General features: G+C 42.0%; 2 protein-coding genes across 2 annotated transcripts; one reads left to right on the forward strand and one right to left on the reverse strand.

Moving 5' to 3' along the window:
• Positions 1–5,817: 5,817 nt before the first annotated feature.
• RNF20 (ring finger protein 20) lies at positions 5,818–21,298 on the forward strand. Its single transcript, XM_009810392.2, has 19 exons — positions 5,818–5,976; positions 6,114–6,281; positions 6,399–6,546; positions 6,707–6,889; positions 8,376–8,494; positions 9,358–9,504; positions 9,700–9,777; positions 10,078–10,197; positions 11,491–11,670; positions 11,866–12,001; positions 12,700–12,821; positions 13,144–13,541; positions 14,145–14,262; positions 15,862–16,011; positions 16,990–17,202; positions 18,290–18,415; positions 19,496–19,636; positions 19,989–20,090; positions 20,325–21,298. Exons 1-19 carry the CDS (start codon positions 5,848–5,850, stop codon positions 20,499–20,501), a joined length of 2,955 nt encoding a protein of 984 aa, XP_009808694.1. The 5' UTR covers positions 5,818–5,847; the 3' UTR covers positions 20,502–21,298.
• A 3,869-nt stretch (positions 21,299–25,167) lies between these two features.
• Positions 25,168–97,602, reverse strand: GRIN3A (glutamate ionotropic receptor NMDA type subunit 3A). Its single transcript, XM_059833969.1, has 9 exons — positions 96,880–97,602; positions 67,594–68,198; positions 61,106–62,153; positions 46,021–46,166; positions 44,265–44,380; positions 41,776–41,927; positions 29,947–30,111; positions 29,104–29,177; positions 25,168–25,504 (listed from the first exon to the last, which is right to left on the reverse strand). Exons 1-9 carry the CDS (start codon positions 97,600–97,602, stop codon positions 25,168–25,170), a joined length of 3,366 nt encoding a protein of 1,121 aa, XP_059689952.1.
• Positions 97,603–144,179: the final 46,577 nt, after the last annotated feature.

Below are 144,179 nucleotides of genomic sequence, written 5' to 3' on the forward strand. Positions count from 1 at the left end.
GCTCTTCCGTTCCCATCTTTGGAATATATTTGTGTTCTGGTATTTCCTCAGCCGACTCCAGGGCACATAACCTTTCTGTCAAAAGAGAGGATTTTTCTCCGCCCTCCAGGGCAGAGCCTTCTGTTAGCCATGATCTCAGAGCAAGTTTCACCAACAGGTTTTAGCAAGATGAGCTATCACACCATCTCCCATATATGGCCTTTCCTCTTGCAAGCAGCACTGTTCTGCTGTATGAAGGATCATTTTTAGGTACCATCCTGGGTGTGCCAAGCTTCCAAATTTAACTACGTATCTGCACGCCACCTGTCCAGACACATCTGGGCAATGTGTGAACAGTTCCCCACACTCTGAACACCCTGCCTTACAGAAGGGGATGCATTTCAAGCCCATGTGTTGGGCTTTCATAACAAACTTTGGTATATGCTACTACTCTTAGAACTGGAGGGAGAGCCAATATTTCAGCCTTTGTAGGTCCTTTTGATTTGGAATAGAGATTAACTGGTAATGGGTGATGCTAAGCACAACCCTGGTCACAAGACTGTGCAAGTCTTGTTTACACAAGGAGAATCAGTCAATCTAACTGTCCTTTTGCGGCCACAGCCTTAGCCCACTAACACTACTAGCTCAAAACTGTCTCCTCTGTAGGCTGTTCCTGACACAACTGGAAAGCTACACAGGTATCCTGAAGCACAGCCATTTCTTTTTTAGCGCTGCAATCTAGCTGGCTGCAAGAATTTCCCCTTTTAAACCCCGTTTTAGGGCAGGCCCAAACACTATGCGGTATGCAGTGTATAAAAGAGCAGTTCAAAGATCAGTTTGAATGCTTATCTAAAGCATGGTAATTAAGACAGATATGGAAGAGAATGTACAAAAGTAGGAGGGTGCTTTGCAGGAAATGGTTTTTTCTTTCTCTGGGAAGGAAATGCCAAGGTTAATAGAGATGAAAGTCACAGACACAAAATTAAATAAAAGGTTCTGACTGTCCCCATTTCAGTTACAGTTTGGCTGTGATGATGTAAAGCTAGTCTATGTGGGATCAACACCTGAGAAAAAATATGTAGAGGGGAGATAAAAGCAAATCTAAAGCAAAGGAAGGGAAAACACAAGGACTGAAAGCTGTGCTGACTTGAAGACCTGATTTGGACTACATTTAATTCAACAAAAAAGCTCCTTTTGGTTTCAAACATTTTGGTCAAGGACTGGCTGCACTAACAATCAATGACTTACCAAATGTTTCTTACTCAGCTAAGGGGTCTCCAGCTGCAAGGAAATGCTGTGGGCGTAAAACGCATTAGCAAATGTTTTGTTCTGTTTTGTTTTTTTAACTCGGAGAGGTTGGAATGCAACTTTTTAAAAAATCCCCTGAGGTACTCACCTTTCCAGTTCCGTTACGTGAAGTTTATTGTATGCTGCAGTACTATGTAAATACAGACTTCAACCACGCTGGTCAACTTCCCCATCCCAGCTGCCCTCACACTTCCTCACAAAGCTGCAGCAGCTCTCTGGCTCGCCAAGCTCCTTCTGGCAGCTGCAGGGAAAAGGAGAAAAAAAGAAATCATAGGGGAAGCTTTGTTTTTCCTTCAGAACTCAAATGTTCATTCAGCCTGAAGCCTTGTAGTCTCTTACTAGGCTAGTCTGTTGCTCTTGGGCATAGCAGCTCATTATATTGTGATTTGAAACGCGGGCACTGTACCTTCTCTGGCATTTCCCAGTGGACAGCTGCTGTGGAGCTGGGGGAAAGAGAACACCAGCACCTGCACAAAAAGCTTGCAGCTGCCTAAGGGATACAGATCTGCTTTAAACTGATGAAGCAGGAACCCTATCAGGCTGGTGATGTTTGTAGGCGTTTTCATGTTTTTCTACAAAGACAGGCAGATATTAAGCTATTAACCCTAAAACATTAAATTGTTACTTCACACTTGCATTATCTAAAGTATTACTTCAATCTTAGTTGGAACACCTGCGCGGTGTATGTATTTTTATGTATTTTACATATGTAAATCTTACCTGCACTACAAAAGTTTGCATAGACTTTATATATACCCACGGAGCGCCGCGCGGGAACACGGGCAGGCGGGTGGCGGTGGGGGAGACGCCCTCCGGGGGACGGGGCGGCCGCCGCAGCCGTCAGGCTCCCCCTCGCGCTCTGGCTGGCCTCGGCGGGAGACCCGGCCCACGGCGTCCTCCCGGGGCGCCATCACCCTCCGCGGCTGCGCGGGCGGCAGCAGCCATCTCTCGTGAGGGTAAGGGCGCTGGCGTCAGGCGCCTCCGCGGCACCATGGCAACGGCGGCCATGTCGGGAGAGGGCAAGCAGCGGGGCAAGGCGCGTCCATGACGGGTGAGGGCGAAATGGCCGCCGGAAGGGGCGGCCGCCGATCGCACAAGGCGAGGGGCGGGGCTGCGTGACGTCTGCTCAGCCACACACAGGATTGGGCCGCTGCCTGCGGCAGCGACTTCCGGTGCGCCGGAGGAAGGCGGCGGCGGAGGCGGCAGTTGGTTTTGGGGTGCGTATGGGGGTCTGTGGGGCGGCCGGGCTGGGCCTGGTGTTTAGGGAGGGGTGGGGCGGCCCAGGAGGTGGGGGGAAGGGCGTAGTTCGGGTGTTGGGGCACTGTACACCCGCGAAGGAAGGGATGGGCCTAAGGGACGGTAGGTGTGGGTGTGCCTTGGAGCGCAGCGGTCGGTGTGGGGCTGCCCAGAGGTACGCGTGAGGCAGCGGCGGGTGCCGGGCTCTCGGTGCCCGCGGAGCAGTGCCGGAGTGCCCGGAGGTGCGCAGCAGGGGTGTCTAGCTGTGGGTGCAGGCGGTGGTTGGTGGCATGGGAGGCTCCCGGCTGTGTGTGGGGTTGACACACGGAAACAAACTTCACAACTCACACAGAGTTATAAAGCAGGCATGTTTATTGCGGCGCCGGGTGCAAGGGGATTTCTCCTCAAAGCTTGCACACCAGGTTAAAATCGTGACGGTATTTAAAACAGTTAACAAAGTTGCACCTACTGGCTCTACCCCTTAATTAACTATTGGTTAATATTTTCGTATTTCATCTTAAAGTTACAGTTCTCTTTTAATTCACCACGCATGCTCATCAGAGAGTAGGGGGCTTAACTGGGTTGGGCGCTTTTCTAGCTAGAGGTGTGTTCTTTAGCATTATAATGAGATTATAATAAGACGAGTTAACTCTAGGGCGCTATTTTGGCATTCCATTTTATTTTTCTAAGATTTGTCCTTGTGTTAATCGTTATCGCTTGTTAGCGGAGAGTTGGTGAAAATAGTCTTTATCTCTAATATGTCTAAGTGCCAGGCGCAGTTGTTATGAAGTATCTTCTTTACATTCTTCTCATTCTTCTTACTTGCTTTTAACACTTGTTTTTCAAGATGTCCTGTAACAGGGTCAGTGGCAGGGACGTGGGAGACCCCACTGGGCGTGGAAGATGGGAACAAGTGTTAGGCACATCCTTGAGTGCTTGAGGGCATCAGTGGAGCTGCTCCCTGCTTGCACTTAGGGTGTCAGTGGCAGTTTGAAGTGGGTTTCTTGCCCACCAGAGATTCATGTCCACACAGAGTGATGTGGAACTTTACGTACCTTGTGTGGGGTGGTGTCTCTGGGGGAAATCTCTGGGATTTGAATGGGTGGCCACGACAGGTTTTTGGGGAGCTGCAAAGGGCTGTGGATTGTATGAACAAAAAATGAAAGCGTAGAGAGTGTCTGGTGTGTGTAGGAAGATAAATGGTGCGCTTTGAAAGATTTCTTGATCAGAGGTGCCATGAACATGTGTAAAGGGCTCAAACGCGGCTGATGGGCATGGGTTGTAGATGAGTGGCAAGTATTGGACCTGGGGAAGTTTGCTCTCTGCAGGTGATTAATGGTGGTCAGGGTAGATGAATTTTGGCCAGTGGTAGGTGTGGGGAGTGCCGGGTGGAAGTGTATTTTGACCTTCGTGTAAGAGGATTTTAACTATAAGAGGGGGATTAAGACTAAGCTGAGTCCCTGGCAGCAGAGGACAGTCAGTATTTGACGAGTCAGTGTGATCTGTTTGGAGAGAGAAGAATGTGAATAGCCTGGGGCTGAGAGTAAGTTTGAGTTCCTAAAGGAAAGAGTTCTGTAGTCATGAAAACTTAGTGGGGCAGGTCCTGGCATACAGTGTGTGAGGAGGTGACTCGTGGGGAGAGGGGGAGCTAGAGCTGTGAGGGATGGTGTCAGAAGGTGATGGAAGAAGTACTTAGTCCTTGGACAAAAAATGTGAAAGGCAGTAGTCACTGGTGGCTCACTAGACTGATAAGTAGCAGATGTTTTTAGCTGTTGCTCCTAACCGCTCCAATGGCCTAGTCATCCTAGCTAAAATCAATACCCACTGAATTCCGTTGATAAAAGGAGGAAAATGGTTAAGTGGAAGTTGTCTTTGTTTATTTTTTAATTTTGAGATGTATTTAGTACTTATGTTAAAAGACAGGTTACAGAAAGACTGTATGTGCTGTTTCAGTAACTTATTTAGAAATAATCTTTATACTACTTTGCATATGGTGAGAGGTGATGCCAAGCTAAAATGCTTGTTAAATGATAAGATTTGGCAAAGCAGTGTACCAGCATAATCTTAAAAATACAGTAGCATTATTATTTTCAGTAGAACTGCACAAGTAAAGCAAATACATAAGAACTGGCAGGTTCAGTTTGTAACCCTTAAAATGCCATTATAGATTTAAATGGAACAGTACAAATCTTACTTGTATGGTCTGCATTTCATTTACTTCTGGGTTTCATTTATTTTAGAGGTAGAGAGAGATATGCAGATTGAGTTGGCATAGCATCAGTGAATATGAAGAATGCTGCTTACATCTGATGAAGATCTGATTGGTTTTGTTTTCCGTCGCTAGCTGCTATATTTGTTTTGGAAACCCTTTAAAGAGATATTTATTATTTTACTAAATAGTATTTTAGGGAACTGCAAGAAATACTGTTCAAACATAAGAAGAAACTGGTTTAATGCTGAGGGTTATCAAGTACTGGGATACGTTGCCCAGAGACATTGCTGAGTTTCTATCTCAGGACATACTCAAAAGCTGACTCTACAAGGCCATTGGCAACCTGTGCTGGCTGACCCTGCTTTATTCAGGGGCACTGAGCAGGTGATCTCCAGAGATTCCTTCCAGCCTCAACTATTCTGTGATTCTGTAACTAGTAGTCCAGAGCTTCTCAGATTGCATTAATTTGGGGATAAATACTCTTCAAACATGTTTGTGTCTCTCCTTATACACAGGAAAACTTTTCAAATGGGTCTTTACAAACCTTGGCTCGGAATTGCTGTTCAGTTCCATAGGATTTCTGAGATCTCTATGTAAGCTTTTACAGGGCTCATCTTCCAGGTGTTGCTGCCCTTGGCTTTAACTGATTTTGAATGTTGGTGTAATAAGAACAACTTGGTTGGTGTGAAGTGAACTGGTGCCACATATACACAGTCTCAGTTGCTTGTTAAAGTCTAATCCAGATAATTTTTGTTAATACAGAGAGAGATCAAAAAAGCAGAGGCAGAACCTGCGTGAAGATTTTTTCCAAGGAGCGTGATAAGGTACAGTGCTTCCATTTTAACATTAGAGCAGTGGATTTTTTTTTTACCATCAACATGCTGTTTGCAGTGCTAATCCTAGTGGTATCTTTTAAGACTTAATGTTTGACCAGTATTTTCCAAAAACTTGTGAGTTATATGGTCTGACTGTGTTGGGCATCTTGTTACCATGATGTTAAAAACCTGAAATTGAGTTCATTGTGTGCGTGTGTGTTTGCTGGGTTTTTTAATAGTGTTTTTTAATGTTCAGGAAGAACTTAGAGAAGGGGGAGTCTATATGCTTCGGCCACCATGTCTGGAATTGGCAATAAACGGACAGCTGGAGAACCTGGCCCTTCTGCACCTCCAGAGAAGAAGGCAGGGGTTGAAGATTCAGGGACCACAGTGGAGACCATTAAGCTTGGTGGCGTTTCTTCAACGGTATGTCTTCCTTACACAGCCCCACTCAACCTCTTGCTTGTTTTTTTCATCTGCAAACATAAATATCTCTCTGCCTTCTGTATGAGCCCAGTGATCTGGCTTGTTTGGAATGTGCCCTGACTTGTGCTTCTGCACAGGAGGAGATGGACATCCGGACCCTACAGACCAAGAACCGGAAACTAGCAGAGATGCTGGACCAACGGCAAGCCATTGAAGATGAGCTACGAGAGCACATTGAGAAGCTGGAGCGTCGGCAGGCCACTGATGATGCCTCTCTACTGATTATCAATCGATACTGGAATCAGGTTAGTAATATGCTTTGTTATTTTATATACACTGTTCTTTTGTCTCTTCTTCTGTTGCACTGCACTCCTTTTATTCACATCCATTCTTTGTCTTGTCTTGCCTGTCCCATCATTCAGTTTGATGAAAATATCCGCATCATCCTTAAACGCTTCGATCTGGACCAAGGTCTTGGAGACCTTTTGTCTGAAAGAAAAGCGCTGGTGGTACCAGAACCTGAACCAGACTCAGACAGTAATCAGGAGCGCAAAGATGAGAGGGAACGAGGTGAGGCACCTGGCTGGGGACAGTGGAAAAGATGGATTTCAGCTGTGGACAATGTTGATGTCCCTTTCTAAAGGGTAACAGAGGCTCTCTGATTGTGATGACTATCAATGTGTTGCCTGCCAGAGCACATTTACTTTTTTGCACCTCTTTCTGTTCCCAGGTGAAGGACTGGAGCCGGCATTCTCCTTCCTAGCCACTCTAGCCAGCAGCACTAGTGAGGAGATAGAATCTCAGCTGCAGGAGCGTGTAGAGTCCTCCCGCCGTGCTGTTGCCCAGATTGTGACGATGTACGACAAGCTGCAGGAGAAAGTGGATGTGCTGTCCCACAAGCTGAATAGTGGAGGTATGACCAAGGTGGCTGCTCCCTGGCTGATACTCAAGAATCCTCTTCTACCCCCAGCTTAGACATGATTCTGCATTGTAAGCATAAAGGCCTAGTCGTTCTTGTGTTCATTTATTTTCCGAAATAAATTTGCTTAGCTTTCCAAACTCAGAATAACCAAAACAACTAATAAAGATCAGTACTATATGTTAGAAGTGTATTACAACTGCCTCTAAATTTGAATGCTGAGAACTCCACCCAGTGTGTTTGGCTAAGGAAAAGCTTGTTTCTGTCAGTAGTGTGTTTGTGCATCTGAGAAGTTAAGAGATTACAATTGAACCTTTTCACCCAGTTGTCCTCAGCAACTGCGTAAAAAGCTTCACGCTTACAAGTGAAGAAGTGAAATCAGTATTGCAAACTGATGTTGGACTCCTTCTCACCTGCAGTTTAGTACAAGGTGTAGGAATAACCAGCTCCTCAGTTTCCACTGAGTTTTGAGCAAAATGGTAGCCATCTAATGGTATGCTTAGCGTAGCTGCCAGTTTTGAACACAAAGCAGAGTTCTGCAGAAGAAAGCCAAATGACTAGCTTCTGAAAATTAATGTAGCAGATTCAGTTTATACTCAGATGACTCTCTGAAAAACTTAATTAGCTTAAGGTTAGAATTTTAGTCTTTTGAATTAAAGTATAGGTGGAATATCAACTCATCCTTGGTTTGCTTTCTGTCCAGAGTGTTCTATATGCTCTCATCATCTGATCAAGTTGAGCCAGGGAAAGTTTAGACTGGATATTAGGAAAAATTTATTCACCAAAAGGGTTGCCAAGCAGTGGAACAGGCTGCCCAGGGAAGCGGTTGAGTCGCCATCCCTGGAAGTATTTAAAAGCCGTATAGATGTGGTGCTTAGGGACACGGTTTAGTGGTGGATTTGGCAGTGTTAGGTTAACGGTTGGACTTGATGATCTTAAAGGTCTTTTCCAACCTAAATGATTCTATCATCAAGGAACTCTGGCAAGTCTAGCATTGGTGTAGTGAAGTATTACTATCCTTAGTTAGCAGTCTTAAACTCTGTAGTAGCATTGGCATTAGTGCAATGTGAGCCTATACTCAGTTGCTGTAATTCATCTGGTATGTTAGCTCAAGCCACCTGCTGTAGCGGGTTTACGCATGAATTTGATCTGCATTAGGGTTTCACTGGGTTACAAGGGTGTGTTCTGTGTTGCTGATACTGACACAACTGGAATGATCTCTGACATTAGGGGATGGCAACTGACAATCAAAAATGTGTACTACATTAAACTGCAGAGCCTTTTGCTTAGTGAATACAAGTCAAAGCTCTGTGTGGCTGGAGATCAGTCCCTTGGGAACCACCTGCTGAAGAGATACAGTAAGCAGAAGTTAAAACCAGAAATTGCCTTTCCTGTTTTTTTTTCCTCTCTTTGCTGTTTAAGAATTAAAACCAATCTTCCTTGATTTCCATTCATTTCCTTTTCTTTATGTATCTTTCAGATATTTCATTGATGGAAGAAGCTGTCCTGGAGCTTAATACCTATCTCTCACATGAAAATGGACGGCTGCAGGAGCTGGCTGATGTTCTTCAGGAGAAGCACCGAATCATGTCTCAGGAGGTATAAAAAGGAGAGAGAAAGAAATCTGCTTTGGGGTTCTGCTTAGAATAATTTGTGGTTTCCATAGGTTGGAAAGCAGGTTATTGCCTTGGAGAGGGACAGGAGCAACATGGTTTAAAAGTTGTCTTCTGAACAAAGGTTATGGAAAAGGTGGTTGTTGTGGAGAACTGTACATAGATTTTCCGTGTAATTCGGATTGATTTGCTTGTTACATTACTGAATGAAAGAGTATAATCAAACCAGTGAGTTGAACGGATTTAATTTTAAGAGAAAACAGAGCAGAGGGAGTGGTGAGGTGATGCTAGGGTGGTTGTGTAAACATCTGAAACACTTGACATGACATCCCTGTCATTTCACATTCCTTGGTTTCTCTGAGTCATGTGTGAAAGTGTAATGACATTAATTACGAGATGATCCCAGTCATGAAGGGATGCGCATTATTGGCAGTATTTGTTTCAGAGGTTTCAGTTCCTTTAAAAACTGTGTTAGCACTGGCCTTGCTGAGTGTTAGACCACTGAGCACTTCAGTGGTCTGTAGAGTAGATGAACATATGGATTGAAAAGATTTAAAAAAAAAAAAGCCTTTGAATAAGCTGAGATGGCTGCCTCTGTACTCTGCCAGATATTAGCAGCTTCTTGCTCATTCTCCATTTTCAGTTTTGTCTTATTTTCATTACTGTGTTGGGATTCAGCCACTGTAAAATTCAGGACAGTTCATTGAGTAGTCTGTCACCACAGCAAAAGGTGGGTGGAAAGCATATGAATCCAGGGTATGATGAATAAGATGAAAAATTAATACTGAGCAGCCTCAGAAAATGTTGATTCTATTCAATATGCTGGCTGAAACACTCTTTTGATTGCAGTTCTCCAAGCTGCAAGAGAGAGTGGAGACAGCAGAATCTCGGGTGTCTGTTCTGGAAACTATGATTGATGACCTTCAGTGGGATATTGACAAGATACGCAAGAGAGAGCAGAGGCTTAACCGGCACTTAGCAGATGTTCTGGAACGAGTAAGCACCATCCTCTTTGCCAAGAAGCCAGAGAAATGGGTGTAGTTTTGAAATGTGTGACACCATCTTAGGGTACTTTGCTGTGAGAAGTGAGAATCTCTAGTGTATCATCTTTGGTCTTGAATATGCTATATCAGCAGTCTTGGCATTTAATTGGGTATTGGGTATTGATAAAATTTATTGCCTTTTTTGCAGGTAAATTCCAAAGGCTACAAGGTGTATGGAGCTGGGAGCAGCCTCTATGGGGGCACAATCACCATTAATGCCCGCAAGGTAATGTCAGGGGCTTGGTTGTGGACAAGGGGAAGAATAAAGTCAAGGAGAGCTTGTGCGTAGCGCCACAGAATTTAGATACCTCCTTTGCCACAGATCTGGGTGACTCTGGGCAAGCCATTTTGTCTGTGTACAAGTTTCCTGCTTATGAGACAGACCTGATGGAAGTAAACTCTGTCTCACTTGGTAATGTTACCTCACTGTTAAGTCTGTAATTTGTTACTGTATAAACAGTTACTTAATTAGTACTCTCAGTAGATACATTAACAGTAGGATTTACAAGCAGTTTATCCCCAACAGTTTGAGGAGATGAATGCAGAACTGGAAGAGAATAAAGAGCTTGCTGGGAATCGCCTCAGTGAGTTGGAGGAGCTACGTCAGGATCTTGAGGAAGTAACAACCCAGAATGAAAAACTCAAGGTGAGACATCTGTACCTATCTGAGGATGAAGGAGTTCTCTGTGGTTGGTTGCCCTCTGTCTTGCTGTACTGTGTCTTCAGAAAACCTCATTAATACTATTCTGTTCTGTGCTTGCTCTTCGTCTAGGTTGTATTTTGTACAATTTACCAAGTTTGTGTGACTTACACTTGCAGTTCAGTGCATTGGTGACACCATGTGGTCATCATTGGAAATTGTAACGGTTTCTTATTTCCTGTTTTCCATTCTGATCTATTCAGTATATTTTAATGATGTCTAGTTAAAACTAATTTCAACTCTTTACAAGTACTGACCCCTCCTCCACCTTCTCCCTGCCCTGTGCAAGTGGAACCAGAGAACTAAAAAAATCAGGGAACTTGTATAGGAGAGCTAGGCTCTTGAAAGAGTTGATGAACTTAAATCTTTCCTAGTGTGGTAGAATGGATAGATGAGAAACAGCGTGTGAGTTTCTTATGTCTCAAAGGTGGTACCACAAAACGCTGTGACTCTATAGTAGATAAGTATATGATATAGAGAATAATCTAAATTTTATCTTACTGATCAACAGATCTGTTAGCCTGTTATAAGAAATGTCTGAGCTGATAACCAAAGTTTCAGAGATGAGATTCCAGAAACTGTCTTGAGGCACCTCTAAATTCTGTTTATCCACATGAGCTTGTTTTGCAAGAAACACCATTTGGCTTACAGCTTTCTTTTTGTCTTAATTAGTGTTAAGCTGTATGTGTGTGTATATGTGTCTGTTTCACTGCTGGTAGTCACAGTCATTTGCTAACTTTTTTTTGTAAGGAAAATTCAGATTCTGTATTTCTGCTTTCTCTCATTTCTCTTCCTTTCAGTCATTATGTCTCTTACTGGTAGAAAGCTAACATAATGCCTACTTGCACATGTATTTTCTCTAGTTTTCTATCGTACTTTTCTATGTGTCCATCTGTATTGATTTAGGTGAATATGGTTTTACAGTAAATGCATTGGAAAGGTATATCGTGTTTTCCAGGCTCGTATCTTTAAGAGAAACTATTGCAGAACCTGAGAATCAAAAACCCTTGTTGTGTGACTATGCAAGAGAAACAGCCTAGTGCATACAGAGAAAGCATAGACTTTTTGAATTGACACTGAAGCATATCACTTGCATCTACTTCACAGCAATGCTATTGAAGTTCTACTTTTGTCTTTGCTTGTGGCAGCATGATTCACTGTTCTCCAACCTTGCAAAATAGTTACCAAAGACAAGGAAATAATTTTTCTTTCTGTGGCATTTTCTTGTGTTCTGACTAGGTTGAGCTGCGACGAGCAGTGGAAGAGGCTGTAAAGGAGACCCCAGAATATCGCTGCATGCAGTCCCAATTTTCTGTTTTGTATAATGAGAGTCTCCAGCTGAAGGCACATCTTGATGAGGCCCGCACTCTGCTTCATGGCACCCGCACCACACACCAGCGCCAGGTGGAACTAATCGAGGTACCACCTCTGCTCCATCAGACTAGGGAACACTGTCATCCCATTGACCATCACTGCTGGGTCTGGGTGGCTCTGGGAATGCTGAGGAAATTTATCTTCCTGGCAATAACTCATCTGTTCTGGTACCTCATGTTGATGAGGTGAGAGATACTCCAGATTCACAGCACCAAGTTCTGTCCTCTTCTTACTTCTCAGAGGGACGAGGTTAGCCTTCACAAGAAACTACGCACGGAGGTGATTCAGCTAGAGGACACCCTGGCGCAAGTCCGCAAAGAATATGAGATGTTGAGGATAGAGTTTGAACAGACACTTGCTGCCAATGAGCAAGCAGGTATGGAGTTTTTCTGCTGTGCTGCTCTGCTTAAAAACAAACACACACCTCCTACCCCACCCCCCACTCCCCCCCCCAATGCCCATTAGAGGCTGCCTTGCAGCAGAACACCTGGTTTGATTCTTTTTCTGTTATTGTTAAATGCTTGTTCTGGCAGGTCTCTATCTCAAAAAACAAAGCTCTTCATGTGTTTTATGGGAGGCCAGTTCGATGTTACCCGACTTCTTTTAGATGCTCCAAAATGCATACATTTTGCTAATAATTTGGTTTATGACAGAGTATTTTGTGTTATTAAAAATTACTTTTGGGGGAATTCATTTACAAGTCTGGAATGACAACCTGGATAGGAAACCAGTAACTTGCAAATTTCATCAGAGCCGATAAAGAAGTTATTTCTAAAGCAGCATTTAAATCATAAAGATTTTTTGTAGCATGACACATTTCCCTTAGGAATGTGGGGAAAAAAGTAGTGTTAAGGGGAAATTAGGACTGGGAATTTGCAAGGACTTATGGTTGCATGTAAAACCGGCATGACTTTTCTGCAAATGTGTTGTATTGCTTTGTTGCGTGGCAGAATGGTAATAGTCTTATTTTGGTCCTTTTGCCATTGCCACTTAGCTTGTTCTTCATCTCCATGAAAGTCTTCACAAAAGTTGGCAGAAGTGTGGTTTGTTACAGTTGTGTTTCTGTTTTTGTAGGCCCAATTAATCGGGAGATGCGTCATCTCATCAGCAGCCTCCAAAATCACAACCACCAGCTGAAGGGAGAGGTGTTAAGATACAAGCGCAAACTGAGAGAGGCCCAATCTGACTTGAGCAAGGTATCAGAGCAGGAAATGACAGAAAAGATCAGAAAGTGCTTAGGATAAAGGGGAATGCTGTCACCCTTGCCTGCAACGTCAACCTTTCTGATATGGCATGCAGGATGAGATGTAATTTTCAATGGAGCGCTACACTCTACTGCTTCCACTTAACAAACGGATAGTCTTCCTTTGTAGCTGTATAGTGCTCCATGAAAAGTAGTAGCAATTACATGCAAGTATGGATCTGGGAAGACAATGGAAGGGGAATAAGGCAGGTTTCTGGCTAAGAACGTAATGGTTTGGTTTATTCTGTGTCTTCTTTCTTGCTATTCCACAACAGATCCGCTCTCGCAGTGGTAGTGCTCTCTTACAGTCCCAGTCCAGCACTGAAGACACAAAGGAGGAGCCTCCAGAGATCAAGCAGGAACCTGATGATCCTTCTGCACAAGTGTCTGTCCCCAAGACTGCTTCTGAAGATGTTAACGAAATGAAGGCCAGGCGAGATGAAGAGGAACGGGAACGAGAGAGACGGGAGAGGGAGAGGGAACGAGAGAAGGAAAAAGAGAAAGAGAGAGAGCGAGAGAAAGAGAAAGAAAAGGAAAAGGAACGAGAACGGGAAAAGCAGAAGCAGAAGGAATCTGAGAAGGAGAGAGAGTCCAAAGAGAAGGAGAAAGGGAAGCATGAAGATGGAAGAAAGAAAGAGGCTGAAGTGATCAAGCAACTGAAGGCTGAGCTCAAGTAAGAGTTGTCCCGCCCTTTCCTGCTTGAGTAGTGCCCAAACTGGAGTGTTTGTGTGAGATGACTTGTAGCTCGCTCTTATGAGACTAGCTTCACTGAAGTGAAGTGAGAGGTTTCTGGCACCCTCTATATCTGATTGTGATTTGGACAATGTAGTAACATTTCTCCTATGACAGCGTAAAGCATGAATTAATAATCAGATACTTCATGGTGTGGGTCAAGTAATCTTTATTTGTGGCTATCATAACAACTGCATAAAGCTTTACAGCAGCAGGTTGTTACTAAAGCACACAGTAGTCTTCCCTGTGTTGGATCATTACCAAAGCAGAGATGGATAGTCTGTTGCTTGCTATTAGGGTACATGTTTCCTCCTCGCCCCACTTCTCTTGGCTTTTCAACCCACGTGCCTGAACATGTTTCTTTTCAGCCTCCAGCCTGTACTCCTTGGCTATTTTCTGTTACCAGGGTAAGATGAGCCAAGGATGACTCCATATGCATACCATGTGGGAGATGGAGAGAATATTGCTCTGACTCTCGTGCTGGGTATGTAACAGTGTAGCTTTCCTGCTGTGTTCTTACAGTTGTCTATCTTCTTGTCTCCAGGAAGGCCCAGGAGAGCCAGAAGGAGATGAAGTTGTTGCTAGATATGTACCGCTCTGCCCCCAAAGAGCAGAGAGACAAAGTGCAGCTGATGGCAGCTGAGAAGAAGGCAAAAGCTGAGGTAAATCTTACTTCTCTTCCCTTTTTCTCTTTAGTGTGTTACTTAAAACTTCTTTTTGGATACTCTGCACCTAAACTGCGTTGGTTTTGTCTTCAAACCTGGAGATCATTCCTCATCTCTTCTTTGTCACTTAGAAGAGAGATTAGAAGGGTCTGGAGATGACAGGGAGATTTTGGGATGTCCTCATCTGGGAAGGGATGATCCCTTTGCTGAGGCTGAGGGACATGGCTCCCACTTTGTCAGTTGCAGATTCAACCAGTAGCGAAGCTGAGCACATGTCTCAGAGACATACACACACAGAGGACGTTCACACGGCCAGTCAGACTGCCACAGATAAGGTGCTGCCTTCAACAGCACGTACATATAGGACTCAAATAAAACATAAGCATAGACGGGCAAGTCCCCTTCCTCCTCTTCAGCTGGTAGAGATAGAAGGTCACTAGTGTAGGCAGATGCACAACACTCTCTAGGTTCACAAGCACACACATTTGCAGATTCCTCAAGTACTAGCACAGCCCCTTTGTCTGTCTGGTACCCCTGTGATCCCGGGCCCTCTTACCTTCTTCACACACAGGTCTCACCTGTAGCTAGCATTTATTCCATGCAGCACACATACATGGGGAGAGAGTTAGATTATGCAAAGATAGCTAAGAAAATATTTAATAAGAAGATACAAGAACGTAGGACAGGCTATGATGATCATGCGCAGGGCTGAGCCGGACAAGTGTGTACTGATGGCCCTCATTTTACATAAGTGACCGGCACCTTTTACACCCTTCTCTGTCTAAGCCCAATTTGTTCATCCTTGCTCTCCCTTCCCCTGCACATCCCTCCTGGGTTTGTACAGCTCTATCAGTTCCCACAGCCCTCCCAGTCCAGGATCCACCCCTGGTTTACAGCCTTATCAGTTGTAAAGTCCAGGTTTATCTTCCTGGAAGTGGTGCCTGTAGTTTCTTGGTAGGCTATCAGCTATTGTGACTGGGGAGGTTTGTTTCTTGTCTTTGTCTTTATGTTTGTTTTGTCAGGTCTGTGTCCCTATATTTTGTTTCTGGTTTCCTCCTTCCATCACCCCCTCTTAGCTTCCCAGTTGACAGGGTCCACAGTCAGTTAACCTTGCTGGAATAAACATTCTCATACTCTCACATGCTTTCATCAATTAGTGTGACTGACCAGTTTTGGTTCTCGACACTGCCTCACACCATTTGTCTCTCAGGTTTGTGTCCTTGTATGTTTTGTTTATGGCTTTCTCTTTTCTTATGATCCCTTTTTGCATTGAAAAAGGTTCTTGACCAGCTGCCTTTAAAGGAGCAGCTGCTGTCCATCCACATACCCTCACATATACAAGACACTAATACTCCTACTCTGATAACAGATGCTATGGAATTTTCAAAGGTTTTGAAATCAAGATCTTTGGCTTACAGTCCATCTTAATGGTCCATCTATCAGTAACGCACTGTCCTGTCAAGATGGGTTTTCTTTTCCCATGCTTTGAATGCAGTTTCTCCAATGTTTCAGAGAATTGTGGGGAAAACAGGCTCTTAACAATGTTCAGGCCACATTCTTGTGTTTAGTGTCATTTCTGTTTTGTCTTTGCTTTAGCTGGAAGAACTGAGGCAGAGGGTGAAAGAATTGGAAGACAAGGAGAAAAAGGAAAGTAAAAAGATGGCAGATGAGGATGCCCTCCGCAAGATCCGAGCAGTGGAGGAACAAATTGAGTATTTACAGAAGAAACTAGCCATGGCTAAGCAGGTGAGAAGTTTCTGACGAGTTCTGTGTTGGCTGGAGGACATGGGAAGGAACTGCCTTCAGGTTACAGCCAGAAAGATTACTTGAGAGAAGGAATTTCTGTCTCTCTATGTGCCAGAGATGTGAGTTTTGTCCCTGTTTATCGAAGTGGAAAAAAACCCAACCAGCCAAAAAGCCAACAGCCAACAAAAAGACGTTGCTACACCAGGGTGTCACAAAGCTCATGGCAGGGGTGATGGGGAATGTTTAATTTTTTGTGGCCTAGGTGAAGAGCACAGAGGAGAGCTCTGGATCAGAGCTGGATTAGCCTTTAGGGAAGGAGGTTGTAATTTCTTTTTAATAGTATTATCCACACAGTTCATATAATTCATACATGTGCATGGTACTGTGACGTAACTTCTTCCACAAAAAAGGGCTTAATCTAATGGTAAGAGAGCAGGACCACCTCTGTACTGGAGTGGCAAGCCGATGTCTTGACATGTACTTTAGAATTCATATTCTTTCCCTTGTAAGTACAGAACTGTTCTATCTTGTCACTTACTCCTTTAATGTTGAAGTGTCCTAAGTGAGTTTAAGGGGCTTGGCAGCATGTTAGTTGGAAGCTGTTGAGTTGTCCACATATAGCATTCTTGGCCTAGTGTATTTGACAGCTATTCAGCTAGCTGCCTGAAGCTGGGAATCGGTTTCTGCCCAGCTCTGGCAATGACTGTGTCACAGCTGATTTTGCCAGCAGACAAGCCACAGTCTGTGAATGCTTGTGGAGATGACCATCTCTTTTCTACACTTTCTAATTCAGGGCATTCTCTGCTGTGGTGCAGACTTTTAGGGAGCACTTTTTTCTGGTTGCTGGGAAGATACTGTTCTCTGAGTATGAGACATCTTCCTTCATCTGTACTAGGTTTGATGTTTCTTAGTAAAATGTTCAGGGTTGTTGTAGGTGGTACAGGAGACAGTTTTGCAGAGCCTGTGATCCTTTTGCAGGAGGAGGAGGCCCTGCTGTCAGAAATGGATGTCACAGGCCAAGCCTTTGAAGACATGCAGGAGCAAAACATTCGCCTGATGCAGCAGCTGCGGGAGAAGGATGATGCCAACTTCAAGCTGATGTCAGAACGCATCAAGTCCAACCAGATCCACAAGCTGCTGAAAGAGGAGAAGGAGGAGCTGGCAGACCAAGTTTTGACACTGAAGACACAGGTAACCTGGGAGAAGGAGAGAAGACAACAGAACTGATGGGGGAAGGTGGAGGTGTTGTGGATTAATTCTGGTAGGCAGCTAACTTCTATGCAGATGCTTGCTCACTCCCCCAAAGTGGGATAGGAGAGATAATCAGAAGGGCAAAAGTGAGAAAACTCATGGGTTGAGATAAAGACAGTTCAATAGCTAACTGCACACAAGCAAAGCAGAACAAGGAATTCATTCACTGCTTCCCATGGCAGGCAGGTGTTCAGCCATCTCCAGGAAAGCGGGGCTCCGTCATGTGTAACTGTTATTTGGGAAGACAAACGCCATCACTCTGAACATCCCCCCCACTTCCTCCTTTCTCCCAGCTTTTATTGCTGAGCATAACGTCATATGGTGTGGAATATCCCTTTGGTCAGTTGGGGTCAGCTGTGTCCCATCCCAGCTTCTTGTGCACCCTCAGCCTACTTGCTGGCGGGCAGCATGAGACACAGAAGGACTTGATGCTGTGTAAGTACTGTTATTGACGTCATTTTGGTCCCAAATCCAAAATATAGCACCATATGAGCTGCTGTGAAGAGAATTAACTGTATCCCTACCAAAATCAGTATGGGCGAGAATGTTCTCCTAACCAACCTAGGTATGCTGCGTCAGACTTCAAAGGGACCTGTGTTAGTAAGAAACAGAGACTGCTGTATGAGTGTAAAATGTCCTACAGGTTCATTGCTATGGAGAGCAGGAGGGACAAAGAAAGCAGGAAGTAATTTTCCTGTCATAATGGTACTTCTACATATATATTCTGCCATCCTTGGAATCAAGGTGGAACTGTTCACTGCCTTGCAGCAATTCTCTAAGCCACTTCCCAAAAAATAAGACATCTTTTTTGCGAGTATCTGACTTCTAAGTTTTAAAGTGTTCACCGGAGAGGTCTGTATACAGCTCTTAGACTGCTAATGTGTCTGTTCAGGGAGAAAAAGCTGAAGAGGTACTCCGTGATGATGGGGAGGCAGGGATCGTTTTAGCATGCAGCTTTAATGACAACTCTGAAGACCTGCAGAGCATGCATTTCAGTCTTTCTGTACTGCCTCTCTTCCTTCCCAAGGTGGATGCCCAGCTGCAGGTTGTACGTAAGCTGGAGGAGAAGGAACACTTACTGCAAAGCAGTATTGGAACAGGCGAGAAAGAACTAGGTCTCCGAACACAGGCCCTAGAAATGAACAAACGCAAGGTGAGTGATTGCTTGGTTTCCTCTTGGATTGTAAGATGGAGTTGTTGTCTTGTGGGAAGCATAGAAGGCTCCTAGCTCTCATTGGTATTACAGAACCTGATATTCCCTGGTTTTGGACTAGCATACCAGAAGGCTGAGGAGTCCTGAAGAGGGTTCTGATTAAAGTATTGTAGACTGATGATTCCTTTGACAAGGAGGAACAGGTTGTAGGTGTTTCCATGAAAGTCTGATTGGGGTGCTGAAGTAAGGTGCCTTTAAAAGGAAACCTATTGTGAAAGAAGAGGCAGCAGCCAGATGAAGGTAACTGGAGTCAAAGCTTTTATAGGAAAGATGGGGTAAGTAAAAGGAAAATATGGCTGGGGAATGTTAAGACCTTTAACAAATGTCTAAGATGAATAAAATAGGTCTGTTATCAGTAAAGTAAGACTAAGTTTCATGGTTGATGCTGTTTTTGTTGTTAAATGTTTAGTAGAAATGTAGGAATGACATTAAAACAGACAGAAAGGAAATCAGAAATATCTCTGGAGAGGAGATGGGGAAATTCAGCACAATCACTTGTGCTTAATCTCACAATCTGTGGTATTGAGGGAACTTGTCTAATAGATTCATTGGTGCAGGGACAGTTAAAAAGTGATAGGAGAACTGGTGAAGAGAGAAAATGATTAAAAAATAAACACTTATCTTGAAGTTCTGTCTAGGTCAGCTATAGAACTGCCTCTCAAGAATTTAGTAGAGAAAATGTAGAAGGTGGAAGGCTGAAAATACTTGAACAAGAAGAGAATTGTGTGGTTGTTAGTATTTTTCTAAGTGACATGCATTGCAGCTTGGTTCTACTGAAAAGGAATGTTGAAGCTAAATGATTAGAACTTGTTAATAATAAGATAAGTTGCTGTTGAAGTAATGTTTAGGGAGTAATTCCAGTTATTCCATTTGGAAGTACCAAAATTAAATTGAAAAAATACATTTCCAGCAGCCTGAGGAGTATTCTGTGAGCAGTCTTGGATTGCCAGGCAGAGGGACTAGAAATGATTAGAGCTCTTTTTCCATGTTTGGTACTTCTATACTGGTTTTCTTTTTCAGGCCATGGATGCAGCCCAGCTTGCGGATGATCTGAAAGCCCAGCTAGAGCTGGCTCAGAAGAAGTTACATGACTTCCAGGATGAGATTGTGGAAAACAGAGTAACTAGAGAGAAAGAGATGTTCAACTTCAAAAGGGCTGAGGTATATACCGCATGCACAGCCCTTCAATATCTGTCTGCTTTGGGGCCTGTCTCCTTGTGCATTGCGCTTGGAGTGGGTTCCAACTACACTACCTTTTTGTGGGTCCAGTTTCACTTTGATTTCAGCTTCATCAGGTCTTGGCTCTTCCAGGTTTTGTCCACTGATAACTGACAATACATGTGGCACCAGATGATAATGTTATCTGTCATAAGTCTGTTGGACTATCCGGGATGAAAGTATGGGTGGAGTGACTTAGGTACACTGTTGGCCAGGTGCTAGTTCTTTTTGGTCCCTGAAGAAGCTGTGACAGAGAATATACTGCTCATTTAGTTGGTCTCTTGTTTTTATGTAGGAAGATATTTCTAGGTTACGCAGGAAGCTGGAGACCACTAAGAAGCCTGACATGGTTCCCAACTGTGATGAGATACTGATGGAAGAAATCAAGGATTACAAGGTGAGTAACTGTCTCTATCGATTTCCCTGTTTAACTCCACTTTAGTCGAAAGGCTGTGTAGTCACATGTTCAGTATTTGATGTCACTTGTCTGTACTCTGACATTGTAGCCCTATATTGCATTGAAGAAATCACCATTTCCTTCCAAGGAATGGAAGGACCTTCATCTTCAGTCACCTTTAAACATACCTGGTGCAATGCAGTGGGCCCTCACTATCATGTTTCTGTTTTGCAGGCCCGTCTGACCTGCCCATGCTGTAACATGCGCAAAAAGGATGCTGTGCTTACAAAGTGCTTTCATGTCTTCTGTTTTGAGTGTGTGAAAACACGCTATGACACCCGGCAGCGTAAGTGCCCCAAGTGCAATGCTGCCTTTGGTGCCAATGACTTCCACAGGATCTACATTGGTTGATTCTTTCGACTGGAGTGACGGAAAGTTGCCGCTTATGCTGTCCACCCAGCCTCTATCACTTTCTGTGATTGTCACCTTTGGGGCAGTCAGTGCTTCTGTCTGCTGATATGCAGTCTCTTCTGGGAAGTGTGGTTAGGGTATGGAAAGAAACAGATTCTGGATCTTGGTTCCTTTCTTGTCCCTTTTCTTTTATTCTTGACCTCAGTTTTTGTGGATTCTTTGTGCCTGAGAGGACATTTCCCATCCATCACTTTACACTGCCAAGTTGTGAACATCTAACTGACGTCCTGCCTTGATGGGATGGAAGCTGTCTGTGGTGCAGCAGAGATAAATGAGGCCTTTATTTGAGGAGTTTGCTTTAGATGTTAATTATTAAATCCCATCAAGGTATGGTAGTGTTTCTGAGAGTGAATAGTTTCCCAGTTAAAGGGCCAAATAATGAATGAACAGGTACATCTGTAGCCTTCAGTGGAGTGACTCCTTAGACATATATCTTCCTGAGTCAGGGTAAGAATCTGTGAAGGCTGGTGCATTAGTAAGCATCCTCCCTACCCCCAAAAGCAAATGCACATCTTGGTATGCAGAAGAGGAGAAAGGTAAGACGTTGGAGAATCTTTGAAAATAGCATTCCACTGATGAACCCTGGTTAACGTGGAAATTTTCCACTAGCTTGAGGCATTGTTGTTGTTGTCCTTAGTTTTCACAAAACAATTTGTAGGGGTTACTTTGTTGCACCTTTGCCACAAAGATTAATCTTGTAATGCACAAATTCAAATAAAAGCTGTTGTCCACGTTCATCTTCTGGTTTTCTTGCTTCTGGTAGTATCTGTCTGTGCTCTTGTCCTTTGTCCAGTTACTGGAAATGCTTTTCAGAAGCTTTAAGCTTCTAAAGTAGACTAATTTCTTCCTTCCTCTGCTTTCAAAAAATGGTTAACTAAAACAACCTTTGTCCTTTTGGCTGCATCTTCACTACCTTATTCCTGACACAACAGAAGGGCCAAGATGCTGGATTATTTATGCAGTCATTTTGTCATGGGCATTGGGAATTTCGTGAAATGACATGGCATAGGTTATAGTCTCTGTACTTCCTATAGTGCAAGGCTATATTTGACGTCTGCTCCTAAAATAAACATGCAAAGTCATTTATTTACAACATTCCTTCATAGGGCATAGTGTTTTTCCTGTAAACTTAAGTTTTCTTGGAAGGTGCAACTGTCAGAGGTTTCTCTCACCTGTGTCACTTCCCTGAATCATAAAATCTGTATTACCTTCCTGTATTCACTGTAGGAGATAATAGAAACAATAGTAAAGTGAAAGCAATTAATTACAGACTGTCTTATAGTATGCATTGTTATTTTTATCTTCCTGAAAACATTCAGAAAATAGGAATTAAACCTTTTACATTATTAAGAACCCTGAAAAGTGAGAAGGAACACAAGACTATCTTTGCAAGGGGAAGCTGGGATGCTGAGAGTTTGTGGTATGCCTGAAGTGCTGTTACAGCGTGTGTGGAAGAAATGAAGGCAGAACCCTCTCTGCTTTCACTGGAATTACAGTTTGTGACATCAAGTTGGAGAAAGAACAGTGCGTTAGGAATACTAATGCTGATGGTAGATTTTTGTGGTACAAATGCTTGTTCATCAAAACCAGGACCTGGGTCACCAAAAAACATTGTCTGGATCTTCAAACAGCTTTGCTATAACAGCAGACATCCTTTTACAGCTGTGACCAACAATCTGAATTAAACAGCCCTTTTAGAGGTGCAAAGCCCCTTTACACTTTCCCAGTTATTAAGTCATATCACCTTTCTACTGAAAATCAAGCTTGAAACTTGTCACTGTTTTTGGCAGTGTTGGGTTCACTCTGGTCACGGTAGGAAACAAACACTTGAAACGGTCTGGATTTTTTTCACTCATGAGGTTTGGAAACTCCTATTTCCTCTTTCCTCACCAAGAAAAATGCATTTTCTTATTTTAATATTTTAAGCTCAGGAAGTCTATAAAGCTTATTTTGGAAGTGACTAAATTTCTCCCTTTACTTATAATTTAAACATTGAGAAACAGAACATTTTAGATGGTCTGTTTTGACTTGCAGAATGAGTGGAAATAATTAAAAGTTTATCAAGACTAGAAGTATTTTGGGGTGAAAGAAGGGAAAGGGTGGCAAATATTCTTTATCAAAAATCTGTCTAAATTCAGTGTCTGAGCCAGAGTAAGTGTAAACAAAGAAAAAGCCTCATCTACAGTCTCCAGTGCATCTTCTTGTCAAAGTTAATCTTCCACCCCCTTATGCAGTCTGCAGGCATTGATGTGTGCGATACTCCCCATCCCAGAGAAAGCTATGGCAGTCTTTTTTTCTGTCTCCTGTGGGATCAGGCTGGAGCAATAGTTGAATAAAAAAACATTAACATGCCAAAATGTGTCTCTGTTGGGCAATAATGACTTGGATCTTCTCCCAAAAGGCTTGTAGTTGGTGCTGCACTAATTTGGAGCAATCCCTATTCTGCATTTGATATGGTTGTAGCCCCTAAGGCACCCACTAGAAATACAGATTTTTGGTTAACATTAATTATTAGGTGGTTGACATTTTTTCACTTAAATTTTTGTTTTAAAATGAAGGGTTATTTATTAAAAGATTGGGTGTTTGAATTGGAACTTTGAACTAAAACATACATTTTTGTTTAATTTGTAAGCATTTTCAATTTTTTTAAAAATCTTTTTCTTGGCTTATGCATGTAGAGGTAAGGACATAAACTGTTGATAAACAGAGTGATAAAATTGGTCTGAAATAGTTCTTTCCTAGTGTTTGTCTCATAATAAAAACAGCAGTGTTAATCTGTTCTAACTAAATGATGTTGGAGGTTGTAAGGTACTGGATGCTACACAAAAAGCTGATTATCTAAATGAGGGTGGGAGAGTAAGGGAAGGCAACAAAAGCAACCTGTGACTTGCCTGTAGTCATCTAGCTTGTCAGGAGCAAGGAAAGAAGGGACACCCAAGGTCTTTCATACCTATGTCATGTGCAGGGCTCTGGATCCCACTTTACTGTTTCATGTCCTAATTACTCTTTCCTGTGTTACTGTCTGTATTTAAAGAAGCAGACACACATGCTGCCCAAAAGCAGAGGCCAAGGACTGAGCTGGGAATAGAATATGAACTATGCTTGATGAGACTAAGTAGAATGGGTATCACTGCTATCAGCTTTCAGTGGTCCGTGCAGAGCTTTTCATTTGCAAGTGTTTTGCAAAGGTTAAAGGTGCAAAAAGGTAGAATGCCTTTTTTCAAACCCCAAAATACAGTTTTAGATCTGCCTATAGCCTTTAAACCATGCCTGGTGAGAACGTCATCCCTGGCAACATTCATGCAGGTGGCTGGAGACACAGGGAGGGTAAAAATTATTTTGGTGATGTATCTGGGAGACAAGAGTTAATGCTGACAGTATTCTAAACGTTCTTTTTTTCTGTAATATGGGATGTGTTGGGAAGTGTTGTTTAAAAATTCATAGAAATCCTGTTTAAATAACACAGTCAGTTGAGTTGATGCAGTATTTATTCAGATGCTGAACAGCTTACCCTTCCTTCCCCTCTACTTATCATTCAGGTGGGAGGGAGCTCCACTCAGTACATTGCTTTTTGAAACCGCAACTCTTGTTCTCCTTCACAGTGAGCCCTCGTCCACGGGGAGGCTTTGGTGACTCCCTTTGACTTTGGTGGGAGCTTGGTGTCAAGAGTAAATCATGGACCAGAGCCCCTTTATGTCACTTTGGCTATGAGAAAGAACCTTATTGTCAACTGAAGACAGAGAATATTAAGGAAGAAGTTTCACATTGGTGAATACTTTACCTTCGGCAGTAAATACAGATTTACAGTACTGCCACCCCTCCCTTCCTCTCATCCTTGCTCTGTGCCACCATGAACCCATCCCCTCACACCTGCTGGTGCAGCTGTTTGCGTGGCTTCTCTCTGGGTGGGAGTGGAAGCCAAACCTGGGCTCAGAAGCAGACAGAGGTGGTGGTTTGGTTTTTGCTAAGTTATTTTTAAGCTGGGTGAGTTCCTTTATCACAGTCAGAGCAGCCACATCTGCATTTGTGCTGACAGAGCTGAAGGAATGGTGTGTACTGGGATTGCCACCAAGAATTTGTCTCGTGAAACCACAGCCGGTGCCAGGAGGGAAGGGATTGCCAACACAGAACTAACACCTGATGTAATGAGGCAACCATAAGGAGCCTTAGCATGAACGGAGACTGGACCCATAGATATTGCAACAAAAACATACCAACAAGGAACATGCTTCCAATGAGCAGTTTAGATTTCCTTCTTTTTTTTTTTTTCTTTCTTTTGAATTAATGCACAGAAAGGGTTAAAAAAGTGAGAACCTCACTGTACTGTCAAGTGGAGGAACCAGGAACTATCGCTGTTTGGATGTTCCTTGTTTCTCCAGTCCCTTGGGAATGGCTGATGTTTGCCAGGAGAATGAGAAACTTTTTATGAAAGGAGGAGAACTCGGGAGGGTGGCAGTGGCTATGGGCTGCTGCAATTCTGCTCTCATGAAGAGCATATTGCCTGCTTTATTTTTGCACCTCTTTCTGGCATTACAAAAGTGTGTTACAAATTTTACAGAGGAAGGGGAGAAAGAAGGAGAAGGGGAAAGGGCCCAGGTATGCTGGCCTAGGGCTCTGCAGTCCTGTTTGTCCTCTGATACTCTTCCAGCTCTGATTTCCTGTCCATGGCGAGTTGCAGCTCCTGCTTGATGATTTCGATCTGCTTCTCCAGCTCCGTAAGCTCTTGCATCACTGAGGTCCTAGCAATATTGAGGGACTCTGCTTTCCCGTTGGTTGCTAAGGAAGCTGGAGTCTCTCTCCTCACCTGGGGCAGGGGCATGTCTTGGTGCTGTCGGACTGTCACCTCATTTTGCCCTTCATCGGTGCAGATATATTTTTTCCGGTGACAGTTGCCCAGATTGGCTGTATTCCACACAGCATGCTGGCTGTTTCCTACATGGGACCTGAAGAGATATGTAAGAGTTAGTAAGAAATCAGAACCTGCTCTTGTGTGTATGCAACCCTCCCCTCTGAGCCATACTACTGGAAAAATATGATGCTGCTGTTATGAATTACATAGAAATATTATTGCTTTATCCTTGGCATTATTTTTCTTGAGAAGCACAAATCATGAATGTAAATGGCCAAATTTTTGTGATTAAACCATAGCAGAGACTAGAACAGAATCCTGAAATTCATCTTCCCCAAAACTTTTTTTTTGTTAGTTATGAAATTACAGTCCTCTCAACTCCAGCTCAGGAGAATGTGAGTCCTCTTCCAAAGCCTTCTGAAAGCTTTTGTGGTTGCAATGTCCTAAGTTCATTATAGCGTTAGTCCTTTGTGTGTTAGTACTCTGTGCTAGCTTGGGCATTTGCACCCATGGAGGTGGAAAGAGGTTGCCTAGAGTTGGTGTGGAGAGATGAAGGGGAAAGCATGCCCTTTGGACTCGAAGTCTTGTGGAGCAGCTTCTTGCACTTTGGGTGGTGGACATGAAGTGTATCCAAACCTTGCAATGCACAGACATGAGCTTCCTGGCAAAATAAACAGAATTTGGAGTTTTCATGTTGGGGGAGAAATTCCCATTTGGGAAACTTTTTCAAATGCTTCAATGTTTTCCTCCAGAAAAGTATTTCCAAAATATTTTTATTCCAGAGAACCTTTTCCCTTTTTCTTGAGAACTTCACTTTGCAGCCCTCCCAAATCAGGGTGTTTCCCAGGGTTTCTCCTGAATAGAGAAGCACCCTGTGGCCTCCAATTCCAAGTGGAACATAGGAAGCATGGAGTTTGCTGTTGTGGCAGAGGAGCTTGGCTTTCCTACCTGCTTTACCTTTTGGCTAAATCTGTGCGCATTCATTTTACAAACAGGTTGAAACTCTGAAGTAGTTGCTGTTAAAACAGCTCCATCATAGAGGTCTTCTGTGAGTATCCTTTGACAAAACACCTATTAGTGTGAGCTACCAATGGGGAGGTTAAGGAAGAGGATTAACATTTCAGGATTGGGATTGCTGAGAACAGTTGGTTTCAGGAGGACTCCGGAGCTGGGAGTAGATACTTTCCTCACCTGCCTGCAGAGAAGGAAGTTGGAAAGTGGAAATTTCTTTAGAGGAGGTGGCAATCAGGAGTGTTTTCAAAAAGATGGGATGGCAGACAGGGAGGAGGGGAGGCTTTAGGCAGGAGTGGCAGCCCCAGCCTGGGTCATGCTCAGGGATCCCCGGCAGGGACATGTATGTAGGGTTGTTCATTGTTGTGTAGATCAGTGATTTTCTGATACTTCAAAATAAAAGACAGGAAGACTCTCAAGCCTTGTGCTAAACTGGATGTGTGTTTTGTGATGCAATTATGTTAATCCCCTGAAGAGATGAAAACAAACAAGTACCCCTTAAGCATGTTTCTGACAGGCAATAGGATTAGCCTGGGCAAGTAGAAACTTAGCAAAGCATTTCCAGGGTCTAGAGCAGAAGGCCACCGTGCTGCATTTCCACAGAGTAGTCCAGACAAAAAAGGTCACCTAGCAAAGAGCAGAACTACTGACAAGGGGCTGTGGTGCCCCAAGCTGTCTCCCTGCTGTGTAGCTCTGCAGAGCCTGTGGTTCCCAGGGTTCTGGGCAGCCAGTGCGACCAGCTTGCCTTGGAGCATAAGTGCATGTTTCAGAGAAGCTGCAGCCCTCTGAAGAGATGCTGTTTTGCAAATATTTCCTAGAGTCATATCATTAATCCATAATTTCTGATACATTTTTTCTTTCGTCTCACAAATCAAAACACAGCTTTTTGGTAAGTGTTAGTAACTGACATAGCTTCTACTGCTGCTGGCGGTGGTGCTTTTGTCTGGGGTTCTGGGCAGGTAGTTTTAACAAAGGCCAGAGTTAACAGTCAAGTTTTGTCACGTAAATGAAACCCTTCACAATTTGGCCACTGATGTTGATGCTCCTAGTTTTTGGAAAGTTCCAACCTGAAAAAAACAGTGTATTTTCTTCCCTGAGGGAAATAGCAGTAGCATAATACAAGTTCTTTCCACCCTTTTCTGTATCTCAGTGCTTTTAATAATTCCACAGTCCCCAACAGGAATAAAAGAAAGTGTAATAATATAATTGATTTGAGAGCCCTGGGTCATACCTTGCCACATCAGTGTTCATGACAAGCTGGGCACCATGCTACTAGGTGTCTAGAGTTAAATTCACCATAATTTGTGCAAAGTGCAGCTCAGACCATGAGAAGAGCAAGGACAGTGCATGGGTGTGCAGGCACACACATGGACTGGATGCTGTGTGGGCAGAAGTTTTTTGGCAGCAGCGCATCTTCACTCTCAATGTTGAAAGAATATTTGTGTGGTTCTTCTTCTAAGCCATTCTCAATGGGACTTAAGGCCATCTCCTTATGTTATGAATTCTTTGCACTGCTCAATATCTGGCAAATAGTTCAGCTGGTGCTTTTTGTATCATCAAAGATACAGAGAGCTCCCTCCTCTGACAGACTCTCCCTTGGGCTCAGTTAATGCCTCAGGTTGTGGGAGTGTGAACGCTACCACCCAGCGAGGAGCGTGTAGGAGGAGGAAATGTTTTGCACCAGTCAGCTCCTGGTACTGCTGTTCAAAGATCAAAAGCGAGGAGTTGCTGTGTGCAAGGAGGTGCTACACTATGGGGTTTTGTGGGGCAGTAAGATGAAAGAATGAACAGAGGAGATTACTTGCATGTGCTTCTATATGCTTGTTTGTATATAGGCAGTCTAGAAGCTTATAGATGTTTACTTCCTACATTTGCTGCCTTTAGTGCAGGAATGACAAACTAAATACAACATGCGTTTACATACATGGGTTTTAGTCATGCCAAATATCTAGCAACAGCCTGGAAGACATTTCTTTTCTATAATCTATGGCTGAACTTACCTGTAGAAAAGCAATACAGCTGTCTGTGTCTTTAAAAAGTGCACTAATAGTTTTGAGTTACTGAGCAAATGTATAGTTTTAATAAACTGCCTTGTGTTCCTGGTAGCTATAGATAAGATTGTCTCCTCTTCAGAGGACATAGGCTATGAAAACAAGACAAGGTTGTTACCTACTTTTTTCCTCCAACTAGAGTTGTTTGAGACAAAGGTTTCTGAAAGCAGTGAATTTTCCTCTTCTCAGCTTTCCTATTTCTCATTCTAAAAAATAAGAAAGCTGAAAAAGTTTCTAACATATATACTGCCTGATCTCTCATTCACTGAGAAGCTGTCTCACAGGGCCCTAGTTATCTGCCAGTGCTTTATTATGTGAGTAATTAATTACCTAAAAACAAGGGCAGCAGAATTAAAAAACTGCAAAGCCTGTCTTTAGAATGGGGGCGCTTTTATTAGCTGTATGCGAAATCATGAAAGAACAAAATTTCTACATTTAATACTTTCTATTGGAAACAATTAATTAATTTCTGCCTCCCTCCCTTGTCACTTCTATCTTGTTTCTTTTTTTTTTATTTTGGCTCTATAATCTTTGGATTGTGTTAGATCCATAAGTAGATATCCAGACACAACATACTTAATTTCAAAGTAGTTTTTGTAGTTCGTGTTTTAAGGCATGTAGAACCTCCTACCTCTTTTCTACTGGTTTTGTCTTTGGCTGGCGTTTGTCCTCAATAAATGAACTGTTCAGAGCACGATGTAATCTCTAGAGGGAAAAGAAGAAAATAAATTAGTAAAAGCAAGATTAAGAATAGCTCCATAAATAGGTAAACAATTTGGGCTTTGTGTGATGGACTTGAGCATAAATTATTTTGCACGTTCACGGATAGAAGCAATGTCCGTGCTTTGTCATTACAACAGATTTATTTTCCCATAGTTTCCCAAGGAAGGGCAATGTGAAGCCTTGATAAATAGGTTGCACACAATCCTTGGTGTTAGAATTCCTCAGAAAAAAAGTGGATCTTGGCAAACTTCGTTATTTTCTAACAGATCTCTTTCACTGTGCTGCTTTAAAGCAATAGCTCTTCCTTTTTGTACCTTTTGCTGCAAAGTAACCTCTTCCTTTAGAGCAAACACCTAGTGCAATTTTCTTCCATTATTTTCCCTAGAATATTGAAGGAGGTTACCCAGCACTTCCTACATGCATCAAAAGTTTGGGAGCCTATAACAGTGGGATAAAATACTGGTTAGCCAGTTCAGGGTAACAACACTGTTGCTTCTGGTGTCCAAAAGAGTTGCAAGGTTACAAGTGCAAATGGAAAGGTCCCTTCTGTAGGCTTTGCAATTGTGAATATTTGAACCATTTCCTCTGTGCTTCTCATTTCATCATTAAGTAAGCCTCTTCAAATTCCAGAAGCTGCTGTCATACTTCAGATACCAATCATCAGAGCTCTTACAACCTTTTACACCTTGTTCTTGTCCAGGCTTTCTTAATCAGCCATACGACCTTCACAGAGTTACTTCTGAATACGTACCTGACTTGTATGAAGCCAGTACTTCATCTTGGATTTCTTCTTGATTCGTGGCAGGACCAGTCTGTACACGATGTGTTCCCCAATGGTAGTAAGAATGGACAAGCCAAACCCAATGCACAACATCACAAAGAGCCCAGAAAAATGCTTGATGCCCATTTGCAGCGTCTGTGAATAAAATCAAAAGGGGAAGTTAATGAAGTAGGCTGTTAGCATATTTTAACAGATGCTTCTGTTTTCTCATTTGGAAATACGGTCTGACTGAATACACAGTGGGTGAAATACTGCAGAATAGTCTGGATACTGTTCACAACAAAGCGTTTCTGTGCTGCAGAAAGCTCGGTGTTCAGTGAAAGCAAAGGACCTGTCATGGGAATGAGAATCAGTCAAAGACCAGGGAATTTTTTTTCGGCGTGCTGTTTCCCTAATGAGATTAAGTGTTAAACACGTACGAGAATTGAGTATTTGTGGTGGCTTTGCATTTGTAAAAGCAAATACTGCTTGACAGAATACAGTCAATGACCTGTAGAGCAAGTCCTTCATCAGCAGTGAGCTAAGACCAACTGTTCATATTTTCTGGGAATTGATCATTAACTTCCCCTTTTTGTGCTTTACCCTTGATGGAAGGTCATGGAGAAAATGTTTTGAAGTAGTAGCACAAACATGGCACCTCTCCACTCCTTACATTAACAGGACTGAAATTGTGTTTGTTAGGAATCCTGACTGCAATTATGAAAAACAGGAACACTCTCACATTCTTCTGCTGACCAACCCTTTTCATGTAGGGTAGGAAGCCTTTAATTACTTTGAGACTTACTGACATTAATCATGTTTGAAGACCAAGAAACCATGTGCAGCAGCAATCTGTACCACAAAGACCTGACCCAAAATGAGTGGGTCAGGTTTGCATGTTATGTATAATCTTAGTACCTTTATCCTCATGCCTCCATAACTCAATTCTGAGTTTATCAATAACTAAAAACTCTTGCTAATAATTACTGCCCACAGACTACTTTGAAAATATTTCCAAGAATACAAGTTCTACTTGTGCCTTTCAATTACAGAATGTTATTCCCCATGTCAGAAAAACAAGGAACAGAAAATTGCTTGGGTAGGGTTGTGTGTCAGGAGATGGTATCTGGGATGCTATCACCCTGGATAACTGCCCTGTGTGTTCCTTCAGTTTGTTGTTAGTTTGGTGGGTGGGTGGTGGTAGGGATTGTGCTTTGGTATGACTATAGCTTTGTACTCCAGAAAATAAACTGGGTTTAGTTGAAAGATAAATCACAATGTTTGAAAAGTCTTGTTATGAGGTCATTTTAAGCCAAAGAGTTGATTAGTGATGAGTCCATTGAAGTTGAAGGCTTGGAAGTCCCTTTGTGTAGTTTTGTTGGGTGATTGTGAGCAGTATTTCTCTCTTCTGGTTTTCATATTTGATTTCTGTTCTTTAAAACACAATGATATGAGGTAGCACATCACAGATTTTTAACAAGAACAGAGCTTCAGCAATCTAGAAGAGTTACAGCTTCTGAATGTGGCACTGGCAATGAGCTCTTACTTTGGGGGTTCTCTGCCAAAATCAATCTGCTTGCCCCAAAGCACACTGAGCAGAATTTTTGGGAAGAGAATTTCTGTACCAGTGAATAAACACTTCAAGGGTGTTGAAGGGTGTAATGGGGCTGTAAAAGCAATTTGTAAAGAAACTTACTGCAACCTGGAAAGGAAAATGGAAAACCACAATAGAGTGATTCTGGGGTAGAAGGGTGTCAGAGTCTTGGCACAAGGGTTTTCTGATGCTGAGAGTGCATCAGTTCAACCTAAAAGCAAAACTTCCCTCTCAGCATTGGAATTTCTTGTTAGCAAGAGCCTTTTGTCCCATGCTTTGTCCTTCCAGTTAGGGGAACAGGAGGATGACACAAAAATGACTGGTGGTAAAACCAGTGTTTGACGGGAGGTCTGTGTTACGTGGCCTGTTTCTTTTAATTAGCAGTGAAGCCCAACTTTTAGCCCAGGTAGCATAAAAGCAGAATGAGGCCCCATGCCTGACATTTTTCTCAGAGGTCTTTAGAGCCAAGACCTCAATATGGCTTATCTCTGAATTCTGCATATATAAGTATCTGTAGGAAGCAAAAAGACTGCTATCCATACTAGCTGAACATACAGGTTAAATGTGCTTTTGCTAATTGTCCAAGAAGCATTAACGCAAATCACTTGCTTTCCAAAAAGAACGTTCAAGGGCAAGTATGAAACAATTTCCTTAGAGATACAGAGTTAACAGTAAATATAAGAATAAATTGAATGAGAAATAGAATAAAAAGGTATAATTTGCTCATTCATCTGAAGAACACACCTATATATATATATATATATGTTCCCAGGCTACTGCTGTTTTGTGTCATACATCGTAACAGTCTACGGGTGGGCATTGCCTTAAACTCCCTTGGTGGCAGGAACTAGCGAATCAGCTGGGTGAAGGTCCTTTTGCTTAGCTACTTCAGAAGTAATGTAGAAGTCCCCAAAGGCAGGGGAGATCAGTAAGGAGCCCTGATCTGCTAGTGTCAGGTTGCTGTATGGTAGGGAACATTTATATTGCTCTGAGAACGGGAACTAGGTTTAATGGAATATGATAAAAATCTAGCTGTTCAAAATAGTCATAAAAAATGAGACACAGTGGCAATTCCATTGGGGATTCCTGCATGTGCGAGATGTCTCCTCCAGCCTGCGGTCGGTGTTGGATGCCACTCCAGTACTGCTGCAGAGAGAACACCTGGCCAGCTCCTTACATGAAAAATAACTCCCTTGTCTTCAGTAAAGCTGCTCTGATTTATGCTGATGAGGGTCTGGCTCACTGTCCTGTCAGCTCTGCAGAATAGTTTTCTACCTTCTCTGGAAACAGGTGAAAGAAATTCCAGCACTGGCATCTCAGATGCATTTTTCACATGTAATGGATAGCTTTTGAAATTGTCCCAAACAAGACATCTTTTCCTAGGAAAGGAAATGCCAAACCAAAGCATCAATAATATTTCATCTAGCAATAAAGAAGATAACGCATTGAAAGAGCTGCCTGATAAAGGCTGCACAGTAGAGGGAAATTTTTGAGACTAAATTAAGTGGGGAAACAAGGTAGGGGAGAAATAATTAGCAGTGTCTCTTGCAGTGTATGGAGTGATTATTTATAGCAATATCAGCACATTTACATACCATTGTAAAAAGGCAATTTGTCAGCTGCTCATAATTACTGTAGACACACACATGCTCAGTAATAAAGGAAACCAACTAATAGAGGCACCTCTCATTTTCATAGCTTCATGCTGATCAGTCTCAGAGCAGCAGCTCTACTATATTATTTTGTAGTTTGTGTCTATATTTGTAGGTGCATGTATAGAATATATTTGGAAAGAGCAGCAATAAACTGGATTTTCTGTATCACTGCTTTCTTCTCTGCTGAAGTGGTAGGGGTCAGGAGCATGTGTGTGTTAGGTCTTTGCTGGCAATAGAAAACCAACTGATGACTTTCTCTACTGTAATGTTTTCTTTTCTTTCTTTTTTTTTTTTTCTTCTTGTTTTCCTTTTTAATAAGGAGTAAAAGCCCATAATGTGGTGTATTCTCTATTAACACAGGATAAAAATACAGTCCTTGCTCCAACTTTGTAATCATAAATTCAGGAGGTAGCTCCCTGCGTTTTAGGAGAAGGCCATGTGGTGCCCATGTGGTGGTTCTGATGCAATAAGCAACCATAGTTAACCCTGTGATGATTACAGCTACTGGGTGCTAAGCTCTACACTGGCAACAGCCTCTAAGTTATCTGCCACTTGCAAATTGGAAAATTGGCAATTTCTGACAACCAACAAATACAAAACCAGAAGTGGAGGTACCTGCATTTTTCATATATCCTTGGAGAGACTTTTCTGATTTATCAACCCATATCCGCAATTCCTACCTGAACATTTCCTGCCATCTCCTCTGTAGTTACATGCTTTTAATTTGAGCCTTGAAAAGGAAGAAGGAGATGCAGAGAAGAAAGTTTGATATTTGCGTTCTCTGTGAAGGGGGGAGCAGAGACAAAAAACAGCACTCAGTGATTTCATTATTGGATTTCATGGGCAAAACTCCTGCTTTACTCGTTACTACAAGAGATTGTAAATGCTTTACTCTCCCTGGTTGTACTGAGAGCAGCGAATAAGCCATCAAATACACCTATGGTCCAGCTTTGACTAATTAGAAGCCTCTAGAGATTTTTGTGGATACTTTGCAGGTTGACAGCACAGCACAGGTATTGGTGCTGCACACTGCTGAACCCAAACACTAGACAGGGGTATCATGTGTGTATTAGCTACAATAATAAGCTATCCTTTTTATAGCATTTTTCCCTCAAAGATTTTAAAAAGCTTTGCTGAGATCAGGAAGTTAAATTTTGTAGCACCTCTGTGAAGAAGGAATTACTTCCAGCTTTACTAGGGATAAATGGATATGAAGGGCAGATTTCTAAACTCATTTGATCATCTCAGTAGGTTTTCAAAATCTGACTGATGCTGATGCTTGTATTTAGGTAACTAAATAGTATTAAAACCTCTCCCTGTCTCCAGATCATGGCACTTCTTGTAGCTGCAGAGACCGTTATCTATTTATTTATTATTCATCCTTATGGCTTTCTGTGCTCTCAAAGAAGTGGCAGCATTGAAGTAGTATATATTTAATCTCTTTGGGGAGATTATCCTTAGCAAAGACCAGTGACCGTGGCTTTAGGGTTTCAAGTGCCAAATTTTAAGATACTGCAAATCACTGTCTCGCATTAGCAAGACAAGTTCCTTTCCCCTCTTGCTGTGAAGAGTTTTGCACAGATCTTGAAAAATACTTCCTTTTGTAATAAATCTTTTTCTTCTCTTGACACCCGCACTGCACCAGAGACAAGCACATAAACCACAGCTTCAGGGTAATGGCTAGAAAACTGTGAGTTGTCAGGTGATTGGTATAATGAAAAAGGAAACTAACTGTTGACCTTTACAGAGACTAAGCAAAACTCAGAGCAGAAAGGCACAATTTGCTGGATGACAACTGGATAAAATCACGTCAAGACGAATGAGGCACTGTCTGATTGTGCATTCTGGGTGATGCCGAGGCCAAAGATCACCAATTCAGGCACAAGCCATGGCAGGTCAAGTTCGAGCAAGTTCCTTCAAAGACTCCAGAGAAGAGCCGTCAGTGGATCCCAGAAAAGAAGAGAGGATGAAAGGACTATGTCTTCACTGTGTGCCTGTCCTGGATCAGATGGAAGCCCATGGTCAATGACCGATCCCCACCATTAGCAGCATGGACCTCTCCCTCAGGCACCATCAGGAGGTGCGCAGCGCTGTGCCTTCCCCAGCGTCACCACCTGTGCAAAGTGGTGGGTCTGCAGTAATGGGGTCAGTTTGGGCTGGTGTCGTTTGCGTGCTTGCATGTATTGTTATTGTAAATGTCAGGTTAGATACTGTTTATGTGAACCATCAGTAAGTTGTTGGTATTAATAGTTGGGATACTGTTATGTAACAATATATAGGTTTTTTATTCCATGTATTGGTTGTTATCTGATTGAACTGCCAGTTCTATGTGCAAATCAGTCTCTAAATTCTAGAGCTTCAGTTGTCCTGTGACAATTGTGAATGGAGAATATACAAGCCTTTCAAGGGAAATAAAAGAAACAGTTTCAACAGTAACATTTTTAAAATACAGCTTAAAAGCTATGAAACAGTCTGTACGCATAGTTAGCTTTTTCCAAAGCCTGACTACTCCCTGGATCAGGAGGGGCTCTTCTCTTTCATATTGTCTTCAGAAACTGTGGTGTGCCAACTCATCTCCTCGGCACCCTGCCCTGATCATTACTGCCTGGTCTGAACAGTCAAAACCACTGCTAATTGACAGGCAGCTTGCCTGTTCAGGCTATCCACCCTGCCTGCTGTCATAGTGGCTTAGTGCTGTAGCTGTTTCAGTACCATGAGCAGAAAGTTGCAAAGCTGCCAATTCACTGTATTTTGGTTCCAAAAATACTACAGAATGAAGGAATTTGCAGTCTCTCCTGAGCTTGGGTGGAGCTAATGTGCTGGAGGGCAAAGTCCTAGGAGCCTGGCTCCTGCTGTAGTGGCATTAATGACAATAACAGTATCACAGAATCAGAATCACAGAATCACTACGGTTGGAAAAGACTTGTAGGATCATCAAGCCCAGCCATCAACCAACACCACCACGCCCACTAAACCATGTCCCACAATGCCATGTCCACACATTCCTTGAACACCTCCAGGGATGGTGACTCCACCACCTCCCTGGGCAGCCTGTTCCAGTGTTTCATCACTCTCTCAGTAAAGAAATTTTTCCTAATCTCCAGCCTGAACCTCCCCTGGCGCAACTTGAGGCCATTTCCTCTTGTCCTGTCACTAATCACTTGGGAGAAGAGACCAACACCCACCTCTCTGCAACCTCCTTTCAGTAGATGCAGAGAGCAGTAAGGTCTCCCCTCAGCCTCCTCTTCTCCAGACTGAACAACCCCAGTTCCCTCAGTCACTCCTCATAAGACCTGTGCTCCAGACCCCTCACCAGCTTCGTCGCCCTTCTCTGGACACGCTCCAGCACCTCAATGTCCTTCTTGTAGTGAGGGGCCCAAAACTGAACACAGCATTCGAGGTGCGGCCTCACCAGCGCCGAGTAGAGGGGCACGATCACCTCCCTGCTCCTGCTGGCCACACTGTTTGTGATACAGGCCAGGATGCCGTTGGCCTTCTTGGCCACCTGGGCACACTGCTGGCTTACATTCAGCCGGCTGTCAACCAACACCCCCAGGTCCTTTTCTGCAGGGCAGCTTTCCAGCCACTCGTCCCCAAGCCTGTAGCGTTGCATGGGGTTGTTGTGACCCAAGTGCAGGACCCGGCACTTGGCCTTGTTGAACCTCATACAATTGGCCTCAGCAAGGGGGATGAAAGACTGAGTGTATTGTATGCAAATTGAAAATGAATGACACTGATTATGTCCAGATGTAATATGTGCAAATATAACTCTGCCAACCCCCCTTCCCTCCTGCACTATGCTCTGCTCAGAGTAGGGACTCTAGCAAATTTACAACAAAGAAATTCCTCTAAGACTGGAATATGACAATTTTAAATCAAGAGTACTCAGGCAATATTGCTAGTGACTAGCAATCCGTGTGAACAGCCACTGCTACCAGCAATTACCTGTGGTAGAGAGGGTAAGATGCAATTCACTGCAGCAAATCATTCCAAGTTTGAGTTAGCTGCAACCCCTATGAATGACACAATAGGTGCCGGACAGAGTAAAATGTCGGGCAAGTGCTTTTGCTGAAGAGGTTCATACAAAACAGAGGAGTCAAGCCCTTCTGACTTCTGCACTTTCACATTCATCTTTATTTGGTTTCTCAGCTTGAGGAGTCACTGCAAATTTTCCAGCCCCAGTCTGGATCATGCCTTTCCAAGACAACCTTGTTTTGAAATGCAATTTAGAATGAGCAAAGTGCTGCCAGATAGAGAGAGATGGAAAGAGCTTCCAGTGAGTTCTGCCACAGGAAATATAATTTCCCAGTGTAAAAGAAAAAAATGATGAGTAGGAAGATGAATCTCAAAACAAATCTAAAGAAAAATTAACCTTGTTGGGCAGGAGTGGCAGGTGTTAAAATCAGGTACAGCCTGAAGAGGTAATGACGAAAAAGGAAGATGGATATTCACGCATTTAAAGGCTATACTGATCAGTATTTCACCTACGTATATTCCCATTTTTGGGTCATTACTCTTGGTTCACAGGTGCAGTGTGTCACAGACCAGATTTATCAAAAAGATACGGAAAAATAAAAAGCCTTACTCTAGCTATGAAAAGGCAATTGCTGGGTCTTAATTTGGTATATAATCTGTGTGAATGACTACCCACTTAGAAGCTGAGACTTTTTAAAAAATGAATTATCTGCTTCTGCCTTGAACGTTGTCTACACTTCAGTGAATCTGTTGAAAGTTACTGTGACTGATGGCATGGAATTAAATAATGGAGATTTCTGGACTGTACAGGAGTAAAGGATACAAACTGACATAGAGATAAGACCAGGAATAATTTCCGTGCTTCTTGACATAATGATGGGGAAGCTATGCTTTAGAGAGTGTCCGCTGCTTGGCGGACAGTTCAGTAAATTTGTCCCGGCTGTGAAATTGCCAGTTCTAAAATCTGCAAGTTCTTGGGCAAAAGGAGTGCATGAAGAGGAGGGGATGCTCATGGGAGATGCGGTAGAAATAGAAGAGTTCAGGAAAAGGAAGGTCCGGCCTTGGCAGAGCTTACCCCACAATGGCACAGGATTACAAGTGGTCTTTCGTTTCTGCTCACTCTTTCTGATTGCATAAGGCCTTTGGGTACATGAGGATTTGTTCAAAGACAAAGTCTCTGAGTGACTTTTTAGAGTCCTTCTGTTCAGTCACCTGAACCAGCTTGTTAGACCTTGGCCTCTGAAGAAAAACTCAGTTTTGCATATTGGGTTAGTACAATCGAAGATCAAGTAAGATCTGCCCCAGAGCAGCTAGACCTGCCTTCCTTTCTGGCCATCACGTGGAGGTTACACTCAAAAGACTGAATTACTTTAAAGCACAGCATGTCTTCCAGCTGTGACCTCATGCTTAAAACCTCCCTTAAAACCCCATGCTTAAAACCTATTCAACATTGAGAAAAAAGGAAGTCCATTGGACTATTCATGTGACAGAATAAGAATTTTCTTTTCAGACTGGAGCAGCTTTTTTCCCACCTCTTCCCCCCTTGTTGGCAGGCCTTGAGGAATCTTTGAGTACTTAAACCATGTCATTGTTTTTTCATGCCATGAACACAGGGAATTTGAAGGCTTACCTGGAAACCAGTATTGCATCACTGAACATGAAGGAGTTAATGAAAATCTAGGGAAGCAAAAGAACTGGATTTGCCTCAGAGATAATGTACTAGCAATAGCTGTGCAGGAAAATGGTATGGCCCTTCCTCGTATTTTTTAAATTGCAAAGGGCTTTTGGAAGAGTAACTGTAAAAATGACATGCTGCCTATCAGACTTTTTTCTCTCCAGTTTGAATGCAAGGTTTATTCTATCTTTGCTCATCTTTGCTTTTCTTTACAAAAAGACAAATCCAATTGGTTTTACAATATGCCTTGTGCAGTTTGTGCAGCTAGGGCTTATTTTCTCTATTACTGTATTTACTATGGCAGAGAAAAAGTTCCTGTTTCTAGAGACAGTCTTGAGATCCTAAGGCTTAAAGCAGTGGTCTCTCAACTTTTTTTGATCGTGCACCTCTATCAGTAATTTTTTGAGCATGCACCCCCATATATGTGTATTTATTTGTAATTTTTTTAATAAATATATGTGTATTACTGAACTGCTAATATTTTCTTCCTGCAACCCAGTGGATCATCTCACGCACCCCCAAGGGCTGTATGCACCCCACTGTAGAGATCACTGGCTTAAAGGAGCAAATACATATTCTGGGAGAAAACCAGTACTAAATAAAACCATATTTTTTAACTGGAAGATGTTTAGAATTGATTCTGTGTCTTAGCTATTTCTCTAGGAATACAAAGAATACAGCCCTGGATACAGCTACTGGAGTAAGATTCTCATGATCAGAGGAAGCTCCTTATGTCTAATCACTGGGGAATTACTAAGAAGGTACGTTTGTCTCTGCTATAAGAGTTTTCAGTTTTAAGACAATTGTAGTAATTAATACCATTACCATCTGGTAGTTTTCCTGAGTTTTAATTCAAAAGATTGTGTTAAAATGTAGAGTAACAAGAGGTCATTGAATGAAGTGCTTGTCAGGAACAGATATGTCAGCTACATTAAAAAGAAAATTCCCCAGATACCTGTCTTGTTGGATGATAATGTAATTTTCAGATAAGCTAGATCAGAAATAGCAGTGAATACACACTTTTGTTTAAATGTGCTTTCTTGTGTTGAATTAATCAAACAAAAAAAAATTGAATTGAACAAGTTGAATAAAAATAAATTGAATTTTCTTCTATGAATGTCTGATGTTAAAATATAATTTATTTCACACTGACACAATCTTAATGAAAAAGTTAAAAATATAATAAAAGATGCAGAAATACCTGAACAATCTACGTATTAAAGCAGTCAAATGAAGTTTCTCTTTGTCTCTAAAAATGCAGTTTTTCTAGTGATTTAGTCAGCAGTGAGAGGTTTGCAAAGAGGCTCAGGTGACCACTGAAGGGCAGGAGTCAGAGCCCTAGGAAACTGGACTTCTTTTTTAGGGGAGAATGGCCATGGTTTGATATTTGGCTGAATGGTCTGAGGAGGGGATATCATAATTTTAGCTATGTGTTTTGTACCAGTGAGAACACATAACCTACATCTTTTGGAGCACCTTGAGCTAAAAGTGTATGCTCTAGGCTTCAGGCATGCTGGATCTTTTGATTCCTCAGTATTTTATCTTTTTTAACTTGACAGTCTAGGGAACTTCACAAAGAACTGCTGTTCCATTCAGAGGAGTCTTTTTCTCATAAATAATGGCATACATCTTCAGCTGCCATAAGCTGGCATAGCTCGTCTGATTTGGTACCAGGACGTAAACCCATGGAGATTTGCTTGCATTTCCTGTAGTTCTACTTGGACGTGAGAACTGCTTCTCTTCTGTTCTTAACACAGTATCTTAGCGGACCATTTCTATGCTGAAGTCCTATCGTTGGTAAAAGTAGCTGTCACCCATGTTAGAGAGTGGTCAGGGTTATATTAGAAATGTGGGATGTACTAAATTCTCACTCTCTCTGCTTCTTTTGCTCTTGTTGTTCTCTGTTAGCTATTTTAGCTATCGTTCCTGTGTGAGATGGTCCAGAATCACTGACAGATCCTGTAGATGGTGATACACATAATTGAGTGGAATCAGATAGATTTGTTGCACAGTGTGCCAGATCACTTTTTTTAATGCTACGTTACTGTCGTGGTTTAAGCCCAGCTGGCAACTAAGCACCACACAGCCGCTCACTCACTCCCCCCAGGTGGGGTGGGGGAGAGAATCAGAAGAGTAAAGGTGAGAAAACTCGTGGGCTGAGATAAAAACAGTTTAATAGGTAGAGCAAAAAAACACTGCGCGGAGAAGCAAAGCAAAAGAAGGAATTCATTCACCACTTCCCATCGGCAGGCAGGTGTTCAGCTATCTGCAGGGAAGCAGGGCTCTATCATACGTAACGGTTGCTCGGGAAGACAAACGCCATTACTCCGAATGTCCCCACCTTCCTTCTTCCTCCCCCGGCTTTATATACTGAACACGATGTCATATGGTCTGGAATATCCCTTTGGTCAGTTGGGGTCAGCTGTCCCGGCTGTGTCCCCTCCCAACTTCCTGTGCACCCCCAGCCCACTCACTGGTGGGGCAGTGTGAGAAGCAGAAAAGGCCTTGGTGCTGTGTGAGCCCTGCTCAGCAGTAACTAAAACATCCCTGCTTTATCAACACTGTTTCCAGCACAAATCCAAAACACAGCCCCACACAATCCAAAACACAGCCCCATACTAGCTGCTATGAAGAAAGTTAACCCCATCCCAGCCAAAACCAGCACAGTTACATGCCCCGTTTGTCTCCAGAAGTGCTCTCTGATGGGTGCTCTGCATGCCTAACTTAGCAGCACAGTCTTGCAGATGTTTTTCTTGTGCTCAGATCTGAACACTGCTGGGCTTAGCATCTCTTGCTCCTGAAGCCTAATGCTTCCCTTCAGCTGCAGCCCATCTCTGTATGTCTACTGCACATTGTGAATGAGGGGAAATAATTGGCAACTTGAGCAAATCCCATTTACATGACACAAATTCATCGCTTACCTCCGTGACAGCAAAGCTTCTTTTCCCACACGGAACAACCTTGTACCATTTGTCGTGCAGAACATCCATGAAACCGTGGGACTTGTACTGGCTTATCAGTTCAGAGATGTTTGAGGTTAATGGAGAGTTTGGGGGAAGACCAATGCCATATCCTAGAAGGAAAAACAGTACAATCATCTCTCTCTTACTTGTTTGCTTTTTGGTAAAGTACATTCATTTCAGCTATCAACTACCAGTGTGGCAGATCAAGCTGTCATTCGGTTTCAGCAAGCCAGTTCAAACCTGGATGCTGGCTTACTGTGGACTGAGAATGCTGAGATGAGACTTTTAGCTGTGCAAAATAAAGTAGCCTAATAAAAACAAGATATGCTCATTCAAAATTATTAAGGCCACAAAAGTAATATGTAAAATTTGAGGTTCAAAATCTTAAGATGGAGGTACAGATGGGTGACTAAATCTGCGTTATCTCTAGAAACACAGCCTTTTGCATGCCCTTGCCATGGGATCTTCTTTTTTACCTTGTTTTATCAGTGCAAAAGGGCCTTAATGTCAAGTAGACCATTCTGTGATCCCTTTACATTGTTAGAGCAGTGCATGTGACTGTGGTGTCAGATGTGACATTTTCTATTCTTGCTATGTATTTTCTGATGAGAAACTGTATGTATGTAAATGTATAAGGGAGCAGTCTGTATTGTCACACAGCAATTTAAAGCCCAGGGGCTATGCTTTCCATTTGTGCAGTTCTGCTCTGGCAGTGACATGGACCTTCAGACAGTAATACAGGTTTTAGCCACTGTGTTGTCTTTTACCACTTTAAAGTGCTGGTAAAGGACTTACTGTAAGTGAAAATGGATTCAGTAACTCTAGATATGGTCTTTCAATTTGCAGAATCTGGGTTTTGACTTTAGAAAAACAAATACAATGCATGCCTGGAAGACATGCAGTTGCATGCAGAGATGTCCTGCCAATTGCCTGCAGAGATTCCTTTCTAGTCCACTATGGATTTTTTTTTTCAGTTCAGAATTCAGAATTTCAGACTGTCTCCTTTAAAAAAAAAACAACACAGGAAGAAACAAAAAACCCCCCATAAATGTACATAAGTGGTAAATTTGCCATCCCGTTGTTTCACTTTTCAATGATGCAGAGTGATATGGTGATATGAGTACCTACAATGCAGTAGTTTCCCTTGCTCCTGATTTTTGTACATTGTGCCTCTATTTCCACCTGAATATATTTGGTAACATTGAAGGAATGGTTTCGGAGAAGGCATAGCTAGGGTTCATTAATATTTTCAGCATATTCAAGCATTTCACAATTGAGTGCTATGAAGTTGAGTTATGTAAAAAGTATAGTCTGGGGTTTATTCGTTTTTTCTGCATTGAAATTCGCTTTACTTGATTCAAAGTTGTGGAAGCTGATGGTTTACTTCAGTAGAGCTGACCTTTCTGAAATGGAAGATTTATCAGGTTACATGTGCATGGTGAAACATGCAGCTGCACACACACACACATCCTGCTACAGCCTGAACAGCTCTCTGCACATCTATCCTCCCTGATAACAAAAAGAAAAGAAGAAAATGGATTGCTTTCAAGTCTCTGGTGTGAATTCAAATGGGAGACGCTGATGAGGTATAGCAAAAAGGAGCTTTCTACAAAATGCCTAGTGCTGGTGACTTGTCACTGAAATGATTAAAATGCTCAGCTTCCCCTGGCCTTCATTTAGTATATTGCCTTCCTCAATCAGGTTTGAACATTTCTGAAGGAGGTTGTTTTAATGTTCGATGGGAGTGGCCAGAGTGATTGCCCTTGGAGGGGAGGAAAGAGGGAACTTCAATGATTTTCATTGGCCATCTATCACAAAAGTGATTCCTGAAGTCTAATAGCTGCTAATATGCTCACCCATGCTGGAAGCAGCTTCAGACAAGCCTTGCTTCCAGGCTGCCTTCCGCTCTGTCCTTGCTAATACACCAGGGCTGCAGGAGGCTGCGTACCAGTGCGTAGGTTCCCTTCTTTAGCTTCAATTAGCTACAGATTCAGCGGGAATCTTAAGTTGACCTTTAAAATGGGGACAGTATTTATCTGCTTCAGATGAGAGAGAAACTGTAGAACAGCATTTTGAACATCTTCCATTGAGTTTTTAACACGTGTAATGAAAGTGAGCCTACAAAAAGCAAACTGCATTTCAGGATCTACTTTATTTACTTGTGAGCAGTGAAATGGATGGTGCCTTCCACTTGTTTGGAGACCGACCATCTCAGCACTGAATAACTGTTATATAGAGAATGGCAACAGATGGTACAAGTGATCTGAAAGTTCAAAAACCACAAAAAAAGGGTGAAACTTTGGTTCTGCTTAATCCCGGAGAATTTTATCGGAATCTTCAAGTGGTCCACAGTTTCACCTGCGCACTTGCATTGAGAATACCAAATCACAATAACGCAAATGCCACACATGAGAAATAGACCAGTAGGTTGTAAAACTGATTATTACCTTCAATGGCAAAGGGTTTTCCAACAGTTAGAAGCTTGCAGTCAGCATCTATTGATACTTCATAATCTAAGAGTGCTTTATCCATGATGAATGCATCAAGTTTCTCTGGATCATGCCTGTATTCAACATCAAAGTCAGAAACAGAATCACTTCACAGTCTAAGACACAGTGATGCTCACTGAACATTTATCTATGCAGTTCTCTGGAAGATTACTGAATGAAAACAGAGACCAGGGACTGCTATTTTAAATGCAAAACTGATTTATATTTTGAAGAAAGGAATTGTGCATGAAATACAAACTTTGTGCATCTAGAGCAGGACAGCAGGGGTAGGACTTATTTTGCTCCCATGAAGTACTACTGATCTGAAAGATGAAAAATACTACAATATGTTAGACTTCAACTCAATTGAAAGGTAGCACAAAGTTTTATTGGAAAAAATAAAAAATTGCTAAAATACTAGTGCTGTCTTTGTTTCTCATTAGAGCAAAAATGCAGGAGGATGACTCATACAAAGGTGTTTCTCCTCCTTTCTCCTTGAATATGAGGTAAATTAATTTTCTTCACCCAGCTCAGATTTTCTCCATGTTCAGTCTTCATGAACACAGAGGATTGAATTTTACTAACATAGTCATCTATGAATAGCATGCTTGCATAAAATGATGGTATAAAAGAACAGTTGCAGTGCCTATTCTCATCTGATCCAGGGACTGCACCCTCCACTCTCGTCACTTTAAAGGTCTGGGTGTTCTCCTGATGTGAAGTTACATCACTTCATTGATTTAGATGGATTGATTCCAGTTTAACCCAAAGGAACTGCCATGTATCTTAGTTATCATTAGGATGGGTCTGGGAAAAATACGTAAACAGGAAACAACTTCTGGTGAAAAATCCTCAGGCCATCTGTTATGCAACTTCTATGTGCAAAATGAACGAATTATTTCAGGCTTGTTATCACCTTCCCTGTTTCACAGAATTACAGAATCACTAAGGTTGGAAAAGACCTGTAAGATCATCAAGTCCAACCATCAACCCAACACCACCATGCCCACTAAACCATGTCCCACAATGCCACGTCCACATGTTCCTTGAACACCTCCAGTGACGGTGACTCCACCACCTCCCTGGGCAGCCTGTTCCAGTGCTTCACCACTCTCTCAGTAAAGAAATTTTTCCTAATATCCTGTCAGAGTGAATCAATTGTGTGACCCCAGATTGTTAGGCACAAATGTCTCTGAAACACAGTGATGCCATGATTCCCTAAAGCAAGAAGATTTGGTGTTTATTACTTTTTAGCAGTCTAATGCTTCTTTTATTCATATGAATGATAAATGCTTTAAGGTTTCTCTCTGAGAACCTTCTTTCCTCCCAGCATGCTGAAGATGCTGAGGAACCTCATTCACAGCTTTTGCTTGGACTGTGATTTTTTTTTTTTTTGAATGTTTCTCACTGCCTGATGAAGGATTCCCAAGCACAGAAACCTGCCAGGATTTATGTTGCCCATGGTTGATAGCACCCTAGCAGTTAGTGTGAAGCACTGCTTGCCCTGGAAACCCTCCAACTGGTGCTACGCTATCTTGCTCTCCAAGTATCACTCCCTGCAGGTGATTACGTGCTTTCTTCTCTATATCTGCCACACTCCCTTCCATGACTGTTTTGTGGAATAAGAGACACTGAAAGTGAGAAACCCATCACGATCTCATTGCTGTGCATTCTGGTCAAGGAACCAGATCTGCTGTGGCATGCAGAGGCTCACTTTAGATATGCTACTCCATCTGGGGTTGCAGGGACATTGTACCGTCGCATGTACTCATGCATCTCTGGGAAGCTTTGCCTCACATAGTCTTCTGCGCTGCTTTCTCGCACGGTTCCAAACCGAAATCCTTGGGATGGGTGGTGGAGCTGAGGAGATGAAATTACAGATTAGCAGAGTCGTTTGCCTCCTTCACATCTGGTATCTTGGTTGTGTGTGTGAACAGTTTGTCAGAAATTCTCAGCATTCATAGACCTGCCTCTGATGTTTTCCTGCAGTCAGCTTTCCACATCACAGAAAACGTCTGAAAAGACTTACCAGGTGACTGATTAGCTTGTTTGTGTACCCTCAGGATTTTCTTCAAATGTGAAAAATATTTCCCTTGAGACATGCTGGACCCCCAAATCTAGGTGTTTAATTGTATTATTTATCTTTAAACCAGTCAGCGTTTCAGGCAGTGTGACAGGAAGCCTCTAGGCTTGCTAGGATCCACCTTCTGGGGCTCTGGGTAGCCAGCGAAGGACCCACAGTCTGGATTTGTTTTGGCAGAATGTCTTTTATTTACTCCTTAAGGATGACATTTAGTCTTCTGCAGAAGGGTAGTACCACCATTTCAGTTCTAGAAGCCTAGACGCCATACCACAAACTACTGCTGTCTTTGCTGCAATTCTCCACAGAGAAACTAAGGACTGAAGTGTTGTGGACACTAAAAAGTCTCCCCGCCCTGGCAGTGACAAGGAGGAAGAATACCCCTCAGTATAGCCCAAGCTGTAAGCTTGATCACCAGGCTATATACATAGAGACAATTTTTGCAGTTGTGTCCTTTCCTTTTCACAGCTGGCTCTACCTTCTGTATTAAAGCCCAGAGTAGTTTGGATGTTCACAAGTTTCACAGACCTCTGTTTCTGAAGTACTCTGTCTTTGGAGTTTAATGACTCATGGGGAAATTCTCAAATTGCAGTGGAGGTGTCAGGCAGTGTCCTCTACCACACTGAGCACTTCCTTGAGACAGCCGAGTGTTGCCGAGACCATACTAATTGGAAAGACTTCAGCACTGTACCAGCCTCTGAAAGATCAAACTTTCAGAGCACAGGAAGCCAAATAAAGCTAGGGCTGAAGTAGTTATGCTCTATTTGCTTCCCAGGAAGCTCATGGTCTCCACAGCAGCTTGCAAAGATGATCTCACCATGGCCATGCTCTGCTTTGCAAAGACCAAGCAAAGAGGCATTCTGCCAGTCCATCTGGCTCTCTGCGTTATCAACTATGTAAAACAGAGTTCAGGGCAACACAAAGCCATACAAAAGACCTTTCACACTCTTTTCTTCAGTGACCCCATGGATAAAAGAATATTCATAGCTTTTTTCAGAATAACAGGTAGGCTGTAAACACACAGTTTAATTAGATAGTTAAGTCTGAAAAGGAACAGAAAACGGTCTTTTGGATGGTATTTTGATGTCCTGGAAGCTATGAATATACTGTATTTCTGGTAATTTTTATTTGGAAAGTGGGCAGGTGCTTTCCACATTGTGCTCTGCTGATCTGGTCCCTGTGTTGCAAGCCAGGAATAAGACCTGTGGGTAAATGCAAAACTGAGGTGTTCTGGTCTGGATGATCACAGGACAAGCAATGCAGGGTGTGCCTCCATTTGGAGCTGGCCATAGTGTATGCTATGCCAGAAGGACTGTGGGTGCAGAGGGGATGTTCTTGCCTGGAAATGTGGAAGCAGCATTCAAGTGCCAGAAGACATAAACAACAAAGAGTGGGGCTGTGACAATACATCATGGAGACTTCCAGCACAATGCTGTCAACCCAAATCTAGGTGTAATCTCAAAACATTGAAGATGACTTGCTTGACGAATGAGCTTGGAGTGGGCTCCATGCACTCTAAGTCCCAAGAAGCTAGTCGCCACAGTCAGTACTATTTTTTGGGAGTTTATTTCTTGGCAGTTTCAGTGAAGAGACCAAAAGGCCACTGAGTCTCAACACTGAACCATACTGCCACCTTCCAAGTCAACTTAGGTGTTTGTTGTGATATTTTTGGCCCACCTAGTGATGCCAATTGCAGTGCAACATCTGATCTGCAGATAAAGACTGCTGATGCCTGTCTTCACTGGAAGGTATCCCTCACTCAGACTGTCACCAATGTCTACATCTAGCTAAATAAGCCTCTATGAGAAAGGCTAGTACAAAAGAGACAGTTCACTGCACCTCCATGCAATTTTCTGCCCCAATGCTTTGTTGAGGACTGTCCATGCTTTGCTTTGTGTTGGGCACATTGTCAAATTTCACCACAAATGATGACAACATTGGAATATGTATTAGATCAGAACTCCATCTGGCTTAATATCCTGTCTCTAGCAACACCATGTGTCTGGTGGGAAGTCTTGGAAAGCCTATGTAGGGAAGTTATGTAGTGATCCTTGGCAACCTATGCTCTTCCTGCTTCTGGTAATCTATCCTTTTTCTTAAGCATAATTATGCGTCTGCAACTTTGTATTTGATGACTCTTGACTCCTTTTATGAAGGATAAATCTTAATAGTGTTTTAATCATCTATGTCTTTTGGGACTTCTGTTTTCTTCTTACTGCTGCTTATTCACATGAGGAAAAGGTTTGCTTGCAGCTATATGAATAGTGGATTAACAACGCAAAATGCTGCCAAAAGCAGATAATGGACTACCTGCACTACCTTCACTGCTAATTACTAAGACTGATAAGTGTTACTTGCTTCAACAGAAGATAAAAACTTCAGGATGGAAACAACACTCATCAGTTGTAACTGCTGCTTTCTTCCTTTCTGTAGTCCTCTCCTGGGAAGGTTCTGTGAAAAGAGGGAAACCACAAATATCTGTGTCCCAACAGGATAGGTAAATGTCACAGTCTTCCTGTGAGTCTTGCCTTACTAGTTAACTTTTTTATATTTCTCTTTTCTGTTTCTTATGCTCTGTTTCTTCTGTGTTTCTTATATTTTAAGAGTCCTATGTTGAAAGAGTCTTTCTGTTTTCTTTAAACCAATAACAGAATCCTAATGCCTAGGGCTTCAGAGAAATCACAAACTCTGAAACATCACCATTTGAAGAATCACAATTTGAAGAATAAAGAATGGATAGTATTTTTTTTAACTGGTGATTTGGGGGAGATATTTACTTGCTTTTTTATCAGTAATAGCAAATATAAAAGCTGTCTTACTGAGAAGAAATAGCTGTTCAAATTACAGGCATTTCTAGTATGTGGAGACTACACTTCTGTGTATACTTTACTGTGTTTTTTCATTCAAACCTCAGTGTGAAAGGTGAATAACCATCACAAAGCAGGTAATGGGCACTAGGAACTGTTGACAATTTTTGTGTCTGTAGAGTACCCGGAGATTTGATGGTGATTCGAGTATGATTAAAAATATATGAATGCAATAGCTGCAGATCCTTTTCCAGACATGAGCTTTCATGGCACTCAGCTTAAATGACCTTACAAGGTCCCTCCAAAATCAGACATCTATGGCTGTAAGAAATGGAAAGAACAAGGTTTGTTTTGACCTAGAGAGAGGCTTTCACGGGACAATGAAGGCCCTGGTTGACAAATCATTCACAGGTTCAGGGCTGCGGAATGCCAAGACCAGAGGATCTTGCTGCATAGGTCAGGGATAGATGGTTCAGGAAGATGACCCACCTTTTGTGAAGACAGAGCTCTTGGGAGGAAGGACTAGGAAATGCTCCTGGGAATTGCAGGATGAAGGTGCAGGAGAAAGGCTAAAGAACTTTGGAAGTGAGTTTGCTTTCTGGAATTGGGGTACCAATGCTGTCCTTGTGACCTCTAAGGACAATATCTACTGTGGGATGCATGGGCAGTGCTGGTATTTCCAAGAACAAGTCTCACTGTTTAAGAAAACATACCATGGGTAAGAAAACAAACAAGGGGTAATGTTTTCTTACACTGTGTAAGAAAACAAGGGGTAATGTGAATGCCTCCAAGTGCTGAGGAGGTGAAATGGTTGTTGGGTCACTTGAGCACTGAGATAGGAAGGTCATGTAGTGTTTAAGGAAAGTCAAGAGCTCTACAGAACATCCAGCTTCTCTGACAGCGCCAGGAAAAGCTTTTGGACTTCTCAAGGTTTTCTGTACCTTGTATAGCATTGTGCTACTAGACAAATGATGTTTGTGCTGCTTACTGCCAAGCGCAAATACTGCAGCTACCAGTTTCCTTGGCTTGGCACCTTACTTCTTGGTTTCCGTCTTGTGTTGTTAAAACATCTGCTGAGTGGGAAGTGGAGAACTTGTTTTATTTGGGAAGATGTTGAGAAGAATTGGGCATGTGCATACATCTATAGCTTGGAGTGCCAATTATGCATGAAAATACCAATGTGATAAAACCACAGGAGCAGAAACAGGAAAATACAATCCTAAATGTCAGGGATTTTGCATTACTTGGCACATTCCAGTTTATGTAATTCAGTGCCATTGCATACAGTGCCATCAGCTAGGCTGAGAACACCTAGACTCAGACTTGAAAAGACTCAGGCATAGAAATATCCTACGCAAGTTGGGATTTAAAACTGAAAATGCATGAGATGCTGCCAGCAGTTAACCTTGACATACTCCGAAGTTAGGCTGTTGGGTTTTGAGGTCTTTCTAGCAGGTTCTGGCTTCTGCATGACCTTTCAGTGCTGCAAAGCTACAAGATCTGGCTCAAAGATTTTTCCCCCCTTGGTACCCTGGTTGTTATGACTACTATCATTCTGAGGTTTGCATCACACTTGGTTGTTGTGTATTTTTGCAGTGTGTAGGAAACCCAGGTGTTCAGAACATAAATACAGTGAAAAGATGGTCTCAGCTCCAAAAAAGCAGGCAATACAATGTTGTCTTCTGATCTGGTGGAGTTTGAGCTTGCTGGGAGATGTGAAGAGACAAGGAAGGTCTAAACAGAGCAACTGTTGGGAAGTGAAACTATGGCTATTTTCTAGAAGAAATGAACCCATAAATGACTGAAATCTAGGAAATGCTTTCCCAGTACTTGATCGATGGGGTGCACTAACTGCCTCACTGATTCAAGACTATTTTGTGCATGTTGACAGCTGGCTGGAGGAAAAATGCTTCAGGAACTCAATTTCTAATTGGCATCTCAAACCATTAAAATGATTTAATCATTCATTCAGTTACCCTCTCCTTTCCAAAATTCAACTCCATGAATTATTCTTTGAGTGATGTCAGAAAAGGGCAACCCAGTATACGATGGAGTGCGGTGCCATTGACTGCACCCTGCAGTGGCAGATGCAGAGTTAACATGGATGCAGCTTTTACCACCACCTACAATACTGCTTTTTAATTTTAATAGGGTATAGAATGGGGGAACATGGCTGAAAACACTTCCCTACCTTTTTCAACAACTTCTGAGGAAAAATTATTATGAAAAGGTTTCAGTAGCTCTGCCCCATGATACTGCTGGTTACCTAGTGTAACACCAAGTTTAGTGTTTAATGGTCATCTCATATATCAGTAGAATTGCTGTTAGTGCCAGCATGATCTCTGCCAGGGAACTGCTGCAGAGTCTTGAAAAAATGTTCAGTTTCAGTTGCTGGAGAGGTGTAGCATTAAGTAGTCTGCTCTACTGTGAAGAACTGACATGCTTTTAGAGATCTGCTGTTTTGCAATGAGTCTTCTGTCCTCGGTACATGAAGCAATAGCATTTTATCTTGCCTTATGCAACCAATCCATTTAAGTGGTCGTCTAGCTGCTCATAGATTTCTCATGATCCACTGATAAAAGAAATGCAATTGCTAGTGCTAAGCAAAGTTTTGGGGGAAAAAGAACAAAACAAACAAAATTTTAAAAACCCAAAAAATGCACAACTCTGTTCATGGGCTTTTCCCTACTTATCTGCAAGAGTTTTTGAAAACTAACTAGTGAATATTTATGGGGTGCAGAGGGAGATGAAAGAAAAGAAAATTATTCACAGTGAAGCACATGAATTTCAAATTTTAGCAGATGAAAATTCAGAGCTGAACTTCTGGAAGTGGAGGCTTTGTTCAGAAACTGTCCCATGTGTTCAGGCTTGGGAAGTGGAGATGTTCCCAGGGAGTCCAGGAGATGGTGTATGCAGAATATATCAGAAAGCTCACTTTCCCTTCTCTGTTGCAAAAAGTGTCAGTGGAGCTGATTCTTGGCTTGCCAGGATAATGTCATATTTTGTTAAAATCCTGTCACTTTGAATCCAACTCAGCTAGGTCATTAGTTGGCATAAATCTTTACAGCTGCATTCAAGTCAATAAGCAGTTTCAATCTAGAAACAAGTGCACAAGTCCAGTACTGACAGTTTATTCTCCTGCATTGCAACAAGACCATACTTGAAAAGAAATTGTGGCTTAGGTGTCTGTTTAAAAATATAAAGTCCCTGTATTGACACTCCCCATGTGAGTGCTAATAATTAATTATAAGATCTGCTCTACTCCTCTGTGTGCTGCAGAAGCTGTACGGCTAAGGGATGACACTGGGGACTCTGGTCCGTGGTAGCTAAGTTAATTTCTGAAAATTGCCCTGCTGATTGAGTTACTGGGCAGTGTCTTAGTACAAAAAGCTCCATAAGAATAGAACTCTGGTGAATATGAACTTAATGGTGTGTTTATCCCTGTTTCTTAATAGCACTTAAAGAGTTTTCCGGACAGAGGGATCTTTGAGCTGGAATTTATTCCGGGAAAGCTGAGAACTGTAAGATAGTAAGTGTAAATTATTGTAGGGAAAATGGATAGACTGAGGGAAAAAAAAGGGATGCAATTCCCAACAGGCAATAGGTCACTGTTTCCAGTTGTACTTCAGCAGCACAAAGCAGCCATAAAAATGCTCCAGACTGAGTCACTTCACTGACCATGTTCTTCTGCTTCCTACCTGTAAAATAGGGCTAATGCTGCTCTAAGGCAGGTGAAATAAAATTAGAAGCAAGGGAAGGAAAGCTGTTTGGCTGAATACATGCTCAAACTACCAAAGAGACGCAGGAGATTTCTGGTTAAGTAATCCCACTTGTCCTTCCATCCCGAGTCTCATGTCCGCAGATGAAAAGCTGTCACAGTTCTCTACAATCAGCTGAGGGCTGGAGGGGGAAACTTAATGTGACAGTAGCCTTAAGTGTAGGCAGCTTTCTTGCCTTCAAAACAATCATCTTTCAAATCCTTTTTCTTATAAATTTCTCCTGCGCCAGCTGTTGCTGGTTGATTAGGGCAACACTGTCAGTCCTCCTGCCCCCTTGCCATATGGCAATTGTCCCCCAGGTACCGGGGCTGAACACAATCCTCTGTGGTGACACTGTCTAAACTCGTAAGGCAAGGCTAATGCTCTGTGCTTTCCAGGAAAGGAACAGCAACGGTTTTGTGTTGCAAGTGGGTCACCAGTTACTAGGACAAAGAGGTTTCCAATTGCAGATCGTAGAACTGTCTACCAGTGCAGCCCTAATTTCTTATGTATTTGCTATTGGCTTTTGGGTCAAAAGCATCAAATGAAGGTAAATCAGAAGGAGTCCTTTGTTACTGACAGATCCAACACTGGAACTAAATGTTATTTTTTTCCTTCTTGGAATCAGTTTGGAACAGTGAAACATGTGTTATGCATGAAGTGTAGAAGAAAAATGACAGACTCATTTGGATGCCTTGACCCCTTGCACAGTGAAATATGAACAACAGTATTAGACTTCACCTGGTGTTCAGTCAATTCTTATTGTACTCGATGAAAACTACTTCTTTTCTAGAGGGCTTACCCCCTTGGCATTCCTGAAATCCAGGGGATCACTGCAGGAGCTGACTGAGGACTTCTATCACTAGGAAGGTGAGACAGGCTAGTATTCAGGTCTCTGTTTATATATCACAATGGATGTGACTTTTGTGAACAATAATAAGTATCCTCAATGCTGCTAAGTCAGCTGTATGATGCTCTTCCATCTGTCAGGCAATAACATCAACCTTTTATGCATCTTCTCTGTTCTGTGCTCTTCTTTGCCAGTTACTTCAGCAACATCTCGTATTTCTCTGCTTGCATTATTTCTTGCAAGGGTCTGAGCCCCATCTATGATGCAGTTGCTATTTCTGCTGGTGGTCTTGCTTCCCTTTTTTTTAAAAACGGCATGACATATAGATATACTGCAGCTTGACAGTAAGAAACTGACGTGAATACAGCTGGGAAAATGCTAAAACACATTAATTCCTTCTGGTGCTGAAAGAACAACCTTCATGACCTGCACCACACTGAATGAAGACAGCAGGACTTCCTACCTTTACATTCTTTGGACCAAACAATTAGCATGGTGAGGTGAAGAGTGGCCAAGACAGTAGGTGACAGTACAAGGTATTCTGTGTAGATGAAGACCTGGAGTAGTAGGTGTTAATATGCAAAGATACCAAAAAGATAATTGTTGGCAAAAAGGCATAAAAAAGCAGGTCTCGATGGGAAAGAAAACCTGATCTGGAGAACACTGCAGTGTATTGTCTGATAAACTGGATATCAGAATGATAAAAATCCAAACTAATGATGAGCCTCCAAAGCTGTAATTTTACAAGAAAGTTTTAATGAGGTGATGGGGAAGCTAAAGAAGTCAAGTATTCACCACCATAAATTGCATGGGAAAGCTAAAGAAGGCAAGATTTCACCTCCATAAATTGCACGTGTCTTTCATTCCTGTATGAGATCGCTCTGCAACACCTATTCTTTATTCTGACTGAAGTTTGAGACTTGATTTCTCCTTTGTCTGAGATTTTTTCACTTTGGTCTCTATGACACTTGAAGTCCTCTTGAGTTCAAATTCTTTCCTGACTCATTAATACTCACAAAAGGACCGTGTATTAATTAGCAGGCTGTGATGCTGTGAGTCATGACCTTCCTGTGTTCACTGACTTCCTGCACAGAAACATACGCTCTATAGGTTTTGCAGCCAACTTCTTTTAATGGTAAAAAGAAAAGAATCCTGCAGATACTAAATCCCATGGGAGCAGTAAGATTTCTGTTAACTCCACTGAGTTTGTTGCTTGGTTTTCTGCTATACAATTTAATGCATTTAATGTGTACTTAAATACATGATATTTCATTACTTATTCAATACATAGTAGTGCAAGTGGCGCTCCTTAGAATGATTCATCTTAGGTTGCTGCACTGAAAGACCATGGCAGTCTTTCAGAGCATTTTCTTCAGCATAATTCTTAAAAGACTTCCTTTTTTCAGGAAGAAAATTTATCAATAAACACACAACACTTATGGCCTCACTCTAAAGCTTGCTGAACTCGAGGGAAAACATCATTAAATGCAGGGGTATTTGAATCATGTCTCTAATGATGAAAAGGCCTATAAAGTGGCTGGACTTTTCCTTTTCTATGGTTTGGTATTGTTAAAGCTCATCTGCGGTTACTTGCCAGTTGGTGTTTCTGGGCTGTTTTAATATATGTAACAGGGTGTTTTTAACTGATATAATAATGGCCATAAGGCCTTTAAATTAACTGAGATTTTCATAAATCAGAAATGAGAGCTTGCACCCTCATGTTTTATATTTTAAATCTAGAAACAGAAATCTGGGTGATTGTACGTGTTGAATTCCTGAGTTAAAAAATCTCAAAAATATCTTGTCTGGATTAGTCAAAGTGCTTAGTTTTGTAATAAAAAGATGCACAGCTCCTAAGACCAAGTGTTCAGACAATAGATTGTAAGAGAAGCAAAGATTGCTGAGATCTAATCCTGAAGCACCCCAAGGCTATTGAAAGGATTTGCTGGATGGGGATTGTCAGAGTGATTACAGGTGTCTGCGGTGTATTCCTTGGGGCACCTACAGTGTTTGTGAGATATCAGTGCTGGCCCTGCTAGTACACCATCATGCACGATGGAGAGAAGTAGGTGCTTTCAAAGAATAGTTTGGGTGATCTTGTCCTGAAGTAAGTGTCTTCAACAGCAGCCCAAGGTAAAAGCATATTAGACTGAGTAAATGTTACGTAGTGTGTCCACTGCAAACACGTAAAGTTAGGTGAGATAACACAATGAAATTGCTGATGGTGGGATTCACAGGTGTAGCCCTTTTTGTTAAATGAATCTCAGTAGGTTCGATATTTTCTGCCAAAATACAATGTGGAAAGGAACCTTGCCATTGTCAAAGGGTGATTTTAAGGTAAAGTGATCCAGAGAAGTAAAAATATAACCACAGTAAATTAACAGGCATAGCTACTCAAGTGTATCCTAAAGATGGCAAAGAAAAGCTGACAGCTGTCACAGAAGTGACAATGGTTGGATAGAACCTGAAAAGCTCATTATATTGTTGAAAGAATGACACTTTTCGCAGAAAGAAAGGCCAGTCATCGGACCACCTTACGGAAAATCTGTCCAGATCCTCAGCTTCTGCTGTTGTATGCTTTCTTGTTGGCATGTTTGAAATGTTTCTTCTGTCTTCTGGGCTTCCACAATTATTTTGTCTCAGATAATCTGAACTACTCAAAATGCTCCTGACTCCCTTGCCACTAAAAAAACCCCACTCCCTGGGGAGATCCTGCAATACAAGACCCATTTTTGGATTTGATAATGAAGAGGTTTACTGGATCTGGGCCTAAGTTGCAGGCTTGCTGGGCAAAGGAAGGCACTGACACTGCTATGTACTTATAGATAATTTCTTCGTTTCCCTGCCTGTAGCACTGAGACCTAGATTACTCACATGCAGATAATACTACTTTATGGAAACCATACTGGAAACTGAAACATAAAATATCTGGATTTGTCACAAGACTGGTTAAAAGAGACAGCAGCTCTAAAGATATATGCTTCTGAAGCAGAATGGTAGCAATTTCTCTTTTTTGTATCCAGAGCCCCTTGCTTCTGCACCACCCCCCCCCCCCCCGCTTCTCTGCTCAGGCTATGCCTGCAAGGCTGTGTACTGAGCTCGCTGCTATAGATCTGCTATACAATTCCCACCTGTCAATCAGGAAAAAGATGACAGTGGCCAGCTGCCCTAGACTTACCTGTCCCCATCTGCATACCTACGTGCTCCTCTAGCACCAGCTCTGTTTTAAGGAGTTACCTATTGCAACCTAGTCTTGCCACTGTGAAAATGTGCATTGGCCCCAGTGAAAGATAAAAACTTTGGGTGGTGGCTTTTTCAACTATAGCTGAGTATAATGTCATCACCAAGGTGCTAAGGAGCTATACAATAAACAAGGTGATAAGCAGGCTTGGGAGATGTCAGGAACCAAGCCAGCTGTCTCCAGGCCATTACAGGTAGGTAGGACAAATGATCAGACCAGCTCAGAGGCAGGCTGCTGGTTGGCATGCCTCTAGGCTGAATAACTGACCTTGTAAAGAAGTCAACTCGTACAACAGCACACCTGGTCTGCCAAGCACTCTGACAAAGAAGAATGTTGTAATTTTTTGTGCATCCAAAGATGTGACATTAGGAGAAAAACTGAAATAAGCCTCTGGGATTCACATAAGAGAAGGGATAAAAGCAGTATAAAATGATCCAAATACCATGTTTTTCCTCTGTCTTTATCTCCTCGATCTGCAAACAAGCTTTTAAACTTCTTTGCCATGTACTGTAGAGAGCTTCCTAAAAAGGAATCAGGGCACTGCTCCAACTTTCATCCGGGAAAATGGCATGTTCATCGTTTAGCTATCCTCTTGTGCTCAAATGGCAGACTCAACATGTTCAAGTGAGTTTCTTCCCCAAAAGCTGTGTTTGCCACTTTCCACTGACAAGAGATGATGGTCTAAAAAGACTAGAAAATGAGGGAGAGGGGGCAGCTATGGCCTGAAATTGCCCATTCTCTTACGAGAGTAGGATTTTAAGGTGGCAGGACATTGCTTTAACATTTCTGCAACTTTCTGGCTATATTGTAGCTCCTACCATAGAAAGTCACCTGAAATGTGACCTAGTAAAAAGAGTAGCCAGTTTTGATGGATACTCCAGACGTTTGGCTTTAGTGACCCGTTCTTGTTGAGATTCTTACATGGAAAATACATACTAAGATTCCAAACTTCAAAACATATTCCAGGAACTTAATTCTCCTGCCTTCCATTGCTTGCCTTCTGCTCTAGTTTGTCTTGCCTCACTGGATGCTCCTCCTTTCAGCAGCGGATGCTATTTCTATATTCCCTTACTTCTACTTCTATATTGTTAGTGCATTTAAAGGTCCAACTGAGATATCTCTAATTCTGTATTCCACTTTACCTTGTGATTAGTGGTTGTACCGCAACTCATTTTCTTTTGATTTTGATGAAAACATTGTACCTTCGAGAATTCAGCAACACGGGAGGACCATGTTTCCTTTACTGAGCTGCAATGAGCAACTGCTAAAACACTGTACTGCTTGGTCAATTAAACATCACTGTTGTAACATGAATTTTTCTAGAAAGGCAGATGCTATTTATTCAGGCTATATCTAACCTTGTCATTTTTTAACCAGAAGAGAGACCATAGATATTCCTGGCAATACTGATACCAGGTTTCTAATCTTGAAAGAAACCTTTTAATTTTTCCCAACTTGCCTTCCTTCCTGACTGCTTGCAATCTCAGATGGGATTTACTGTTTGTGGCTGCCAGCCTGAAGAAATTATGTCTTACATCACCTCAAGAAGGTTGCTCCTCTATTTTGGGCTTTGTTTTTTATATACATTTCAAAAGCACAGTACAAAGGCATATGTATCCTGAGAGCAGCAGGAGAATGTTTAAAAGTATATTAAAATTAAAAAGATTATTTCTGCATCCTGCTGCCTTCTTTTTGAAATGAGTCTCAGCCACTGAAAAGAAAGATAAGCAGATCTAGAAAAAAATCCCATAAAATATTTAAATAACATAAAAATGGTTTAAATAACTAACTAAAAAGTGGTGCATGTACCTCTGCAACTGTTGTGGCCCAAACATTTCCTAAACCTAAGCTTTAAGTCTTAGAAAGAACTTTGAAAAGGCACAGCTCAGGCTTTGTGTAAGAAAAGGTTAAACCAGTACATTTTCTGTTATAACTACTCTTACAGACTAAGACTTTGAAGGCAGATGCATGAATGAGATATATAAAACTATTTTGTAGTTCATGCAATGGCAGACAATCTTCTTCCATAAAATCTACCTTGTCTTATTCCTGCATTGGAAACTGGTAACTACTCAGAAGCTTAGCTCTAGTCCATGAAGCAGAGAAGTGCCTGCCTAGGAAAGGCCAGTAATGCCACTGATTTAATGGGATCACTGAGGTTACTGACCATGAGTCATCGGTGTTTCTGTTCAGGCCTAAGACCTGTGTTTGCAGCACCTGATATGCTTCAATAGTCTGCACTCAATTTTGTAACTCAATAGCCAAGCTTTACAACGCAGCTTTAGAATAATTTCATTTCTTGCAATTGCAGAAATTTCCCAATACCTGTCTTAGGAACTCCACGTGGTGTCACAATAATGATGCAGAAAAATAGGATGTAATCAGAGGCATTTTTGATCTGATGAATTAAGAGATGCCCATGCAAAGAGTATAGGACTAACCTCATTTTCAAGCCAATATTATGGCTCACACAACAATGACTGTAACAGAGAGATGCCTGGAGCTGGGGAAATTCAGCCAAAAGCTCTCATTTGCTTATTCAGAATGGTTTGAATAAAACAAATACATGAATCCCAGACTTCTGCAGCTTAAATCGATGAAGTTATTGATGCAGTATTTGTTATGTTTTTTCTGGAAGGGGAAGGGCAGATTATTAGTAGCAATTTGCTTTAAGCCATAAATCAATTTTAGAGTGCCTCAGGCTAACCATCAAAAGTATTGTTCTTTGTTTAAAATATTTTTGGTAGAAACAATCTAGATAATGTTGGAGGAAGTGAGTCAGAAGTCATACTCACGAAGTCAAAACTGTATGGTCATTAGTCTGAATGCAAGGTTTCACTAACATAACAGATGGAGCTTGGTCTTTGCTGTCTGGAGGAACATATGCAACCTTTATTTACACAATTTACAAAATCAAAATAAATGTTCAGTTCTTAAGTTCTAAAAATGACTTTTTCCAGTGGCACAATGCTGTATCAATTCAGGCACCTGAGACAAATTAGTGGTGTATGGTTTCAAAGCTATGTACCACCAGTCAGGCCATGAGTATAAAATTGTGGACAATACAATCACACCGTCACTGGAGAAAGTGCCAAACAAACAAGGGAAATTTGCTGTTGCCACCCTGTCCCCTAGAGTCACTGTCAGGTGAAGAGGATGCCTGCTCTTGTGTCACCTGCAGCCATGTATTCTCTCTACAAACTATTTTGCACACATGTATTCGTGATCATTACTTAGTGGCAAATAAAATCAGAACAATCTTATAAAATTACTGGACTTATATTCCAACTTAAGATCCCTTCTTTCCCCCTTGGGAGCCGGGGAGAGAGGGGGTGAAGGCAGTCCTGCTTCTACATTTTTCCTTGCCTTACCAAAAAGCACTAGGAAGTCTGAGCTCTTCGCAGATGGGCTGTCTACAACATAATTCATCTCCTCCCATGACAGTTCCCCAGCAGAAACAACAGTGCAAATCAAATGTCTGACTGCTTGTAAAGTGAATTCCACTGTTTCGATGCAGAAGGTAGGATTTTTCAAAATATTTCAGTTCGGCTCTATCTGATTTAGCATTCATGGGGAATTTTGCCAGTAATGCCTTTCTAAGCACTGTTACGGCCTGTGAAATATTTGCAAAATCCTACCTAGAATATCAGTGGTTTTGTCGTCATGCTGTGTGGTTGTTTTGTTTGAGTTGATCTCAGGATGACCCAAATCATCCAATTGATCAAAACAGCTACAGCCAAAGGGACTTCAGAACTGACACCTAACCCTTAATCTGCATGCAGAAGCCACTTTTCTTCTCTGCAGTGGGCAACACCCAAACCCTTCACCTTCCTCCTCACCCTCAATCTTTGAAATCCCCCCCCTACACTTGTATGGATGTTTAAAGATCCTCTCTCCCCGAACCTTCCTGCTGAAGTGCCATCAGATGGTAACTAATTGAAGCGCATCTGCCGTTTTGCACACAGATTGCTTTCTGATTTTATTAGAAACCATAAATTATGGAGCAGTGAATTTTGACTGGGAAGAAGAAAAGGCTGAGTTAGTAACAACAGACATGCTTTACCTTTGGGTCATGTATTCCAGAAAGCTCTTCATAGATCTTCTCTCCTACCATGACAGCAGCTAGGTTGGCTGTGTATGTGGACAAACAAAATAGACAGAAAATAGCCCAAAGATTCATTAAAAACCTTCCAGTCCAGCACTTGGGGGGTTTGATGGCAGCTGTTCTTCCAAACAAGATCGCATAGCAGACATTCAGGGCAGAGGAGAAAGAGAAGACTTTGTTCCTATTCCTTCCCTTGGGGGTCATGCCAAAAGGACTCTTCCACTCGTATAAGGTGAGGAATATAGCTGTGATGTGGAGAGCAACAAATATCCCCAGCCACATAGTCCAGTGAAGTGGCCACATAAAGGCTCCAATAGGAGCTGCTGTGTCTCTGGTCCTCACCAAGATGCCCAAGCTGGTTGAAAAGAAAGGGCTGGTGAAATCAATCACTTGGCTGCGGGCAGTGTTAATGCTAAATGACGTCACTGCCATGTGAGCTGTGCCAGCAAGAAGGTCTCCCACCAGCCCTGTCCAGTGGCCGTTCTTCCAGGCTCCATATTTTCCATCACCAACAATGTACAAGTCAAAATCAAAATTCATATCCTCAGCTAGCTTCTCCAGCAGGTCGATGCAGTAGCCGTAGCAGCACTTCTTCAGCTCAATGGGAACGGTGTCATTCCCTCCTTGAAGGGTTTCAAACAGGTTATCAAGCACGGCTGAATCATTGGTCAAAGGATCCAGGCACAGCTGCCCTGCTGGGCAAAGACCTTCATCATCTACATCTCTTGTAAAGACGAATGGATGCTCAATGAGAGTTACCACTCTGAGGTGCAGCCGAGTGGGGTGTTGCATGTGATTTTTATGTCTCTGCGCCTGTTCTGGCCATATCCCATAGTCCATGACTATCTTTCCTTCTTGCCAGCTCCCCAAACGAGTCCACATTGGGTTCCCGACAGGGTCGTGCTGCAGGTTCCAGATGAAGAAATTGTTTTCTGAGCTGATAATGGAGGAGCCTTTCACCTTAATGTGGCCACTGAGACCGTCAAAAGTTGTGTTGGCTAAAAACCTGTTGGAGGGAGAAAGCAGAGTAATCAGAAGCAGACAACTGATGTCATCATTCTAAAGCATATGCAGACACCTTGCATTTTATGTTTAAGAGATAGACAGGCGATGTTGAACACCTGGATCAGTAATAGCTTTCCTATGGCACGATGAACAAGCCACTTAATTTATGACTAAAATACTTGAGAATGCTCTCTTACATATCTTATCTAATGTAAATGAAAACTCTTCAGGAAAGATACTCTTTTTACTTACTAGAAAAAATGAATGAGAGAACACCAATTTTTTCAGTTACCTTTGCCTCATAAATTAAGGAAACATAGGTTAGTTCTAAGCTGAACTCAACAGATCTGTAGTCAGTTTCCTAGATAAAAATATGTATGAAAATGGAAGAGTGGAAATTATGTATGAAATGTCCTTTCAAGAAAAATCCTATAATCTCAGTAAAATCTAGCTTACATAAGAGAGGCTACTGAAGTGCTGTCAACAGTTTTCAAGCACTCTGAAGTGAACCAATCTGGATTTCAAAATGCAAATTTGGCATTGGTAAATCACTGTTAGCTACTTCCAAATGAAGAAAGGGACTCAGTGAAAGATGGTTGCCCTAGGACAGTCAGTTTTAATTCTTAGAAAAAAACCCAAAGAAGTTTCTTAAAATATTTGCAAAAGTAATGTTCTTAAAAGTGCAATTTTGACATTGTAGCAGATCTCAGGAAGTGTGCCAGTTTTGCACTGTACATTTTGCACTGGGATTTCTGGGCTTTTACTATTCCCGATATTCACAATAAAGTTAAGTTTTTCCTTTGTATGGGATGGGAACGTTTGCTAGTAGTTGTCCTCCCTGTATGTTGAATTCAGCTTCTGGTAAGTCATTATCAAAGAGGCTAAAATTACATGGATAAAGGAGCAGGGAACTGAGCAGGAAGTAAGTGTTAGAAGGAGAAAATAATTTTTAATGTAAACACCACGACCAGCTGAACTGCACTCTGTTAATAAGAAAGCTGCTACCCATTTTGCAGGGGCTGTAGAGGGACACTATTAAGACTGTATAAGTCTTGGTATGGTGATTCCATTAAAAACAACTGAGTTAAATTGCTGCTAATATAGTGTAAGGTAGGTCAGGCACATATTTTTCAGTAAGAGGCATTCAGAGGACAGACTATTTAGCTGTCATAGTAGAATATAACACCTCACATTAGTTCTGGGAATTGGATGAAAGCAAGTGTTGAAAGAAGTATAAAGGCTAGAGCTGTCATTCCAGCCTCAATAAGCAAGAAATAAACTTTAAGTAGTGTTAATTGTTTATCAATAGTTACAGTGGATAAAAAATAGCCTTAAATCGATTTCAGAAGGATAAATCCACAGCAACTGTGTGTGCCTGCATACTTCTGCCTGGTCTCTACCCTTTGTTTTGATGACTTTTGATGATTTTTGATGGAGTTTCAGCAGTTAAAACTCTAGACTGTGTATGTCTCAAGATCATACCAGTTTTTGTCCTCAGCAAAGAGTAAATTTACGAAACTAAATAATAGTTTTGAGTGTGGTTGTGTGTGTGACAGCCTATTCTGAGATGGCTTCAAAATCCTTCTTATGCAGTCTATTTTGAGTAGGCTGAGTTTGGAAAAAGATTATACATCCAATACTGTCAAAAGCAATCGATCTGTGCATGTGTTAACTTGGGCCTAAAATTATGTCTAAAAACGCACATAGGTGTTTATAAATGGGACAGACGCATAAATGTGGTTCTCATTTTTCAAATTGTTTACCACTTAGTCTAGTGTTAGGTAAATGATATCGTAACTTCATTAATCAGTGGTGTCTGCTACTGTTCGACTAGATCTTTCCTCCTACCCTGTTTCATATTTGCTGGTGTACTTGCATGCTTGTGTATGTAAACACTATCAAGACAAAGTTTATAGGGGAAGGCAATCTTAAGCACTAAAGAAAGATTTATGTGCCCATAAACTTATCCGGTTTTTATCTCTCCTCGTCACTCTTTGTAAAAAAATTGTGCAACATCTTCCTTACAAGCCTTGCTGGGTTTATATGCTGAAGCCATCAGTATGACAATAACAGTAAAACCACTGCATGTGTAGATGGGTCTGTATGCAAAATTTTGAAAGAATTGTTTAAGCGTGGAAAATAGTGTTAATAGTTCACAAATGTCAAAACTGAGGGAGACAAGTCCTCAGACTGAATAAGCTAGCAAAGTTCTGATGAATTTGGTCCCACGTTGTTACTACAGCACAACTTGGATATCAGAATGCTGCAGACCAGATGCTTTGGGAGTAGATGAAGCTATGGAATAATGCATTAGATTTATTTTCTGCAGGTAGAATGAGAACAGTGGAATTCATGCACTGTGTTCTGACTTTCACTGTAGAATTAAGTGTGCCCATGAGGGTGAATCGAGCCCTTTGTACCTGTCCTGTGGTTGAATTGTGTTAGAAGCAGTTACCTGAGCGATTTAGTAGCATTTAAATGTATGACTTTCCTACCTTATTGAGTTAGTGGCTTACTTTTGCAGCTGATTTGCATGTTCTATATTTTTGGTAGTGACAGGTCATTAATCAAAATAAATGCAGGGAACCATGTGGGAGATACATTTTAACAACACTTTGTTTTATACGCGAGTGGCTATGGCTGCAGCACTAGTGAAACACATGCCTGGGACTTCACATAAAAACTCCCTTACTCAATAACTTTAGGAAATAGATAAGAGGATCTGACTACATTGTTTAAGCCAGCAATCTCTACTGTGAATCTCTGGGAATTACAAGTGCTGAGTCTTGCACAGACATATTGGCAATATCTGAGCAATATCTTTTCAGTAGGGCTACTGACAGATTTGTATGGAAAGACGATGTGTACAAATTTCAGAATGTGAAGGGCCAGATCCTAAAGTCTGACAGCTGAATGAATTTCCTTGATGCTAGTCAATATGTGTGAGCTGATGATCACATTGATAGGCTGTGATAGCTGTATCAAAGCTTTACTAGCGTCACTTCAGTTTGACCAATGAGTCCGAAGTGTGTCATTTGCTCATTTCAGCTTTATTTGTTTTTCATCTGCTTTGTTGTAAGAACTGCTCATTAGAGCTTTAGCAGTACTACCATACTCCAGCAGCGGTATCTTTGTAGTACCTTTAAGAATGATTTAATTAAATGATTTCATTTTCTTTCAAGCTTGATGGCTTGGTCACTCTACATCTTTCTTGGAAAGTTTACTGGAGGCAAGAACTAGAATGCGCAAGCAAATAGCAGGCTGCTGAAATTACCCAAGAAGCAGAGGTAACGCTGTAAGACTAATTAATGCTATAAGACAAGATGAGGCTTTGAAATTTTAATGTCTTGTTCCATGAACAAGGATGCTCCCATGAGCAGGCAGGAACAGACCAGGGGATCAAGCTCATCATAAGAGGAATGAAGGATGGAGACTTACAACCGTATAATCTTCAGGGTTTGTACATCTATATCCATATCCATATAGATAAAAGCATGCTTTGACATGGACCAGATCTTGGTCTTGTTCACAATCATTATTCTGCTTTTGGGTGGCATTTAAGTGTCTGCACAGCCAATGTATGAGTGCAGTGCTGGCAATGAAAGCTCAGGTGTCAGCTGTGCCAGCTTGTGGGACTGCTCTTTAACTACACACTGCAGTTAATGGAGGCGAAGGTCTGTGCCACTCTGCCTTCTCCATCCCCTCCCACCACAGCTCCAAGGCTACATATCAAGACAGATGGGTTCATTCAGACAGAAAAACTCCCAGATTAGTAAACACTCAATTAAGCACCAGATAAAAGTTTCATCATTGGAGGAGCACCACTTGCCTAAAAGCTCTTGTGCAATGGACAAGGTTGGTCACAGTTAAGCCACTCATCAGTGCTTCACGCCTGAGAAATTATTGGTACCACTTACAGTTAATAGCTATGTTGCTAACTCAAGCAGATGCCTAGGGAAAAACAGGATAAGCATATGATACTGTTTTCTTTTCCACAATATCTTTACTGAGATGAAGGAACAAGAAATTTCATAGATGTGAAATTGCATATCGTCTCCCAAAGTATAACAAAAGCCGCAGCAGTAACTGTTTATGAAAGAGCTAAGAGTTTTCTGTAGAAAGCAATGATGAGGAAGTATTTTGCAGGGATACATTTAAGACCTTTAATTTTGCTTTCCTGTTTCTTCATCCCTTCCTTAACCCTCAAAAAGTCTGTTTGTAAAACTCATGTCCTCAAATACTTGTTACTTTAAGAAGCTTCTTGCTGAGTTTTACTTTTCAGGGACTTAGGTATGATCTAGAAAAAATACCCAGAATAATGAGACAAAATTACTATCACACATCAGTGGGGTTGTTGGAAGCCAGTGCTGTATTTATTCCCAAGCCTTTTTTCACTCTTTGGAAACAGGGTTTTTTTGACCCCTAAGATACGGACGAGTGCTGACTAAGGAACTGTTAGGGTCTCAAATGGTTGTGTTTTGAGCAGTGCTGTTACCACATGATTGTAAAGACACACCTCAGATATAATTTCAAAAAAAGTTGCAGACATACAAAAAGCTTCAAAAACTTTTTATCCTAACTCCATCCAACAAAATCTGTAGGCTAAAACCCAGATGTAATGGGGGAAAAACATACAACAGTAACTGGATGTAAACCAGCTAGTGAATTCACATACTTAGTATGGACCTTTTTGTCTGTTTTCAAAAAGAACCATGCAATTTTTCCTCTCATATGTTAAAAACATATGAGTATTCCTCTCATATGTTAAAAACATATGAGTATTTCTAGATGTGAATCCCCAAGCAGTTTTGGGAGTAACTTCAGTTTAGTGATGTGCAGTGGTCTACAGGAAAAAATTAGCAGATGCTGAAAGAGGAGCCTTCCACACCAAGTAACAGAGAGAGCAGTTTGTAGTTTTGAGTGCTCTCACCAGCAGCAGTGGCCTCTGACATGGTCAAGATGCATCTCTTTTGTTCCTTTTCCACAGAAGCATACTATCAAGGGCTATACATCTGCTTTTATACTCTCTGATTGCTTTGGTAGCACAAATATTCTTACTGTGTTTTGTATTCTTTCAGGTATCTCAAATCCTCAGAATCTGACACTAGCCTTGACTTTTCCCTCTTACGTGCATAAACATAAATACAAGATATTTTCAGAGCATAGTCTGTAACCTAGCCCACATTTACTATGTGATCTCTACTTTTGTGGAACAGTGTCTTCTTCTACAACTGGCTTAATTTCCCTCTGTGACTAAGTTTAAGTTTCATTATTTGCCCAGAAGTAAAGAAGCAGGGGGAAATACTGAAACAAATCTGTGTATTAGGGAGGGTTAGCAGCATGAGAGCTAAGCCACTGAGAATGGTGGAGAGGGGAAGGAAAATTATTTTTCTTGTGTACCACATATATTAGCTGCAAAAAAGAAAAAAGGAAGAACTTACTTTGACAAATACTGCCCTGAAGTGATATTCCTTTCGTCTGTGTCCATGCAATTCATTGTACTTGGAATAAGAGCTAGTTCAGGTTGAACCATGGTGGCTGCTGCTACAGCTCTTGCTACCAGCTCCATTGCATCCTGCACATAATGCTCAAAGACTGACTGTGTTGTCTTGCCATGAGCGATGAGACCGAGTGGCAAACCTTCTGTCCTCAGTTCTTCCACGTTCTGTGAATCCCCAATAATCCAGTGAAGTTCTGGAGGCATCACACCAAACTGGGTGGTTATTTCAAAAATCCTCCGTGTTTTTTCCATGTCACATCCAAACATCACCATGGTAGACGTTGTGTCTTTGATGCTTTCCAGGTAAAACTGTAAGTAGGTCATAAGGTCACTGTTTGAAGTGAGGTTTGCTGTGACGTTTATAATGGATCCCAGATGGAACTTGGAGCTCTGTTGTGTGAGGAAAAGAAAATCTGTGATGTTCCACTCCTCCTGGCATAGCATCAGGCTGAAATTATACCAGTTGTTCATCGCAAGGATTGAGAAAGTGACATCAGCATCAGAACTCAGTGAGTTTTCTAAACTCATCTGCAGGTGAAGGGGATTCTGTAGTTAAAAACACAAAAGACAACTGATCAGAAATATGCTGGACCCAAAGTTAATGAGTTTGCTTAATTTTTATTCTCTCATTTAGCTCAAAGCAATCACCTGTCAACCAAGAGGATTGCGTGAGAAACAGGGAAACTTATACCCACCCAGCTTAAATGGACTGTGATTCATGGGCTTCCTTGGCTAGAGTTCGAGTCAACCTCAGTAGACACTAATGAGTCTGTTTCCAAGAATTTGTATTTCTTTCAATCCATTTGTACTTTTGGATTTCTTGGCATTCTCAAGCAAAGATTTCCCTGCTCTCCTAACGGGGGTATGAGAAGGTATGCCCTTACTGTTCAGGTTCAACCCTGGTGTTAATGTTCAAATTCATTGGATGCTGACAAGTTCTTTGGTAAACAACAAGAAAAATAAAGAAGAGCCGTCAGTTCTTTTTATTATTTTATTTTTTTGGTAGTTGGGGGCTTTTTTTACACAGACACATGAGTAACCTAATTAAACAGATCACAGGCTACCATCAATGCACACCATGTACTGCCAATAAAACATAGGAAAATTGATTTTTTGGTAAAGAACAAGTTACTGAATGCAAGAGAGGCTAAGATATGCAGACTGTGATGTCTGAGCTGGAAAATATTTGATAAATGATCATACTCACTTTTTCCACATCATTGATGATATAACAGAACTTAACCAGTTACGTTTCCCAACACCATTGCCCTTGGCTTTATCTTTTCCAGAAAAGAAGGAAGGATGTGAGGCTAATTTATCTGTTTTCTTAAGGTAAATATTTCTTCCTTTCTTATTATTTAATTCATAAATACTTTTTGCTTAGTCTTATTCCCTCCGCCTTCCTGGTCCCAAAAATAATATTAAATTTTATCTACAGATTTAGTAAGGAAGGAAAAAATTAAAGAATCCAAGCAATTTCTGGCATTTTGCTATGAAATAATTCTCTGCTCTACCAAAATGTTTCTATCAGGCCTTCAGCTAGCACTGGTTTCAGCTGAGAACTTGACAATCTTCAGTGTAGCTTTGCTAAAAATGTTATTTTACTTTACACTGGCATTTGATTCCAGCCATGAGACTGTTCAAAAAATGTGAATTATGATGCCTGTTTCAGTGCATCTTTTGGTTTGTGAGATCTTTGTTGTGACTTTATGTCAACATTTGTCTGTATTCATGCCCCCTCAAATTACATCTTATCCTACACAGGTACCTGAATTTTATCTTTCCATCCATTAAATTACTAAACACTTAAGGTCTGTTCTTCATTCTCTTACACTTTCAGTTGTTAACATGTATTATATATAAGAGGGATCTTAAAAATGTCATTCTGAATTTGGAATAATATGATAATCACTCAATTTGCACTAGTTTTACTAAAATAAAACCCTGAACTCTCCAATACAGATGTAAGGGGTGGAATGAGGAAAAAAACCTGAAGAGCTAAACAGCATTTATAGGCAGCAAGCTTTCATTGTGTTAATTTGCAGTTACATGAACTCATAATCTGTTTTCCAGAGCAGATAATTTAAATTCAAAGCTTGATAAAGAGAATACTGTAATTGAAGATGCTCTCAGCTCTTTTTGTTATCTCTTGGTTTTGGTACCTGTGGCCTTTTTTTACACAGACACATGAATAAGCTAATTAAATAGATCACTGTCCACAATCGATGCACATCATGTACTGCCAATAAGACACAAGAGGATTGACTCTTTGATAAAGGACAAGTTACTGAATGCACAAGAAGCTAAGCTATGCAGACTCTGTGAGTTCTCTGCTGAAAACATTGCCTACTAATTAAAATACATGAATAGTTCAGAAAAAACCCAAAACACTTTTCATAATATCTGGGTTTGAGAAGCTGATTTGAATAAATTAGTCTCTGCCAACTGAATCACAACAAACTTTTTTTTCTGAGGTTATGAGATGACCAGCTAAATTAACTCTAGTTGGTCTCTCACGACAAATAGAAGGGAGTAGAAAGGATTTTCCTTGTGTCCCCTCTGTCCAAGATCAAGTAGAAGTATGAACACTTTTTACATGATGATCTGCCTCCAATCAGCAGAACTTTGCAAGCCTATTGGCTTAGTGAATTTGAGTGTTGGAGAAGAAATGAGTTATTCTGTATAGATAGAACATTTTGCATGTATAAAAGATAGCACAGAATCTGACCATGCCTGTATGAGGAAGAGCAAATGTCTTCAGTGTATTCAGAAGCATAACATCCCAAGCATAGTACTATAGCTATTACGGTATAGGTGCAGGTATAAAAAGAAAATCTAGTGGATGCAGAAAAACAACCATGCACTGATGACTGACAGAAGTTAGCAATAACAGCTGTGTCCATACTGTTGAATAAAACAGCCCCAGGAAACAAACTTGAGCATTTGCACTGCTTATTTTGTCCCTGGTCTGCTTTTGGTGCATGCCAATTGGCTTTCTCATACCATGCACTGGCAGTTTGGGTCCTAGCACATTTTGGGATCACCCCCAGTAGGCAGTACGGGTACGACCACGTGAGAACTGGCTCTCCGTCTTACCCAGCAGGTTTAGATCTTTGAAGACCCCTATGTCCTCATGCTAAACCCAGTGCATATGCACAGTTTCACACAGGCAAGACTGCTTCTGCTGGTCTATGGCACAGTTCTTCCAGTATTAAACCACTTTGAACTGATAAAGATACAGAAAAGCTAAATATTACACCATAGGGTGACTGGGCATTATGTTGGGCCCAGAGCAAACATAGCACCAAGCACACATAGTCCAGAGAAAGTGAAACTCTGCCTCAAGGCAAGAAAACTGGACGTAATTTTACTCAGCAGTGCAGGTGAAGGCAGTTTCCATCTGACTTGATATTCTAACATGCATGGCTGGACTCTCCTATAGCACTGCAGCTACAGGCTTAGTTCTCAGGAGCTCTAGCATTGGTCCCAGTCTTATGTGCAATATACTTGGATGTGTCAATATGGTCCAAAAGACCATTCTTGTATTGAGACACTGCTCCTTCACTGAATGGAGATGGATTTGGGATAACCTGGGACAGACTGAGCCTGCGTTTAAAAGTGCTTCTTGGTGTGAAAACATCCGTGCTTCAGCTGTCACTTTCAAAAGCCCACAGGTGCATCTACGTGAGCACTTATCATCACTGTGATTTATCAGTCGCTAAATTCCCTGTTAATGTGCTTAAAACACAAAGTAGCAAACACAGTCTCTTTTCTTTATTAAGTGTATTGGGTCTGCAAACCTGTCTTCAGAATTTTTTTGATACGATAATATGTGTAAAATTCAGTCACTAGGCATTCTTCTTCTGCTTAACTTTCAGTTAATTCTCAGCCCACCATGCAAACAACCCTGTAGACATTGGGGAGGAACAGCAATTAATGTTTGCTTTACACTGGGACTCAGGGAAGGGGATCCTTGATAACCCACGTTGTTTCACAGCTCAGCCAAGAGGAACTCTCTCTGGCCTCATCTAGTGAGTGGTTGGTTGACTTTTCTGGTTTTACATGCAAAAGAAGATCCCCAAGCCTGTCAGTGTTTAAGAGGCATTTGGACAATGTCCTTAACAACATGCTTCAACTTTCGGTCAGCCGTGAATTGGTCAGGCAGTTGGACTAGATGACTGTTATAAGTCCCTTCCAACTGAAAATATTCTGTTCTTTTAGGAGAGGATACAGACATGTTTGGAGATGTTTGGAATTAATAGCTTCTTAAATTTATTTTGAAAGGTTTATTTGTCATTTGTAGGATGCAGTTGAACAGATAGGCCCTGAATCAGTGTACAGCCTTTGATATTACATTGTTCTTAATGCTTTTACATATTTTTATTGATTTGTTTCTATTTAAAATAAAAAATTACTGCTTTTTAATGAGGAACTTCAAAAGTTATTTATTCAGTCATTCAGTAGCAATCACTGAGATTGCATGATTTCATTGCAAAGGCTTTTGACACCTTAAATGATAGTTTAGGGGTGTATAACTTTGTACTTATCATGGAACAGAATATTTATGAGATAGTATCAGTGTATTGAACTGTGCCCCTCCACGCTTATTAAAGTTCTTAGGCAAACTCCTTCATTAGCTCACTTAGCAAATTAGTGAAGTTTGACTATTTCAGTTAAACTGTCAATTAAAGCTCATACAGAAATTCAATTGCTTTGTTTAAATTGGACTTCAAGCTGTCATTAAAGATATGACTTGCATCAGTTTTTCTTTGAATTACACAAACAGAGAATTAAAACTCATTTGAATAAGGTTCATTGTGATCTATTTTTAATAATGTGTTTGCATTTACATAGTGTCACTACCAAAAACATTTTCTGTGTCTATGAGAGCTTAATTTTTTTATTGCACGTCATTAGCTCCTGTTTTATACACCAGCCGTGATCAACTGACTACATTTTTTCCTGGGTAGAGAACAGGCCTAGAATCCTTAATTTCTGACTAACCGCCTTTGGATCAGATGCCAACAGTCTTTCCACTGACTTTCAGTGGGCTTTGGACCAAGCCATTCATGGAATATTAAGCTTTACGTGGTCTGATGTGTTTCACTCCCATATATCAGCAGAGACTGTAACTACTTATTTGCTTTTTGTATCCCAACCAGAGCAGTTTTACAGTTTCATTGCCTGAGACACCTGAGATAGCAGGTTCATTTAACAACTGAAACATGATTTGCATTTCATTAATGCAATATTTTTCAAGCCTCCATTTCAGTAGTCTGTAGACCCATCCTTAGCCCTTGTAAATTCTGTGAGCACGAATGCCTGGAGCTGGACTGACTTACACCCTGAAGAATCTGGCCATTTATCTCTTCAACCAAATTTGTAATGCTAACTAGGCATGGTCACAGTGACATTCTATTTGACATTATGACAGCTTCATTAGCAGAGTTAAAAGCATATATGTGAATATTCTTTTGCTAACTGTGGAAAAGTAAATAATACACAGAAAATATTATTCTCCTCTGACTCTCAGGGGCAAAGGCAGTGCTCAAATATACATTTATAGTAAGAAATATTTATGATAAGAAAACAGGCTATGTAATTACATCAGAGGAAGCTCCACCAAAGGGGAAAAAAAAAACCTTCTGGCTTACAGCGCAACTGTGGAGACTCACAGCTTTACAAACAGAGCTCAACGGCAGCTGCGAGCAAGCCGATGCCGCAGCTTCAAAAACCAGGAAGCTTGCTCTTCCATGGTTGAAAGTACAAAATTTAAGCTTAAAACCCAGTTCCCTAAAGCCTACAGGCACACCTAGTGCTTCTTCCTTTCATGCCATGAAAAAAAGATGCTATGAAATGTTATTCTATTTCTTTAGTATCCGCCTTCCTGCTGAAACTGCAGTGCTTCAAGGAGGATTTTGTGTTGGCAGCTGACAGGCCGTGGGCAGGACTTCGGATGGAGAGGTCCTGCCACCCTGCCCACCGTCCTGCAGCCCAGCCCTCAGCAGCAGAGGGAAGGCCTGCTCCAGCACCTCCACCTCCGGGCTGCCGGGAGAAACCCGCTCTGCCCGCCGGGCAGGCTGCGGCCCAGAGGCCGCGCACCCGCGGGGTCCCGCAGCGGAGGGTGAAGCAGCCAGGTTTTCTTCTCGAAATCCATTCTGCAGCTTCCGGAGAGATACAAGCGGTGCGCGGGGCAGGCATGCATCCCTCCGCTACCCTGTGAAGAGCACCGGGAGCTGGGCCTGGGTGTTGTGCTGCTCCTGGGCTCTCTCCGGGCCCCAGTTAAACCCCCAGAGCCTTGTCATGGACGTCAGTAAGCGTTAGATTTGGCTCCTAGGTCTTCGTCCAGCAAAACACTTAAGCATCTGTTTAAGCAGCAGCATCAGTACAATTAAAAATACCAGTAGTACACGTCTTCTGCTATTTACATGTTTGGTTCTCTGGGGAAGAAAATCCCGGACCTGCTTTGGTCCAAAAAGAGGAGGATGACTTAATGAATTCCTCTTTTTCTTGTCTTGTGCATCTGTCTCCACACACACCTGTTTGACCAAGACTGTAATTTGAAACACGGTAGGTCCCCACACTAAGGCTGTTTTGTGCAGATGGTTTAAAAGCTTCTGAGAAAGAAAAGCTAGCTTAGACTAGCCAGAGCTATTCTGATTCCTGCAGCAAAAGAAGTCTGGCATCCATCCAGGCAACGCTTGTAAGCAGATCCTAAAAAGGCACTGACTGCTGATTTTGAAAACCACAAAAGTTAGACTAATTTAAGTCTTGACTTAGTTTGTCCTGAAAATGATTTCTCTCGTTAGACCAGACAGTCATGACTTGAGGTTGCTTAGCATCTCTAATGCCTACATACAAATACTCCAAAATAATCTGAATACATACAGCCTTCTACATGGTCAAAGAGGCAATATAAAATATGAACTTTCAGCTGTTCTTGTAAAGTAAGATCCATTATTTATCTTCATAGCCACTTACAAATTATCATAAGTAATACTACTTTAAAAACTTCAAGGTGTTCTTTGCTCCAGGAATTAAAAAAAAAAAAAATAATCCAACATTTAAAGTTTGACAAAGATTATTTCATACAGATACCAAGAACCACAATAGTTTTTTCTTCCCTAAAATTTGTCATTATAGTTAAAAAAAGACAGATGGTTGCTAATACAAATAGATCAGGGGAGCTGCATTAATTCTCCATGATAGGCTTTCCTCCATCATTAAAATGGCAATGCAAACCTCTAGAGAACCACCTCTGCTCTGTGGTACACTTCAAATGGGAGAAAGAGGTGGCTGGGTCCATATCTGTGACTCTTGCTACCAAGTGCTACAGTATTACAATCAATGTCTGCAAAGCCCTTGCAAATGTTTGGGTAAAAGATGCCGGAAGATACTAAGTGTGAGTATTAGCCACAATGGACAATTTCTTACTGCATGGTATTGTCTTCTAGAAGCTCAACACTGTTACAGAATGAGGTTGCCACAAGTAAGCGAGCACTTGCCAGCAAGAGCAAGATCTTGGCTAGCTCTACCCCCGGACTTTCTTTCTAATGCCATCTCCCAGTAACGTTTCCTTATGGCTGGCCTCATCTAGACTGCCACATTTATGAGCAGGATTTCTCATTGGGTGTTCATGCTGCAGCTACCCCATTAAAAGTCTTCCCACACTTGTAGCAGATGCAAAATACAGTGGCTGTTCCACAGAGACGTATCATTTTGGGGTTCTTCTGAATGCCATTATAAGTCTGAATGGTTGGAAAACAGCATTTAGCAGAATTTAATTCTTCCCTTAAGGAGACACGGAATTCAGCTAACTCACAGCTCTTCCGCAGACTGTCTAGGGGTGTTCATGTGCTTTTCTGTTGAGAAGCACCTCACAACCATTGGTGCTTTTCACATCCTGGCCATCAGTCAGAAGGATTTCAAAGAGACTCCAAAACAGGCAGTCTGAGTTTTCCCATGCACGTTATTCAGGCAATGCACAGGGGAAGGGCTTTTTTCCCCCAGTTTTTGGTTCATGAGGGCAGGTAGCAATTCAACTTTTGATAGCTGCAGAGCCAAAACCATGACAGCACCTGGGAGCAGACAGTGCATGCACTTCGGGCTTGTTGAGATCTGCCTTCTTGGTCCTGGACTCCTAATGTCTGAGGTGCAATACAGGAATACCCTGTTGTAAAGGAATTCTGATAGCACACCAGTAGTGCTGTTTTAACTTGAAGAAAATTATTTAAGTAGCTACCAGAGCACTCTGTGTGTGTGTGTCTGTTAATGGAAGAACTCTTATTAGTCTTTTAAAGTGATTACTAACAACCCTAGATCAAGGATATAGGTGTGATTAGTTACTTGGATTATCAAGAAATCACAGTTCAAAGACTGCTGAAAAAAAATGGGGTTGTATCAAGGATCCCCAGAAGTGCTATCACAAGATGACAGCAGAAGCCTTAACACTGCAAGCACAGGATGGCACCAGAGGTGCCAGGGCTAAAAGTCACAATTCACCAGTGGTCAGCTACTGGTCACTAAGAGATTGCGACCTTGGGAGATGAGTAAAACTGGGTTTAAGATGAGCAAAGAACAAGTATCTAATATGTAATATGTACCAGATACTGCAAATGTGGATATAAGGTGGAACTGCAAATGAAAGAGGAATGGGCAAGTAAATACAGCAGACATGCAGACAGCATTAACAAACATATAAAAGTGACGAAACACAAACCTAGAGGCATCAACATAATACTCCTCCCTTTAGAGATCTTGGGACACAGATGACCTGCCACTAACAACCCCCACCCCCTGAAAACACACACACACTTGTCCTGTCTCCCCAGAGAAGAATTGTGATGCCAACCTCGGGACCCAGAGCTGCATGGAAGGGTGAGCCCAACATCTGAGAAAAGAGATATGGGAACTGTGTCTATGACAATTTGAACTGTATCATTACTGAGAAGGAGCTGTAGCACTTGGATAATTGGCCTGTAAATGTTAGCATCATTGGGACCAATACTACTACTTTGATAAGACTACTAGGACTTTAATTAGACTAACAATAAATTCTTGGCTTTGCATATACAAAGGGTTTCTAAAGCTCATGTTCATTACATGCGGTGTTTGCTCTGATGCTTTGCTCTTGAGGACTACTGTTAACACAGTGCAAGAGTTGACAATTTGAGAACTTGGCAACAAAGACAGTAATGACAATGCACATTGCCAAGCATTGCTCCACACCAGGCTCCTTGGCATGGCACCCCTGTCAGGCTCCTCGGCATAAAGGTCTCTTGCAACGGCATTCCCATCCTTGCCCTGTTACAGCAGCTTCCAGCTTCCCATCAGCAAGATGGACATGCTGCAGTGTATCACCAGAAAATGCTACTTTTTCACAAGCACAACAGGCTATGAGTACACTTTCTGTATCACCTAGATTTTTAGGCATGAGCAAAATTCCAATGGAACAGAAAGAAATTAATTCTGGAAGAAAATGTAGAACATAAGGAGAGGGGGTATGGAGAAGACTGATTCATGTTATATAGGTAAAATAAGTTTGATCCCATTTTACAAAAGCAGGTATTGTCCTTTCTGATGTGCAGCTCGTGTACCCACGCAGCATTTAATCCAATTAGATTTTATTCACCATTAACACCTGCAGCAAGGAATAAAATCTGGAGCACCATTTTCACTCACCAGTCCAATTCCAGCATGGCTTGAAAGTGTCTTCAACTCTTCCTGAGCATTTGCATTCCCCATACCCTCAGTCGCTGTGCCCCCACGTCTCATTATTTTTACAGATGACTATGTGCCTACCAACAGGCTGTGCAACCCTATCTGGTGTTTGCAGCTCAGCAGAGTGAAACTAGGTCATTTGATCTTGGAGACAAATGGGGAAGGAGGTGGCAATTCAACAAAGAAATCTTCCCCGTTCTTCCTGAGTCAATGCTGTAAAATGGCGTTCAGGATGTGGCATGCAGGGCTGTCCTGCTGCAGCACCTCCAGGCACAGGACAGCCCTGGCTGCTGTGGGACTCCCCACACGCCTTGCAGGGCACGGGGTGCTGCTCCTCGAGGACAATGACCGGCGACCACGTTAGCCTCTTTGTCTCTATGGGTCCCTGCCCGTCCGAGAAATGCTCACGGGTTGTGCTGCATGCATCACTGAAATGATAGCTGCATATGGCAAAATACGGTGAGAGAAATTAATTCTGACCCCTGTCCCATTCCTCAGAAAGCCAACACCAGCTCATCATCACATCCTCTTCTGCTAGGCCTTGCTCTGGGCATGTTCCACAGGATTAATTTTACCTACAGATGCATTTTGCTCTATATTGATTTTTCATATGAAAGCAAGCTGAGAATTAAGCTTGCAAAGACTGGTATCTTAACTCTATTAAATGAGGCTGGGGAAGATTAAGTTAGTAGTTCATCTTTCTGAGGCTAGACATTTAAATCATGGCTCTAAGGTGAATTCTTGTGTGGACTTGCTTGGCTTAAAATCAGGAACAAAATTTAAACATCTCCACTTGAGGTTTAATACACCAAGGATTTAATTAGAAAGATGGGAAATTAGAAGAGTTTTAATTGGCCTCTCAGGGCAGGGGGTGAACAAGGGGGAAAAAATTAAAAAATCAAACATCTCTTTTATAAACAAATACATTTTGCATGCGGTGGAGCAGGGACCTGACAGAGGGGACCGGCCATGGGACATGCCACCCTGAGTGGATGTGAAATGCCACTCGCTGCCCACCCAAAGTCTGCGATGCTGCCCCGCCGGCCAGAGTAGGAGGGTCTCATCCTGCACAGGCGTCCTCGCCTTGCTGGGCACCTTTCACTAATTGTACCAGGCGGTGAAGATACTTTCCTTAGCAGGACACAGTTTGTTTGCATAAGAAATAGTTCAAGTATAAGTGCCACTCAACACCAGCAGCTGCTGGAGGAGGAAAAAATAAATAAACTGGGAGGTGTCATGTTTGTTAGCTCCTCTGCTGCAGACTTACTATCTTGCAACAGAAGACAAGAATCTGACTTTTGCAAATGCAGCAAAGCCTACTGGCTTATATTCGCTGTGAATTTTTTAATCACTGCTCCCCATTTTTCCTTCCCAATACTGAATTCATTGTCATTAAAAAAAACCCACAAAAACACCTCCAAAAACAAACCCCAAAAGACAACCGTACAATTTAAAAGTTTTATGCCAGTGTTTGCAAATTGCTTTTCTGGGCACGCAAAACACAAAACAAGGCATGATCCTGTAATCAGGAGGCGCCTACCCTCCGCCCCCAAAGGCAGAAGCATTTGAGTTTCCAATAAAGCGTATAGCAACTACCCACAAAAGTGTGTGACTGCGCAGAGCCCGTTACCAAGGCACGCAGGGCGACGAGGTGGAGGAGGAGGAGGAGGAGGAGGAAGAAGGGGCTCTGGCTGGCTGTCGAATATAGAAACTGAGCGATCTGGTTTGAAATCTCTGCCTCCTCTTGTGCTCCCTTTGCGAGCAAACACCTCTCTGTAAAATGGGGATAACCCCCTCCGCAGTGTCCCGTGGGGTACAGATCACCACCGCGGCAGGGCCAGGCTTCTCGCTCCTTTGTGAAATGGCTCTCTGCCCATCTTCAGGCTTACAGCAAGATAAATATTTCACACCCTTTTACACAGGGAGGGATCAGAGGGGAAAAAGGAAAAAAAAAAAAAAGGTTAAGTCACACGTCTTGGAGAATATACCAAGATTTTGCCAGAAGCAGAATCTAGGGCTCAAATCTCCGGTTCCTTCCCGTGCTAGACACAGCTGCCTCAATAGATAAAAGAATGTGCAAAGTAATAAACAGCCATTTATCTTATGGGTTATTGTTAAATAATTTGGGTATTTGTACTATTATACTACTCACAGTGTACTGGTCTGTCCTTTATCTGGAAGTGTTATGAATCCCACTGACACCTGTTCATCAGGAACCCATGTCTGCAAGGATTTGGGTACTGTGATCTCCTCATTAGCCTTAAGTGAATAAGCAACTTATGAAATATCCATTGTATTCCGAGAGAGTCCTAGGTACAGAGTCATGAAACGATACCTTATTGTAGTAGCTACTTCATAGAGCAGAAAGTGGTTTACAGCAAGTATTGTGGTGAGGGTTGGGAGAATGTATCAAAAATCACCACCCATGCCTATTTTATCCTTTGATTCATAATGTGCAAGATCATCAGGTAAACATTTACAGCTCCTAGTCTTGACTCAGTCTTCTGCTCTCATCTAAATGCTTGACAGAAAATACACAGTACGGTCACCTCTCTACAATGCACAAATATTTGCATAGATTACTCCTACCAGGTTTTCTTTTACTCTGCACCTAGTGTGGACATTTAGACCAACAATGAAGTGATTGCATGGAGCTTGTAAATCACTATAAAGTATGAATGATACTTATCCCTCCTTTGTACTGGCCACTGAGTTTGGACTGGTAACTGATACTTCCTAGGCTTTAAGCAATGTGTCCATCCTTGTGTATGTAGTATGGGATAGTGGGCACAGGCTGAAGATAAGTATGTGACCATGCACACTGGAAAAAACAACATGCCATGCTTGATGGGACCATCTGCCTGCACTGAATATTCGTGTTGCCATCTGACACCATCACTCGGCAGAAGCCAGCACTAATCACAAGACACTGGCACTGGCACTGGCCAAATAAATGTACTCTATTCCTTGGGCTCTCCCTGTGGCAAGTGTCATTGGTTCCAGTATCACACCGTCAGGAGAAGCTCGTCAGCCTTCCCCTGTAGATCCCTTTCCTGCTACAATTGCATAAAAGCACCATATGGACAAATCACTACTGGTGGCAACGGATGCCGATGACTGCTGCGGGTGCAGCAGCTCTTCTGTAAAGAGAGAGCTTTTTGCCTTACAGCCTTCCCTCCCTTTTTGCTGTGCCACCAGCGCTCAATGCGCAGCCTGGGGCCAAGCTCCGCAGCGGAGTACAGCACTGCAGCCGCTGGTGAGGCTGGAGAGCTGCATAAACCGCACAGTAATGAAAACAAACTTGGAGATCCATACTGCATCGAAGAAATACAAGATCTTCCCTTGTTAATGAGACACTCAATAGCATATGGACAACAATAAATCAGCATACTGCTCTTACTAGCAAAAGCTTCGGTGCTGGGGAAGTTTAATATACTTTTTACCCTTGCAGAAAAAACTAGTTGGGAGCAGGTGGACAAACTGTCGCGATGGAATTAAATACCAAATCTACTTGATTGTAAATAAAGTTCTTCATCCTGTTTATGCAAAAACTTATTTGTACTGCTACTTTGCTTTTCTTGAGGGGGAAAGGGAACTGTTGTGGCAGGTTAATAGGGGTTGGCTTCGTTTATGAGAAGGTAATGAGAGTAACAGCAACAATTTAACAGGCTGGATGTTATTGATGGGAAGAATGCTTTGCAGCATGGAAATGAGGGGAAAGGCCTTTAAAAATCCAGTTTTCTCTTTGTCACTGGCTCTACCTTCTCTGCTGCAATTCCTTTAAATTTCTACTGCCTCTGAATCTCCCTCTTATAAAATATCTCCTCCTTAAAAGTTATGTAGGGTTTGCGCAACTCTGTGACAGCTGAAAACCACTACACTCATTGCAAAGCACCAATTACCGAAGTATGCTGGGTATTTATTTTAAGAGCTTTGTGCTTTAGGATCTGCTAGGGCTGCACATTTCTGTGAGTCAAAAGGCTCTCAAATACTCCAAACCAAATGAATCAATAAACTCTTGCCTGTGCTTGAGCTGCCTGCCGCCACACAAGATGTTTTCTTCCTCCACAGCTCAGCTCTTCCTACCCTGGCCCATGTGATGATGCGTATGGATGCTATGCTCTCTCTAGCTCAGCTCTTTAACCCTGATGTCAGCAGACGGCTGATGAGTGATCGCAGCTGAGGAAGAGGTCCTCAGCTCCTGATAATGAACTCTACGAGCTTTTTGACACACTTGGGCAGCGAAACCAAGCTCTCTGTGGGTAGGCTGGGTGCAGCTGGGGCGAACAGCATCTTTATTTGTGTAGCTGCAAATCTGAAAGCATCAGACGTATTAATGGATCTGCCTGCATATGACTGCCCTCCTCTGCACTTCATGGCTTATAAACTCTTAAAGCACAGCAGCTGTAACTCGTTTTGAATGGCACCTCGTTCATCGGAGCCACCATCCCTCCTACAGCCTTCGCCAGTCCAGCATTACAGACTAATCACAGTCGACTCTAGCACTACCTGTTCTATGGACTAGAAGAAATAATGACATTTATGACTTTAATGAACAAGACAGAAGTTTTGAATTTAATGATCTGGGAGCCAGTCTTGAGTTATGCAAAATACATTGAGTTAGGTATTCACAAAATTGCTTCAGCATAATTGTCGGCACGTGGATTGTTTGCAAACAGCTAGCACAAACTACTTAGTGTTAATCATTTGTTCCGTGACATAGTTAGTCATGCACTATTTCTGCTTCTTGAGTGGGTGATTGTATCCTCCTAAAGGAGAGGGTAAGAACCAGCGAAAATGAAGTGCGCCCTGGGAGTTTAACATGGATAAGCACTTGGATTTTAACATGGAGTTTAACATGGATAAGTGATAAAATACGAAAGCCTAGTGTCTCACTAATCTCAGCAAGATGTTTGCATCTATCTATCTCCATGCAAATAATCTGTGATGACTCTGCAGAGACTGGTGAACCAAGCCTGGGGATGAGGAACTCACATTGAGTATTTCTGGCACTGTGATTCTTTTTAACTCTCTGAACAAGGGAAAGTGTTGCAGAGGAGTATCTAATTCCCCAAGACAACCTGAAAGGAAGGGATGACAGACCACCACTCCTATGAGCTTGCCAAGAACATACAATAAAGCTGCTGTCTCTCTCTGCAGGAAACAGTACTGTTTCAGGGAGAGAGAACCTATAATAAAAAAAACCACAAAAAATGTATATTCCCTGAAGAAATAGGAACATTTTTTTTTCTTTCGCCATTTCAGTTTTCTCTGTTTATGTGATGCTAGCACTGAATGCAAGTCTTGGTCAGTTTTCCAAAAGATAAATTATACTTCTACACATTTCAGTAACCTGGGATGGAATTAAGGAAGGTGAAAAAACGCAAACTATTAATTTTGTTATAAAATTGCTTTGATATTTTGCATCAACATGGAGGCTGCACTGCCCTGTGTGAGCAAGGGAACTAAAATAGTCTCTAAAATTCCCTGCTTAAAACGCTTTACCTGGTACCACACAGAACACCAGGATGTATTATTAATAAATCAGAGGGAAACAGCCAGCCAGCTGTGAGAATAAAAGGGAGAGATACTCACAGAAAGCAGGATCTTCTGTGAAAGGTTTGGTTTTCTTTTCTGAAAGGTAAGCAACATTTGGAGACCACTCTTAAAATGACTGAAGATTTTATACATGCTTGAGCTTATTGATTGACACACATGTGGACTGTTAAACTGGGGGGAGAGGGGAACCAGGCAAGGAGGTATGAAGGCTGCCGGAACAACCCCCTCCAAGCTCACAGAGAAGGCAAGGGGAATTACCCCACCAGGAGGGCAGTGTCAGTCTCCTGGCCCATGCCGTGCGACTGGAAGCACTGCTCAGGTCAAACAAAGTCCTCTGCAAAAAAAGATTTTGTGCGCAGCAAGGAACTTGCTCTCTGCGTTCACTTTTTCTTCCTTTCGCCGCTAAGGATGGATGCCACAGCACCACACAACAGCTCCAATGGCGACCGCATCGTTGTTACGTCAGGCAGTGGTCAAACGTGCACCCAGACTCAGCACTTCGTTTACAGATGGGCAGCGGATTGCTGCTGATTTTGACAGCCTTGGACAACTTTTAACCTTCCAGAGGTAACTTCTGACAAAGCAAGGAAATTCAGCTGGACTTCTCCATACCTGGACTGGTAGACCAGTACCTATTCCAGTACTCAGCCCACTGTATTTTCCCATACGTTTTTAACTGTGTTGGAGAAGACTGAATTTCCCATTTGAGTCCCCTGTTCAACTGTCAGACTGCATACTCATTTCTCTCCCTCTTACTGACAATAACAAGCCATTTTGCTGCTTATTATTCTCTAATAAGATTGTAATAATTTTGTATGACTCTGGGAAGTCATACATTTGCTCTCATAGTACTGGCATAATACAGCTCCACAAAAAGATGAATTGTCTGAATTATCCTTGATCTTAGTCAGCGAATGGCTTTCTATAGATTTTTAAGTAAAGGGAACTCTCTGGTGAAAATAAGGAAAAGACAGGTAAAATTAAAGGTTAAAGTTAATAGAAGTGTTAAATTTGTTTATGAACATAGTTTTAACATCACAGCAACAAGCCACAGATCCTGTTGCACTAGTTCCTCATCCTAAGCAAAGCCATACTACACTTAAATGAACAGTAAGTCTGAATATATTGGTTTGGTTTTTTTAATGATGGCAATTTTATCAGAAACAACACATAGATACTCACATGAATGGATGGTTCACTTCAGCTGTTCTTGTTCTCCTCAACATTTGCTTTTCATGAACATTCCAGTAATCAAATTACACTAGGACAAATGCTCATAGAAAATGAATAGCAAAACTGAACACTTGCTGTATTTGCAAGTTCCAACTTCCATGTATATCTCCAATTCCAAAAAAAAAATAATCGTGTGGTTTAGCCAAACAACCAAACAACCAAAACTGAATCTCAAGCTGGTCCCTATTCAAAGCCAGTGAAGTAAAAGGAAGCACTTTCATACATTTTTGGAAGGCTCTGGGATGCCGTTATTCCTAATACTTATATTGTTCGTGCTTGTTCCAGAAATTTCAGGTCGTTTTCAGGCAGAAAAAATTGTCTGTGATTATCAGATGTATTATTCACTGTGAATTCTCACTTTGTTTTCCCCTTAAAGTACACTTCTGGGGAAGAATACAAGAGCAGTATGATCTGGGCAACAAGCTGCCATTCTCTGTCAAGCAAAGCATCTTTCTTATGCTAATCATGTGGTATGCTGCATCCCACCACAGGTCTCAATTTGCAATTTATTCTTTTGCTGTAAACCTGTAAGGGTTGTGACTACCCAAGGAGGACATCGCAGCACAGCTAACTTTCACATAACTACATGTTACATATTTATATGCACTGCCAAAATGGTGGGAAGATATGAAACTGAGATTCACTGGAATCTAGCAGGCTGAGCTATTTATAAATAAGTGTCTTATTTTTGGTGCTCTTCAGAGAATGTGATGAACAGTGAGTGATGAGCAATTTATGTTGCTGATCATTTGTATCACAATAGAGCCTTGCGGTCTTTTTCTGGAGTCAAGACTGTTAATTTAGGATCTGAATTATCCTACAGTGTAAGACAGGACCTCAGAACAAAGACCAATGGGCATGATTAAGAAAGGGTGAAATGAGCATGCCACACTGAAAATGGAAAAGTAGGTAGAAAATGGTGTAGCTGAGAAAAATTTGAGGGTTCCTGGGGATTCTGGGTGTCAATATTCAAAACAGACCGATCACCCATCTCTCTCTGTGAACAGAAATTCTCAGTGTGAAGGAATCCTTTCCCACAAGTATTCTGCACTGAAGGATTTTCTATTTATACAATGAAAGATAACATTAAACAAAATATGGCATAAGGAATGTGAAATAAATGCCGTGAGAAGGATTACATGCTCTAAAGAGATCTTAGGGGTATAACTGAATGAAAAAAGCAGGTTTTAATTAACAAGTGTGTAAGTACCCTTTACTATGTAAATAATTCATGTGTATAAAAAGATGATCATAAGGGTGACTGAGTAATCATCATTTTGGCTTCGCTGTGTTGACTGCTGATGCAAGATATCTAATCAGAGGCCACAGGAGTATTGTTAACCGCACCAGCCTACCCAGCCTATTTCTATACTGATACATTGTGATATGAACTTTCAAAGAGGTGATTAATAGGTGTTTTTTTTCTCCCCTGAATCTCTGAGGAACAAATACTGATGCCATTTTTTGTCACCCCACCCCCCCCAATAAGCTCTGCAGTAGACAATTTTACAGGTGCCAGTGGGAGTTTGGTGTGAGCAGCCCCTCTGTGTGGTTGGAAGGTAGCTGGTAACAGCAGCAGATCATCTGCCTGTCACACCAGGCAGTGCAATTGGTTTTGCAGAACTGGCAATGAAGCAGGGATGTGGGGACCATATGACACCACACCACCTCCTTCTGCGGTCCTGGAGCAAGGAAACATCACTAAATGTTACTGGTGCAGGTTGTGTGCTTGCTGGATGACAGGGGAAAGACAGAGGGCAGAAAAGCAGAGCCTTGCTACAAAGTGTTGTTTGATTTTGTATGCTGGAAGTAAGAATAAGCTCCTGGAAACTCCTGTTCAGCAAGTGCAACATGGTGCAATGACGTCTGAAGTTTTCATGTCTCAAAGCTTAAACCAAAAATAACCAATGCTTTTTGCTTTAACTATTTATGTACATTTGCCTCAAGACTGTTACCAGGTTATGTATTTGTCCCCTCAGAGCTCTATCGTTTATCACCTATCACATGCAATTTAAACAGAGGACACCCAGGCACATAACTCTTTCACCTTGTTGCCCTTCCAATGGAGGAGTAAAATCAACTCCATGGTATTAGTGTACTAAAGAAAATGTAAATCGCAGCTAAAACAGTTCCAGTACTCTTGAAAGAGGGCAGCTATCAGCTCCAAGTAAAGGTTAGATCTATTTTTCCCCATGTTCTGATGCTTATGTTGAGTACAGTAAATTCTTAAAAACAACTGTTGGCCTACAGAAAGCCGTTTAACTGATATATATTGAGCCTTACACACTGAGAAAGTAATAAATAATTATAACTGTCATTAAATTTTCATTAAGATGAAAAATAAAGATATTTCATCTAAAATAGCACCGGGAAATTATCAAACTGTGAACTCATAATACTGACTTTTCATCTGATTTGCAAAAAAAAGTTCTTTTTAAGCTGGTTTGAGTGAGTATGCTATTAAGATAAAGGTAACGTAACTGCTTTATCAGTAGCATCACTGAGAGAGCCTGGTGCATTATACAGCTCTCTTTCTGGCTATTAATTGCTATGTCTCATAGTTCTTTTCTTGCAACAAATGCAAAACTTCATTTTTAAAATCTCAGTTTATGCTTGAAGATCTATCTCGTCTTTTAACTCTGTCTTAAGTCAGAAAGCCTTGTAAAATGTCTTATGAACAGCATGGGCAATCATTTCCTTCACAGTCTTAAAAAAGCTCGAAGTGGAATAGCATGCCTTTAGGGAAATACTAGGAGTTTAAAATATGCCTGTGCAGCATATTCATAGATTTTTATAATGCATTTCAAATACTTTCCACGTTGTAAAACGGGCTTTGGAAACTATCATCACAGATGAAAGCTAGTGAAGAAAAAGTAATAAAAATACTGTAGTAAGAAAAGGAAAAAATGGTGCCAGCTTCTGAATTCCCTAACATTTGATTTCTCCTACACAATAATAACAATCAAATGATCACAGTAATTTCCCTGTTTACTGTGCTTTAGTGGCAGCTGAGGGTGCACCTGTGTTCACGTTCACTCTTCTCCCCCTCCTTCTCCACCTCCCCATCTGCTGCCTGCAGCCATGCAGATTCAGGTGACTTAAACATTTCTGCTAAAGTTAATTAGCCAGCACGCTGCACACCAGATCTTTTCAAATCAGTGCCAAGTGGAAACCTTCCAGTCAGCTCCTGAGGGGTCTCCCAGCTCACCACTCCTGCAAGGGTGCAGTCCATTGCAAGGGAGACTCCGTGCAGTAGGGCACATCCGAGGGGTTCAGCATCATCTCTCAACTTGCTGATAACATACTCGCACACCTCGCAGAGATACGGATGGCTGTTTAGCACGGCAGTGCTACACACATGCTCTCTGCTTATACCAACAGTGTGTATATATATGCTACAGGGATGCAAGACGCTCATGAATGGTTGTATTGTACTATGTGGTGGGGAAAGAATATAGTAAGCTCAGGACTGAGTGGTGAACAGAGGTATGTTTTGAAACCCTGCCTACAGCCAAAACTAAGTCCCAAGGCCAGATGCACATAAACATTTGGTTGCAATGCCCTGCAAAGGCAGCACGTAACAATTACTGTGGTTTATTGTGGTTTGTGGTACGCCATGCTGTCAAGTCCCTTCTCAGTTCTTCACATAGTTGTCCATAATTACCAAGAGTAATATTGGCAGCTTGATGTGACAGCTGTGAAGCACTCGGGGCCAGACAGTGAACTTCTTAGTCACACTGACAAGGAGTCCCTTGCACAAATGGCTTTGCTCAAGTGTGACTCCCTTAATAAATGAATCATCTATCATTGCTGCCGACTCAAGCTTAAATCTTTTTCCCAGTTCTGCTGTTACTTCCCCCATCTGCACATCCTCTTCCCATGGTGGTGAGAACCAATTTGGCTGATCGATGGGGTGTCTGGGAAAATGGGGAGACCTTCAGGGCCAGACCAGAAGTAAGGAACAGTCACTGATGTCCAAAGCTGCAATCCTAACGCCGCTGTGCCTGAACTTGCTCCCGTTTGTTAGGAAATCCATTTTGGGTACTTATTGGTATGATGCTGCATGTATCCAAGCAACCTCGCTCTGCCTCCTTGCACTCTGAAATGCTGACCAGAAGATGTCTAACCCCAGGTGCAGAGAGCATCAGGTGGGACTGTGTCCTGAGACGCCCAGGTGCATCTCTCTTCCTGTAATTCTCAGCACTAAGGAGGAAAAAAGGCTTCCACTAAATACACCCACCCACACTGATGCCTCACACCCTTTACAAGAAGCTCCCCTGGCAGCGGCAATAAACTACTATCTACCTTTGATGTAATCCCTATTCCTTTTACTGCTTCCTAGATGTTGGTTTAGCAGTTCCCTGGGAGGTCTGCACTATTTTTTGGGGAAGCATTACACACTGGAAGTAACTGTCCTTAGCCAAGGATCAAGACAGCACTGCTAATTCAACCTTGACTTGGGCAAGCTGTTTTGCTCTGTGCTTAGTGATCCCAGCTCTTTGTACAGTGCTTTCATGTAAAATTCAGTTCCCTTGTTTTTATGCTTCTGGAATCACAAAAAGTAAAGAGACAGAGAAGGGCACCTCTTTCTTTTTTTCTCAATTCAGTTTATTTTGTCCTTCTCTCTCCCTGTGCCACTGACATTTATGTTTCTAGTTTTCTTGCTTCCTTTTCTTGTTTTCTTCCCTCTCTTTTCTCTGGCTTCTTCCAGCTAGTCAGAATAAACTCCGCAATGCACAGCTATTGGTATTGCAGTGAGGTTCAGTGTACTCGCTTGTTCAACCAAACTGAAAAGATGATCCTTCCTCTCTTTAAAAGTTCTTCAGTGAGATCTACAGAAACATGGATTTATAGCCTGATTCTTCTTTGAAAGACAATCTAGACTTGAAAAAGAAACTGGGCTTTTTCCCGTTTTCTGCTCATTACCATAAATGACATCAATTCTAGCCATGCTATGCCGGGATTTCTTTCACATTAAAAAATTGCATGTAAATCCACAGAGGAAAAGAACAGAACATGAGATAAACATTTTATTTGGTGACTTAAAACTGTTACTAAATCCAACATAGCCTAAAGTTCTAATGATGTGAGTTTTCAATATTTCATGGGTTTAAACAATAAATAACTCATTAAATATATCTTGGATGAGAACATTTGTAAGTAGTCTTTGAACTTAACTGTGAGCATTGAATTGAATAACATATAGCATGACAAGATCCTTGGCTGTTTTCTGATTTCCATAGCTCTGCCTACCGAGGACTGCCATGTATTTTAGTGGAAGGATGGGGTGCTTTCTGACTTTTGTGGACAAATTCTTGGAGTGATTTATACTGAACATCCCAACCTAGACTTCTACCGAGTGTTTTCTTTGTTAATAATCTGTTTGGTACCATAACTTCTGTATTCATACAGTATCTGCTAGCAAATTGTCTTTTAATTTGTCTTTTTTGGCCAAATTTTTCGTTTGTACTCAGTGTATACAGCTAAATATTCTCTGTTGTTTCTTCTAATAATGCATGTCACGCAGTAAAGTAGTAATTAACAATTTAACCCTGTCATAGTTTAATCACTCATTATTAACATGAATTTGTACACTGTATTATGAAAGGCCTCTTCTAGGCTATGCAATGAGGAAGACATTGTTTTATGAATACCCAGAATAGCAAAAAACACAGAAGAAAACATCATGTATGGTATGGAATTCGATGTTAACTCAGCTTTTTCTGCATCAGAGAAGCAGCACAGGATAAGGAATGAGAAAATCTTGTTACTAGCCAGCTCAGATATTTTCTCCAGAATCTAGTATGATATCATGAGTACAGTGAGGAAGGAGACTAATAAAGAAATGCACATCAAACTACAAAGCAGGTATCTTTGCTTTTGAGTTTTCATATCAATTCAATATAGATATTTGTTTTTCATTTATGTAGTAAAGGTCTACTGCTACAGTACTTAACTACAAGAATCACCTTCCCTCCACACCTTTCCCAAATCTTAACTCTTCACCACCCTTTTCAAATGGAATTGATATAACTGAACATACAACAGAATTTTTAAAGTTGACTAAGTGATTTGATAAAACTTGACAGAACTGGATGTACTTCAAGAACAAAGTGATCATTGGCATAATTTTATCTAAAGATTCCCAGAGTCAGATACCTTAAATAATTATACTCAGTGCACATTCTAAATCTGGGTAATAACCCCTTGCTGTATTTGAGATAGATAGCTCGCTGTTGACTTGAAGCCACTCAAACGAAGACTCTCTGGTGCAAGTATTTCAAATAATGCTGCACTATCCAGTTTTCAAAGTCTTAGATCAGTATGTAGGTACTTATATCCCCCTAACTTGGAAATAAGCAGACACTCAAACTGCGGCATGTCCAACATTTCCTTAATTAATAATGGTCAAGAAAAAGAAAAGAAGAATGTACAGAAAAGTATGGATGGTGAATAACGCTGTGAATGGTGGCTGTCAAAACCAAGCCTCACAACTTACATGTGAACACTATAAAGTAAGAACACCTTTACGGTATCCAAGTGTTGAATAAACTTCAGGGAGTTTAAGAAAGAAGCCTGCTGTAAGAGTTCAGTGAGACTTGCATGGTAAATAACTTTCTAGTATTACAAAGAACTTCAAGTCCTGAACTAATATGCTTGAAAACACTTCTTCACCTCAAAAATTTGCTCCTCCATAAGTAACAGAACATCTGGAAAAATAATACACTCTCATACCTCCAGTGTCGTATACATTTACCACGTACCATGCTAAAATATTACAAGCTGCATGATCCCTTAATTTCAAAAGCCCAGTGGCAGGATAGTGAATTCAATGGGTTTCTGAGGGGCTTTTTTCCCGAGGAGAGGGGTTGGAGACAGCACAGAAAGGTGCTACTTGGAAAAGTTCACCCCAGCAGAGTTCTGGCTCCTTTTGTCACAATAGGATGTTAAAATTAAGGATCCAGAGGAGAGAACTGAAAGTAAAAATACTCTCACCACTTTCCTGCATTCTGAAAAAGGATCTTTTGCAGTAATGATGAATTGAATCCTCCTTAAAAACTGTAACTCTAATAACAAGAATAGTTCTGTATTTTCTTTCATTGTCCCATGCTTCTGTGTATGCAAAGCTTATTGACAGAGGAACTATCCTTAAAGAAGTCCCCGTGGGCAGGTAGGCTGCAATGTTCTCTTTTACATGACTGGATGCCTTGTGGTGTTTTAAATAGTGTTTATTATGACTCTGGCAGTTTAGGGGACAAGGATAACTTCTTGTATTATCAAGCATGCCACACAGAGAAAACAGACCCTGAGCATTAACCAAGGTGAAAAACTGCAAAATACAGAAGGGGCCAATACAACTCCCAAATATTATGCCAAGATCACTTTCACAAAACTTCGGGGCTTTCTGACCACGGACAAGAATATGAACAAGGACTCATTTCCCTTCAACACACATCATTTATCAACTTAAAGGTAATAGATAGATTGGCTTCAGCTCATAGCTGACGAAGTTCAACACAGCACAGGAGCACAAGTAAAACCATTCTCAAAGTAACAACCTGAGGACAATGTATGATATCGGGGAAGAGCATGTGAGAGGCAGGAGATTGGATCAGTTAGTAAATACCGCATAATTGCCTTTTAACAGAGGACTGTTACAATGAGGAGACCTCTTGCATGATGCTAGGACCACAACGCTGCCAGCAAAACGTCAGTTATGCCTCTGAAATCTGTGTTTAAAAGAATTAATGACTCTACAGGATGCCTGGCTATGGAGCAAAACTGTTAGTCACACAAAGGTTTTTTACATTAGCTGCCCATGTAAAAGGACTCTCACTTTATAGCAGATCTGTGGCCTAAATTGTGCAAGTTTCAAAAGCCCACTATGAGAAAAACTGCACAGAGAACTCGGGCTGAAAGAGAAGCAGCTGAACATTTGTTTCCACGTCCTTTCAATTTCCATCCTTTTTTCCCTCAAGGCACTCTCATAAACCCTCTTGAAGTGCACAAAATGTATGTGCCATACTATTTATGCAATGTGAGGTGAGGGGGGTTGGTGATCACAGGGAAAGACTGAATACGTATTCCTCATCTACACAGTAACTAGTACAAACTTCAACACTGGAACTAAGTTAGATTAGCAATGATAGTTTGAATTACTGGAGCCTGCAGCTAAGCACGTGTTTTACAGTCTCTCCTGGAAAATGAGACTTTTAAATTATTTTTTTTGGTTTGCCAATCAAAAATACTTTTCTGCAAAAATGCAATTTTGGCTTGAATGAGGAAAAAAAGTGTCTTTGGGCATTTAGCTGGACAGAAGCTTTTCCACATCTCCATTCCCTTGCTCTAATTTCTACCTGCCCTTGCTGGTGCTCTGCACAGCCAGTGTTTTGCAGGTCAGTATGGCTTTTGGGGATACCATACAGACACTGGTATTCCCGGCTATTTCCAAAAGGGAAAAATATGTAATTCCCCACCAAGGGTGGTTTCATATGTATAAACTATAAAGTTGTTTTCAAAAGAAAGCTGTTTAAAAACAAACCAAAAATTAAATGTTAATGGTCAGTTTCTTTTTAAAGCATCTGTTCTGAGGCTGAACTTGCTCCTTCACCAGGAAATTCACTGTTTAACCTAAAACCCTGACTTGATTTATTTATTCTTCTGACCATCTCTGAAGCCTTAACGGTAATCAGCAGTGCTGGCAATTCCAGTTCCTTGGGAAACCAGATAAAGCACGGACTAGCTATGCAGAGACTGATGATTCAGATTTACTTTATTGTGTTTCATTGCTCTGAGAAGATTCCTTTTCATGTTAAAAGACACCAGAGCTACAGATTTATCTGAAACCCATGGAAAATACTCCCTAAGTTCTGCAGTTCAGAGAACGCTGCTGCAAACATGATCTCCCCTGTGTTTCTGATAATATCACCTACAAAATGGGTATTATAGGCTATTCCTCCCAAACTCTCGGCTCCGAACTGTAGTACTAGAAGTGGTATCACTGTGTTCGTTTATGGTTCATGTTCCCTGGATCTGCCCCCTGTTCCATCCCTGGGAAAATTATTAATGACGTTGGCAGTCTTGGAATGAAAAAATAAAGTGTGTTTCTTCATACAAACATACGTAACATGACATGCCTTGCCTCAATGGCATCAGTGCTTGTGAGCTGCTGTCTCCAAAGTAATGATTTGCCAAAGCGTCAATGCAATCTGCATTCGTGTTAGTAGTAAAGAAATCCGGTGTTTTTTTTGCTTGCTGAATGATAGTGATAAATTGTTACTTTTGCTTACTGAAAGTGTGAAAATTTCCTGGAGTGACAGTAAACTTGGAAAAGTAAATAGCTTTTTTCAGGTCACTGGATTAACTGTCAGTATATGTTAGTCATTAAATCACATATACAATGAAAATTTGAAAAGTATGTCATATTTTACTCTGTGTAGCCTCCCTTGAAGCCATGTATGCATTTTGCCCTATGCAATCCTGAACCTCCAGCAAAAGCCGTCACTTGTGAGAGAACGAGTGCTGTACCACACCATGTGACGGCTGTTGTCTTGTCATTGTTAATTGTCGTGGGGGAAGACTGTTTGCTCTTTTTTCTTTTAACTTCAGGAGAGTAGAATTTAATGAGAAACAGACTTTTAAAGGTGCTTGAGCAACCACAAAATTTTTGAAAGCACTCTAGGTATCCAGCTGACTGTAGCTGCCCAGCTGTGACGCTGTGGATCTCCTCCTGATGTTACATGTTTGAAGTATATCATCAGACGTCATGGAAGCAACAGCCAGTATCATTGAAACCTATTCAGTTATGGATCCTTATCTTCCTTTTCATTTTAAGTATTGCTTTTTGCCACATTAGCTAAGATTTGCTCAAAGACCAAACATGCTTTTCAATTACAGTGAGTATCTGTTTATTATAAACTTCTGTATGAAATAATAATGTTAATATTTAGCAGTGGTACAGGCGATGTATGTGTGCATTTCTGTCCTGACATAATGTGGAAAATTAGACCTTGTTAGACATTACTACCTTAAAACCATCCTAACACAAATTCTGAATGCTGAGGAGAAGCAGCTTGAGGCAGCATCTAGCAAACGTCACGTTCATTAGCATGTTTGCTGTGCTCCTCATATGGCATACAGTGGGAAATGCTCTTCAAGGGCAAACAAGTTTTGGGTCTGCTTCTGTTCCCGCCGGGAAGAAAGCTAACTGCAGGCAGCCCCCCAAGGTGTGCTGTGGTGGTGTTGTGGAGGGAGGGAGGATTGCTCTGCCAAAGTATCAGCGGGAAGGGTGACTCCAGGGAGGCTGATGCTCCACATTTCAGAAGCAGGGTTAGATCTCAGTCTTTTCTTCCTGACTGTTCTTCTCTGAAAAACCGCATGCTGGGCCTATCAGCAAAATCTGTCTCATCTACAAAGATGTCATTTACACTTGCCTCCTCTAAAACTGCCAGTCAGTAGAAGCAGACAGTCTGTGGCTCCAGGGCTGTTAAGCCAGTAAGGTGGGAGGTCCATGACATGTTCATTTCATGCCAGCGCTGGCATGGGACTGTGAGTGACACAAAATCCCTGCCTGCAGCAGGTTGTAAGACAGCAGAGGCTGCTGAGGCCAACATCTCCTGGGTCACCCAGGTCCAAGATGCTGTTGGAAATTCTGTAACTCTGAGAAGTATGCAAGGTAAGGCTGCTGGAGCATTGCCTCCAGAGTTAGCCTTAAAATGGTATTTTTACGTGAAGGTATGAAAAAAGAGTGTTCTTAAAGATGTCAGACCCTCCAAGCCAATCTTGAGAGACTAATATACTTGTATTACCTGCTAGCCTTTGAGTAAGGCCGAGATTTTTTTTAAATCCACAGAGCCTTGAAGAGTAATTTTTTTAGCTCAGCTGAAAAAAAACAGACTCTATACAGGTTCAATGTCAGGCATCGGTTTCACTGTCACTGAAGACAATGACACTTAAACGCCTGCTTAAGAACAAAGTCCTGATTTGGATAGATTGATCCAGTTGACTCCCCACTGAGAACAATTTGAAAGTTAAGCAGGAGCTTTGAAGTCTGTGGAAAGGAGCAATGACTCTAACTAGGTACTATATGCATTTAACACATCTTGTGTCCTCAGGCAGCTTTGGATGAACTTAGACCCATCTCTAAGATGAAAGAGAAAATAATTCTGATTTTAACAGAGCAAGGAGATGCTGGGTTCAGTATCTGTTCTTCAGGGAGCTTTGACTACAACTCCAGCACAACTGCGAGTGTAGCTGCAAAGCTGGTAGATGTAACTGAGTGAATTTGGATGCTGTTGGCACCAAACATGCATCAGCAGTGGCATTCAGTGGCACTGATTACCCTTGAGTGTCTGTATAAATCTACAGAAACCTGTTTCATGGGTTTTGCTGAGGTAGAGAAAAATAGCAGAGTTCAGACCAGCATACAGCAGTCACATCTTAAATCACCAACACCAGACTTTCTTTTCCTACCTTTTCTGTCACAGTCTATCACAAAAAAATAGAGAAGTCTAACAATGAGCCAGGCTGGGTTTTATACATGCTTTTGCAAAGCAAATTCAGTTGATAATCTTTTTTTCTGATTACATTTTGAGAGCAAAGCTGACCTATATCATTTTATTTAAAACAACTGTTTCTCCTGGCTACTTAAATGGCAGCTTCTGCCATTTTACTCACGACTTCCCTGGCATGGGCCACACAGAATAGAGCATTTTCTTCCAACTCTTTTGCCGTAAGACGATTACTGGCATCAAACACACATTTGCAAAATATTGAACTATCACCTTTTTCCAGAGTGTGTAACATTAAGTTGCCATCTCTATATCATAGAAAGTTTAGCTTCCCTTGGACACTACTACTATTTGTGCCTAAGACAGTCAAATGCAATGAATTTTGGCTTCTATTTTAGTTACACAATCAAACACAGATGCAGTCAGACTTTAATTTGTACTACTGTAGTTAGGCAATTAGATTTAGCAAAAATCTGATCTAGCAGTGATGCATGAACTATGAGTAAAGAAAATCCTAATGCTTTAGATAGCTCAGTGCAAAGTCAAGTTACAGTGAGCAACTCCTCTGAGAAGTGTCATCTGGTGAACAACCTACAGCATCCATGCACAAACAGAGCACAGCATTTAGACCAGTAATAAATAAACACCCCGAATGATGGTTTTAGCCTCTTTTTTTTTTTTTTCGCTAACAACCTTCTTTTGGTCTGGGAAGCATATCCTTCTCCAAAAGCCAAGAAAAGGACCTCCAGAAGAGCAGGTTCTCACCACTGCATGGCCTTGGACCCCCTTTCTCCTCTCAACTCTACAACTTTCTGCGGCGTATGACTTCAGGCTCACAACTTGGCTTTTGCTACCCAGCTCTGCCTTTCCACAGAGAGGATGCTCGTCCCCCTCCACCCCAGGGCTGAGAGTGAGGGCCAACACGGGAGAGGATGCAAGAGGAGGTGAAGACGAGAAAAGCCATTCTGGCCGGGCCGGACTCAGAGCGCGTCTCCGCGGGCAGGGCTCGGGCAGTGTCCCTCCCGACCCCGACCGCTGCCCGGCTCCCACGCCCGTGCCCAGCGGGCAGCCGGCTGGACCCCGACCCTTCCGCGCAGGGTACCCGGGGGCGCGGGGCGGGTGCCGCCTGCGCGGGGGGCACCGCGCTGCCCTGCCCCCGGGCGGGGGGCTCCCTGTCCGCCGCCCCGCGACCCCCGGCGCCTTACCGGGCTCCGCCGGGGGAACTCGCCCAGCACGATGCTGACCACGGGGATGCGCAGCGCCGCCGAGACGAAGTCCAGCTCCAGCATCTCCCCGCGGCTCTGCGGGAAGGCGAGGATGGCGGAGACCCCCTGCACCACCACGGTGTGGCAGAGGCTCTGCAGGAAGGAGACGGGGTCGTTGCTCCAGGAGGCGCTGGGGGAAGAGAAGGGGAAGAGGGGCAGGTCGCCCAGCCCCGCCTCGATCGCCATCACCACCTCCAGGGACAGGTTGTAGGGCAGCAGCCCGGCCACGCCGTTGAGGTTCGCCACCGCCAGCAGCAGCGCGTCCCGCGGCGACGGCGAGGGGGGCGGCCGCCGCTCCCCGCCGCCCCCCGGCCGCCGGCCCCGCGGCCCCGCGGCGCTCCCCCCCTCGGGGCTGCCGCTCGCCCGCCGCCCGCCCGCCGCCTCCCTGGGCCAGGCGGCGGCGCGGGGCTGCAGGTGGGTGGCCCCCACCCTGACGGTGTGCCCGATGCGCCGCAGGATCTGGCAGGGCTGCGGGTGGGACGCGGAGCCGGGCACCGCCGCCAGCACCAGGGCGCAGGGCGGCAGCAGCAGCAGGCACGCCCGGCCCAGGAGCCCGCGCACCCCCGGCCGCCACATGGCCGGGAGCCGCCCGCCGCCTCCGCCGACCCTGGCCCCGGCCCCGCCGCCCGCCTCAGCCGCCCCGCGGGCGGCCGGCAGCGGCATCAGCCGCGGCGGGCGGCCCCCGCGCAGAGCCGCCCCCGCCGCCGCCCATGGGGCTGCCGCCGCCGCGCCCACACCCCGGGGCTGGGGGGGGGGGGGGGGGGGGCTCGGCCCCCGGCCCGCCCCCACGGACCCGCGGGGCCGGAGCGGCCCGGCCCGGGGGCGGCACCCCGCACCGCCCCTCGCAGCCGCCGGCAAGGCGGCCCTGCCCGGCGCCGCCGCCCGGCTCCTCGCTCTGCCCGGCTGCCCTGCAGGGAGCGAGACGGACCCCTGCGAGGCCGCCCTGCCCGCCTCCCCTCCGCAGTCGGGGTCCCTTGCAAGGCTGCCCTCGCCGGCTCCCCTTTCCGAGCCCACCGCGCGCTCCGCTCCACGGCTCCCCTCCGCAGTCCCCGCTGCGCCGCACTCCCGTCCCCGGCTCCCTCGCGAGGACCCCTCCGCAGCCCCCTGCCCCGCTCCCCTGCAAGCCCCCCTTTTCCAGCCCCCTCGCCCGGCTCCCCTCCGCAGCCCTCGGTGCACTCCCCTGCCCGGTTCCGGAGGCGAGAAAAGTTGCCGGGCGGGCGCTGCCGGCGGGGCTGCGGGCGGTCGCTGGGCTGCGCTGCGCTCCCACCGGGAGGGACGGCGAGCGGCAGCCCCGCGCCGGCTCCTCCCCGGGCAGCCGGGACTTGTAGTCGCCGCCGCCCCCGCGGGCCGCCCCGGGGAGGAAGGAGGGTTTTCGGAGGATCGCCCGCGCCTTCCGCGCCGCCTGCTTGCTCCTCTGGGGAAGCGTCCCGGGACAGCCCCGACGGAAACCTCGGCCCGCCTGTTGTCGCGGGGCTCTCCCCCCTCACAGCGCCGGAGAAGTGAAACAGTTTTCCGGCGCCGAGAAGAGACCCCGAGCTTCTCCGTCCCCGGAGGGGCTGCGGGCTGGGGCGGGGGATCTCCTCGCCCCCTCGGCTGCGGGGGAACCGCGTCCCTCGCCGCCGCAGCGTGCTCGCCGGGAAAGCCAGCGCTGGTTGCGCTCGACGCCTCACTCATGCACTGCTGCTTCAAACCGAATCATTTTTCGACATGTGGGACCTGAGATTCCTGCTCGGCAAGCCATGGATACTTTGTAAAATTGCTTTTATGATAGAACATCCTTATCCTAAGAGAAAATAGGGCAGAGCAGAGATGGGCGTTTGCATGTCTGTCTGCAAAGGGCTGTGGAAAGTCCCGTCCTCATCTCGGTTCTGGTAATTGGGCTTAATCCTGGGCAGTTGGGACCCCCGCTAACCTTAGGTGTGAGGCGTTAATACTCCCATCGGGGCACCGATATGCTCAACATTATGTCCCTGCTCCATGATCGATCTCCAGGATCTTAGAGGAAGCCCTCTCCCACAGCCGTGGTGTCCATCAGAGGGGAAATAATCTCATGGCTCTCCCCGGCAGCGAGGTGCAGGCTGCCGACCGACATGGTGAACACCCAGAGACTTGAATATATTTTCTGCCTGTGGGACTCCCGTCACCTTTCCCTGGCTGATTCAGCCCTGTTTGAATGCAGTGTGGTTTCCTGCTGTCTGCTGTCTTGTGTGGAAGGACAGTTTGAGACCTTCACTCCTGGAGTGGTTAGAAATCTTTTGGTAACTTCTTCATGAGCCATTTACCCTGACCTAGTGCTAGCCTCATTCTTTAACTTAAGTAGCTCTTCTCCGAATGTTAATCATCTTTCCCCTTCCTTTGAGATTTATCTTCAGAGCTTTTTATGATGAAACATCATATGCTTCCTTTCTTTTTCTTTATTTGGTATGCACAAAATCTGTGTAGAAGGAAACACTTTTCATCATGCTGTACCCTCCAACAGCTCTGAACTGCATGTTTTCTGATTTAAATTCATCTTTCTTCAGGGGAGGTCACCAGAGGTGCACACAGTCTTCAAAGTGAGGTCTTACCCCAGTCTTGTGCAGCTGTGCTGATACTTCTCTGTCTCCATCATGTTAGCACCTCGTCATACCCGCCTGCCGTTACCATCTTCCAAATGACCTGCAAAGCCAGTGTTTCTCTCATACTGCTCTCTCTATATTGATACGTGGTTGCAAAATTGGTTCCTAGGTGGAAAACTACGAATGGCAGAGTGGTGGTCTGTAGGCCAAGACTGACTATACCAGCTGCTACGTGTAAAGGTGAGCTAATACTTTGTTTAAGAGTAAAAACCAATTTCCTATTTCCCCTTTCCTTCTTCCCTTTTCTTCTAGTCTTAAAGTCACATTTTTATTTCTTGGTATCTTCTTCTCTGATCAAACCAGGTTTCTGCTGTCCTTTTTCCTCATTTTTTTTTGAAGGAATGGATCATGTTAACACAGATATTCAGAGTCTCCTCTGCTAGCAATAAGGAATTATTGGCTGGGAGAACTGGCTTTGAATATGGTAAATTTCACACAAAATTTGCAAAAAATTATTTTTTGCCTTCCAAACCCACAGGAGTTAGCTTTCAGGTTGTGAGAATGAGCTCACTTGAGATCTGCACAACTCCAGAGGCCTGATCTGTATTTACATTCTTTTTGTCAGGTTTGGAAAAAACTGGTAAGCACATAACGTCTCTGCTATGCAGTTAGGTAATTGCTGGTTTTCATGTGGGCATTATTTTTATAAGAAACGTGTCTTAACAGACAGTGCGAAATTGTCATTTATTTGAAGCTTCATTATAGGAGCAGATCTTTCTCTGGCTTTAGGGCACAGGTGACACTACTTTAAAAAAGCAAGTGCTTCAGAAAATGTAATCAAACTTATTGTTGAAACAGCTCTGAAAATTACACAAGAAATCAGTCAATAACAGGAAATCATTCAGTATCTCCATCTTTCATTTTTTTGTTTGTGGATCATCTATGACCAGATTGCAATCTCTGCTCTTTCTGGTGTTCATGCAGTAAATAATTCCCGGTCTGGAGCTCGTTTTTGAGCAAGTCATAGCAAGTGGTCACAGTTAGAAACCTGAGCTGTACAGAGTGGGCAAACTCCACAGGTGATGTAGTAATTTTGACTCAAATGGCTCTAGCTATCTTTTCAGCTTGATTATTTATAACAACAAATTATGAATTTGTCTTCTTTGCAATTTGTGTTTATTTTTATTCTTTGCTGAAATATTCCTGTTAATAAAGTTCTCTGCAATACCCCTGATATACCAAAGTGCTTTAACACAGGCTTTTTTTAAGAAGACATTTAAATCCTTAAGTGCTGCTCTGTAAGAGGCCAGAATATTTTCAGAAAGTGATCTGAAAAAGGATATAAACCCCACCAAAGTGTATACATGTAACATTTGGAAAGTTGTGTCATTAATTTTTCTGCTTTATTTGCATAAATATACATGAGGAAAAGAGCGCAATTTGTTTAGTCTGATAAAGGAATTGGAGACTGCTGTCTGTCAATTGCACTCTGCTTGTTAGCAGCACTGCAGTCCCTCTTCCAAGGCTGCCAGCAGAATAAACTTTTTGACAGATCCTTGACTTTTTCATCTCCAGCCAAAGGACTGGCTGCCTTCTACTCTCCTCTCCCTTCTTTCCTTTCTCATGGTGGTTGCTGCAGTAGGAATGTCCACTCTGCTCTTCTTCTGTGTTAAGTACTAAACTGAAGCAAGACCAGACAGATCCAGGCAAGTGGATGGACCTCCTCTGAATTGGTTGTCGCCTTGGGTAACCATGAGTACAGTGATGCTAGTGGCATTGGTTGCTGAGGAATGGTGACCACAGAAACTATTCATCCTTGATCAATGGCTGAGCGTCACAGTTAAAGCTGGCGAAAATGCTTCAGCAATGAAAAATGCAGTACGGAAATGTGATTAAAATCACCACTCATATTCCTCTTGCTGCTTTTTCTGCTTGCTTGGCTCATTGTCATTTCTTTGAAGTAGTGTTGGTTTGTTTGCTTTCTGGGCTGCAGAACAATTGTGTTTCACACCAACCTTCTGCAAGACTTGTTCCTTCTCAGCAACTTGGCTCATCTGGAAGTAGGTTATCGCTGTCCTCCCGTTCATGTCTGTGTTGCTCTGCTCACTTTGCTCAGAGGAAGAAGCTGCTTGGGCTTGCCAGACCGTGATAGCGAGAGTGCTTAAACTCATGCTCATCTGCCCCTTTCTTAGCCACTCACATTTTTCAAAACTCATGAGTCACTAGCTGAGATGTTGGGTACCACACACTATCTCTTTGGTCTTGGAGAGGGTGAGAGATAAAGTCCATTCAGAAATAATGGTTTAGGAATAATGGAATAGGAATAAACTTTTGTTTATATTTAGATCCCCCAATTTACCTAAATGCAGTTTCAAACATTTCAAAATGTTTTTCATTTGCCATTTCAAGGGAAGACAAAATGTTGTCTGGATGTTCCTTACTTTCTGTCCTCCACACTCTTTTTCCAGCCAGAATAAATTTGCAAATACTTTCAGATATCTAAAACTGCATTAAGAATGTTAAGTAGGGTATTCTGTTTGAAAAATTTCACGTCACTGTAGTGCTTGTCTGGTGTGAATCGACAGTGCAGCGGCTACTCCAGACTTATGCCTGCAAATACCCTCCTGCGGGCAGGCCTGGTGTTGAATCCAAACAATCACTTTGAGGTCAAATTGATTTTCACCAGTGAGGTCTATGTGCTACTTTACTGCCTCAGAAGAGAGGCTGAGACAGTTCTTGCCCCTTAAACAAAACTACCATTTTATTTCTTCTGGCAATATTAATCCAGACAAACTCTGATGCTGTCAGAGGATGGTCAAAGAGTCAGTGAGGAAAACACGCAGTGAACCACTCTGTATCTTTGGTCCCTTTTGGAAAGAGCAGGCAGGAGATCTGTAACATTGCCAGATAGTGGTACACAGCCCACCAACCCCCCTGATTTTGGTAGTCTCCTCTCTGAAACTGATGCTAGCACGGGAAGATCTCAAGACATTCCAGGTACCTATAAATGGAAAAAAAGATAAGTGACTAGTATTCAGTCACAGCTTCTTTCCACCACTGGAACTGTATAAAGGTTCCTAAAGTAGGCATGAATATACTCTCACTGTGAGACCTGTTTCCATTGCCAGAATGAGGAAGAGTTTAGTTGCAGATGAAAGCACTGTTCTCTCTGTTAATGTGAGTGACCTGATCGATCAATTGTTTTTATTGCTCCTTGTCTGAGGTGGTGATGTATATCTTCCCAAACAAGTAGCTATAAAACCTTTATGTGATCCCCACTTGCCATGTATTTTGTTCATGCCATATATTTTGAGTCTGACACTTAGTCATGTTTTTCTCGTTGCTGGTCCTTTTATAGCCTCCCTATTGTTCTCACCTTTGAGATACATTAATCCTGGGCAGAGCTACAACTAGTAGAGAAGCACCATAATGACTCAGTTGAGTACTAAGCCTCTGGCTATAACTGCCTGAAGTTTCTGACACTGCCTGTAGTTGTTTTTATTTTTAAGTCTTTTCCGTTCTCTTGTCACATCTCCTGTGTTGTTCCTTCATAGTTAATATGAGGGTGATGAAAACAACTCCGGTAGATAAAAATGGTCCCAGCACAGCTTACAGCATCATGATGGGTGGCACAGAGAGCCTTTAGAAGACCCTCAGTTTAGGCAGATGGTTATCTGGGAAGCCAGGGGCTGGCTGAATGTTAAGTCTTCCTCTTGAGTCTTGGTGTCGAAATCTGGTGGAGCCAACTGCACAGGAAAGAGCTGTCTGGCTACTCCAAACCTGAAGGTACAGGAGAGATCTCACCAGGGGCCTTTAATCTCTATCAAAAAAGCACCAGCTATATCCCAGAAATGTGTTATTCCAGTATCCACAAGGAGTTGTTGAGGAAGAAAAGCCATCCCCACTGCAGGCCACCTCCCCTGAGCTGGCAAGCCCTGAGCAGGGAGTGTGGGACTGGTTCCTAGGGTGATGTGTGCGTGTGTTTGTATGTCATTACTGTGAGTACATCGATTTTTTTTCCTGATTTTTTGTCAGCAGGCAGGCAGGTACTCCCTTCCCCAATTTTTCTTCCAGGTAGCAGGAAATCCTCTATCATGGCCCTGCTCAGGACGTCCCCATGAAAACAGGATGCCATTCCATGGACTTTTGTAGGACCATGCTTGATTTAATGCAATTTTCCCTGTTCGTATTTGCTTCTTTATTCCAGGATGACAGTTGAGTCCTTGTGAATATTTTGGGAGGCTGAAAGAGAGAAAAAAGGAAAAACTGTTTGAAGTTGGTGTCAAAATTGTTGCTAACATCAACGTCATTTGAGTAGCGAGGTCTGACAAGCACCTTCTCACAGAGCAAACCCATATTTTTGAAAAAAATATCAATACTACTTTGCTGGCATCATGGTGTCCTCTCTATTATATCATTTCCCCCACACTTCTGCGGCAAATATGAAATTATTATAGGCTGCATGCATCCTTTGCACTGCTTTGGTTGGCTTCAGAAGGCTACTTGGTGTAAATGAACAATAAAGATGAAGAAAGACTGTTTAACTTTCATGCAGGCTTCAATTTCCACAAGGTTAGGAGGGCACCCCCACACCACATGACCCTGGCAAGTTCTTATGCTTTTTACTGTTTGTTCCTTCCTGCTCCCTCTGATTTACAGAATCACAGAATCACTAAGGTTGGAAAAGACCTGTAAGCTCATCAAGTCCAACCATCAACCAACACCACCATGCCCATTAAACCATGTCCCACCATGCCACATCCACACGTTCCTTGAACACCTCCAGGGATGGGGACTCCACCACCTCCCTGGGCAGCCTGTTCCAGTGTTTCACCACTCTCTCAGTAAAGAAATTTTTCCTCATATCCAGCCTGAACCTCCCCTGGTGCAACTTGAGGCCATTTCCTCTCGTTCTATCGCTTGTCACTTGGGAGAAGAGGCCAACACCCACCTCTCTACAACCTCCTTTCAGGTAGTTGTAGAGAGCGATGAGGTCTCCCCTCAGCCTCCTCTTCTCCAGGCTGAACAACCCCAGTTCCCTCAGCCGCTCCTCATCAGACTTGTGCTCCAGACCCCTCACCAGCTTCGTCGCTCTTCTGTGGACACGCTCCAGCACCTCAATGTCCTTCTTGTAGTGAGGGGCCCAGAACTGAACACAGGATTCGAGGTGCGGCCTCACCAGCGCCGAGTACAGGGGCACCATCACCTCCCTACTCCTGCTGGCCACACTCTTTCTGATACAGGCCAGGATGCCGTTGGCCTTCTTGGCCACCTGGGCACACGGCTGGCTCAATTTCAGCCGGCTGTCGATCAACATCCACAGGTCCTTTTCCGCTGGGCAGCTTTCCAGCCACTCATCCTCATTGCATTGCCTGGGGTTGTTGTGACCCAAGTGCAGGACCCGGCACTTGGCCTTGTGGAACCTCATCCAGTTGGCCTGGGCCCATCGATCCAGCCTGTCCAGATCCCTCTGCAGAGCCTTCCTACCCTCGAGCAGATCAACACTCCCACCCAACTTGGTGTCATCTGCAAACTTACTGAGGGAGCACTCAATCCCCTCATCCAGATCATCAACAAAGTTATTAAACAAGACCGGTCCCAAAACTGAGCCCTGGGGGACTCCGCTTGTGACCGGCCGTCAACTGGATTTGACTCCATTCACCACAACTCTCTGGGCTCAGCTGTTCAGGCAGTTTTTTACCCAGCGAAGAGTGTACCTGTCTAAACCACGGGCCGCCAGCTTCTCTAGGAGAATACTGTGGGGGACAGTGTCAAAGGCTTTACTAAAGTCCAGGTAGACAACATCAACAGCCTTCCCCTCATCCACTAGGCGGGTCACCTGGTCATAGAAGGAGATCAGGTTGGTCAAGCAGCACTTGCCTTTCATGAACCTGTGCTGGCTGGGCCTGATCCTTTTGTTATCCTGCACATGCCCTGTGAGCACTCTCAAGATTAATCTCTCCATAATCTTCCCCAGCACCGAGGTCGGGCTGACAGGCCTGTAGTTCCCGGGATCCTCCTTCTGGCCTTTCTTGTAGATGGGCATCACATTTGCAAGCCTCCAGTTGTCTGGGACTTCCCCTGTTAACGAGGACTGTTGATAAATGATGGACAGCAGGTTGGCAAGCTCCTCCGCCAGCTGCCTCAGCACCCTTGGGTGGATGCCACTGGGCCCCATAGACTTGTGAGTGTCCAGGTGGCATAGCAGGTCGTTAACTGCTTCCTCCTGGATCATGGGGAGTTTACTTTGCTCTCCATCCCTGTCTTCCAGCTCAGGGAGCTGAAAACCCTGAGGATACCTGGTGTGGCTGTTAAAGACTGAGGCAAAGAAGGCATTAAGTACCTCAGCCTTTTACTCATCCTTCGTGACGATGTTCCCTCCTGCATCCAGTAAAGGATGGAGGTTCTCCTTGGCTCTCTTTTTGTTGTTGATGTATTTATAGAAACATTTTTTGTTATCCCTTATGACCGTGGCCAGATTGAGCTCTAGCTGGGCTTTTGCCTTTCTAATTCCCTCTCTGCATGACCTAACGAGGTCCTTGTATTCTTCTTCAGTTGCCTGCCCCTTCTTCCAAAGGTGATAAACTCTCCTTTTTTTCCTGAATCCCAGCAAAAGCTCCCCGTTCAGCCAGGGCAGTCGTCTTCCCTGCCAGCTCTTCTTATGACTGCCTGCCCCTGCGCCTTCAAGATTTCCTTCTTGACGAATGTCCAGCCTTCCTGGGCCCCTTTGCCCTTCAGGACCATCTCCCAAGGGACCCTCTCAACCAATGTCCTGAACAGGTTGAAGTCTGCCCTCCGGAAGTCCATCGTAGTGGTTCTGTTGACCTCCCTCCTTACTTCGCCAAGAATTGAGAATTCTATCATTTCCTGATCACTAAGACCATGATGGGCTCCAACCTTCACTTCTCCCACCAGTCCTTTTCTGTTTGTGAACACCAGGTCAAGCAGGGCACCTCCCCTGGTAGGCTCCCTTACCAGCTGTGTCAGGAAGTTATATTCCACATACTCCAGGAACCTCCAGGACTTTTTCCTTTCTGCTGTGTTATAATTCCAGCAGATGTCTGGTAAGATGGAGTCCCCCACAAGAACAAGGGCTTGCGACTGTGAGACTTCTGCCAGTCGCTTGTAGAATGCTTCGTCGGCTTCTTCGCCCTGGTTGGGTGGTCTATAACAGACCCCCAGCAGGAGATGGGGGTAAAAGGGGAGGGGGAAGAGTGAGGAATCATGGGTGCTTATCAAAGTTAAGTTAAATTATAAGACTGGTGTAAAAAACAGGAAAAGACTGAATAAGCAAACTAAGGAAAGGCCACAACAGCATCTGTGTAAGAGATAATTCACCCAATTTGTCCAGCTAAACAATTCTGTCAAGTTTACTAAGGGCTGCAAAATTGGCAAACTGCCTCATCTCCTCTGAGAAGCGCAGAGGCAGTGTGGGCTTAACCCTTCTGTTCGCTGTTTAAAGAACTGATTTTGCAAACCCTTACTCAAAGCAGCTGGGATGACCTTACTCAAATTATTTGCTTTAATAAGGATTTCTGGTACAAGCAAAACTGAGTTGGGCAGGAGTCAGCTTGCCAGCCACAGTAATGAATGGCAACTGCATTCCTGAAAGTCTGTGATCTCACTCGTGCCTTTGGGCAATGCCTGAAGCTATAGAGCAGAAGATGCAGCTTGTCAGGGATGCACCTGAAGAATGCCACCCTGAAAGAGATGTGAGTCCCTCTGAGGATCCAGACCTTATGCAGAGCTCACTCCCTAGCTTTCATCAGAAGGAAAAACCTCCTCAAGGTCTGTGTTTGCACAGCATACTTTCTAGCCCCCAGGCAGGTGTGGTACCCACACCTGTTGACTGAGCCCTACATGGTTGTAATATTGAGCAGCAGGCTGCTGGTCTCTCCCATAACTTGCTTTTTCTGCACAGTATTAGCTCACTGGCTTGCATGTATATATGTGTGTGTGTGGTCTGTGCGTGTAACAAATAATGGATTCCTTTAAAGATGCTTTTTGTTGAAATGCTCCTTAAGACATGCCATACTGTCAAAAAACCTAAACCAAAACCCACTCGATTGTGCCTAGGCATGGTGGTGAGCTAATGACTTGGGGAAGCCCTGGAAGAGATTGCACACATCACTCACTCTTTGCTTCATTAAGAGATGTCCTAGGTGTCAGCTGTGTGATCCAATCTATATTTCTGAGTCAAATACCCTGATAAGGGCATGTGCATAACTGGGGATGAGTCTTCTGTATCATGGAGTTATTCAGCAGTTTGTTCCCTTGCATCTGAGCTCAAGAATAGGCTACCCAGCAGGGGTATAAGCTGCAATATAGTCTAAATTACAACTAAGCCCCCTTCAAAATGATATCAGAAAAAATATGTGATACAAGCAAGTGTCTTAGAAGGCTAAATAATGCTGAAATTTGGCAGGATTAGGCTCACATAGGAGATTACATTGGCAGAAGGGAAATGGCTGTAAAATTCTGACACGTGAGATAAGTACTAGTGAGAATGGCATTCACCCAAGGTCGTGGTTTTAGAAGAAAATAGATGAACTTGATGTGTGGCTTTTGTTCCAGGGAGCCTTTAAATAATGTGATGCTGGATGCTCTCCTGCTAAGGTAGTACAGAAGAAGCAATAGTTAAATCAGACATGTACATAGGACAAATGGTTTTCGTCATGCTGCAGAAGCAACCTAAGAACTGAAGAATTTACACATCTGCTCGATAAAAATGAAGTCTGATATTTATAAAGGCTATTATTAAAAACACAAGTTCCCTTTAATGGCATACTCATGAAATTCTCAAGTGCTAATGCCAGTGTCAAATAATTCCCATTGCACAAATGGTCTGTCTTGGAGCAAGCTCAAGTATTTTTAACATGGTGCTGGATAGCAGTGGGTAAGTAAATCCTGTGAAAAGAAAGTGTGAAGGTAGCTCAGGGTTTATGATGTAGTCCTGGGCTTCGAAATTGTGATGTGTTTTCCAGCTCTGTTATAAACTCCATGAGCCCTTACTGAGTTTCAATTTCTTGCTATCAGATACAGACTCCAGCACTGCTGTAGCCTGTCACAGGGAGATAGAAGGGTGTTACTGGGAAGGAAACATCTCTGAGAAAACAGAGCACCACTTTTGCGCCACCAGAGATTCTTGAAGCATCCTTTTGACAAGATTCTTTAAACACCTAAGAACTCTGTGATGAGAAGGAAGAAAGTCAAGGTTTTTCTCTCTTGTTTGCAAGCCTGGAAAATAAACAAATGTTAGCTGTAACCTTTACAGATGGTGTGGCTGACCACTGTTGTGTAACTCTCCAGGAAAGACTCCAAAGCATCAAAAATGGAGGCCTGATCATAACATGTTGAACATGACTTAGATTTTTTTTTGTGACTGAAGCCTTGTGCATTCCTGTCCCTTGGCAAAAAGCTATCGCAAAAAATGCATTTTTACTTTTTATTAGAAGTACTGACAAGGAAGGCAAAGCAGCCTGCTGCATTTGAAAAATAAATTATTAAATAAGTGTCTTCAGATAGCTTGCCTTTTTGCCTTCTGTATTTTAAAAAGATTTTTATGCAAGAAGTTGGTTGGGTTAATATGACCACAGACAGTTTAGATGAGATGCCTCCAGAAGAAAGCAGTTGTCTTGTCCTGGTTATTTCCACAGCGGAGCAGCTTCTGTAAGTGAGCTGGTGGAGAGAGGGAGGGAATCTGCCATAGACAGCACATGCCTCTAGGAATAAGGAAGAAATTGCAGAGTGTACTGGCACCCTAAGCTTAGGTGCTTCTCTCACTTGCTTCTAGAGAAGCAAAATTATGCTCTGTTCTCTATTTGTTTTTCATAATAAGATGCAGACCCACCACTGAAGGCCAAATGCTGCCACTGCTGAATCTGTGCACTGCTTGCCCCCAGCAAATTGACCTCAGTGGGAGTAATGGTGGAGTTAGGCACTACGCAACGGGAGCAAGCAGAGCATTTCTGATAGTGTGTCAGTGACATTAACAGCTGGCAACCTGGGCATTGGCTGCTCCTAACTTTAATGGCAGAAGTATTTTTATGGCTGACAAAGGCTGATAAGAAATGAAAATTTTGGAGGCTGTTTGGAATGTAGGTCAGATTTAAAGTGCTCAGTGTCTCCTACCTCAGACTTTTTCTGCAGGCAACAGGAAACTCCTTGGGAGCATCACTTGGGAAGATATTATTTTAGCTGATAGATTTCAGTAGAAACAGGAAAGATGTTCTAGAGTCTCAGAGACATTTTTGCCATGGAGGGGTTGTCGTCAATAGCAAACTGAATTGTTTGCCACATGCACACAAAATGTTCATGAACTAAACCTGAATAAATATGTAGGGAGGAAAGCAGAACTGTAGCTTAGCCCCACGCATTACTTAAATGTCCCAAAGCATTACCCAGCCATGGGGGTTATCTCACATGGAACTGTAAGTTGGGAGTACATAACTACTTGGTTTAACTAGGAGTGGAACAAAAGCAGAAAACAAAACCAGAAAAGCACCCAGTGGAAAAAAAAAAAAAGTATCTGCTGTGACTTGGAGAAAATTTCTCTCTAATAAGGACTTGTAAGTATTTTGGAGTGGAGAAAAGTGAGCAAAGGAAATCCAATATTGAACAGACTCGTGACGAACTAATGTGATCTGAGTATACCAAAAATAGTAGGTGGCTTCTGCAGATAGTATTTTGAGGAAACCTTTCTCATTTTGATTAAGCCACTGGTTTGTTTACAGGAGTGGATTCAGTTGTGTGTAACAGAGTTCAGCTACTCCAACTGAGTGAATTTTGTGTCTTTTGTGCCCTAAAATGATTTACACATAGGAATTTAATATTTTTGTCCTGGGTTTGCTTTGTTTCTGCAGATATCCTAACAAATTAGGAAAAGGAAATTCCATAAGGACAATGGACTTCTTTGACTACATTTGTAAAAAATAAATATTTCATCAGTTCAGGGCTGATAAGAGTCCTAAACTGTACTGATTTGTTGGAAACGGCATGATTGCATCATGTGTTGTTAAAGTGGGAAGAAGAAAGAAGCTAAAATTTCCTTAGTTCCCCAAATAAATCCCCACCTGATTAATTAAATGAATGAGTTCTAACTCAAATCCGTGTCTTACAGTTACAGTTTTGCAATTAATAGCATAAGAAAGTTGTCCTGAGCCCTGTGTTCCTGATGAAACCTATCATGCAGTTGAATTCTGTCTATCAACTACTTGCAAGAAGCTGCTTTTGATAAATCTACAAGCTGAGACTGCATTTGACAAATAATTTGGGGAGCAACAAATGTTCCAGAAAGAAGCATAGGCTGATTGCAGAACAGAAAAAGAAACGAGATTCACTAAAGCTGCTATGAATTATTCACTGATGACTAATAATAATAAAAAACCCCTCAAAATTTTTGGGCTACATGTGCTATCTCTGCCTTGTTAACAATCCACAGCTGATATGGAACACTGCAAGTTTGTCAAGGGGCTAAACCTGTCTACAGGAAGATGTTGAATCTCTTTAGCATAATATAGCAACTGGTTTCATTACAGTAGTGCCAAACACCCAGGGAAACACTCTTAATCTAAAATAAGCACCATTCAGACCAAAATATGTGTGATTTTATGCTGTTCTACAGACTGGTTTAAATAAGTCACTAAAAAAAAATCACATTTTTATTTAAAACAGTGATATTTGTTCCTTGCTCAATCCTTTCATTTTTCTGTGAAACTTGTAGCAAATGTGGAATAGGAGGTAATCCACGTAATTTGAGATTGAGATGTCTGTGTTATTACTCTTACATTAAACAGTAAAAAGCATAGTAATAATCTGTGAACAGATAAAAGTGTACATGTTGACAGTATTTTAAACAAAGGAAGAGCTACATTTGTAGAACAAGTTGCATGTTTGCATTTTCTGTGTTGAGAAAGGGCAAATTCTAGTGTCATCACGAGTCAGAGACTGCAGTCAATGGCGTTACTTGAAGGAAACCAAGAGGAGAGTATGACCACTCGCCTTTCTGACTAGCAAATTGAAGACACCAAAGAGTCAAGAAAAGCAAAGAGTGTGATTGACCTGCTCTTCACAGGTCAACTGGCAATGCTTATTAAGGCCATAGTTCATTTCATGATTTAGGAAGCTTTCTGACAGTATCTGCTGGAAGCTTTTCAGGGTAGATGCTTTGGTTTGGTTCATTAACTTGTGTTTGAAGTTAGCTTAGATACAGATGAATCATATGTTGATATGCTATTAGACCTAAATGAGTTTATGAGACTAAAGCCAATAGGCACTCAGTAGAAACTGGGGCCCCTTTGAATATTCCAGCAAGAAGTCATCAGTCGTGGGAGGAATAAATGTATGAGTGTAGTAATGATTTAATCACCCTGAACACATCATATTATCTCAGCAGAAGGCCTTGTGATCAAACCAACTAACTAGTAATAACAGCAGCATCCTGGTAGAATGGTAAGCAAAGTGGGGAAAGTCCATGACATGTTATTTGCTGTTGCTCCACTGTGGTCAGTGTAGTTGTACAAATTAACAGCACCTGCTGAGGACTGGGTGATTTAGAAGACTAGAGCTCCCCAAAAAGATATTCATACACTGAGTTAAACTGCTGGAAGAGCAAACATTGAGTTCTGCTGGTACCATGCCAGGGAAGCATATCCTGCTAAAAATTCTGCAGAGGACTGCCAGAAAATCAGCAAGCATCTGCAGTTAAAAAGTTGTCAAAATACTCTTATAAAAATAGACTTACTGTGAATAATGAAAAATACAGGTGAAAAATGTGTACAGCTAATGAGTGAATAGAAAGCTGAGTGAGTTAGAAATCCTTTAAATGCCATTTTTCTTTGTGTTAGATAAAGGGCAGCTTTCTAAGTCAGTCAACAGTTATATATAAAGTGGGGATATATTTTATGTCCATTTGAAGTTCAGAAGTTTAGAAAAGACAACAATCTTTCGTTAGAGATTCAGAAGATTCTTAAAACTTTAGAAGCAAACTGTATTCCTACTGCAGGTTTTCATAGAGCAGACAGTAACATCATGGATAATAGATGGTACTTTGGGGAGAGGCAGGGCTGTTGCAGCTGAGGATGAGCTGGGTGCTCACTGTGCCTCACACTGTGTGTTCTCCACCTGAGAAACCCTGGCATGGGGGAAGGAGATGACCCAAGACATGCACAGGGAGGCTGCCTGGCCTGGGTGATAGAGGGAAGCAGGACTACAGAGAGCTGCCATGCCTCTTTGTTGGCATGGAGGCTTAAACATTCATTGACATTGCAGAAGAGTGCCATCTCATTTGAAGATTCACATTGATGTGGATAAAGATTTTAAAAGGCAAGAATTTGGGAATGGTGTAAATCCTGATGATGTTGAATCCAATCTATTATGGCAGTTAAAGGAAAAGTTGCTCTTAGACCAGTAGTTTGCTGATTGGAATGGCTTCCTTACGGGAGTGCCATGGAGTAGCTGGTGTTGACTCCCTGGTGAATGCACAGTTGTCTGACTGAATCAGTCTGGTGTCTCGGTGTGTGCTCATGTAGCCTAAATAAAGGTTATGTCAAAATTCCACAAATACATCTAAAGCCACTTTTATAGAACTTGTTCAATTTCTATAGAATCTTTTTGGTTTTACCATTTTTAAGTTCCACACGGCACTTTGTTGCGTTCCTCAGAGGAATGCAAGACAAAAACCTGAAAGAACAAGAATCTTACTTATCCCCTGATCCATGCATTTTTGTACACTTCACATAGCAATACAAGAGATAGGTTTTGCTCTCTGCTGGTGGTTATGCTTTTATCTCCTGCTGCTAAGGTGTTCTTCTGGGTTCACAGAGTTCTTTCCGTCTAGATGTCTGAACATGACATGTATATTTTGGAGTTCAGTGATGGAAATAAGATCAGTGATATAACCAAAGTAAGTAAGTCAATCAATCAATCAATCAGTCAATCAATCAATCACAGTACACTGGTTTCACAGACATTTAAGAATATCACTTTACTTCTACCCCAGGCCTGATGAACTCAGTAGAACCTTGGGGAGTGGTGGTGGTCAAGTATTTTCTCACTTAAGAGAAAGTATGTCTGTATATATTTTCAGAACACAATAGAGACTTGCTGTAGCTGAGCTTGTCAGCCTGTTGTTTCCTTCTCTTCTGTTTCTTTCTCTTTCTGCACTTGTTCTGTTACTGTCTGCATCTCCACAGCCTGAGGTCTTTTAGCACTTTGCCTTAAAATCTGCTGCCCCTTCCAAGCACCAACAACAGTCACCCCTCAGACAGTAATGTTTCTTTTTCTATCTTGTCTGGAGCTCATGTATCAACTTTCTGCCACTCTGCAAACCTTAAGCAAGTTAGTATTTCTATTCTAAGTGACATGAGAGTGAAGTTGCACAGACGAGTACGTGCTTACTGAATTTTTGCAGCTGTGTGAAATATGCCTGAAAAGTTCTGGAGTATTGTTGTGTCTGAAATACACCGTACAAAATATACTTTCAGTCTACTAACACATTGCACATGAGCAAAATCAGTCTCAAGCCTATTGACTTACAAAATTGCAAAAGAATGGATTCCTGATGTAAATATTATTTATTTCTAGCCTAGTCTGGGACATGTTTAGGCTTATCTAAGCAATTTTCCCCATGCTATCTCAGAGTCTTCTTTAAGACTCCAGTAGTTTTCCTTTTTTTTCTCATTGCGTCTCTGCTTCTCTTTTTATTTAATGATCTTCACATCATAGCAGCCTTTTCTGCAATGGAAAAATTGCATGGGTTGAATGCGTTTCTCCCACTCCTTGTTATTTATGTTTGGCTTTTTTTGACAGTTAGGTTCAGCTTTGTTATTTGAGTAAATTTAGCTTTTGCAGGACCTGAAATAGAGAGGGTTCTGTATATTTCATAGACAAGAAATACCAATCAGAGCTGGTTTTATCATGGCTAGGCTGTGAAGTCTCAGTTCACTCAGCTGCTTATCCATGTGCATAACTGGGAAAATGAATAGATTGAATAGACTTCAATCCAACCAACCTTTTATCCCACCCAGTGGGAGGAGATGTTCAGAGGAAGGATTTTCAAAAGCCTTGAGTCATGGCCTGTTTCTGCTCCTCTATACAGGGCAAAGGGTTTTGGCATCTTTTAAAGCTGTTTTAGTTACTTTAACCATCATGATAATGAGTTATGAAGTGAGATTTCTTTTCCAGTCTGAGGTGAACTTTTGAAGAGCCACTTGTGTAGTTTGTTTGTGTTGATTTTTATTTCCTTTCTGATGTTATGCAAGGATTCTTCAATTTTTCCTCTTCTAAACAATAAAACAAGGGAGTTTGGAATTTTATTATGTTATAATTTGCATAGACCCTTGACTACCTACTTGGCCTTTATTTTATTATCTGAGCTCAGTTCTTTTGGGAATTGTGAATGAACAGGATACGGATTCCTATTTCCTCCCTTTAACAGGGATGATGGATCCTTCTCAGTAGAAATTTCATCCATCTGTAGGTATGGAAATCATCGTAATGTTCTATTTGGCTTCTGCTAGTTCAATACTATAAAGGCATCAGGTGATGGAAACTAATAAACTAATTTTATTTCATACAATATAACAGATATAAAAGATTCTGAACATAACTTCCTTCTGAATATAACTTTCTGAATAAGAGAAACTAATTTCCATGCATAAAGTCTTTTTAATCTGTTAAGCCAGATATTTTTGTGGGAAGAACTGAACTTGTTTTAAAGATGGAGTTTGCTACTTGGGATGTTCATAGTCAAAAAAAGTTCTTGGCATGGTCTATGTTAATTACCTGAAAATGTAATTTTGTCAAGGTCTTCTGATACTAAGATGCAAATAAAATGTTGTAAGGGTCCTTTAATTGTGCTTTACCTGGATCTCATAAACCTGAGGCTCCCTTAGGAGAACATTTATCATTGGCATTAACTTTTTGAAGAACTGTGTTAATGAAGGTAGCTAAGAGATACTAGGTCCTTCAAAAAGAATCATAAAGTGTTTTAAGAGTATATTAATTACCATGAGTTTTGGTCTGTAAGCTGTTATAGTGCCTTCACAGACAATCACTATCATTTAATTTCTTCTTGAGAATTTTAAAGAAAGTTCATTCCTTCATTGTTCTCACAACAACTCCAGCTCGCAGGACAAAACCCAAATCTCTTCCAATTCTCCCTATTTTCCATTTCCTCCATAGGCCCTTTGCTTTCCATACCCTGCCCTGTTCTGAAAAGGTCTCCTCTGAGTTTCTTCTGGGCACCCTTGTTTCCTCCACATTGGGTCCTGTTTTGACAGCTGCCAGTAGCAGTCTATCTATTAATACTCAGAGCGTCTGCTTCAAACACAGTCTCAGCTTCCTACTAATTCTTCTGGAGATGACCTGCCAGTTGGTGATTTCCCAGGTCTGTTTGTTGGGGATGAAATGCTCCTGGCTATTGCACAGGATTTTTCTAATATCCATGTCTCTCATGACATCTGTTTTCCTCTCCGATATTTTGCCTTGTGGAGCATCTGCAAATGGAGGGAAAGGATGGTGATCTCTGACCATCAGCTCTGCCTTGAAGGTCAGACTCAGGCAGACATTCTTGCTTTTCCTGATGGTTGGTACTCCAGGCTCTCCAGTATACAGACCCAGACATAAAAGAGGCTCTGCAGGTTATTTTTGAAAAGGAATAGCCTACATTAGTTTAATTTGTCTAAATAATGCAAAATAGATAGTAATTTTTAAAGATCTTAGATGAAAAAAGTATATCAAACTCCTAACGGGCTGTTGTCAAGGACAGTTCAGTTCCTTTCATTAATTCAAAGCAAGATAAAGTAAGATCATCCTGCAAATACACAGCCAAAGTTGATTTATTAAAACGTCATGACTCACCAACTTCCTCCTCCTTCTGAAACCTAAATTTTGGATTGAAATTCTTTTAGAAAAATTCCTGTAGGCTATAATGAGGGTGTTCTTCATCAATCTGTGATGGATTAGGTTTAGTAGAGCCCCAATTCCAGACAGTCATTACTCGCAAACTCAGTGCAGTCTGACTCACTATTCATTGCTGCTGCTTGTTTTTTCTCTTGTGTCTTGATTCACTTCTTTTTTTCTTTGATGAGTAAATGAGTATGTCATTAAAGAAACAAATCCAGACTCTCTCTCTCTCTCTCTCCCTCTGAATAAGATATTCGTGGCCGAGGGGCTAGGGACTAAAATAAGAACTGAGGATTAGTGACCCTGAAGGTCACTGTTTTCCAAGACTGAATACTGAGCTCTTTCAGAAAATGAGGCAGTATTGATGTATCTGATGTGGGAAGCACTAAAATGGAGAGTCCAAAATTACTAATTGATTTTGAATTGGACCTTTGCTGAAAAGGCCAACCTCTTAGGAGAGAGAAAATAAAAAAAACCAAACAATCAAAGATTAACTTTCAAGGTATATAGCACACTGGCAAATCTAGATTTTAGGCAACATACAAGCAGCAAAATGGTTGCAGTTGAAAATTCAGAATAAGCATACTGACTTTTTGTAGCCAGAGATGGGGTTTATGGATACCCTGTGGTAACAGTACAAAAGAGGGAAAAGTGATGGATACCAGAGGAATTGCATGCTCTGCAGTTAGAGAGGGAGGAAGAACACTTGTGCATTTTGTCTAAAAGCGTGTGCACTAAGAATCACACTGTCTGCTGTAATTAACTGAGTGAAATTAAGTGCTTTTGTTGCAAAGAGGAAGCCCTCTGGGCAGTGCTATGGTTTGCCCTATGTCATAGGTGATCTTGAATGTGAGACAGAGCAGGTGAAAAATGTGTCTCAGATAATTTAGGTGATATTGTGTTATATTCACCACACTAAAAACTGCATATGAATCAAATTGCACCTACAGTGGATTTAATGGCTGCCATGTGCCAATGGAATGGAGTAAAGCAGAGGGAATGGAGCAGCGGATCTGGTCCCGGGTCTCTGCTGCTGACATGCCCTGTGTCTTCATCCTTAGCAAGGGGATCATGAACTGTGACCAGGCTCAGGCTTTATTTCACCTCCATCAAGACTGGTAGATATCTGGGTGGTGGGGTCACACATTGGTCTCCTTCACACCTGCCTGCACTACTGCTGCAACTGAGTACCTCTGCACATGAAAGGTTTTTTGAAAATCAGCTGGGTCTGGCATCCTTGTCTTCACTCTCAGTCTTTTGTCCTTTACTGTGTTGCCAAAATTCAAGCAAATACGAGCACATTTGTGAGAAAGGCATTGCAGACATCAGGTGTTACCCAGACAATTACTTCTTACATGAGAAGTATGTTGCCCTGCCTGATTTAAGTCTGTAGAAATAATACTGAGTATGATGAGTGCAAGCCTGGTGGTAAAATGATGGAAAAGCACTGTAAATCTGTAATTTTCCATCATGAATTATTCATGGTTATTACTCAAGCCACAGACAGGAAACTCATAAAGAACACAATCGTTCATTTATGAAGAGGACTCTGTCATGTGAAGGCTTACCATATGGTCCCCTCTAGTAGAAGTGGAGATCCAGAGCCGTATTTTCTACTGGTGTACACAGGCATAGCTCCATTGACTTCAATGAAGCCGCAATTTACATTAGCTGAAGATTTGGCTCCTTTCCTTTGAGAGGATTTGTTGTTTCTATACTGACCCATTTATTTTTCCTTGTGTTGGTTAGAATGTGATTATAAATCCAGGTCTATAATTTCTACAATTGTTTAGGGTTTTTGTCTCTTCTAATCCATAACATGAATATTTCATGGGGGAAACTGGATATTTTGTGCTTTGCTTGAGATTCAAGAGAATTCAAATATTTAAACAAAGATGAGAAAAGCGTCTTGAAAAACATTACTAATGTAATGGTAACAATGGCTACCATAACACTTTCAAATTAGGAGGGACTCAGAGCAGCTTGTTTGAAAGGACTAAACATCTTTTAAGATGAGTATCTCCTGTATTAAAAATTAACAGTAAGTTATCACAAGGGGTTTTGTTTGTCTCCCTCCTAATCTTCCAGCACTGTCTGGTGCCATTTTTGGAAACATGGGCCACCTCTGAAATTTCTCCCTTACACACCTGTTTCTTGCCCCATATTACTTGAGAGCACTGTGAAAACAGGACGGCTTTACAGGCTAACTGGAGGCTTTCTATCATGACCTCGTGAGGTGACATGTGGGCGGTGGTCTGCATGTGGGAAGCTCTGGCTACAGCAGCCCTCTATGTTCAGTGCTGCCTGGACCTAGGTTATGCCTCCAAAGATGAGGGTATTCAAAAGGTACAAAGATTAGTGAATTGTAGTATTTTATAAAAGGTCTCATAGTAGGTTGGGGGAAGAGATGCAATTAATATTAATTAAAACTCTCTTGGAATGTGATGGGACAATTCCACATTTTTATGGCAAAAGTCTAAAATTCATTAGATTGTGCTTAGTAAACATGCAAGGACATTACAGAATAAGATTGCATCTGAATGCATTGACTTACGTGATGATTCACTACAATTTTTCCTGATCTGATGGTTGGACAAGGCAGCCAATAGCCTGCCAAATGTATTTTAAGCCACCCCAGAAAATCCAGGCTTGGTAAAATTGCTACTAAATATTCCTCCAATAGCCAGCCAAATGTATTTTAAACCACCCCAGATACTCCAGGCTTAGTGAAATTGCTACTAAATATTCCTGTCCATGCCTAGGAACAATTGCCCATGATGATAATTTGCAAAGCAGACAAATATTAGCACATCTAAGAAAAATCTCTGCTGTCTTCAAGTGCACTGTTTTAATGCCAAACTTTTGTGTTTGGTCAGCTCTTAAAAAGGAGCGGGTTTGCTAACAAGGTTTAAGAGTATATATAAAAGCTCTCAGTCATAAGATACTTTCTCTGCAGCACACAGAGCAAGGAAGGAAGGATTTTTGAGATGAAAAAGGCATAACCACATGCAAACATGAGTCCTTGTTAGTGCTGCAGTCTTGCACCCTGCTGAGTATGGGAATGGGTGCAAGAGAGAAGACTGAAGAGCTTAGCTGCATAAAGCCCATCTCTGATGCTGGCAGCTGAAGAAGGTAGCACCAAATTGAATGGAGACCTGGGGAGCCTGTGGTCTGAATCACACCTACTGTGCAAGTACCTATCACGAGGCAAAGGCATCTTACTCTGTCCTATCTTCTCAAAACTCAACATGGGTGCTATGACTGAGTGTTGTTCTTCACTGCAGCATGGAAGAACAAGGTGGCTGCATGTTGGAGAGAAAACTCATATCAGTGGTAGAGCTTCCCTGAGTCCTGGGGCATCAATGGAACTGGACAGGCCAAGTAAGGGAATTCAGAAACAAAGGAGACAAAACTGGCATTAGTGAGAAACTGTCAAAGACTACTCCTAGCAGATCCATAAAGATCCCTGAATGGGAAAGCAAGGAAAAGGTTCAGATTTTGTCACCCTGTCAACACCAGCAGCGTGGTAAATGAAACATGGAATACCAGACCACTAGGTAAGTGCCATACCACTCTGGTTTAACTGATATAACTGGCCCACCATTCATGCCAGAAAAACCTGACTTCTTAAGTTAATGACATTCTGCAGTATTAAAACAACAGTTATTTTGAACATTTTCTTATACTTCCAGTTCTACTTTTCTTATTTCTTTTTCATTCTTGAATAATGAAGCTAACCTAATATTTTCATTTTCTCTCCAAGACAAAGTGTATGCATCTTCACAAAATCACAGAATCACAAAATCACTAAGGTTGGAAAAGACCTGTAAGATCATCAAGTCCAACCATCAACCAACACCACCATGCCCATTAAACCATGTCCCACAATGCCTCGTCCACACGTTCCTTGAACACCTCCAGGGATGGGGACTCCACCACTTCCCTGGGCAGCCTGTTCCAGTGTCTCACCACTCTCTCAGTAAAGAAATTTTTCCTAATGTCCAGCCTGAACCTCCCCTGGTGCAACTTGAGGCCATTTCCTCTAGTCCTGTCACTCGTCACTTGGGAGAAGAGACCAACACCCACCTCTCTGCAACCTCCTTTCAGGTAATTGTAGAGAGCGATGAGGTCTCCCCTCAGCCTCCTCTTCTCCAGATGGAACAACACCAGTTTCCTCAGCCGCTCCTCACGAGACTTGTGTTCCAGACCCCTCTCCAGCTTCGTCGCCCTTCTCTGGACACACTCCAGCACCTCAATGTCCTTCTTGTAGTTAGAGGCCCAAAACTGAACACAGGATTCGAGGTGCGGCCTCACCAGCGCCGAGTACAGGGGCACGATCACCTCCCTACTCCTGCTGGCCACACCATTTCTGATACAGGCCAGGATGCTGTTGGCCTTCTTGGCCACCTGGGCACACGGCTGGCTCATATTCAGCCGACTGTCGACCAACATCCCCAGGTCCTTTTCCGCCGGGCAGCTTTCCAGCCACTCGTCCCCACGCCTGTAGCGTTGCATGGGGTTGTTGTGACCCAAGTGCAGGACCCGGCACTTGGCCTTGTGGAACCTCATACAATTGGCCTCGGCCCATCGATCCAGTCTGTCCAGATCCCTCTGCAGAGCCTTCCTACCCTCGAGCAGATCAATACTCCCACCCAACTTGGTGTCATCTGCAAACTTGCTGAGGGATCACGCAATCCCCTTATCCAGAGCATTGATAAATATCATCGATATCATCGATAAATACCTTGCACAGTTCCAGGGACAAACCAGCTTTATTATTAAAATAAAACAAGTGTATATCTTTTCCTCCTGTCCGAATTATGGTCCTTGCTTGAATAGCATGCAATTATCCTGATTAGATTTTGTAAAATCTAAAGAAGTAGGGCCTGAAATAACCAGCTACTATTTGTTTCTGATGTCTCTAGTAGATGAGAACTTCATGGTTAGTAAATAAGTGAATTCCTCACAGTTACGCAGTGAATCTACATGAGAGCCAAGCACTCAATGTGAAATCTAGTTCCTATACATTACACTAACCTCATGGGTCTGTCTTTTCTTCTGACCATGAAAAAGATTGCTGTTAGGTGGTTGACAAAAGATGGCCACCATTTGGTTTCAGAAAGGACAAGTGAAAGTGTGGCTTTGCAAATTATCACTGATCACAGATATGGCTTTACTGCTGGGAAGGGGAAAGAGAAGAGGGGAAGAATCTGGAGGCAGTAACTCATGTTTGCCTGCCACAGTGCTGGGATCTCATGCCTTCCCTCAAACTCTTGACCCTCACATGGGCAGCTGTAAGGATTTTGAGATGAGACATATGTATTGCTGTGATGTGCTGGGGAACCTCATATGTGTCCACATCTGAGGACCCCTGACATGACCCTGTTCCATAATTCTGACCCAGGGGGCTCTGCCACTCCACTTGCCTTGGCACTGTGCCACTGCTAATCAAACATCTGTCTTTGTGGAGGCAGGTAAATCCAGGATGTACATGGAAAATATGTTCAAATGTAAACAAAATACAATTTTTTCCAAGTTCCACCGCAGCCTCTAAACTGGAGGATTTGCTGTGCATCAGGCACGTGTGGGTAATTCTGATTCCAGCTTGGGATGAGTGATTGAAAGCATATGGTGACAGCCCTTGTGACAGAGTTTTACTTAGAAAACAGAAATCAAAGAAAAAGTTGACTGTGAACCAACCTCAATTCACATCCAGATTTGGACTTAAATTTGCGTATAGTTTTTTTTCCTTTTTATCTTTATAGTGAGCCCAGTAAAACAAAACAAAAAAATAAATCCTGGTTCTCTCAGATATCTATTCTTAAAATCAAATGCCTTTCTTATACTTCAAAATGTTATTCTACACCCAGTCTACCCATGTGGATTGGCACTGAAGAAGACTTTCCTGTGTTCATTACAAATCTAATGGGAAACCAGCAACTCAGTATACTCAGTCATGATCAGGTGAAATAACGTGTGATGGCAATACAAGAAAGAGTACAACAGAAAACATGAAATTCTGTCATTCAAAGAGAAAATAGCAAAAGCTATGTGTTAGATTTTCCATGTTGTAAAAGGTCAAATTCTAGACCGGTCATGAGTCAGAGATTGCAGTCAATGGCGTTACTTGAAGGAAACCAAGAGGAGAGTATGACCACTCGCCTTTGTGACCAGCAAATTGAAGACACTGAAGAGTCAAGAAAAGCAGAGTGTGATTGACCTGCTCTTCACAGGTCAACTAGCAATGCTTATTAAGGCCATAGTTCGTTCCATGATTTAGGAAGCTTTCTGACAGTATCTGCTGGAAGCTTTTCAGGGCAGATGCTTTGGTTAAGTTTACTAACTTCTGACCACTGATGTGCCAGTTCATTCAGATTTCATTCTGAGGCAAAAAGAGAATCAAAGAATCTCAGGTTTTGGTGTCTACTGTAAATGCCCTATACATGCCTGACTCAAGTGGAAAAGCTGGACTGTGAATTTGAAACACAGCTTTTCGTGCAAGTTAGAATTTCATGTATTCTTTCATCCTGGTTCTTAAACCAGGAATTTCAGAGAAAAGAAGAATTAAAAAATATGGTACAGCTTGATTCCCTTGTTTTGGAGCACCTTGAATCTTGAATGAAATTATAAGTCAATACATAGGTTTATCCCATCTGTTTTCTTAGCCTCGTGGCTATGGACACAAAAAAGGCAGAATGTTCCATTTCAGGTGTGTTTTTGTAAATCTTGGCTAATTCTGCCTTTCTTTCAGCTTGTTCTGGATTAAAGTAGGAGGGTTTAAATATACCCTCCATGAGAAAAGCCTTTCTTCTGTAAGGCTCATGATTTTAATGAAGCTGCTAAATGAGATGTGAAGTTGTTAACCAGAAGAGTTGGAAAGAGATGTGTTTCTAGAAATGCACTAGGAAAGGGAGTATGTATTTTCATGTGGCTAATATGTCAGGAGCTGAGATAGCCAAAGGCCAATAGCCTGAGCAAATGAGCAGTGACTCATGGATATTCACTGACATTTGTTATAATCTGAATAGACTTCTTAGGAATCCTTACAGTAAAAAATCATCCAGTTTAAAGAAAATGAAGATGAAACTAACACCTGATATAACCCATGCCATTGGCTAAACCCAGTCCTATAAAGACATGCTGCAGTGCTATGACAGGGATCCAAAAAAATGTACTCTTAAGAAAGACAAAGTATGTCTCCTTGCCTTACTGCTTATGTCAACTGAGGAAACAAAGATAACTTCTGAAATCATAGCAGAAAAGGAATTTCTCATCAATTCTACTTCACTTGTAATTTTTCAGAGTCTCATAATACTTGCCTGTCATAGTATTAGAATGTTGTAATGATTGATCAGTTAAGATTAATAAATACTCAGATCTCAGGATGGAAAGCACCCTTACAGAATTATAATCATGAAACCCAGCAAACTCATAGCCAGAACAGGGATGCAGTGGTTCTGTTTTTCTGTCCCTCTGATCCTTAACAGGTATTTGTCTCATAAATATAATTTTGAAAACACAAGTTGGGTCTTGCTTTTGTTGCAGGTGCCAGGTTGTGAAAGCCACATATTTGGGCTCAGCAAACATCCAAAACTTTGCTAGAAAGCCTTTTTGAGGAGCTCTGCTCCCGATTTAGATAAAGTGACTGGCCTTTTAAGTACTCTGAAGAAGAGCTGCAAGAGTTATCTATTCCCTGAGAAATTTTTAGAATCTGGGCTCCTTCCTTTAGAGGAAGAGATTGAGAGCCCTGAAAATCAAGAATTTTCTGAAGCTTATCTACATTTTTTCATTGACGTAAAAAGAATATGAAGATAGCCTGTCTTGTGAGCTTTCTAGTGTTAGCTCTTTTTGCTTATTGAGAAAAACTTTCAGTTGTGGATTTTGAGAGCTTTTTGGGTTTACTTTTTTGGAAAGTGCTCTGTTCTTTCCAGTTCCTGAAGGCTGACAACTCAGACCATGAGAAAGAGTCTCTTTTTTTCCTCTTACATTTCACCAAACATAAAATTACTTTCTGTTTGGTTTGAATATCAGATATGGCTAGAGTGAGAAAAGTGTTCTAGTTTCTGATTTTCAGAAATAACTCCATCTTGAACTGGCAGACCCAGAAACCCACAGATAACTTGAAGTGGGACAGCCAAAACTGAAGCCAACCTGAAGTCATGAACATTTCTTCTTACATTTACATCTCTTCATTTTGCATCCAAGGATGTGTCATGACAGGATTTCACCTCTATGTTTTCCATACGGCAATGAACTGATTAAAACAGAGATGAAGCTTTGCTCTTCATAAAGATAAAATCTTACATGACTGAAGATGGCTGTCAGGAGACATGGCATTTTTTTACTCACCTTGCACTCCTTTCTCCTTTCTCGTGTTTTTAATGGGTGCTGTATTAAAGAATTTAATAGTTTGCAGAGTGGCAGGCAGCCGGGAGGCTGAGAAGCTGTGCTGAGCAACCTTGTACATGTCTCTTCCTGTCCTCCTGCAGCTCCCTGTCCTGTCGTTTTCCTTATATTTAGGCTGTGTGAGTTCTTTTGAAGGTCCTGTTTTGTTGTTGTCCTTGTGCAGTGCCCTGGAATAGTGAATTGCTTGCCCCATTACCCAGGTCTATAGGAAGGAGGTGCTGATACTACTACGTACCATCATGCTGACTGAATAGGCAGGTAACCAGCAGCAATAACTGCATGAGGGGACATTTGCCATGTTGACTTCAGGCAGGTTTTGTTCTGAATGTCAGCAATTAAAGAGTGGCATATCCAGTGCCTGCTTGTGCAGTCTGCTGTTATATAGTTGCTCTAATCATCTCTGGCATCATTTGTGGATTTCTGGAGTTTGAAAACATCCCATCATGTATATCTTTTCTCACTGCTTTAGGATATGACCTTTTTGGTTGGTGTGGTCCCTGATAATGCCATCAATCCTGCCATCTTCAAAACAGCTGTTTTGATGAACATAAATAAAATCTTGTCTCTTAGAATTCTTGATTTTTTCTATGTGCATGTTTTGTTAAGAGGAGAAAAAATAAATGAAAAATCTGAGCATGAAGTATCTGACTGTCTTGCACAGTGATTATATGATTAAAATTCTCTCAGAATATCTGTCTGCATTTTTGACTTGCACAATGCAACCTTAATGGCTGGTAAGTGCTGAATTTTGTCACAGATGAAAAGAACACAAAAAGTGCAAAGCTTGTTAACATGAACCAAGCCTGCCATTTATCTGATATTTTCAGCACAGTGAATGTATTTAAGCAGTTTTGCTGCCATTATGGAACTTATTTTAGACATATCAAGTGCCAATTTTCTTTCAGATCATAAAGAAAGATGAGAGAACAGGAATTTAGTTGTTTTGTTGATAAAGCTTGTCCTAGATCATCATAAAAAAGAACTGCAATAAAGCAAGGCTGCTTGGTGCACACAATGCAGCAAATAGCAGTTCTGTCGTAATTGACAGAATTAGAAACCAATTCCTGCCGATACTTCTTATCTATGCAGCAAAGTGTAATTGAATCAAAATGATGGGAGCCACAGAGAAGCACAGAAACACATTTCTGTGATAACTGCATTTCTGTGCTCCGAGACTGCTGAGGCTGGGGGCTGTGCTAAAATGACTGAAATCAAGGGGATTGGGAGGAGACAGGGATGAACAGAAAACTTCCTCTTAGGCAGGCGTGGGATAGAGACCAAGTATCTTTATGTTCCTGTAATGCAGGAGCACTCACTCTGTAAAAGACCACTGATTCATACTAGTCACTGGATTGGACATTCATTTACCTTTTTGTCCTGCACTTTGAGCAACATAGAGAGGCTGCAGGATGAGTGTTTGACTACCTGCCTCTGAAAGGGATGATATCAAGCCATCCAACATACTCCAGACACTTCTCTTCTTTCGCTGACCTTGGTGGTGGAAGAGAGGATGTTATTACTCAAGTGCTGTGGATTTTTAAATTCTGGTCCTAGGAGAATTGCTAGGAGAATTTACAAGCCAGGAAGTGTTTTAGACACAATGGCAGGACACTTGCAAGGTAGTTTTTACTCTCAGTGGTATAATTCAGTAAGCTGTACTAGTTAATGATATCTTTGATCATTTCCTCCCTATCACTACTTTGTCTTCACCTTTTGATTTTACACGCATGGCTGTATGTTCACTCACATGGTAACATAGGTTTACATTACCAGCTGAGTGGGAAGGATGTACGATCAAAAGGTGGAAAGGTACTAGCTGAACTCAATGTACTAGTAGCAACATGAACTACAGGTTGCTACTGACAGCAACAGCAATATTTTGCAGAGGTAGGAGGAAGAGAGATGTCCCGTAAGGACTGAAGTTCTTGCTCCTGGGGACCTATCTGCACCTTTGTCTTGAGCTTTTCTTTTGAGTCCCAGGAGAGAAGAATGTTTCATTTTTCTGAATTCAACAGCAGAAAAATATGAGTTGATCATACATGAATCATAAACAAACAGATAAACAAACCAAAACTACTCCAGCAAACAAACCAATAACGGAAGTACCTGGTAATATGCTCACTCCAAAACTCTCTGCAGACATCCATGGGCTGTGGCTGAAGCCCTCAAATTGTCCCACTAATTACAATATCAGGTCTAATCTAATGCTTTTTCCTGATGGGGTACCTGGTTTGCTGGGCATGAGAGAAACAGATGTGGTGTATTGATTCCTGACACAGTGCTATGAGACATTCACATAAACTGCATAGTAGAACACGATATTGACTTAGAAGCTGTGGACCTCTTTACTGGCTTATATTGGGAAGATGTTGCAAGTGATGTCCTGAGGGTTAATTGTAGCAGAGAGATAATGTCTTGTTTAATGACTTAAATGATAAAATGGAAATGTTGTGCTAATCCAGATGGTGTGGAACTGGAAAGGGCTGAGAGCATGATGGGTAATGGGTTTAAAATTAAATATGATTTTGATAAATTAGAGAAAGTTCACAGTATCAGCAAGATGAAATCCACTAAGCACAAATGCAATATACTATGTTTAAGGGAAAAAGAAAAAAGATCAAGTGAACAAAGAAAAGCTGTGTAACAGAAATGCAGTAGATCACAGACTGAGCCTGCATCAGCTGTGCTGTTGGGAGGAGAGAGGAGGGGAAGGCACTTACAATAAAAATATCTATTAAAGGTAACATCAAATGTTGGATGTGGGAGGAAATGATGGCCCACCCCTGGGCCCTAATGAGGCCAGGGCTGGGGCACTGTGTCCTAGTATAAGTAGGTGACTGGAAGAACGCTGGTTACAAACTGGGAGTGCAGGAGGGAACACCAGGAACAACAGATTCATGAAACAGGGCCTATGAGGGAAGGTTGAATGAATTAGCTGTGTTCATCTTAGAAATATAAGGCTGAAGGGAGACGAACAGTAGCTGTTTTCCAGAGCTAAAATACTTGCATAAGGGATGGCAATAAACCATTCTGCATGACCTCTATAGGGGGAAAGTTGAAAGTAACTTCCAGCTAAAGAGAGGAAGAAAGACCTGGTGAGACATTGGGTAAAACTTTCTATACTAAGGATAGATGATCAATAAAAGAAGCTACCTAGGGAACTTAAGGAATGTCTTTTTCTGAATGCTTTAAGAAGAAATAAGAGTAGTATCTTTTAGAGATGGTTTAGGATGCACCAAATTTTTCCTCAGGAGAGAGGAGGCACTACCCTGACATAATAATCCTTTCCTGCAGGCTGCTAGGGATCAGGAAAATAGAAGCTGAGTGTACAGATCCATAGCCTCTGTCCTTTTAAAAATTGATTTGAAGAGATCATCTAGTTTTTCTGGAGACAGCGTGTATCAGTTATATGCTTAGGATTATTTTCCTGTATCTAGTGGGTATACAAGGAGCTAGATAAAGACAGAAGAGGTGTGCAGAGAGTAGATAGATAAAAACAATAGGTATAGCCTTAAAAATAAATTTATTTTTTCATTAGGAAATTGCTGATGTCTACAATGAGGGCAGTAAGCAAGAGAGCCTGTAAAAAGGGTTTAGTATCCACCAAATTTTTTGTATTCTTGTGTTTCTTCACCAACAGCCTGTCAAGACAATGTATATTCAATCTTTTGGCTGTGCTGTGCTGTTCATGAATCCTACCCTGCAGTATCAGCAGCGCTTTTGCACAGAAAAAGCTTTACTTTATGGTAGCTTACAAGTGGTTTACAAGTCCAGTTTAATAGATCACAATTAATACATGGATTTAAAACCCTGAAAGATGTTCTTGGCTTGGGGCAAAGGGATGTAATTGGATGACTTCTCTGAAATCCCTTCCAGCTCTACTTTTTCACTGATTCTATGTTTATCTTTTATTCCTAAGCATGGGGCTTACAGTACAGATGTACTTGCATTTTCATATACAATGTGGTGGGATTTTAGGCCTAGATACAGAAAAACACAGGGAAACTGTTACTTTTCTTCTGGTTGTAGCTCCTTTGTAAAAAACTGAGGATGGAAGGTTCTCCCACAGGACAGAGTAGAAGCAACTCTACCAAGGTTCACCCTTCTCCGCTATAGAGGGGCAGGGGAATGGCTTCCCCTAAAATACTTCAGGAAGTGTAGGGACTTAGGGAGGCTCTTTCTCTTTTCATTGAGACTTTTAGTAGTTTTTAAAAATTTTTTTATTGCCTGTTAATCAGAAGCGGTAAACAACACAAACTGTAGGGCTCCTGAAGAGTGTATTTACTTCATCTGGTTGAAAAATTTTTAGACCTCGGATCTCTTTTAATGTGAGATTGTTCCATCCTCTTAATTTACTTCGTGATGACAGTGAAGAGACACGGTTTCAGAAATGGTTTCTGCTGTGCTTTTTTATAAGCTGACTTTTCTGTATGAAATTTCCAGGTTAAAGCTCTGATTTCATGAGAACTGCAGATTTATACCACATTGAAAGAGGAAGCATCTGAACTTCTATTAGTTAAATCAGACCTTTGATACTTTTATCTTCTTCTAAAAGCAGATTTGAAAGATCTTTCTTCTGGTTTGTTAAATAAGGCTAGTGTATGAAAAAGAGGAATTTTGTCTCTTGGCAACCTCCTTAAAAACCAAAATCTTTTGTGTGTGTGTTTCTTTTGAGGAGTTAAGCAACCTTTTTTTACACTTCCAGACAGGGAGGAGCTCATGTATCTTTACACTTTCCTATATGTCAACAAATAAACTTTGTGATGAGAGATGTACCAGATCTTGCTACACCTTCTGGGGGAGTACCTGGAATCAAACTGGGAAAGTGGTAATGTCTAGAGATACTGAAATGATCTTACCAGTCTCTGCACCTTTTCGCTACACAGAGGTCTTCTGTAGCCTCAGAGAAGAGTATAAGCCATCATGGAAGGTTTTGGAAGGACATTTTTATGTGGATGGTCCCCTTAGCATAAGGGGCTGTGTGGAAAGATGAGAATTCAATTTAGCTACTACTAATAATTATAAACCTCTACTTTAATTTTGCAGAGAAGTGTTTGGATCTTTTAAAATCCTAGGACTATCAAATTTTTATTTAAATATGCAAGGAGCAATTGGTGTGGTGCTGCCATCATGGTTCTCGTTTCCAACCGAAAAAAAATGGTGCTGAATTTTTAAAAAATATTTTCCCAGCAATTTGCCAGCTTGCTTATGCTTGCAGGAATTTATGAAATTGTTATTTTACGGTCATTTTGTTGATCATTGTTTGATGTTTTCCTCCCTACTGTGGGTCTTACATTTTTTCATGCATTGAGAAACACTGCCTGTGGTTACAGTCTAACTGTAGAAAGGGTATATATCAATCATGAAGGTCAGGGCACAGTTGTTTAGCTCAATAGTAACAGATTTTCACCTTTGTCTAAGGGCATGTCTACCCAGCAGTCACTCCTACAGTTCATAATCCTGACATTGATCTAGGCTACCTTCTAGCTACTGTTCTCATGGATTGCATAAAAGAAGCACTTATTTTTCCACGTCCTCTGCTACATTATGTGCCAAGACCCCAGAGTATTTCCTTACCTTCTTGAGTTACTCTCTTCAATTCCAATGAGGCTAGAGCAAATGTAGTTATGTAATTAAGAATACCAAACGCTTCTGTTTACAACAAATTCAGAATAGCAGTGTCTGCAACATAGGCTGTTAAAAGGTAAAAATGCATTAAGTATCAGGGTTTATTAATTCCAGTCTTTGCTGTTATGACTCAAACTGAGGAAGTGGGTTGCAGAGTAGCTGAGCGGCAAGGAAACTCATTTTTGTAAATTATTCTATTTACAAGGTCATGCAGAGACATTTATTACTACAGCAATGGACATTGTGACATAAAGTTCAGGGGTTTTGGAAGTTGTATTTGAGGGGGAAGGAAGAGACAAAAATGAAATGGTCAATCCTCATTCTTTTCTGTAGTTCATCTACAGATGTTCTGTAGTAGCATTTTTTTTGTTTGTTGCTGATAGCTTTTTAGCAGTTGTTTTCTGTTTTTTTCTTCCCCGATTATATTTTTTCATACTTGAAAGCTATGAAGCTTTAGCCAAACTTATGATTTTCCTAATTCTTTGGCAAAACAAACAAAAAAAAGTGTTTGACATACTTCTTCAATCTCTTCATTTTTTTTAAAAAAGCAAGTACTTGTCTTGACAGTATTAATAAAACGTGAATGTTTCTTCACTAGTTTAAATAGTGTGTATGTGGGAGGGGGTTGAGTAACTTAAGATGGGTGTGGCAGAAAAAAGAAGCATCAGCCAGAAATTTAGCAGTTACTCCTTATCCTGCCCCAAATATACTTCTAATGAAGAGAAGAACAGTGGTTAGTTGATACACTTTACCTGGACCGCAAACCTAAAATCTGAAGAAGTCACTATGAGAAAATTAGATAAAATTCTAGCTGGTTGTGACAGTGAAAGAAATATAATAGAAAATTCAATTCAAAGAGGTCTTGTAATAAAGTGGACTGTTTTGCTTCTTTTGGTCTGATTGCTTATTTTTCTCCCAGCTAAATTTGACTACATCAAGTACTGGATGTGCGCTAGCAAAATGCCTGTTAATAACACTGATGGTAAAGCAGGAATCACATACTGACTGCTGGAGGTAACATTAGATAAGAGGGTTAAATGAGCAGAACTTGGAAGGTGCAATTGAAAGTGAAAATTCCTTTTGGAGTTGTTATGAAAGCATTATATGAGCTTCCAGTTCTCTGTGCATGTGCTCCTACCTCTGCTGAGCTGTATTAACTGTGGAGTGGAGCACTTGATTTAGTGCCTGAAATCGCTTGAGGAACAGATCGTTCTGACATAGTCTGTACTGAAGTAGGTACATACTGCAGATCATTTTGTAAATATGTTTACCTTAGGCACACAGCCATGTGTGTGAGTATCTGTATATCTGTAAATGAAATACAAGGCTTCTATAACTGTAATGAGGACAGAAGGGTGTAAGTCAATACTACATGTAAGGTAGCCCATGTGCCTGTTGGGGAGGCCAAAGACAGTTCACATGAAATCCATCTTTCACACGTGAAACCTAGGTCCTGCAATGACATCTGAAAGGGCTGGAGAGGGTCAGCTAAGGGCTGTACCTGGGGTTAGGAACACAGAGCTGGAAGAGGCCTCTCCTCATTTTCTATGTACTGGAATTGGTGTGCTGGGATCACTGCACCCAAAAAGAAGAGACCCTTCTTGTGCTCTCCAGCCTTATGCAACTGTGTATGCAAGAGCAGCAGCACTCATGCTCTCTGCGGCAAGAGGGGCAAGGAAGGACCGTGCAGCTCTGTTACTGCAACACAGACCAAGGAGCTGCAGAGGACTTTCACAGGTCCTGTATAGCATGGCTGAAATGTTATGTGGCAAGTCTACTTGAATGCCAAACTCAATACATATTTGGAAAAACGGGGATATAGCTGTAGAGAGCCATAAGGAAAAGTGAAGGGCTGGGCATGGATCCATGCTTCAGAGAGCTGAAGAAAATTGTTGGTCTCGTAAGTACAGTACTGCGCTCCATTTGATATATATAGAAATATACCTGGATATTTTGTTATTCGCCTAAATCAGTAACTCAATTTCAGATCCCTATTTTTATCCTAGATATACTTTCTGAAGAATCAAGTGCCATAAATCTGTACTATAATAATGAAAGGAATCTGTCCCCTTCTTAACTTAAAGATAACCATGATCTATCTGAGTTTAAGAAGTTATGAATTAATTCAGCTGGGGCAGGGGCTACTAGACATTGATCAATGGCAGAAAAAACTTCTCAGGCTTTCCCAAAAGATATCTTGGAAGGAGCTGTAAGGGTCTGCTGACAATGAAAGAAAGATGCTAAATAATTCCTACAAGTAACAGTGTTTCTTCCACTCTCTTTGAGTACAAGTGCACAGGTCTGGCTTTGCTTAAAGTAATCCTGACTACTGTTAGCAGTGTATACTGGGTACTGCTAGAGTCTAGCTGTAACCCCAAAGGCACTGCAAATACAAATTGAGTTTTCCAAGCATAGACCTGTGCTGTCATGTCTGGTAGATACCAGCTCTCAAAGCAGCTGTCTCAAAGACACCAGCAGGTACGACTGGAAGAATTGCAGCCCTGGCAGTGACCTTCATAAAATAAAGCCCTCTCAGGAGCCAAGAGTGTATCTGCCCCTGCATCCAAAAGCTCTGACCTTCTGCCAGTGTGAAATCTGGCACAACGTCATCCGTGCCAGAATCCAATGCAATTTTTGTCCAGACAGGTAAGCATGCAGTAGCTGACCTAATTATGAGATTAAGATCTTGTCCTTTAAGATACTGTATTTGGTAATGGTTTGTGGTTTCATTCTGATTTCATTTATTTTGGAGAGGGAACCACCCATGTGAAAGCAAGAAGACACTGAGCATGCCTGAAAAATCTAATAAATGATACTTCCCAAATTTAGGACTGAAACTGTCCTCTTGTCCTGAAATCAATAGGTTATTGAACGCTGCACTTGATTGAAAGCAAATAAGGAAACCTGCTCGGGGCTTTATTTCTTAACAATAGCTACTGCTCTGCGATATGATAGGGGCAAAGCATGCTCTTTCTGTGGTATTTTGGCTTTACATATACAAACAGATTTAAATTAATGGGTAAGTAAAATTTATGATGGACAAGGTAGCTGCCTTCCTGTTCTTACATTTCTGTTCTTCCTTCCCTTCCCAGCTGCTGTTTTTAGAGACAACCTTTTGTATTTCATTTATAAAAGATATATTCTTATATCCTGTAAGATTAGTTCTACCTGTATATATAGATAGGAGTTTCATCATACATGTAAGCTAGCAGTCCCACCATATTGGAAGGGCACAAATTTAAGTCATTTTTTTTCCTACCATGTGAGAAGCTTAAAAAGCTTAAAAAATAATCCAAAGCCTAATCATAAATGATCCTTCCCCAGGGTTCTAATGAGTAGAAACTGATCTTTGTTTTATGCAGATTTCAAAAGAGCTAACCGAGCAAATCACTAGAATAGGTATGTATAATAAAAATGTCATATTCTGTTTACCTGTTTAATTGAATAAATAGCCAAAACTAGAATGAACACTTTGTAACCTGCTCTTGCCAGAACTGCTGCTGGGAATAATCATCCTCACTCTAGGTATGCTTTGTGGTTTAGCCTCTTAAAATAAGGCAAAAGGGTTGAGTTCAGGGTCTGAGGATTCAGAATGAATACTACTTTTGCTATCTGAAAAAGTTAAGAAAACCCGATAAACTAAAAAGAATTAATGTTAATAGATTGGAGCTTATTGCTAGATGATGTTATTAATACTGATGTTGTAATTGGTGTGCTGTTTATAGAGATTTTTTTGCTTATATTCTGATGGAGTATATGTAGTAAGAGCCATCATCAAAAATCTTCTGTATTTGCCTTTCTCTTTTTTGTTGCTTTGGTTTCAAAGAGAGTGTACTTAGATAATTGATACTTTTTGTATTGAATTTGTGTAAACTGCATACTGTACTTAGATGACAGGGCAAAGTTATGTAATAATTCCCCAGTTAACTGCTTCTACATTAACAACTCATTTTTCTGACCACTTTACACAAACATTATACCATGTTTAAACACAGAGAACAAAAATAAAGCACCATGTAAAAAGGCAATTTGTGAAGACCATATGAATTTCTTAAGCTCTGCTCAGTGATTAAGGTAACAACTATTTTTCTATCAGGGTCTCAAGGAATAACGTAATTGAGGAAGCCCTGTGTTCTGTCGAGTGCCACAGGTGAGAAATAAGTGTTAGACCTGCTGATCAATTGCTCTTGGGCAGATCTTCTGAATAATTTCATGAAGCATTGCTTTAAAACTGGATTAAAATGCAATCTGACTGGGTACCAAACTGCTCTGACTGGCTTGAATCTTCCTGACTTACTTGTGCAGGACAAGGACATGTGATTGGTTTGCATGCTTGACCAAACCTGGATCTCAGACTGGTGAGGTGCTACCTGGTCAGAGCTGAAAATGAAACCTTTCTCCAGTCCCCTTTTCTCCTTCCCTTACCAAAGAGCATAGAGCTCTATACTATGGCAACCTGGGGAGGAACCTGGTCTTCACCTAGTGATCTCCAGCTAGTTCCCCCTATTCATGCTCTGCTGCACTTACACCCAACTGTTATGCTGCTCTAGCTTTTGAGAATGCCGCTTACCTACCATCTCATGGAGCTCATAGAAATGAGCTCACATAATAGGGCAGAGATGTGGTGGAGCCCTTTCTGCCGTCCAAGGAAAGACTAGAGAGATTTCAAATGCAACAAAACCTTCCTTTCCTTCTTTTCCCCTTCACCTTTTGTGGACTCCGGAGTCCCATCAGCACTTCTGCAAAAGGTGCCATTCCAGCTGAAAGCTGAGGATGGATGAGTCTCCAAGGACACCATAACTTCATCCTGGCTGTGTTCAATATTTGCATTCATTACATCAAAAAAGCAGCCATATGTGGATTTATGGAAGACACTGAACTCTTCAAAATTTCTTGCCTTGACTTGCACTGCAGGCTATTATCACAGCCATTAATATTAAACCATCACAATGGTGAGATAACAGATGTGCCTGATTTTGACTAATCTGCCTTCAAAGTAATAAAGAATAATGACACTGACAAGGAAACTCTTCAGGGAATCTGCAGAGCAGCCTCAGCTTTAAACTGCTTGAGAAACCAACACCACAAGGCTAACTGACAACAAGGATTTCTGTGTGAAACAGCCCCATTCTGCTCCAGGTGATATTTGTGTTGCTTTTGGTCCAGTGGTTAAAATGAAATCAGTGACAGTTTTCCTGGTGAAAACAGGGCAGGATCAAAAAATGCTGACATATCTTCCTGGTTTGTGTGGCAATAGGTCTGCTGAACGTGGGGTCAGCACTGTGACAGGACATCTTTAGGAGTCTATGTGGTATCCACCATTACTTTGACTGGCAGCTTCCTTTATCAGCAGGTTTCACAGCACTGAGGTCTGCCCCATTACTGTAACCTCTGCTTTGCTAAAACCTAAAGCAGCATGACTGTGATCTAGGCAAATAAGGCTCTGCTGCTGCAGTATTAAGGTGGTGAGAAATATGCCTTACAGAACCAACCTGGATACTGAGGATCATTTGAAAGGTATAAACAAAAAAACAGGACTTTGAGTAAATGATGAAATTGCTCTCAGATCTATATCAAATTGCAATCCTTTCAAGGTATAGAGAATGACTTCTAACATTCATGTTTCTGGCATTGTAAGACGTTCCAGATGTTAAGAATGGGAACACAAACCATTTGTCATTTGCTCTTGACCTTTCAAAAGTTTTACCAGACATCTGATATGCTCTACTTATCATGTGTTGAAGACTAAAGTTGCCCAGCTAACACAATTTCAAAATGTAATAGCTGTTGAAATATTTTTCTTTTTTTAAATTATTTTTAAAATAAGTGATTGCAGTGTCATCATCTTTTGTATGTTTCTGTTGCTTTGAAGCAGAAAGTCATCCAGCATTGACCTACAGACTTCACAAGATGAAGACTCCTTCATGTTGCTTATTCTCACACGCCGTATCTGTTTTCACTTGCCATATCTTTAACTTGCAGAATTTTTTCTTTTTATTCTTCATTTCAAGGGCATTTTTATATGCTTTTTTCCCCCTTTTTACTGAGGTTTAAAAATTTCAACTTTCTCTCTGCAGACCAGAGAGGAGCCCTCAGGAAAACTGTTCTCTTTTCATAGGACAGGAGTACAGGATTTGTCAGAAGAAACTAGATTCACAGTGTAACATTCAGTATCCCATTTCTCACTGTTCAAGGCACTGGATACCTCAGAAGAAGATCACAGAATCATGGAATCATTTAGGTTGGAAAAGACCTTTAAGATTATCAAGTCCAACCGTAAACCTAACACTGCTAAGTCCACCACTAAACCATGTCCCGAAGCGCCTCATCCCCACGTCTTTTAAATACCTCCAGGGATGGGGACTCCACCACCTCCCTGGGCAGCCTGTTCCAGTGTTTCACCACTCTCTCAGTAAAGAAATTTTTCCTAATATCCAGCCTGAACCTCCCCTGGAGAAACTTGAGGCCATTTCATCTTGTCCTATCACTTGTCACTTGGGAGAAGAGACCAACACCCACCTCTCTGCAACCCCCTTTCAGGTAACTGTAGAGAGCGATGAGGTCTCCCCTCAGCCTCCTCTTCTCCAGACTGAACAACACCAGTTCCCTCAGCCGCTCCTCATCAGACTTGTGCTCCAGACCCCTCACCAGCTTTGTTGCCCTTCTCTGGACACGCTCCAGCACCTCAATGTCCTTCTTGTAGTGAGGGGCCCAAAACCGAACACAGTATTCGAGGTGTGGCCTCACCAGTGCTGAGTACAGGGGCACGATCACCTCCCTGCTCCTGCTGGCCACGCTGTTTCTGATACAAGCCAGGATGTTAAGAAAACACAAAATCTTTGTACAAGGAAGTAATTAAATAAAAGTTTAAGCTATGGCTTTATCATAAGAATTTAATCCCCAGCATTTCAAAATCCTTGATTACTACTAACCTGCTTGTTTTTTCCTGTGAACCCAGCTTACCTTTGTCCTTGAGGCAACCAAGATCTTTTTTATTCTCTTCTACTCCCCACCCACACTACCTGGCTTCTTTTGCTAATGTTGTTTTGCATCTCAGAATGCTCCTTGCTCTGACAGGGTGAAACAGTTTCTGGCTGCTGCAATCCACATTAGAGAGGATTTTGTGGTGGTGTTGATGTTTTTGCATGACCAGCAGATGCAAAGGAAGCTGCACTCACAAAACGCTTTAAGCTACATAATGGCTCTTGAAAGCCAAAGGAGGGTGAGGAAGGGAGCGCGCTCTGAGTGCTCTGGAAGGGTACATTATGCCTCTGCCAAATGTCATGCTGTAGAGAGGCGCCAGCTGAGCAGAGCTCCAACGAGTGAATGCCTGTAGGACACATACTGCCGGTGTCAGTTGCTCTCCTTCGCACACCACTGTGCTCCGGCTGCAGAGGGTATAGCAGTGGGACTGAGTCCACCGGACAATACAGTGTGTCTGTCAGCCCCAGCTAATCCTTGTCCTGGTGGTGCTGGCGGTGCAGAAAAGAGGTCTATACACTTTCTTCCTGGATTGGGCAGAAATGGGTGAAGAGAACAGGCTACTGCCTTTCCCCCTATATGCAGACAGTGAAATTGCTGTCTTGCTCTAGAAACTTAGTGGAAGAGAGCTATGAATCACTTCAAATCACAGTTCTTAAAATAGAAGAAATGGTGTTTTTCCACGGTGGCTCCTGTGTCTTAATTTTTTTCTTTTTACTTGAAAACTCTGGGTGCTATATGGACAGCCACATTTTTCACCATCTGGGGAATGAGAAGAGAGGAGAACGGAAGGCTCTTACTCATGGGGTGTTTTCTCTGATTTTGCTGGAGAAGCAGAGCTCTCTGTAAGATTCTGTGCTTGTACAAGGTTTCCTTTCCAATGAAGTACATGTTCTGCTGGACTCCAGGTGGTGTGCTTAATAAGATAGCTTTTCCCATACTTTGTATAGATGGATAAGCTCTCCCTCTTCTATAGTTTTCCATCTGTATACTGAAATAACAGCCTTTCCTGCTTCCTATGTGGTGACTGCTCAAGACCCACCAAACTTGCAGGTGATGAAAGTAGTTGTAAAAGCATGGGAGAATGTGTGGTATCTTTGTACAGGGATGGTTTTCACTCTCCACAAATACAAATGGCATTGTTTCTCCACACACTGAAGTCAAGCTTTCCTCGTGTAGATACTCTAGTCTGGTTTGAGAAATGCATTCTTTGCAAAGTGCTTTCACTTTGCAAAAGACCGTTGTGTCTTTCCCTTAATGCCAGCTTTTTATTCCTTCCTTCCTTTACGCTTCTTACATCCCTCTCCTCTTCCTCCCTTCCTCCTTGCCTCCTTTGCCACTCCTTCCCTTCCTCCCTTCCTTTCTTTATCTCTTTCATTACCAGATGTTTCTATAATCAATACATTAAAACCAAGGCTTTTCTGTAAGCACTATATTATGGTTTCTGTCAGGAAAACTAGTGCCTCTTTCAGAAGCTGGAAGGGGACCCTCTCCAGTTTGTGTGTGTTTGGGGGACAGTGGGGAACACTGCTGGTATAATGGGTGCTTCCTTTTTGCCCCTCTTTTCTGTTTCTTCATTATAGGTTATTTCTCTGCTTCATTCTCAGGTGAATTTTGAATTTCCCTTCCTGAATGAAGCTTTTCTTGCATTTGTTCTTTGAACCCAATCCACCATCAATGAATACCAGATTAATCATACTGAAGTCAACAGTGCCATGGTGATTTAGAATAGCTGGGGCTTCAAATTAATTTCTTCTGTGATTTTTCTGCATGGTAATGTATGTACTGTGCTTCTGGAGAGTCCTTTCCACCTCCCGCTCTTCACGCTCCAACCTCACTGTGCTTCCATATATCTTTATCACCTCTGGGTCTCGTATACAACACATTCTTGTAATGTGTGGTCCAGGGGCCATGCTTTAGCACATTTGACTTAGAGAAAGAGCACATGTTTAATTGCAACTGTTGTCTTTCCTGTGCTATTTAAGCTTAATTTGATGTTAAGGTTTAAAAAGCAGAGACAGTGAGCTCCGTTTTGCTCCTGAGTACAGCAGAAATAGTTCTTTTATCTGTGCTACTCCTTTCTTCACTGTTTCATGACAGGGTCGAGTGTCTCCATGGTAGACTGGGTCAAGAGTATAAGAGGACTGTAGAGCATCTATGTCTGAATATGAGAGGGAGAGAGGCCTCCTTCCCTCAAATTAATGTCCAGTCTATTAGTATCTCTGTTAATATGCCAAGCTCTGTATGTCTGTATTAATGCATCCTGTATGTTTCTAACTCTTCCACGGTAGTGAGGATTTTCTCCCTGGCTCTATCTATTCTCTGCCTCGGCCCAAGTACAGATTAATACTGGTTTAACAGCAGGCCTTTCTCCTGTGACCTGGGAAGACAACAGTTGTGTGCACAGCGTATCACCACCGATGCCAGCTGTATCGCCTTCTGGCAAGAAAGTAATTGAAACAATGCCAAGTAATTTTAACTTTTAATGAGACAAGTCTGCGGCCTACGAGTTGGATATGGGGCTCAGAGTTAGAGAGTTTTTCTGCCCTAGGGGATCTGTCTTACTTGCTCAAATACACATTTTGGCTTCTTATTTTAGAAGTTGTATATACCTGGAACAGTGTTAATAAGGTCCTTGTTGCAGATGACATCTTGAAATGGCTACTGAATTCCAGTAAAAGTAAATGGAGGTTACCTATTCAGAACAATCCATATGTTGCCAAAAAGAGTTAGATGAATCTTTGCTAACAGAAATGAAAGTGCATGTTTAGGAAAAGACAAGCAAAATATTTTCTTACAGACTGAAACAAATTATATTTTGCCTGTATTTGTGATAGACACAGTATTATTGTCCTGTCTATCCCAATTTTGCTTCTTGCCTTAATATTTAGCCAGGGAAATCTGCTTATCCAGAATATTATACTAAGAGTGCAACTCTGGAAATCTGCTGTATATCTTGGCTTTACAAATACTGCAGACCTCTAGCTGGGTAACTCGGGCTAATCTTTCACTTCCCGTTCAGTCATTTGCCATAACATTAATATCAGATAGCATTAGGGACTGAATACTGAAAAATAAGCCTCCTAGTGAAGGTCTTGATTATTTATTTTATTAAAACTAGAACATGGGAAATATTTTGGTGAATGGTTTATATACAATTTTGGACAAACAATCATCTGTATAATTTTGAGCAATAACTGAATCACTGGACTAAATGAATAGCAAGGTGCTTAAGTGACCTTCTTTAAGGCAGAGACAGCAGAATCACAGCGTAACAGGTACACACTCTCCTGGGATGTGGGAGTCTTAGTTCAAATCCTCTTTTGCCTGATTCAGCAGGATTGGATCCAAGGTGCCACACATCATTAATGACTGGCTTAAGTGGTATATGAAGAACTGCAACAAAACTTTGTAAATGTCTCAGGGCAAGGTGGTTCCACAAGGACAGCTCAAAACAGATGTTAGAAGTATAATTGCAAACTGGTTTTTCAATCCTCATAAAAGTGTCATACTGACTACTGAGTTATTTTTTCAGTCTCAGTTCTACTGAATATATAATGCATCAACAGGAGAAACTGAAATGAGTTAACTGCCGAATACTGTAAACTATATTTGTAAGATTACTCTTCTAGGAGGTTGGAAAACTATTGCAAGGAAAGTTCTTTGCTTTCATAGCAAGTTGGAGAATTTTGTTTCTTTGCTTTCCATGTTAGTGCTTAACTTCACTGTTGCAGGATTATTCCATCCTTCTCTGATTTTATAAATCTATTTTTTTAATTGTATTAAAAATATTCCAAATCAGGTTTATTTTTGACTTGAATTTTTCTTTTTTTGAAAAGAAAAAAAAATGATCAGTTTGGAATTCAAGCAAATCTTAATTAAAAAAAATCTATTTAAGTCACGTTCTTAAGAAAATTAATGCCTTCTCATAGTTGAACGCATGCACATTAGTGTGCATCAATGCATGCTTTTACTATATTTCACTGGTAAAAGTGAAAAAGATTTTCTGTAGTGTAACTCCATAAACTCTGTTTCCATTTGCTAGGGATTTTGCCTATAAATAATGTATGTATTGGTCCTAAATAGAACAAACAATGCAGTCTGTTAATGACTTACTTAGAAATAAGGAATGTCATTCCGATTGTACATCCATGTGAAAGATAGGAGAATCTGACAAAGATAAAAATGTAACATCTCACCATCTTTGCTGTATGCCTTTCAGTTCAAGAATTCTAAACCTTGTTGCTGTACACAGAAAAGAGTGAAGTCTTGCCAGATGTAGTTGCCTTTGCTGTATCTCTTTTTCTGCATGCAGAGACCCAGGTGACAAGAATCTTCTATGTCCTGTCCTGGCACCTTGTGGTAGCTCTAAATTCAATAAAAATGCAAGGAGCACCTAGAATCTATAATTGTTAATCTTCTAAATGGAATCTCTGTATAAAAAAAAAGAAAGCAATAATTAACCAATGAATCATTGCACATTTCTACGAAATTTCTCAAGACTTCTGTGAAAATTATGTATTGTAGCAAATACCTTAAATGAGCAAGGAAATGGAGTGGGACATGGCATGAAACTAATTGCAAGAAATTCTAATAGACTTATTGGCTGCTATTTCATACAATTCTTTTTCCCATTTTAAATTTAATATTTGCTTTTGAAAGCGTTCTTCTATATATGACCTATAAACGGTCATATGCAATATGTCTAGATGCTTGTGGAATTGCACTTCAAAATATTGGGATCTTTTTTGTTTGCTGGAGAAAATGTTCCTATATAATGTACTGAATTATCCTAATGCTTTCTGAACATCTCTTTCCTTTTCTTCTTTCTGCCCTTCTTTTTTCTTGGCCATGAACCAAGTTCATCTCTGATGTCACGCTGTTAAGTCAATGGAGTTATTTAGCATGCTGGGCCCAATTAGTCCCTGATATGCTTACATCCAGCTGGTATCAAACTCTTCATTGGTTTCCTGTGATGTCTTTGTTAAGCTAATTGCCTGGCTTAACCACCTGTGAAAAGGATGAACTGCACTCACATATATGTTAGAATGGCACTTTAGTACTGATTGAATTTATTCATGGTCTGGTGGTTGATGTGTTCATGAATGCTCTCCTCAGAACTGAAGATTAAAAAAATTTCTTGAGAGTAAGAGATAAAGTTGACTGAAATAGCACAACAGGTCAGGCCAGAATTGCTTATTGTTAGGACATCAAGGCCAGGTTTGTATAGGTAGATTGTTGCTGGAGTGGATTTGAAATAAGACATTTCTGAATATTAACAGGAGGCCAAACCTTCCGGGGAGAAAAAGCGGTCCTTTCTTTCAGGTTATGTCGATTCACCAAGTCAGTTCTCACCACAATGTTGAAGCCTTAAGGACTCTAAGAGGTGATTTCTCACAGATTTGCAGGAGCAATTTAAGATGTTTCTTCCTCCAGTTATTTCCTCTGTCCTCTTCCAGAGATCACCATTTTCAGAGTAAAGTCATTAAAGAATACTAGAACATCAGTAATCAAGAATGGCTTGGGAAAGGGAAAACTGTGGATGTCAACCCAGTAAGTCCATGGTGTAGAGAGGGTATAATTGCAATTGTTTTCAGTATGGCCAAGTCTATTATTGAAGATTTTTTTATGAGCCACAGTTTCAACCAGCTAAAAAGAACAAAACAAATATTTAGCCAATTGCTGCTTTATCTCTCATCACACTTATTTGGCATTTCAGGAGGATGTGTTGAGACTGGATGGGAAGGGAGTTTCAGATGCAATGATTTAGGTGATCTGAAAGTGAATTTCCTCTCCTGTCACAGGGGAATGCTCAGGAGAGTTTCTTTCTGTACAGTTTTACTCCACTAACTCTCTTAAAACTGTGCCGGCAGACCTGACTTACTTTGTGCTTAACTGATGTCAGCAGAAAGCTGTGTCTCCTGCCAGCTTTTAGAGTGATAGATGTACTACAACAGGATGAGCTGATATGAGGGAGTGGGAGGGAGATACTGTTGTACCTGGGGCAGGGATAATAACAGTAAGAGAGGGATCCATACATAGATTGGGACCACAAGAAATCACTACCTAGAGCCTTTCTGCACTCTAGTATCTCTTTTACATTAAAGCACTTTGATTAGACTTGCGATACTTCCCCTTTTTTTCTTACAGTTAATTTTAGGCTGAAGGGTGAACATTTTTAACCCTTTTTATGCAGATAAATTAACTGGCAATCACATAACAAAGTCATTCACTTAGGTTAAAATAGGATACTCCTAATCTAGTAAAAGTCCTTGTGATTTAGAGATATCCTTAGGGCATTTCATTTACCTACATTAATTGGTGAAAGGTGTTTGTGCTCGTTAAGAGTGAAAATGAATGGATAAACTCCTGCAACAGAACTCACTGGGATGAACTCAAAAGTCCCTGCACCATTTTCTGTATCATTTCTACGGGCTGTTATCCTAACCCAGCATCCTGAGAATGTTTTTACTGGAGACCTCATGGGGTTTAAGGACCAAATGTACCTAATCCATGAAGGAGCTGCAGAGGGTGTGAAGGGACAGAGACTTCTTTGTGCCACATTCACCACTAATACGTGGCCACTGAGGTCAGTGGAGCTGATCCAAATTACACTTGCTGAAAAATGCAGCTTCATTCTTCAGCTGATTTGTTTTACTCTAGTGCTTACCCACCACATGAGAACCAAAGTTTTATATGCCATTTTAATTTAAAGTCTGGTAATAAGTAGGTACTTATGACATGAAAAAACTGGTTTCCTAG

This window comes from Gavia stellata, chromosome Z (genome assembly GCF_030936135.1).
Source record: "Gavia stellata isolate bGavSte3 chromosome Z, bGavSte3.hap2, whole genome shotgun sequence".
In the NCBI taxonomy this organism is placed as follows: Eukaryota; Metazoa; Chordata; class Aves; order Gaviiformes; family Gaviidae; genus Gavia; species Gavia stellata.

Bases quoted from the DNA above. Each gene is read 5' to 3' on its own strand.
- RNF20 (XM_009810392.2), top strand. From the start codon at position 5,848: ATGTCTGGAATTGGCAATAAACGGACAGCTGGAGAACCTGGCCCTTCT. The intron at 6,282-6,398 runs GTTAGTAATATG...CCCATCATTCAG, and splicing joins TCAATCGATACTGGAATCAG to TTTGATGAAAATATCCGCAT. The intron at 12,002-12,699 runs GTATGGAGTTTT...CTGTTTTTGTAG, and splicing joins TGCTGCCAATGAGCAAGCAG to GCCCAATTAATCGGGAGATG.
- GRIN3A (XM_059833969.1), bottom strand. From the start codon at position 97,602: ATGCCGCTGCCGGCCGCCCGCGGGGCGGCTGAGGCGGGCGGCGGGGCC. The intron at 62,154-67,593 runs GTAAGTTCTTCC...TCCCTCCAACAG, and splicing joins TCAGGGCAGTATTTGTCAAA to GTTTTTAGCCAACACAACTT. The intron at 29,178-29,946 runs GTACGTATTCAG...TTTTCCCTCTAG, and splicing joins ACTGGCTTCATACAAGTCAG to AGATTACATCGTGCTCTGAA.